The sequence below is a fragment of the Geotrypetes seraphini genome, chromosome 6, assembly GCF_902459505.1.
Source record: "Geotrypetes seraphini chromosome 6, aGeoSer1.1, whole genome shotgun sequence".
Classification (NCBI taxonomy): domain Eukaryota; kingdom Metazoa; phylum Chordata; class Amphibia; order Gymnophiona; family Dermophiidae; genus Geotrypetes; species Geotrypetes seraphini.
The window spans coordinates 231,308,958-231,453,136 of NC_047089.1; the positions used below are offsets into that span (position 1 = coordinate 231,308,958).

General features: G+C 45.6%; 1 protein-coding gene across 4 annotated transcripts; it reads right to left on the bottom strand.

The window, feature by feature from the left end:
- Positions 1-14,651: 14,651 nt before the first annotated feature.
- RCAN1 (regulator of calcineurin 1) lies at positions 14,652-118,243 on the bottom strand. Of its 4 annotated transcripts, XM_033947919.1 has the most exons (6): positions 117,895-118,198; positions 38,339-38,468; positions 37,250-37,356; positions 30,668-30,841; positions 20,300-20,459; positions 14,652-16,190 (listed from the first exon to the last, which is right to left on the bottom strand). In XM_033947919.1, the coding sequence occupies exons 3-6, from the start codon at positions 37,271-37,273 to the stop codon at positions 16,018-16,020; spliced, it is 531 nt and encodes a 176-aa protein (XP_033803810.1). In that variant the 5' UTR covers positions 37,274-37,356; positions 38,339-38,468; positions 117,895-118,198; the 3' UTR covers positions 14,652-16,017. The 4 variants fall into 4 exon arrangements, with proteins under 4 accessions (XP_033803810.1, XP_033803811.1, XP_033803809.1 ...); XM_033947920.1 differs by lacking the exons at positions 37,250-37,356; positions 38,339-38,468; positions 117,895-118,198 and adding an exon at positions 118,226-118,243; XM_033947918.1 differs by lacking the exons at positions 37,250-37,356; positions 38,339-38,468.
- Between the last annotated feature and the right edge of the window lie 25,936 nt (positions 118,244-144,179).

Here is a 144,179-nt window from a genome sequence, read left to right on the forward strand (position 1 = left end):
TGTTTTACGGCACAGAGAATGTTGATTGGCTGCTAGTCTTCTGATTCAAAGGAAAATAATAGGCATGTTCAAATGTTCAGACAGATGCGAATTATAGACCGGTGAGTCTCACCTCAATAGTGTGCAAACTCATGGAAACATTTCCCCAAAATGTCCAATTGCCGATAATAAAAATGGGTTTTGGACGTATTTCTAAACGAATTAGGCCTTCATAGTGCCGCTGAACGACCAAAGCTAAACGGGGCATTTCGGGAGGAGTGTCAAGGGTGGGAGTTGGGCGGGACGTGGGCCAGCTTAGACTTAGTCGTACAGCATATATAACCAAAAGTTATACAGCCCAGGATCGACGGAACTTGGACGTTGTGACTTAAACCATGTAAAACATGGTCTAAGTCACATAAATCCACCTAAAGTCACCAGATAAGCACAGCAAACACATAAAACAAACCCCCCACACACTACCCCAGTGATCACCAACCCCCCCCCCACCCCCATAAAAATATTAATCACACCTTTAAAATTCAGCCTCCAGACCATCATCACCTGGCCTAGGAAAGCCTAGTCGTCCAGCACAGAGGCAGCTTAAGCCGTCTTGGGGGTGGGGTAGGGACCCATGGAGAGAAGGACCCATGCCCATAAGCCCCTGTAATCACTGCATTGATACTTAAACATGTGCACTCCCCTATACACATCCAAAACCCTTTTGTACTGGCATATAAGTAGCTCCTGCAGCTATAAGGGCTATTGGGGTGGTAGATAAGTGGGTCTAGGAAATTCTGAAGGTGGTCTGGGGGGCTCACTATGACCTATAAAGGAGCTGTAGTGAGGAGAAGACATGACACCCTTTTTGTGAAGTACACAGCAGTGTCCTGTAAGGTACCCCACTATTTAGGTGTCATGTTTGGGTGTTCAGTCCATCACTTTGCAGACCCCTCCCACGTCCAACAGGGCTTGTTCTAGGCATTTTTGAATTGGACGAAAAGTTGGACGGAAATGTGGTATAAAGATGGACGATTTAGCGGCTTGGACAATCAGATTGGCAGAACATATAATTAGACGATTTTTGAAGGAAAAAAAAAAATTGGGGACGTATTTTTTGAAAATGTGTTCTAGGCTGTTTTTTTACTTTGGACGATTTGTGACTTAGACGCAAATGGACTTAAACGTCCCTTTCAATTATGCCCCTCTGTGTGTTCATCCCAAGCTTCTTTGAACTCAGTCAACATTTTCCTCTCCACCACCTCTCTCGGGAGCGCATTCCAGGCATCCCCACCCTCTCCGTATCTTGTATCACCCTCTCCATTATCTTGTAGACAGATTTCTATGGTGCTTATCCGTTGCAAGCCTAAATCCTTCCTTCTTTTAGAAAGATTGGGAGATCCTGGGTTAAAGCAAGAATTTCTTATTTAGAGAGCTACACAGGAACGAAGCTGGCAGGAATTCTGCAGAATTCCCCCCAACCACCTCCTAGGGATTCCACAGCAATGGAGGCACCTCTTGAGGAGCTCCCATGAGTTACCTTGCTTGTCCAAGCAGCATCTCCTCCTTCTTGTCTTTCAGCCACACTTGCTTCTTCACAAAGCTGCATGGAGAATTTCCTGCATGCTGCTCGCAGCTGGCCAGGAAGACTTCGCTCTGAAGGAAGGCTTCCAGGTCAGCCACTTGCAGCATGTTGGAACCACTGCCCATGGCTTTAGGAAGAAGTGTGGCTAGAAAGCAGGAAGTGGCCTACTTGGATGACTCTACACTCCCACAGGAGGGGGGCATGAATTTGGGACACAGAAGGGAGCGAACATGTGCATCTTGGGACACGGAAAGGTGAGAGGGGGCATGAACTTGACACAAAGGAGGGACGGAGGGGGAAGGAAGGAGCACACTGGGACATGGGAGGGGCATGAACTTGGGACAAAGGCTGGAAGGAAAGAGGGAGAGGGAACAAACTTAGGACACAGAAGGAAGAGAGGAATGTGGCATGAACTTGGGACATAGGATGGAGGGAGGGAGGGAGGGAGAGAAAAATATGCCGATGTGGGGGAGGGAATAGAAAAGGAGAATTGGGTGTGAGCGAGGGAAAGAGATGGTGCACATGGGGAAAGGAAGAAAGAGAATTGCTGGGCACAGGGAGAGAATTATTGGACATAGTAGTGGGAGAGGAGTGAGGAAGCTGCATGGGGAAGAGAAAGATGAGGAGAAATATTGGATATGGTGGTAGAGAGGGGATGGGTGATAGGAGAAATGTTGGGCATGGGGCTGGTGGGCAGGGGCAAAATATGCTGTACATGGTCTGGGGAATGAGGGAAAAATGTTGGATATGACAGAAGGGGGTAGGAGAGATGCACCCTGGATCTCTCTCTTTTCCCCCAATCCCTTTGCAGCAAGGGAGGGAATGAAAGATATGGTGGACAGTGAGAAAGAGAGTGAGACATGTTGCACATGGGGGTGGAGGAGAGAGAAAGAAATGCTGTGCAGGAGTAGGGAGGGGAAAAAGAGGAGAATGATCCAGGATAGAAGGGAGGATACTATATAATGGGAGGCAGAGAGAAATGCTGGACCATGTTAGGAAGAACCAATGGACAGCAACCACTTGAAGAATTTGCAGAAGACAGGAAAGCAGAAAAAAGAGAAACTGGAACATGATAAGAACATAAGCAGTGCCTCCGCCGGGTCAGACCATAGGTCCATCCCACCCAGCAGTCCGCCCGCGGCGGCCCAAACAGGTCATGACCCGTCTGAATCACCAGAAGGGGCTCCCTTGCCACCTTGGTTTCTCATTGAAGTCCTGTCTTCCCATCGAAGTCCTAACCCTCCGGTCTTGCACATGCACGACCTGGTTAGCTTTCTATACTTGTGTTACATCCCAGCTCCTCCCTCAGTATCCCACGATCCCTTTATCCCTCCAATCCCTGTTTGAATCCCTGTACCATACTCTGCCTGATCACTGATCACTCCAAAGATTCAAAAAAAAAAAAAAAAAAAAAAAAAAAAAGGACTTTATTGTTAGCTTTGGGAAATGTATACAGATATATATTTGAATAGTGTTCAACAGAAAAGGAAATGCATTTCTGGTTTTATTTCTCCATTATTGAAGTACTTATTGACCCCTTGCTGTAGCTGGAGAGATCCCCAAGCACCGCTAGCTGAGGACCTCCTCCAAAGTTGGCCAAATCTCCCTTCTACAAGCGTAGAAGTCGCTGGCAGCATCCTTGAGCCACTGAGTTGTCAGCACCTGTGGCTTAGGGATGTTGCTGCTGCCTGCCAAGCTCGGTAAAAGGGATTTTTGGACATCTTCAAAGGAAGTTTTCAGCTGATATAGCTTGAGGGTCCTCATCAGCTGGACTATTTATATTTACATTAGAGACTGTGGCAGAGAACCATTTACAAAGAATGTATTCTTCCCAATTGATATTAATAAAGTCGACAAAGTTCCACATGTAAGACTCCTCAGGAAACTGCAAGGCCATGGAATAGAAGGTGATATATTAAGATGGATAGGCAAATGGCTGGAGAACAGAAGGCAGAGAGTGGGCATAAATGGGAAGTTCTCAGACTGGGAGAATGTGACTAGCGGTGTGCCCCAGGGCTCAGTACTTGGGCCCATCTTATTTAATATTTTCATCAACGACCTCGAGGATGGAACATCCAGTGAGATCATCAAGTTTGCAGATGACACAAAGCTATGCCGGGCCATCAAATTGCAGAAGGACAGTGAGGAACTCCAGAGTGACTTGAGCCGATTGGAGAATTGGGCAGATAAATGGCAGATGAAGTTTAATGTGGAAAAATGCAAAGTGATGCACTTAGGCAGAAAAAATAAGGAACACAAGTATAGTATGTCAGGTGCAACTCTGGGAAAAACCGAACAGGAAAAGGACCTGGGCGTATTAATCTATAGGACTCTGAAGCCATCGGCGCAATGTGCGGCAGCTGCGAAGAACGAGAATAAAATGCTAGGCATGATAAAGAAGGGAATCACGAGTAGATCAGAGAAAGTAATAATGCTGCTTTATAGGGCGATGGTCAGACCACACTTGGAATACTGCGTCCAACATTGGTCTCCATACCTAAAGAAGGATATAAAAATGCTCGAGAGGGTGCAGAGATGAGCAACAAAGCTAATAAAGGCCATGGAGAACTTGGAATACGAGGAACGACTTAAAAGACTGGGATTGTTCTCCTTTGAGAAGAGAAGACTGCGAGGGGATATGATCGAGACTTTCAAAATACTGAAAGGAATCGACAAAATATAGCAGGAAAAAACATTATTTATAATGTCCAATGTGACACGGACAAGAGGACATGGACTGAAGCTAAGGGGGGACAAGTTCAGAACAAATATTAGGAAGTTCTGCTTCACGCAACGAGTGGTGGACACTTGGAATGCTCTCTCAGAAGAGGTAATTGCGGAATCTACCATTCTAGGATTTAAGGATAAGTTAGATGTATAAGTTATGAGAGGCATAAAATGACATGGTTAAGGGTAATCTAGATCAGTGTTCTTCAACCTTTTTACACCCGTGGACCGGCAGAAAAAAAAGAATTATTTTGCGGACCGGCAAACTACTAGGACTAAAATTTAAAAACCCCGTTTCCACCCCATCTCCGCGAGTCGGTCCCCACAAATCATCTGATCCCATCCACACAAGCCTCAGTTATGATTTTATATTGAATGTATTTTATTAAAGTATAAAAAGAAACAATATTCTATACAATTGTCATTTTATAAATACAAATAATTCAGAGCAGGATCAACAAAACCCCTGTCTCCCCTCCCCTTCACATATATCCTCTCTACTATCAAGAAAACTGAACAAGCCAAATTATTACAGAATACTACACAGAAATATCATGCTAACAGAATACTGCAGTCACACATGACAGGAATAGTTTTAGGGGAGTACAACTAGGGCAACTGCCCCCTGGTCAGAGAGCGCCCTAAGCCAGCTGAAAGCTAAAGAAGCACTGCCTGGGCTTTGCAGTCCCCAGTTATGTCTAACACCAGCTCTAGCAGGATATATATTTCAAATCTGGTATATTCTAATCACAAAATAGAAATAGAATTATTTTTTTCTACCTTTTGTCGTCTCTGGTTTCTGCTTTCAATCTTCTTTTCACTCTCTTCCTTCCAGCGTCTGCCCTCTCTGTCTCTTCAATCCAGCATCTGCCCCCTCCATCCACTGTCTGTCCTCTCCCCCTTCCATATGGTATCTGTCTTCTTTCTATGCCCCTCTCCCCTTTCCATCCAGCTTGTGCCCCCCCTCTCTCCTTTTTACATGATTCATTCCAGCTTCACTGTTCTCTTCATTTTTATCTCTCCTACACCAGATCTATCATCGTTGTCCCTCTCTGCTTATTTTTTTGCTGACCCCTTCCTATCATCAATCTCTCTACTTTCTCATGCCTGTGTCTCCCCTTCCCCTCCTCTAATTTCTCTGCCAGCTGTTTCCTTCCTTTTTCCATTCTCCCTTCCCTCCTCCTCCTGTCCAGCAGTAATTCTCTTCCCTCCCCTCCCAGCAGCATCTCTCCTTCTCCCTCTCCAGTAGCAGCTGTCCCTTTTTTTCCTTGCCCAGCAGCTTCCCAGATTCCTTTCCCTCCTCCCCTCCCAGCAGCATCTCTCCTTCTCCCTCTCCAGTAGCAGCTGTCCCTTTTTTTCCTTGCCCAGCAGCTTCCCAGATTCCTTTCCTCCTCCCCTCCCAGAAGCATCTCTCCTTCTCCCTCTCCAGTAGCAGCTGTCCCTTTTTTTTCTTGCCCAGCAGCTTCCCAGATTCCTTTCCCTCCTCCCCTCCCAGAAGCATCTCTTCTTCTCCCTCTCCAGTAGCAGCTGTCCCTTTTTTCTCCTGCCCAGCAGCTTCCCAGACTCTGATAGTGGTTTTCTCCCCTCCCAGCAGCTCTTCTTACTTCCCAGCGCAGCGATTCACGAAGGCAGCCTCGGGTCCTTTGTTGGGTCGCGCCGCCTCTGAGGAAAGAGGAAGTTGCAACATCAGAGGCAGCCGCGACTCAGCAAAAGTCCCGAGGCTGCCTTCATTAATCGCTGCGCTGGGAAGTAAAGGAGAGCTGCAGAGAGGGGAGAAAGCCACTGTCGGAGGCTCCCCATGATCTCTCCGGCCCAGCGCAGACTTCAGATGTTGATTTTGCCGGCCTTGCGCGGACCAGCAGGAAGTTGAAGTAAGTTAATCTTGCCGGCCCTGTGCGGACCGGCAAAAATTTCCTGCGGACCGGCGGTTGAAGAACTGTGATCTAGATGCACTTCTCCTTATGAGAAGCTCAGAGTGATATGGGGACTAAAACTTTGCCAGGGTACACCTAGAGGGGCCTCCGTGTGTGCGGATCGCTGGACTTGATGGACCTAGGGTCTGTTCCGGGGATGGCACTTCTTATGTTCTGTTCTTTGCTTATTTATAAAAGGGTCTCTACCAGAGCCTTTAATTTAGTAGAATAATTAAATAACTACTTCTGAAGTTTATAGGGATGGGTGGGGACAGAAGAGGTTACTTGTGAGGATGGATTAGATTCCAGTGGGGATGGGTGAGGATTTCTGTCCCTGTGCAACTCTCTAATTTAGAGATCTATCATTTTACCCTTTGTATAATACTTTGAAGTTCTTCTTCACCCAGAGAGTGATAGAAAACTGGAACGCTCTTCCGGAGTCTGTTATAGGGGAAAACACCCTCCAGGGATTTAAGACAAAGTTGGACAAGTTCCTGTTAAACTGGAACATACGCAGGTGAGGCTGGACTCATTTAGAGCACTGGTCTTTGACTTGGGGGCTGCCACGTGAGCGGACTGCTGGGCACGATGGACCACTTGTCTGACCCAGCAGTAGCAATTCTTATGTTCGGTAAAAAAAGGTTCCAACATCCTGGAGAAACTCTTGAAAAGATACAACCCTGCAGATAGATGATTTCTCCACATGAACTAGAAAACATTGAGAAAAAGGCAACAAAAATGATGAAGGGGTTCAAACACCGCCTTATAAAGAAAGACTGAACTAGTTAGGCTCTTCAACTTGAAGGAAAATTAAAAGGGAATGCAACAGAAGTTTTTAAAATCATGAGTGGAGTAGAAAGGTTAAAATTAGGAACAGTTATTTAACTTTTCAAAACACTAAAAGAAGATATTCCATGAAAACTTAAACAGCCGACAGACAACAAAGCACAAAGTTTCCCCCCTCTTTTTTTTTCAGGCTGCAGTGCACCTAAGCTGTGTTTTTTTTAAAAATCTGTTTTCTGAGAATGGAGGCAACTAATCTAGCAAGGGTCAAGAGATGGTTTGGACAAATTCCTGGAGGAAAAGTTCATTAAAGCATAAGTCAGATTTGGGCCAGCCATTACTTATCCACATGGTGACCTAAGTGAGAGAAATTTACTTTTAAGAATCTGCTAGGTACTTATGACCCAGACCAGGACAGGATGCTGGACCTGATGGACCTTGGTCTTCTTACTCATTACACAAGGCAACAAAAATTTATTTTTCCAGAATCTGACAACACAGCACATTTTTCTAAATCAGTTTTTCACATTGATTTTAGATTGGTTATTAGTTTTTTTCAATCATGTAAACTTTTAAAGTTATGACTAATGTTAGTTTATAGCGTTTTAGAATACTGTATAGGGTTTTAAAAATTGCAGCATCAACTTGTTGCAGTATCTTTGGTTCAAGTCAAATAAACACACAGCATAGCATAATTATACTGGACTGTGTCACTTAACCAATATTTCTTCAAAAATGCTTAGAGTATGATTTCTTATTGCAAGTTGTGTCTGGATTGTCATGGCACAACATCCAGCAGTAGTCAGCCATCATACTCTCATTCCAGAAATCTTGCTAGCGACGCTCCATTAACTGAATGTCCTGGTGAAAATGTTTTTGCTTGTCACTCACCATTACCATGAATTTCCGGAAAAAAAGTCAAGATGTGAGTGCAAAAAGTGTATTTTTAATGACATGCGACAGCCAAGTTTCTGATATGAGTCAAGGAGATTCTGAACCCCTTTCTTGTTTGAAGATTTAGGTTCTCCAGAAAGTGGTATGCTCTGTTTCGAGAAAGTTTTCCAATAACCACTTGAATGCCCAAGCTTCAAGCTTAGCTACTGAGAGTGATTGCTTAAAATCTTCATCCTGTTTAACGGGCACTGGTCTTTGACCTAAGGGCTGCCGTGGGAGAGGACTGCTGGGCACGATGAACCAACAGCGGCAATTCTTATGATCTGTGAGCCTATAAATATCCCTTTCTCAGTTTTGCAGTGCCAATCCTATAAACGCATATTACATTACATTGGTGTCTTCTATCCCACCAATACCTTTCAGTTCTAGGTGGTTTACAACAAGAAATTAACCTGGGCATTCCCAGGGAGATTACAAGGTTGATAACTGGTTTGGTTAGATTGCCTAATTAACGTTTATAATTATATTGTCAAAATATTTTTATTGAGCTCAAGAAGAAACAAATGCAAGCAATAATCCAAAGAACAAGCTCACAGGTTTTCATAGAAATCAGAACAAACTCCAACCCGCCCCCCCCAGACACCCCCCCTTCCCCAGGTCCTCCTTTGGGCATGAACCACCGGTGAAATCAGGGACAACTCAGCTATAGAGAAAAAGGAAGAATAGAAACCAAAATATCAGCAGTTCAGTAGGCGGCTACGAGCCAGAGGGATCATGGTGTTCCAAAAGGGCTCCCATATGCGCTGAAAGGAGCGTCCACAGAGGGAAGAAAAATCCAGCACATCTCGGCGTTCCCACATCAGGAGCGTGACCATACGACACCACCAAAGGGAGTAATCAGGCGCTTCCACCTCCAGCCACTTGAGCAGAATGCATTTCAGAGCCACAAGAATAGTCCATCTGAGGAAAGCAGCAGTCCCACTTCTGCGGGGAAAATAGTGGAGAGACGCACCAAAGAGAAACAACGGAGAACGTTGTATAGTAACATGCCAGTCACTTCACAAACAAAAATATATCTTCCCAAAATGACCTAACAGTAGGACAGGTCCAAAACATGTCCCAAACCCGCCTCAAAAGCCTGACATCTAAAACAGGCAGCTGACGCTCGAAAACCAGAGAGATAAATGTTTATAATTATATATAATGAGCCTCATTATAGAAATGTGATGTGCTAGTGAAAAACTAAACACAGATTTGAAATCAGAATGAAAAATATTATAAAACCCGCCCAACATTAACTCTGAAAATGATGTGTTGACCTGAGTTATTTTTCCATATTATTGTGTGCTCCACTCTTGATCTGAAAAACGTGGAATGGATCACAAGTTGATTTCCTTGATCACCAAATACAGAGGGCAAATGAGTTAATTTTTACAGTTTTTTCTAAATAACATTTAATGTTCATTGGATCATTAAAGAGGACAGGGTGTTCAAGATAAAAAAAATCTTTTCATAAAACAAAAGGAGAAATCACATGCACATTCACTTTAAGATTAAAGTCTTTGTTCTAACAGGAGATTTTAACGGATTTCCTTAAGAGGCTGCAAACAGAGTAGATGGGTAATGACACTGACTTTTCTAAATATTCACTAATATTAGTTTTTGAGATGAGGTCATCCTCAAGTGCTACTTTGATAAGCAGCCAGAAAAGAGAAATGGACTCACTTGACACAAGAAAACTTGCTCTACCGGGTGGAATGGAACTGTCCCATTTTTTATGCTGGAGCTTTCTGGCTGCCAGATGAGAATGTTAAGAGCTTATGAGCAAGCTCTTGATGGAAGAATTCTATTATGTTGAGGCACTCAAGTATTTATGCACAGACATCGCCTGATAGCAGACAATTAAGCTCAAGCCAGCTTCATTGAGCTGTAAGGTCAATGTATTGTTAATATAGCACCAGATTGGGTCAACCATTGCTACAAGTCATCAACTGGTAATGATTTTCTCAAGGGCTAGCTATCAAAGTATAGTACAGACAGCTGTGACATCTGTACTAAACTGCAGTAAACAGCACTGTGCAATACTTATTGCAGCGTTACTTAAAGGAAGGTATCAGATAAAGATTGCATCTTTACTATACACCCTTTATTAAAGAGAAAGCTGTTCCCACATATGGGTGACATCATCGATGGAGCACGGATGCGGACGCCTCACAAGCAGACTTGCTTGAAGAAACTCAAAGTTTCGAGTTGCCCGTACCGCGCATGCGCGAATGCCTTCCCGCCCAGCACAGGGCGCGTCTCCTCAGTTCAGATAGCTAGCAGAGAAGCCAACCAGGGGAGGTGGGTGAGTTGTGAGAATAGCTGTGCTTTATCCCAGGACAAGCAGGCAGCCTATTCTCACATATGGGTGACCTCCAAGCTAACCAGAATGGGATGGTGGGAGTGTTGGCAATTTAGGAGAATAAATTTTGTAATACTGTTTGGCCAAACTGTCCATCCCGTCTGGAGAAAGTATTCAGCCAATAGTGAGAAGTGAAGGTATGAACCGAGGACCAAGTAGCAGCCTTACAAATTTCCTCAATAGGAGTAGATCTGAGGAAAGCAATTGAAGCTGCCATTGTTCTAACTTTATGGGCTGTAACTCTACTGTGTAGGGGTAATCCAGCCTGGGCATAGCAGAATGAGATTCAAGCCGCCATCCTGTAGGAGATGGTACGCTTAGAAATAGGATGTCCCAACTTATTTGGATCAGAGACAAAAAGTTGAGGAGCAGTTCTGTGTGGTTTGGTGCGTTCCAAGTAGAAGGCCAAAGCACGTTTACAGTCCAGAGTATGAAGAGCAACTTCTCCAGGATGAGAATGAGGCTTTGGAAAAAACACTGGAAGAACAATGGATTGGTAGAGATGAAATTCCGAGACCACTTTAGGTAGGAATTTAGGATGAGTACGAAGAACCACCTTGTCATGATGGAACACTGTGAATGGTGGATCAGCAACTAAAGCTTGCAGCTCACTGACTCGTCGAGCAGAAGTGAGGGCTATGAGAAACACCACTTTCCAAGTGAGATACTTCAGATGAGCCTTATCCAATGGTTCAAAAGGAGGCTTCATCAGTTGAGCAAGAACAACATTGAGGTTCCAAACCACAGGAGGCGGTTTGAGAGGAGGTTTGACATTGAAAAGTCCTTTCATGAATCTGGAAACCACCGGGTGAGCAGAGAGGGGTTTTCCTTCAATAGGCTGATGGAAAGCCGCAATTGCACTGAGATAGACTCGGATAGATGTAGAGTTTAGACCAGAATTGGATAAGTGCAAAAGGTAGTCCAAAACAGAAGATAAGGAGGAATGCTGAGGCTCCTTATGATGAGAAAAACACCACATAGAAAATCTAGTCCATTTTTGGTGATAGCATTGTCTAGTGGTAGGCTTCTTAGAAGCTTCTAAAACATCTCTTACAGATGGAGAAAACTGAAGAGGGGTTATGTTGAGAGGTACCAAGCTGTCAGGTGTAGAGACTGCAGATTGGGATGAAGCAGAGATCCTTGACTCTGTGTAAGCAGAGAAGGAAAAACTGATAGAAGGTAGGCTCCCTGCTGCTGAGTTGAAGTAGAAGGGAGTACCAAGGTTGTCTTGGCCACCGAGGAGCAATTAGAATCATGGTGGCATGATCGTTTTTCAACTTGACCAGTCTTGAGAATGAGAGGGAATGGAGGAAATGCATAGAGGAAGAGATTCGTCCATTCCAGAAGAAAAGCATCTGCCTCGAGGCAATGAGGAGAGTATATCCTGGAGCAGAACTGAGGCAGTTTGTAGTTGTGGGGAGCTGCAAAGAGGTCTATCTGAGGCGTTCCCCACTGTGGAAAAATGTGATGAAGAGGCGAGGAATGGAGTGTCCATTCGTGAGGTTGCAATAGACGACTCAAGTTGTCCGTCAAGCAATTCTTCGCCCCTTGAATGTAGACAGCTTTGAGGAAGGTGTTGTGGCAGATTGTCCAGTCCCAAACCTTGAGAGCTTCTTGACAAAGAAAGGCAGACCCCGTCCTTCCCTGTTTGTTGACATAATACATAGCGACTTGGTTGTCTGTCCGAATGAGGACTACTTGGTCGTAAAGCAGATGTTGAAAAGCGTTGAGGATTGCTCTGAGTTCCAACAGATTGATATGACACTGACGATCCGTACTGGTCCAGAGGCCTAGAGTACGGAGACCATCGAGATGAGTGCCCCAAGCGTAGGTTGAAGAGTCTGTCGTGAGGACCTTCTGATGGGGGGGCGTTTGAAAAAGCAAGTCTCTGGAAAGATTAGAAGAGAGCATCCACCAACGGAGAGACTGCTTCAATGAAGGAGTGAAAGAGGGTCGCGAAAGAGGGTCGCAAACTTGTGTCCATTGAGATGCTAGGGTCCACTGAGGAATTCTGAGGTGAAGTCTGGCAAAAGGAGTCACGTGTACTGTGGAGGCCATGTGACCCAGAAGTACCATCATGTGTCTTGCTGAGATGGAAGAGCGGGAAGACACTGTATGACAGAGTTGAATAAGAGCTTCCAGTCGTTGTTGTGGAAGGAATGCTCTGAGGTGGACAGTGTCCAGAACAGCTGCAATGAATTGCAGATTCTGTGAGGGCTGAAGTTGAGATTTGGGAAAGTTGATTTCGAATCCCAAACTTTGTAGGAACCAGGTAGTCCATTGGGTCGCTACAATAACCCCTTGAGATGTGGAATCTTTGATGAGCCAGTCATCGAGGTAGGGAAATACCTGAAGACCATGATTCCTTACAGCTGCTGCTACCACTACCAGGCACTTTGTGAACACTCTGGGAGACAAGGCCAGGCCTTGTATTGATAATGCAGATTCCCCACCCGAAATCTGAGATATTGACGGGAGGCAGGATGAAAGGGGATATGAGATCCAGAGAGCATAACCAGTCGTTCTGCTCGAGAAGGGGATAAAGGGATGCCAGGGACAACATTCAAAACTTTTCTTTGACTAGAAATTTGTTGAGAGCCCTGAGATACAGAATGGGTCGCAGATCGTCCGTCTTCTTCGGAACAAGGAAGTAACGGGAGTAAAACCCCCTGTTCTGCTATTCCAAGGGAACTGGTTCGATGGCATGGAGACGAAGCAGAGCTTGAGCTTCCTGAAGAAGAAGGACGGTCTGGGATGGATTGGAAGGATACTCTCTTGGAGGAAGCTCCGGTGGAACCTGAGTGAAATGAAGAGTATCCTTCCCTGATGTTGGTAAGTACTCAGAGGTCGGATGTAATTGTCGTCCATCGATGGTAAAAAAGATGGAGACGACCTCCTATAGGGGGAAAAGAAGAGAGTCAGAACAGTGGAGGTTATGCTCTGTTTTAAACAGTCAAAAAGGCTGAGTAGCCTTAGGTGCAGCAGAAGGTTGAGGTTTTTGTTGCTTCTGAGGCTGCTATTTCTTAAGAGGAGGGTGATTATAAGGAGCCGTCCTCAGAGCAAAACGCCACTGACAGATAAGAGCAGGGCGTGCAGGTTTGGCAGGAGCTGGCTTTGGCTTAGGTCTGACAATAGAAGCAAAGGACTTTTCATGGTCAGACAATTTCTTGGAGACTGCCTCGATGGATTCATCAAAGAGGTCAATGCCTTCACAAGGAATATTAGCCAAGCGGTCTTGAAGATTAGGGTCCATGTTAATGGTACGAAGCCAGGCAAGGCAACGCATAGCTACAGAGCAAGCAGCTGCTCAGGCAGACAACTCAAAGGCATCATAAGATGACTGGAGGAGATGCAATCGGAGTTGAGATAAAGAAGCAAGGACTTCTTGAAATTCAAAGTGCTTTTGAGTATCCAAATAAGTCAAGAACTTTGGTAAGAGAGAAATGAGGAATTCAAAATAAGTAATAAACTGAAAATTATAATTGAGGACTTTAGAAGACATCATGGCATTTTCGGCCCAAGGCACTTGAGGCAGCGATGGTGTGGGTCCGTAAGAGAAATCACACGCTGGCACTTGCTACACTTCTTGAAGCCCATGACAGGCCGGGACATAGAAGTAAAAATAGCCGCCGCAAGATCGAAGCCCTCGGGCTGCGACTGAGCGGCCTGTCCCCGGAAACGGATGGAAGAGAAAAAAAACTAAAAAAAACCAAAACAAAAAACTAAAAATGAAAGAAATAAAATAAGAACAGCGATTCGTGAGGAAAAAAAATACAAACCGCGGTTCAGAGAAGGCACAAAGTAACGAAGTTAAACGCAGAGAGTCAAAGACGGACTTCTCAGCTCCGTGGAAAACTGAGAACTGAGGAGACGCACCCTGTGCTGGGCGGGAAGGCACTCGCGCATGCGCGGTGCGGGCGACTCAAAACTTCGAGTTTCTTCAAGCAAGTCTGCTTGTGAGGCGTCCGCATCCGGGCTCCGTCGATAACGTCACCCATATGTGAGAATAGGCTGCCTGCTTGTCCTGGGATAACATTTATTGTGGTAAGAGCTAGTTAACAATAGTTAATCCTATTATACTAGAATACAGTATACCTGTCTTCAATTCACAACCGTTCTCCATGAGATTCTTTTGCACTATCAGTAGTCTTCTGTAAATTTAGGCAGGCGGCTTTAGTTGAACTCTTGAGACTGGTCATCTAAACAACTTGAAATGCTGCCATTCACTGGCACTCAGTAAGGTCCGTGCCATTCTACTACAATAAGGGGACACTGTCTTTAATGAGCAGTTTTAAAATGCTTTGAGTTTACTTCATATGCTTACCTTTCAAAATTATGTTTTCATTACAGAATCACATTTTTCCAACTTGTTAAACAATCTACTACAAAGTAGTTTTATTATTTGGAAATACAGATACATCTCATATACATAAAGGCTAATTCAAAATTGGTTTTCTAGTCTGAACACAGATTCACAAGCTGTTTGTCATTGGCTGTTTTGTAAACATAATACAAAGAGTTACCACAGACTCACCAAAGCCAATTCCCAAGCTCTCTCGAGGCGTACACAAATGGGATCCTGTCATTTTTCAGCACTACTATCACACCTTCGTATGGAGATTACACAGACAAAAATAAAACAGGCTGAGTGGTCACAGTGCACATATGAATATTAGAGAAAAAAAAAAAATACACGTTGAGATACTGTAATGACCCCCATCAGAAACCAATGGGAAAAGGCACTGCTTTATACCCATTTCACATTTTCTTGGTCAAGATGCTTTTGTATAATAGCATTTGTGTTGAGAACAGATTATTCCACAACCAACATGTCCATTTGTGTACATATGCAGGCTTTATCTGACAAGGTTATCTAGATTGTTTCCCAATAATATCTGCTGAAAACAACCTCTTTGTTAGGCGGCAATGTGTGTGTGTGCAACAAATACAAAAGGCTGCTCCAGGAAGAGGATTTGGCTGTGAACGAGGGAACCCGCTTCTGGTCAAACTTTTTAAGTGATCAAAACGGGTGGTGTCAGTTCCTTTACAGAGTCTAAAACAAATAAAATCATTTTACTTAAGGTGGCACTCAGGACATGGAATGCATGTGTTCTAAAAGCTACCATGTGCAAGGAGTTCAGTATCAGAGAGGTCAAGGAATAATAAATACATTGGAGGGAATTTAAATAATATATATAATTAAAATTAATCTAATTCTCGACACCTCCCCCCGCCACATGCACAAAATCATCTGAAAGGTAAGGAATAATATCTGCACAGTTCCATTTTTTGTTCTCTGTCTCTACAGCTATTTGTCACACAGTGTGTCTAACCTTCAAGTAGATGTCTACATACAGAACCTTATAAGTATATATAAATACAATATATAGAAAGATTTTCCCTCTCCTTTAAGCAACAACCAGCCTACGGAACATGGAAAAGAAATTAAACAAACAGGATATGCCTCTGAGAATTTGACATTTCCCAGCATCCTTTGCCCAAGTATCCCCTCTCACTGGCTGATCGAAGTCCAGGTCATCTCAGGCACCATACAGTTAATGGACAAGCAGTGTATAAAACACAGGCAAACTTCCTGTGCATTTTTCCCTTTTATAATTTTATAAATAACACTGGAAATTCTGCCGCTACCACTGCTGCCACCTAAGCCATGAATCGTACTGATTCTCTGAGTAATACATCGCTGCTCAGAGCAGCTGCCTGCCAGGTCTGCTTCAGCTTGAGTGAAGAGATGTGTATTCTGGTCTCCGTGTTTGGATAATTTTTGGCTTGGGTCTCTGCATTCCTTCCTGCTCCTCTTCCAATTCCCCTTCAGGGTCATTATCACATACGTGGACCACCACGCTAGGAGTAGTGTCAGTGGCTGCATGCAGTTCATATTTTTCTCCTTTAGATTTAAGAGAGAGAAACTTATTACAGGAAGGTAGGAGGAACTAGGGTTAAAAAGATTAGATTCATACCTTGCTAATATGTTATCCAGTAAATAAGGTGTGTCCATGCTGAAAGCTAGGGTAATCTTCCCATGATTGTGAGTCGTGCAGAAGGAATCCACTCCAGCTTTTCAATTCCTCCTCCTTCACCAAAGGACTCTGCTGCCCCCTTCAGTTTGTACCAAAGCAGGTGACAGCCCTATATAGACTTAAACTAGCCACCAAAGTAATAAGTTTGAATAGAAAGCTCTAAAGAAACTACACACAAGTTCCTCAGTTTGCCACACAGTTTTAGCGTATGGTAGCTGTCCTCATAGGAACCAATTAGTGTGTAATTTTTTCTTTTGTTTTCTTTTATATATTATTCAATAAATTATAAAGTGCTTATGCTCAATTTTTTATATAGTATAATTGCGATAGTAGCGAAAGTAGCAATTACTTAGCTTTTTTTTATAAAAGAAACTGGGTCTGGCTCAATCCCCACCGACGCGTTTCATTATTTCATCAGGGTCGGGGAAGGAGAACGCAGAGCAGTTCAATGTCTTAGCAAAATGCTAAATCCATGATTAATGAGCCGGCTAATGCTCCGTGACTAAAACTCTCATCAGAATGCCAGGGAAAAAAAGACGTGGACTGATATCTCACTCCACTCAGAATAGAGCATGGAGCGGATACAGTCTAACTGTAGCTCCCACAGGGAGTCAGTAATGAGCTCTAGCAGGGATGATGGCTTAAACAACTGATGTACCATAGAGACATCCCCCTGGTCGAGGGCCACCACTGTATCAAGCATACTCACTTCTGTCTTTGACTCTGTGTCTCCCAGCATGGAATGCTTACTCAGCGATTGCAGAGGCATACAGAGAGACCCCTTCAGCCTCTCAGTATCTTTTGGAAAGGTCCACCAGATCCCAGCCAGCCTCTGAAACTAAGACAGGCATGCTCTGGAAGCCTAATCCCCCTTGCACGCCCTTGGATCGCTGCCAGACCTCTCCAGTGGATCTTGGCCATCCAAATAAGTGTTCCACATCAGATTAACAAATTCAAATTCTGGTTTTGTATTAGGCAGTGCAGAGTTCCCTTTAGGTTACGCCATCTTGCATCTCTTGGGCTCCGCAGTTTCCATGCTCCTATGCTTAGGTAAGCCGCTATTCTAGGGTTCTGGAAGTGATTTTCTCCCGCAGACAGGCCCTCCAATGTCTCCTCAGTTCTAGAGACCTAAGGGGATGCTAAGCCTGAAGCTCCTGCCCCCCCTTCACATGCAGCATGGCATGCAGCATGGCGCAAGGGCGCTCTTCCAGCGTACATCCAGTGCAAATTTGGCATGAATTAGGGATAAAAGAGCCTGAGGACTCCATCTCTGCAAGTTCTGAGACAAAACGAGCAGTTTTGAAGGTTCTGGAGAACTTTGAAAGAAAAATAATCTAGAAATCCAAGCTGGCCGCAAAGGCAGCGTTCTGGCACCAAAAAGGCTTAATTAAAACAAACAAACAAAAATCAGAAAGAGGGATTTTAGAGGTTGGGAACCCTAAAGGAAGGGGCAGAAACATTTAAAACCATCTTTTTCAGACCCCCTCCTCAATTTTTCTCTCAGGCTGTAACAGCCTTATCACTGTGACCTGTGCTGTAGCCTGCTTCAGCTCTAAAAGTAGCTGGATCTGGGAGAAGAAATCACTGCCTCAATGGAATTGTTCCTGCAATGCTGAAATCTTCAGGTTTAGCAGTTGGACCAATGTCTGACTGAACCTCAAACTCCCACAGACATGAAAAAGGGGGGAGGGGGAGAAACACAGCTGGCACCTTAAAGAGTCCCAGTGAGCCTGCACTCAAGCCCCTGCACACCAACAATCAATCAAAGCTTCTAGGGGTTTTGGACCCTGAGCTCTACAAAAGTCTCTGCAGGCTGGCCCACAGGTATCACAGAGGGCTTGGACAGTCAGCTGCAGCAGACCTCCAGTCTGCTTCTCCAAGCATGCAGAGCTCCCCCCCTCCTCGAACTGGAGAGCTCTAAGCACTGAAAACCAAACACCGCTAAAAACACACACACACAAAAAAGAAATATGCAGAGCAGATCAGAAAGACTCCTTCCAGTTTGCACGCATAAGGAAAAACTGAAAGGGGCAGCAGAGTCCTTATGTAGAGGAGTACGAATTGAAAATCTGGAGTGGATTCCTTCTGCACAGCTCGTGAGCCTGGGGAAATTACCCTAGTGTTCAGCATGACATACCTATTGCATTGGAAAATATTTTATACAATTACAAAATATCAGCTCGATTAAAAAAACATTTAAAAAGACGGCAGAAGCCCCAACAGCAGTGACAGGAGGCAGTTTCTCCTGTCACTACTGTCAGGTCTTTAGCGATCCGTGCAGTTGGCTGGATGGGGGGGGGGGTGGGGTGCCAACAATCGTCTCCATTGCATGCAGGCCTTTAGTGAATTCGTCGGCCTGCATGCAAACGGACACAGATCGGAGGTTAGTGAATCTAGCCCTAAGAACATAAATACTATAGTGTACAGTATTTTTATGATTTCTAAAATAAAATAATTTAACATTTGATATCAAAGGATACAGATTTTCTTATGTGGCAAGAGCTGCCCAAGCCAGGAGAAAATAGTTTTTGGTTTTGAGAGATAAAGTTTTGGCAAAGGGGAGAACTTTTTAACTGAGATTTCCATGTAAACGCCCGATTTCTTTGAATGGTAACCAATATATTTTCCTGAAACCTATTCAGTTAGAAAATTTACTTTCCCCTTAGAAATGGTAACGAGTTTAAATACAGGTTAATTGTTTACCCACTATATAGTATGTTTTTTTCATAAACTAACCCCCCCTCCCTACTAAGCTATGATAGAGGTTTCTACCATGGCCTGGAGAACTAAATGCTCTGACGCTGCTCCAACAGAATTCCTATGAACATTGGAGCAGCATCGGGGCATTTAGCATCCCGGGCCGCGGCAGGAAATTTTACTGAGGGCCTAAATTCCTAATTGCATTTCTTTGTATATCTCTCTTTTCCCAAAAAGTGGGCTACAGTATCATATTATATTTTAGTGAACATATGAGACATGATTTTTTTATGTGATATATTTAATAGGAGACTCCCCCTGTTTTATTTTTAGGAACATAAATAATATTTCAAAAAAATTCTAACAGAAACAATAAAATGAATAAATAAATTATATAGCTTAAGCATTTTCTTTCTAAATTTCTTCATGTTTTCCAATTTTAGTATATAACAGAGGTTCCCAGCTATGGCCCACAGACCCGTATCCCCTAATCTACTTGGTGCTCTTCAAGACAAACTGCTTCCATTCCATCACTCCCCCCCATCCTACCCTGCCATGGTCCTTCAACTTGCCTTTACCTCTAGCAGTCAGTTGAGAGGGGGGAAGGATGGAGCAATTGTGAATTGCTGCCACAACTGCTATAGTTAAAGGCAAATTGAAGGACTGCAGGGGGATCTAAAAAAGATGACTTTCAGGATCATAGGGGATAGATAGAAAAAAAGAGGAGATGCTGGACTATGGGAGCAAGACAGGATATGCAGGATGGAGGAAAGAGAGTGGAAAAGAATCTGAAAGAAGCTGTATCATTAGTGGGGGAAACGCAAGACTGTTACCAGGGTCACCAAATGATTGCACCAGAGATCCTCAGCAACATGGGACTGCAGGAAAAGGATTATATGCCCTCTGTGGGGGGAGGGTGCCCCTCCTCTGCTCAGTTAAATCTTCTGCTCTTTCACTGATCTGAAAGGTCCAATGTAGTCCTTGGTTTAAAAGGTTTGAAGACCTCTGGTTTAGATCCTGACATTTTATGGTAAAATATTACTTCAGTTTCTAGCTTTTATATAGGTAAACCTATCCTGAAAATTTAGTTGCTCTAGGTTGAATGGTTTGAGAAAGAGTGTATGCAGACAAAACATACATATAAGCAACATTATTATTTTGGGGGGGAAGGAAGACCTAGAAATGCTCAATGTTGAGTATGACTTCTAAATTCACTTTAAAAGTCTGAAGGCTCATTCAGAATGGCTCTATGTGCAATAATTATTAGAATACTGCTTACCTGGTCCCATCTTAGAGATGGCATACAGAAGATCATAGTTGATTACTGGCGTAGCATCTTCTACTTGTTTCCATCCCACAGGAGGAGAGGCTGGTGGAGAAATCAAAAACTGTTTTTCTGGTTTAGGTGGCTCAAGATGTGGGCTACCTATGTGCAAAGTCTAAGAAGAAAGGAGACTGAGTTAAAAACTTAATCAGAAATTCTTAGTCTTTTAATACTTTTGTAAAATAATTGTTTTAAGAATGTTTCCAAGTGTGAATGGGCAGCAGCTTGAAGTTAAGCCTTAAGTTTCATACTTGTACAAATTCAGCCCCTGTGCTGCTCTGTGTCCTTATAATAAGCAGCAATGCTGAACCATCTTACTTCCTACTCTAGTTAAGCCTCAAAGGGCTGGAATAGCCAGATGGATAAGTGGTAATGTTGCATGCTGCCATAAGGGTTTTGGATCACAACCCAAAATTAGGGTCTCTGTAGATCAGATTAGTCAGGAGTGTAGATGCTGCAGAGGCAGCATTCATAGCCCTGGGAGGAGGGGGAAGCATTACTGTATTCATTAATGCCTGATAGCTGGATTTAGAGCTTATGATTAAGGCTTCTGAAAGGAGATGATCCATGAGAACCACTGCTGCAAATACATGACTAGGACAATGGGACGCTTAAAATCTCAGGTGGTTGCAAATGAAGGTTCATAGTACCAGAATTTCAACACTGGCTCCAAGGAGCTAGGAGGAACTACTAGATCAAAAACAAAAAACATACACCCAAACTCAATGGGCAGCCTTTGATCTAGCCACAGGTATACAGTACAGCCACTGTGATATTACGAGAGTGATTATTAACACAGCACTTGGATGAAATGGACAGAGTTTGAGAAGGGGCAAACGAGAAATACAACCGGTTGTGGCACTAGCATGCCTTATCAAGGGAAAGAATACAAGTGTTATCATGTTGCTGCAGACTCCAGCCACTGGAGCAAAGGGGTTCCACATTTTTGACACACTTTTGTATTATAAAAGTTTAAGTTATTTTTCTAATGATAACAATAAATAAAAACCAAATAACAAGGTGCTGTGATCTTCTTCCAAGAATTGTGTTGCCCTATTAGGTATATTAATGTCCAGCATATAAAATTATGTTCTATAGAAGGTGTGTAGCAACCCACTGTTGAAAGATGGTCCCCTTCTGACCACCTATTAAATACCTTCTATTCCAAATTGAATTCTTCAGACCCTCAGAGATGTCACCAGTGGTTCAACAATTTTCATAACCGCTGGCTTTACACATCAAATCGTCACTGGGTCGCTCTTAAATATTTGTTTTTATGTTTAAAGGTTTTTAAGGCTTCTAAAGTTTTTACCAAATAACCATCAGATATACATTTCTATTGCATTCCTATTTGCATGCTTAATACTTAGCTTAGGTGGTGAGAGTAAGGGACAAGTGCGCCGACATGTTTCACCCTTAAGGGGTTTCCTCAGGGCTACAATCCCTTTATGCTAATTTCCACGACACGCGACCACCTAAAATGCTGTTATCAAGATGCTCACCACCTAAGCTAAGTATTAAGCATGCAAATAGGAATGCAATAGAAATGTATATCTGATGGTTATTTGGTAAAAACTTTAGAAGCCTTAAAAACCTTTAAACATAAAACCAAATATTTAAGAGCGACCCGGTGATGATTTGATGTGTAAAGCTAGCGGTTATGAAAATTGTTGAACCACGGGTGACATATCTGAGAGTCTGAAGAATTCAATTTGGAGTAGAAGGTATTTAGTGGGTGGTCAGAAGGGGACCATCTTTCAACAGTGGCCCTATTAGGTATAGGCATAAATCCAGGCTTGGCCACAATCCTACTGTAAAGTTTTGAAAAATATTTTGACCCCGTTGTTCTTATGAAATCTGAAAAGTTTTGGAATAGTACTAAACTATGTGCATGCTCTCTAATACAATAAGGGCTCTGTTCCACAATAAAACACAGTTGTTTACCTGTAACAGGTGTTATCCAGGGACAGCAGGCAGATATTCTCACATGTCGGTGATGTCATCCATGGAGCCCGGATGCGGACAGCCTCGCAAGCAGACTTGTTTGTAATACTTTAAGAAAGTTTGTGACTGCCACACTGCGTGTGCGTGCCTTCCCGCCCGAGATAGGGTGTGCGCCTCTTCAGCATCTCCTCAGTTCAGATAGCTAGCTAAGAAGCCAAGCAGAGGAGGTGGGTGGGTTGTGAGAATAGCTGCCTGCTGTCCCTGGATAACACCTGTTAGGGTAAGTAACTGTGCTTTATCCCAGGACAACCAGGCAGCATATTCTCACATGTGGGTGACCTCCAAGCTAACCAGAATGGGATGGTGGAAGTGTTGCCAATTTAGGAGAATAAATTTTGTAAAACTGCCTGGCCGAAATGGCCATCCCGTCTGGAAAAAGAATCCAGACAATAATGAGAGGTGAATGTATGAACCGAGGACTAAGAGGCAGCTTTGCAGATTCCTTCAATAGGAGTGGATCTAAGGCAGGGGTGCCCAATAGGTCGATCGCAATCGACTGGTAGCTCGCCAAGGCAAAGTGAGTCGATCATCCAGGACTCACTTTGCCTTGACGATCTATCGGGACTATCAATCTTCCTCTCCCCAACGTCAATTCTGCCGTCGGAGAGGAAGTTCGGGCCAGCCAATCGCTGCCTGGCTGGGCGGAACTTCCTCTCCAACGGCAGAATTGATGTCAGGGAGAGAAAGATTGATCGGCCCAAAGCAGAGAGAGCATGGGGCGGCGGCTTTGGGGCCTGTTATCCATTGGTGGCATTTGGGTCCTGTTCCCCGATGGCAGTGGCAGTGGCTTGGGGAAGGGCAGGGAGAAAGAAAGAAAGGGGGCAGGCAGGGAAACAGAAGGAAAGAAGAGAAACAGAAAAAAAGAAGGGGGCATGAAGAGAGAAAGAAAGAAAGGTCAGGGAGAGAGGAAGAAAAAGTTGGGGGAGGGAATGAGGTGTGGAGGAGAGGAAGCATACAGGCTGAAAGAAAGATTGGATGCACAGTCAGAAGAAGAAAGTGCAACCAGAGACTCATGAAATCACCAGACAAGGTAGGAAAAATGATTTTATTTTAAATTTAGTGATCGAAATGTGTCTGAATTTATATCTGCTGTCTATATTTTACAATATGGTCCTCTTTTACTAAACTGCAATAGTGGTTTTTAGCGCAGGGAGCCTATGAGCGTTGAGAGCAGCGCTGGGCATTCAGCGCAGCTCCCTGAGCTAAAAACTGCTATCATGGTTTAGTAAAAAGGGAGGGGGGTATTTGTCTATTTTTGTATGGTTGTTACTGAGGTGACAGTACATAGAGTCATCTGCTTTGACCGCTTTGAAAAAATCCCGGAATAGGAATGATAATTAACAATTTTATGCGTACAGTGTGCGTTGTGTTTTTTTAAAATTTTATTGTTGGTAGATCATTTTGACTTGGTCATTTTAAAAGTAGCTCGCGAGTCAAAAAAGTGTGGGCACCCCTGATCTAAGGAAATCTACTGATGCCGCCATGGCTCTAACTTTGTGGGCTGTGACTTGACCTGAGCATAGCAGAAAGAGATGCAAGCAGCCATCCAGTTGGAGATGGTTCTCTTGGAAACTGGATGTCCCAACTTGTTTGGATCGAAGGAGACAAAAAGTTGAGGAGCAGATCTGTGTGGCTGAGTCCTTTGGAAGTAGAAAGCAAAGCACACTTACAGTCCCAAGTATGAAGAGCTGTTTCTCCAGGATAAGAATGAGGCTTTGGAAAAAAAACTGGAAGTACAATGGATTGATTGAGATGAAATTCTGAAACTACTTTAGGTAAGAATTTAGGATGAGCACGGAGAACCACTTTGTCATGATGGAATACTGTGAAAGGTGGGTCTGCTTGAAGCTCACTGACTCTACGAGCAGACGTGAGAGCAATGAGAAAAACCATTTTCCAAGTGAGATATTTCAGATGAGTCTAAGCCATTGGTTCAAAGGGAGGTTTCATCAATTGAGCAAGAACAACATTGAGATCCCAAACCACTGGAGGCGGTTTGAGAGGTGATTTGACATTGAAAAAGTCCTTTCATAACTCTGGAAACCACAGGATGAGCAGGAAGGGGTTTCCCTTCATAGGCTGATGGAAAGCAGCAATTGCACCAAGATGGACTTGAATAGATGTTGATTTGAGACCTGTTTGAGATAAGTGCAATAGGTAATGCAAAACTGAAGACAAGAAGGTAGATTGAGGCTCCTTGTGATGAATGGTGCACCAAGCAGAAAACCTAGTCCATTTCTGGTTGAAACATTGCTTAGTAGCAGGCTTCCTAGAAGCCTCTAAATGTCCTTTACAGATTGAGAAAACTGTAGAGTGGCAGTTAGGTTGAGAGGAACCAAGCTGCCAGGTGTAGAGACTGCAGGTTGGAATGATGTGAAGACTCTTGACTTTGTGTAAGCAGAGAGGGAAAAACTGGTAGAAGTAGTAGCTCTCTGCTGCTGAGTTGAAGCAGAAGGGAGAACCACGGTTGTCTGAGCCACTAAGAAGTTACACTCACAAGGATTTGAGATCCTTTTATAGAGTGTGTTGGTGTTTCTCGAGGCATTCTCAAGGACTCGACTCCTTGTACTATTAGCGTGTGTTGGTTTTTCTCAAGACACTCGCAAGGACTTGACTTCTTGGAAAGAATGTGGTGATGTTTCTCGAGGCACTCTCAAGGACTTGACTCCTTGTATTACTGCCGAATGCTCAGGCTGGCCTGCAGGAAGCAGGGTCGAGGCAGCTGTGAATTTGGCAAGCATATTACCAAGCTCCTGATGCAAAATAAGTTCCAACATACTCTGCAAAGCCGGCACCGAGACCACTGAAGCTGGTAAAATTGGTATGGCTATAGACTCCGAGGAAGATGACTTCAAGGGAGAGTCTTGCCTCGATTTCGAGACACATGTCCTGGAGATCTCCCATACCCACCGAACCCACTGGTTCTAGAGGTGGCATATCTGTAAAGGTTGGCTGAGCTATCATAGCTGATGGAGACACCAAGGATAACAGTGTCCCAGTGGAAGAATTAGCTGAGCTCCCCAAAGACAAAGATTTCCCGATCAAGGGAGATTTGATTGAGGTCGAGGTTAAAGATTTTGACCCCGAAGAAAAATGAGCTGGATTCAAGGTTTCTGGACTCGATGACATTGGAAGCACAGCGGGTGCCTGACTCCAAGCGAGGTCAGGCTACACTTTGTAATCCTGAGACCGGCCGGAAGTGGAATGAAACACGGGTGTGGCAAAATCGAAGCCTGCAGGCTGAAGCCGCACATAGGCCCCACTGAAGTAAAGAAAGAAACTAAATATATATTTTTTAAAGAAACGCGCAAATAAAACACAGTGACCCTGCAAAGAAAAATACACGAGCCGTGGTGAGAGAAGGCACTAAGAGAGTAGAACTAAGTCTAGCGCAGAGTGTCGAAACGAGTGGCTTTTCGGCTCTGCAGAAAACTGAGAACTGAGGAGATGCTGAGGAGGCGTGTGCCCTACCTCGGGCGGGAAGGCACTCACAAAGTTTCTTAAAGTTTTACAAGCAAGTCTGCTTGCGAAGCTGTCCATATTCGGGCTCCGTGGATGACATCATCCACATGTGAGAATATGCTGTCTGCTTGTCCTGGGATAATTTATAGACTGACTCGTAATTCCTTATACACCCACAAGATCACGCCGATCAAACACCCAACATCTTTTGTCGATTCCCTCACTGCACCACATAAATTATGACACGACTCGCTCATCTATATTTTCAGTAAATGCTCCTCAACTTTGGAACTCTATGTCAATCCATATAAGAAAATAATCTTCACTAGAACGATTTAATTCAAAGTTAAAGATTTTCCTATTTAAAGATGCCTTTGATTTATAACTCTTTACATTCAGATCTTCTCAGACGGGACCCCTTACTATTGTACTAACCATATATGTCTTTCTATCCTATTCACTGATGCATGTTCCCGCCCCTATCCTATTATATATTAATGTACGCCTGCCTTTGTCATTTAATATGTAAAACATCAATTTTATATCTATGTACCCTGCTTAAAATTTTTGATAAGCAGATTAACAAATCTTAAATAAACTTGGTCATTCACAGAGCCCAGAATGGAAAGTGCAAAAGTGTACTGTCACTTCTTAGAAGTCTTGAGACCGCCCATACAATGCATGCAAGAGTGCCTCCTGCCCAACACTGGCTCACAGGACCATCAGTTCAGTAAACAAGCTAAGAAGCCAACTAGGAGAGGCGGGAGGGTTGTGAGAATATCTGCCTACTGTCCCAGGATAACACCTGTTACAGGTAACTGTGCTTTATCCCAGGACAAGCAGGCAGCATATTTTTACATATGGGACTACCTAGCTGATATGAAAAGGATGGAGTGAAGTTGGATCTAAGTAGAAAATAAATTTTGCAGAACTGTCTAGCTGAACAGACTCTCCTGTCTGGAATGAGTCTCCAGACAGTAATGGGATGTGAAAATGTGAATAGAGGACCAGGTTGCTGCTTTACAAATGTCCTTAATGGAAGTGGAGATAAGCTTTTGAAGTTGCCATTGCTCTTACTTTATGTGCTGTGATACGACCTTCCATAGCAAAATGAGATGCAATCTGCTAACCATGTAGAGATAGTTCTCTTAGTAATAGGAGTTCCTAGTCTGTTGGGACTGAAAGAGAGGAAGAGCTGGGTAGTAGTTCTGTGAGGCCTTTTCGATCCAGATAGTAAGCCGCCGACAGGTGGCAGCACAACCCTGGCACGGCTCCCAAAGGGGGAGACCCTAAACTCCTTGGCTTCACAATAATAAGCCAACACGTGCTCAGACAAATGCAACAGGTTTAATTCACCCAAAACAAGGAAAAAAACCACAAAAACTATCTCACTGGCTTTTCTTCTTCCAACAAATAGTTCATGGAAACCAGTTGAAGTCCAGTGAATAAACTTAAGTTTAGTCCCAGGTAAGTAACTATAAGTTCCAGGTAACTTTCTGGCAGCTTCACACAGCTTCAAACCAGAAAACAGAAAATAAAGCAAACACTTCCTGGAGCCCTGGGCTTTTAGTGCCCAGTCCAATGTGTAGAGTACCACTTCATCAGGATGGGAATGTGGCCTTGAGAAGAATACAGGTAATACTATAGACCGGTTGAGATGAAAATCCAAGATACTTTAGGTAGAAATTTTGGATGAGTATGAAGAACAACTCTTATCATAATAAAAAGTTGTGTAAGGTGGAGCAGATACTAGTGCTTGCAGTTCACGAACTCGGCACGCAGAAGTGATACAAATTAAGACGACTACTTTTCAAGTGAGGTATTTAAGTAGTGTAGTCGCAGGAGGCTCAAATGGAGGTTTCATCAAAATGGTTTGAATAACATTTAGGTCCCAAGCAACTGTAGGAGGCTTGACTGGAGGCTTCGAATTTATGAGCCTTTTCATGAACCTAGAAACCAACAGGTTTGTAGCCAGAGGTTTGTTGTTCAAAAGTACATGAAAAAGCATTAAGATGGACATGCACTGAAGTGGTTTTTAGACCAGTGTCGGACAGATGGAGAAGGTAATCCAGCACTTATGACAAAGGACATGTGTCTGGAGATAATTCCTGCAGGCGACACCAGAGGGTAAATCGTGTCCACTTGAACTGGTAGCATCATTGTGTGGAGGTTTTCCTGGTGGTGTCTATAATGGCTGACACTAGAGCAGAGAGATGGAAGCCAGGAACCAGGCTGTGAGAAACAGACTGTAGACTGGGATGAAGAAGGGATCCTTCATTCTGAGTCAAGACAGTTGGAAAGATTTGTAGCGGAACTGGTTCCTTGACATTGAGTTCGGCCACCATGGACTTATGAGAATCATGGTGGTTGGTTCCTGTTGCTGCTTGAACAGTTTTTCCTATCAGAGGGTTTGGAGGGAATGCATATAGAAACTTGTCTTTCCAGTCCAGAAGAAATGCATCCGATTACAGTCTGAGTACAGACAGGAGCAGAAGTGTGGAAGTTTGTGATTGTTGGGAGATGCAAACAGATCTATTTCTAGAGTTCCCCAATTCAAGAAGATTTGATGCAACATAGTCTGAGTGATGCAATATAGTCTGAGGTTGAAGGAATCCAATTAATTTGTCTGCTAGAGCATTCTATTTTCATGCTAGGTAAACTTCTTTTAGGAAAATGATGCATGGGATCGCCAAAACCAGATCTGTATCGCCTCCTGGCAGAAAGGACAAGAGACGTTACTTATTTATGTAGTACATGGCTACTTAATTGTCCATTCTGATCAAAATTACTTGGTTCAGGAGGCAATCTTGAAAGGTGTGAAGGGCACTGCGGATGGCTTGGAGCTCCAAGAGATTAATATGAAGGGATCTTTCTTGAGGACTCCAGGAATCCTGAGTGTGAAGGCTGTCCAGGTAAGCTCATCATGCATACATGGATGCATCTGTTGTTAATATCTTCTGATGTGGAGGAATGTGGAATAGGAGATGTCTGGAAAGATTGGTGGTTTGTAACCACTATTGGAGAGAGCAACAGAGTGGGGAGGTGACCTGGAGACATTGAGAGAGCAGGTCTGTGGTCTGCGATCACAGAGGCTAGCATCCATTAAGTAGCCCTGATATGTAGTTGTGCAAATGGGGTTACATGAACTGTTGATGCGATGTGACCTAACAGTCACCTTAACTGTTGAGCTGTGATGGTTTGGAGAGTAGAGACATGTTTTAAAAAGGTGATAACTTTGCCTGCAGAATTTTATCTCAAATTTTTTTGGGGTGGGGGATGACTTGTGCTTCCACTCCATTGACTCCATTTTGGACTCAGGATCTCTGTAATAGATCAAAGGATGAAAACAATTCACTTGGTCTTCACAGAGCATCTCTAAGTTCTTCTGACAGCACTGGAGCCTCGTGGCCTTCTGACGTGGCATCAACATTTTTGGAACCCATCTTGGACATGCCCATCTTTTAATGAATTATTTTCCAAATTGCATCTGCTGAGAAGCCCATTTCTTCAGCTATTCGGGAAACCTTAATTTGTCTGTCTGACAAAATTAAATTCTCAAATTTCTTGCACATTTCTGTGGAAGTTGCTTCCACAGGACGGCCAGTGTGAGGGTCATCTTCAATGGACTCTCTACCCCACTTAAACTGCTTGCTCCAATTTTACTTTGTAGACTGATGGGGCAGATTCACCATAAACTGCAGTCATGCATTCATGGATCTCCTTTGGCTTTTCCCCTTCTATTGTGAGAAATTTTATAACTGAACGGTGCTCCAAATCTAGCAATTTCTTACTTGCTTTGCATGAGGGCTCTCCTGACATCTTGTCTCTTGGAATGTTAGACTTGCACCGAGCCGCAATTGTGCATGAGTAACCCTGAGACATGTCACGCTATGTACAGACTTGTTTCAACATACTTGCTACTTTCTTTCATGCTCGAGTATATAAAATATTGAATGCCCCTCGTAACTCTAATCTGTGCCTGGGTGGGGGGAGGGAACGGAATTTGAAAACCAAATCTTCCAAAATCTTCAAGCACCAATACAACACTCACTTCTCATCATACATAACACTAAGAAATCTGTTGTGGTCTCCCTTTTTAAATAACTTTTCTTTGTCCATGAAAAGTATACCCATACAGTAAGGCATGCAATTGAGATATATAAAAAACATAGAAGTATGTTGTATAGGACAAACTAACCTGGTTTTTATGCTATGTATATTTATTTTGTGATTACAAGGACAATTTAGTACTACTCGGTGATTGGTGGGTGGGATTTGGGGGGGGGAGTTAATTTTTGTTCTAGCAGTTTCCCCTTGAACTTCTGAACTTTCAGCTCAAATAAAACCAGGCTCTACTGGGCTGCAGCATCAAAATTATCATCAAAATTGGCAGATGTTTTAAAATCACCTTTCTAACTTGCCAAGCCACTGAAACACTTCATCAGCTAAGGGTCTCAAACTGCAAATTCTTCTGAAGCCCAATTCATATAGAATACTAATTGTCACTGTTGAGCAATAACCGAGTCTCTCCCTATTTTCTTCATCTCCCCCCTTCCAGGACTTGTTAACGCTGGCTCAGTGGCATCGCAGTTCCAGATGAACTGAGAAGCAGCAGCTCAGCCATTAAACCTGAGCCTTCCACAGAACACCACAGAAGCACTTGTAACTGAGTTGGGCCTTAGATGATTCAGATCTAATGTACTTGTTGCTACTTGGAACCCGGAAGTGTTCTGCAGCAGAGCTCAGTATTTGCAAAGTACTAAAAAGATGTGGGGAAGTCTGCATCTCTAGCATCATATACATTCAACACTCACAGTATGGACTACTACAGAATCAAAGGGACCCACTTATGCTTACCTGTGCAAAATAAAGCTTCATTTCCTTCCCAAGAAACTGGCTTTTATGCAGCTGGATTCTGGCTTCTGCTGCTGATAAGGGGTTACTGAAGTTTATTCGTATTCGCTTGAAGCTTTTAAAATACTGAAAAGTCACATCTTGGTCATATCTTCTAAAAAGTGCTTCAAATTTGGCCTGAAAATCAAAAGAATAATTTTACATTCCCATTAACAAAGCTGTAAACACTTAGGGTTCCCTTTACTAAGGTGCGTTAGGGCATTGAGCTGGCGTTAAGTTCTAGCCGCATAGCACGGGGTTAGCGCGCTTATCTGCTGCATGCGTTAAAAACGCTAATGCACCTTAGTAAAAGGAGCCCTTAAAATTTTTTGGTTATAGCTGCTGTCTTGTCCTCCGCTTAAACCCACCTTAAACTTAGTTTGTATATTATTTCATTTAGTAATCACAATCCCACAGAACATCCATCTCTTGGCATCCTGTCAGACAAGCGGCAACACCTACTTTCATTTTTAGGTATGCTTTAAATCATCATCATTATTATAGCAGCATTCTTGGAGGTTTAATAAATCAAGGTACCATGGTTTGATTTTGCATGCCAAAAAATAGCGCACACACACTCAGCCACCTTCATAAACGGAACAAAATAGAGAGGTCACCAAGTTTAGTGCTTTATTATTATTATTTAATAAAAATAACCTATTGCTTTGAGAATACCATCATTTTTTGCACAATGGATTAATCAGCAGGAAAAAATAATCTAGAGCAGGGGTAGGGAACTCCAGTCCTCAAGAGCCGTATTCCAGTCAGGTTTTCAGGATTTCACCAATGAATATGCATGAGATCCTGAAAACCTAACTGGAATATGGCTCTCGAGGACCGGAATTTCCTAACCCTGATCTAGAGGTATATTTTTATGGTAAACATTCAGAGAGAAGAGCCAGGCAGCGTAAACTAGCTGTAGTTAATTCAAAACAATAGGTCTGGACAGATATACAAAGTTGGGGCAGTCTCCATCAAGGGCTATACACTTAGTCCAGCAATTTTCCACTTTTTTTTTCCATATTTTTCCGACAGAACAAAAAAAGTGGAATAATTGCTGAGCTAAGTATATATAGCCCTCGAAGGAGACTGTCTCAACTTTGTTGGTTGGGCTGAGAACTTTTCAGTGACCCCTTGTACAAACTCAAAAGAAAGACCAGTGAGCAAATTTTATATAGTTCATTTAACTGTATAAGCATGATTTTGGAAATAGGGGGACACAATGCTCAGTAGTTGTCATGACTATCAATATCACAACTGAACATACCACCACCTAAAGAGGAGGCTGCACTACCAGCAGTCCAGTGGTATGGCTGTGAAACATAATTTATCCCTGCTCTCTCTCCCTCCCTCCCAATGCTTCAGACCTGACACAGTCCCAAAGCACCCTCTGCTCCCTTATACTTCAGCAAAGCCTCAATACACAGCCCCAAGCCCCTCTCCCATCAACAACCTAACAACCTTATGAAAGCCCTGACACCCCTGTTAACACAGGCCCAGGTATAACCAGTCCACCCTTTTCCCTAAACCCAGTCCCTCCAGCCAACCCTCCCCCAACCCCCTCCTACCCATGGGAAGCCAAAATCAAAAATAGTGCCAATGGAGAGGTGTCACTGGTTTGGAGGGGATCAAGTCCTTGTTGTGGGGTGGGCAGGAATGGGTAATGCTGCTGTGGTTTCTTGTCATGTTTAATGCTTGGGTGCTCTGTGCATGTTAATTTTACTTTACATGTGTAGTAACTGCAAAACCTACTACACTTTAGTAAAAGGGCCCATAAATCTTCTGTCTATTGTTAGTCTATAGCAGTGGTCTCAAATTTGTGACCAGGGGCCACATGTGGCCTGCCAGGTACTATTTTGAGGCCCTCGGTATGTTTATCATAATCACAAAAGTAAAATAAAACAGTTTCTTGATCATACGTCTCTTTAGTTATAAATGACAATATTATTATTAAGACTTAGCCAAAAGGAAAGATTTATAAACTATAAAGAGTTTTACCTCATGCAAAAGTGTCATTTCTTTAATAAGACATTAACTATTTTTTCTGCGGCCCTCCAAGAACCTACAAATCCAAAGTGTGGCCCTGCAAAGGGCTTGAGTTTTGCTTGGGGAAGGGTAGGAGGGGACCAGGACCTACTGTGACATTAGTCTGCTACAATATCAGCTCAAGTATACAAAAAATCCATAAATTCCAGTCAGAGGAAAAAATAAAAACTTTGATGAAATAGTGCTGTGTTCTCAACTTCTCAGCCAGCATTACACCACTGCAGTATTACAGCATGATTTCAGTAGCTCATTCTTCCAATATGTAGTCAGATACCAGAAATCAGAACAAGCTAGACATTCATACAAGTCTTACATACCACTAAAAAAAGCAATTCACTATTTCAATTCACATTTATTTTGTTTCTCACAGTCTGAAACAAATATCATAATGCATAAACTACTGTAGCCTGTATAAGAATAAGCTTTAGTAACTGAATTTTTACAAAAAACAAAACCCAACCACCTAAATTTAACTCTGTTGCACTTCCTCAAAACTCCCTTTCAGGCCATTATTTCCTACTGACTCTTGCCTCAGCAATTACAGATTAGTTTATGGGACAATCATAACACACTCACTCAGAATGAGGGCTGATAACTGAAGATTTCATCTAAAATAAAATGTAGGCAAACAATTCTTACCGTGGCTTCGCTCTGACCAAAGAGCTCACTCTCTGCAACACAGGCTATCAGGGAGCCAAAACTGTAATTATAATTTCTAAAATGCATTTTTGTTCTGTGTGTGCCTCCGCCTGAGGCAGATTCAATCAGGAGTATAGTAGGAAGTTTTAAAGTCCCAGCTAAAATCTAACAAGTCGTGATTTCTGCAAGTGGCGTTTATAAAGGCACAGCTCCAGTCCCTCCCACAGGCTAATGCCACCCCTTTTTTAGATCATATGGAGAGGTAGCAAATTCCTCCAGAGTCCTGTATGTACTGGGGCAATCAGGGACAGAGGCTGGGTCCAGCCTAGAAAAACATGACGTCAGCATTTAATCAGTTTTTCTATGCTAATTAACTCTGACTTTTTTTTTTCTTCTTGTTGTTCTGGAGGATGGAAAAACCAGCTGAGCTTTGCATAACAGCTGCTTTATCAACTCCTCTTATAGCATAGTTTCCACTGCTGGTAATTCCAGCTGGCTCCAGGGCAGAATGTGCACTCCTCGCTTAAGCCGGACAGCCCCTCTTTAAGATGGAAAATGTTACTGTATCAAGGACCAAGTGTCAACAGTCACTGGCTAGCAAAGACAAAACACTGGCAAAACCTTGTTCAGGGCTGGGCAAATAAACTACTGGAACACAATTTCTGAATAAATTTATCATTGGCTTATGAATAAACCCTGTAGTTTCTTTAGTAGTTAATTCAGAAATATATTTTAAGATTTTCATATACCTTCAATCTTAAGAGTTCCACGCAATTTCCAGTAAAACAATTTAAATTTAAAACATCCCCATTTACCGAAGTATAGAACTTGTTAAATACAATGCTTCTTCCTCACGATGTTATAAATTTGCTAATTGTAGATTTGGTGACCTGATTTACTTATTAGGATTATTTTTAACTATATTTATGATAACTATTTATCCAAGGTGGTGTATAAATATAGCTTGAATATATTTAACAGCGTTAAGAATAGTAAAATAACTAACTCCTATTTCCCTTTTTTATCTAGGTATTCCACATTCGCTTACACCCTTATGCTGCCTACTAAGATATTTTATTGTGAATTGTGTTGACATAGTAAGTAGCATACTGTGCCGTACTATGTATAAATATAAAAAAATGGAATTTTTGGGCCAAAAAACTGGCACAAAAATGGGGGTCCCAGTTTATATTCAGGCCAGCGCCCAGCTGCCCCCCACCAGACTTATTGTAGGCCTCCACCGGGCTGTGTTTATATTATCATTATATAATTTATATTCCGCATATCCTACAATTTGATGTGGATTACAAATTATTCAGGTACTCAAGCATTTTTCCCCCAACTGTCCTGGCGGGCTCCCACTAATATACCTGGGGCAATGGAGATTAAGTGACTTGCCCAGGGTTACAAGGAGCAGTGCGGGATTCAAACCCACAATCTCAGGATGCTAAGGCTGTAGCTCTAACCACTCTGCACCTTGTCCCCCCTCCCTGACCATCGTACTTCCTCTGCCGCTGGAATCCCTGGTGGTCCAGAGGTATAGCGGGCAGGAGCGAGCTTTCCGCGTTCCTGCCCCGCTGCTAAACTGGTCGGTCGCTGCCGCGAGTTCTGGCTTCAGCCGCTGAGCGGTACTGAGCAGGAGCACGCTTTGGTGTTGTTGCTTGGCGCTAAGTGGCTTCCTGAATGGTTCCCACGAATTCGTATGTTTTTGGAAAAGGACATAGAAGTGTGATGATGGTCCCCTTAAAATCTCTGTAGCGGCTTGTATGCAGGAGGTTTGGACTCTGAACATTTCACATATATACACATTTCATTGTTTGACTTCTGTGATGTTTTACTGTAATTAATAGATGTTTTTGGACTATATCCTATATATTTTTTTATATTTTGAGTGGGAAACCCTATATATAGTTTTTTGAGAGGTTAGCCAAGATTAGTGATAATGATGAAGGAATTCTAGTAGAAGACCTTCAGCCAGGGCAATATATTGCTTGTATTTATGACAGAGTGGTGAACTGGAAACATGTGTGAAACCTCCACTGAACAGAGAGATGCCTTAATAAGCTTTATGCATCTGCATGTCCAGCAAGTTCCTTTTATTGGCCTTCAAGAAGTGATACTTGCTGGGCTCCAGAGCAGCATATCATTGCAGTTACTCCAGCTCTATCAGTGACTTCTGGTTGGCAGTATAGTTTTCCTGAAATTAATCAGATGCAGATTAATGAAGCTTCACGAAAACTCAAATAGTCCAAATAATGCAGGCTTGAGATCCTAAAAGAGACCCACAATCAGGTTTGGGATCCTGTGGAAATGAAACCCACATATAAGCTTGGAAACCTGCGGAAAAGAAACCCACCCGTGGCTTTTATGTGGCACTATGGCTACAGGGATACTGGTTTGCTCATTTAGAAACCAGTAGTGGCAAAGCCACCATGGACCAACCTGAACACTTATTTCATATATATTTTCTAGCTTTGTGATATGTGTATATCATGGGCCGTGCACACAAAATAACCTACACTTTTAAGCAAAATTATATTTTAATAAGAGTTGCATTGCAAAATAAATATACATTTTTGTAAGAGTAATATTTCGCTTGGACCAGTAAAATGAATGAATGGTAGAAGAAGATTAATAAACCATAAACCAGCTAGAAAAAGATTTAGGCAGACTCTTATTTTTTATAATTGATCCTGAATTTGACAAATTCCAGCCCTTATGTCAATGGTGCAAAATTTGAAGGAATGTTCTGATGCAGCTATCTATACTGAATTGCAGCAAATTTGATAGTGTGATGTCCAGTGCAAAGATAATCTAGGATAAAAATCTGAAGTCTGTATTTACTTTTGCTAATGGAGTTATAGCAGCTGATAAACTGGTCAAAATCTGTCACAACAAACTGTGACAAGTTTTAAGAAACACTTTGAACAAATATTTTAAAGAGGGCTTTTATATCCATGATGTTCATACAAGTATCACTGAAACTAGCATAAAAAGTTATGTTGGACTGCCAAAAATTAGTATTTTTCATCAATTACTGTCAGCTTTATGAGCAGCTAAAAATGACATTTTATTCACTGTTGTACACAATACTATCAGCACCCAGTAAAAGAAGGGGGTCTATTTCAGTGACAATGTGCAACTAAGGATCTGATATTTTGGGAAACCTTTTTTATTTTTTTTGTAAATTTATTTTATTGAAAATTTTTTCATAACCAAACAAACATAACAAGCACTGCAACATAGCTTCAGACAGTACAAGCAATCCCTCCCCCTCCCCTCCACACACATACAAAAGTCCTGTGCAGGCTAATGGTCGCACCAATCAATATAGGGCTTCCAATTTTGCAACATCCGCAACAGTCTGTGATGTTTCATAGCTGTGAGCTTGGACATACTGAAGACACATGCCATTTTTTGGAACACCTGAGCCTGGGATGGTGTTGAGACCATATGTGCAGCAGTCACAATTGTCGCTATCAGTTTAGCAAACTTAAGAGGCACTCCCACCAGTTTCATATTCAACAGGGCACAACCCATATGTTTTACCAGTATCACACCACAGATATCGGACATCAGAGCAAACATCATATCCCAATAATCGCTTGATTTGCCACCAGATATGCTCAAAGGAGTCCTGGGCACCACACAAGTGCCAACACCTATCTTATATCTCTCAGCAACTTCAGGTTTTGCAACAGGAATTCTCTGAGACTGGTAATAGGGCAAGCCGGTTATTGGCCCACAGGTTTAAGAGTAAGCGAAAACAAAATCATATTACGCGTATACAGGGATCCCATGGTGTAGATTATAGGACTTCTGGCCAGACTGGGGAGATTCTCACGCAATATTATACTAAACTTTAAACTGAGGAGATGGTGGCATCAGATGCGGATATTGATGGGTATCTTGATTGAGTGGATTTCCCTGGTCTCTCTAGTGTTGAGGGTGAGATGTTGTCTAGGCCTATAGAAGAGGAGGAAACGTTACAAGTTATTAAACCCTTCCCTTGGGAAAGGCACCGGGGTTGGATGGATTTACAAATAGATTTTACAAAAGCTTTAGTACTCTATTGGCTCGACCCCTCACTGATTTGTTTAATAGTATTAAGGTGGGAGCTATGTTGCCCTGGTCTTGGTGTTTGGCAGGAGTCACCTTGATTTTGAAGTCCAATAAAAATCCTGCGCAATGCTCCTCCTATTGACCCATCTCCCTGCTAGGGACGTATTATAAAATCTTCATGGGAGTGCTGGCCCGACGGGGCATATATATTAACACACATATAAAGCTCCTGTGCTATGGAAACTTTAAGAAGCAAAAATCTGCCATGCTTATCTTTGACTACTTCATGAATTTCAGGCTCTAAGTGATGTGCTATAAAGATGCCCACCCCATTTTTTTTGCCCAGAGAAATATCAGATGCCAAGAAAACATAGGGGTACTTTTTATGACGGACCAGATGGTCATATTTACGTTTCAAATGGGTCTCCTGAATAAACAATATTTATACTCTAAACATTCCCATATATATACGAAAAGGTGTAAACCACCGGTATTTAAATTCTACTTAGGGGGAGACCTCAGTAACGGAGCCCACGCACAGTCATTTTTCACAGACCGAAAATTCAACGTGGCTATATGCTCCTTTGCTCCAATCATCGGTCTCCTTCCCACCTATGTGCTATCCTGTATTCTAAATATCTTATAATATTATTTAAAAAGTATAACTATTTCTTTTTTTAATTTTTAGTATTTATTATTTTCTATTTCTAATTAATGCACATCTTAATACTTTTTTTTGTTTTAAAATTCTAATTCCTCTGATATAATAAGTCAGGTGTCTACACTCTTTCCTTAAAGATCAAGCTGACGTCACTCATACTCTTCTAATTTAAACTGGTTGTTAAACATTTAGTACTTATCAATCATATATTTTAAAAGTACTTAGCTTTAGCTTTCATTTTTTAGCTTTCATTTTTAGACAGCACTCGTATATCATGCGATACCAACGTGGCCAGCGTTTCGTAGACTTGAATGTTTGTCTACTGCTTCAGGGCTATTTTCCACGTATAACAAGCTGCTGTAAAAAACCAAAGAAATTTTTATATAAGAATTACTCTTTAAGATCTAAGTCAGTCCTTACAAACTTTCAAGGCTACCAGTTCTTACTTACTTGTTCAACACACACTATCAGTCATCTCAATCATATCCAAAATGGCCACAGCCTCTATTTAACACGGTAACGTAATGACGTCAGACCAAAAGGTCACAGACGTCACGATGTACCCGATGTACCCGATAACCCTGAATAAACCCCATCCTACCCTTAACCGCTCTTCTTCTTTAAATAATAATAATAATAACTTTATTTTATATACCGCAGTACCACAAACAGTTCAGAGCGGTTTACAGTGTAAGAGACTGTACATTTACAGCGAAGATACAATGAGGACTGTACATATTCAGTAAAGGTGTTTTTACAGTCCTAAGTCCTACAGTTCCTTTCATTACAATCAAGAACAAAGCAGTGTACAAAACCAATGCAGGGTGGTGAATGTCATGAAAAGCAAACAGAAGTTGGCGCTTCCTAGGTACATTCAGACCCCTGACATTAAGGATCATCCAACAAATCGGTTCAGAACCCATAACAGCCTACACTGAACAAACGCCCTGAAGAATCCCCCCCCCCACATCCACACTCCGTACACATTCACTCACTTCACATGGCCAACCACATCCCCAAGAGAAAGACCCTTGCACTGCACAGAACTTCCCCCTCCCCAACCCACATCCCAGAACTCCTCAACTCAGCCCTCCGCCCTCTCCGGGCCATTAAAGGCAGGATCGGGCAAATACTTCTACAAACCCCCTATAGCCCTCCAAATACGGATGAGGCCCACTAGTCTCAGCAAATGTACACATTCCCCACTCCCATCCATCAAGTTAGAAATAAAATAACTTCAACATAGTAAACATACAACTGTAATCATTGTACTATCAGTGTTATGCTGTGCCACTGGCCACTATCTAATCAAAGGTGCCTTCAAAACACAGGACTCTAGGCCCAATAAATGTTGTAGGCTCTTCATGGGGGCAGAGTGGCTGCTGTTGTATCCGAATGGCAGTGCTGACGTTGGTCCGCTTTCTCCCCTCGTCGCCAACATGGACGGGCCTGAGAGCCAGGCTGCCCAGGTGGCGACAGCCGCGCCAAATCCTCCGGAACAGTCCATAACTGAGCCTCCTATAGCAAATGCTGAGCCTTGCCTGGCGTAGTGACTTTATGTGCTTGATTAAGTAGAGTAAGGGATAGTGCCATTTATAGCACACATTATGAGCAGACAAACATTTGGTGACCTCCCGGAACTCTCAGTGCTTGCGAAGTATGATTGCACACGTCTGTGTACAGTTCAACCTTGGCACCTTCCCACTCAATGTGGCCCAGTTTGCGCACAGTCGCCAGCACCCTTTTCTTTACGGGGAAGCGATGGAAACAAGCAACTATATCACGGGGGTGGTTCGTAGCCGCGGCCCCCACCGCTCACTGCACCCGCTCAAACTTAATACTAGGTAGCTCCCTTTACGGATCAGCCGCTCAAAGGAGTTGCTCACAAATAGTTGCTCATGAATCAGCTCCTCCATTGCCAACGTCTGCTGCTCAGGCATTCTGCAAGCAACTTGAAGGTTCATATGCATAACCCTAGCATTTAGTACTACTAGACACATTGCACTAGAAGAGAAAAATTTGTGCCCACTTTGATCTCAGGCCTACCATAGATTGGTTGTCATGCTCGCCACTGAGTAAAAGATGAAAGTGACACGATTATGATCACAAGGAGAATAAGTCATGCAATGAGATTTGAAGCCTGGTTTCCTTGTTCTTAATCCCCCACTCTAACCAGTAGATTATAATTTGTTTGTGAACCTGCAAACCTGAGTAAGTTCCTCATGGTAGGCTCCTCTGAAAATTAAAGAATCATGGAATAGGGAGGCAATGTTCAGTTGTGGATTAGAAATTGGTTATTGGATGACCACAGAGGGGTTGGGTTAAATGGCCATTAGCCTCTCCCCTTCCAAGTCAGCATCTGCTCCCTTTTTCTCCCCTCCCTAATAGCTTGATATCTCTTTATTCCTTTCACTCCCCCTAACATCTTTCTGTCCCTTTTCTCTTCCCTCCTGCCCCCTTCCCCCATGGTCCAGGATTTTTTCATCTCTCCCATTGTCCAGCATCTCTCTTTCAATCTCTTCTGCCACTGGATTTCCAACATTTTCTTCTTTTTCCTCTCTCCTTCCTGTGCATCTCCCCCATTGATCACAATTTCTCTCTGTCCCCTCCACTGTCATATCCAACACCTCTCCCTCTCTCTTCCCCTTCTCCCTTGCACCCTAAGTCCAATATCTCTCCTTCTTTTCCCTCCACTGCCATGGCCAACATTTCTCCCTCTTTTGCCCCTCTCGTGCAGCATGTCTCCCTCTCTCGTCTCTACCTATGTTCAACAATTCCTTCCTCCCTCCCATTGCCCAGTTTTAACTTAACACCCCTGGTCAAGATCTCCCCAACCTACCCCATTTAACAAGCTTTTCTAAAGGCTCCCAGCAACGGTGCCCACCTGACAACTGGCACGGGGGAGGGTGGAGATGGTCCATGGGCTTGTATCTCCTTCCCTCCATAGTGAAATTTTTTTCTTGAACAGAGCAGCGACAGCAATTTCTATTCACTGCCCAGAGCTGACCCCGAAGCCTTCTGTCTGTTACATGCTACTCAGACAGAAATAGGGAAAAGTGGGCCATTCATGGTAGGCCCTCAATAACCTGTGCTGCAGGGTTCTAGGCCACCTGCAATATCCTCAAGTGTCTTTTGAGGAAGCCCACAAAACAAAGCATTGCAATAGTCCAAATGTGGCAACATAAAGCATTATCATCTGTTGAAAATTCGACTCAGACAGCAAACCACACAGCCTCACCACCTGCCATCTTAAAAACCAACCTGACATTAAATAAGGATAAGAATATCTAGCTAGAATATACAAGAGAATAAAGCAAACTGATTGCCACAAATAGAAGGAAAATTATCAAAGCTTGTAACAGTCTACAAGAAAACAAGTGCCACAGAAAGAGCAAGGTTCAATATAAAAGAAAGGACCAATTTTGTGTTGTCCTTGCCAAGAATTTTCTATGACTTCCAGCTCCACTTCCAAGTGCTTATAGTCTGAAGCATTCTAAGCATGTTAAAAAGCTTAACTCTGAGTGTCTCTACAACCCATCCTGAGTTATTTTTAACCTCGGGAGCCTGAATTTTCCACATCATTTCCAGTCGTGCAATGAGACCAAAGCTTACACTTCTCCTGATCACTTTCTTTGATGCTTCTTTACCCCATTGGTAGCACAACCCTGACTTGCAATCAATCTCAGTGGCCCTGTAGCTGCACTACCACAACTTGAGATGCATATAAAAACAAAATACTAAGTGACATAGGAGTTAAAAAAAAAAAAAAAAATTGACTTAAAAAGGTAAACATGTCTGCCCCCAGGTACAGGGGTACTGGGTTTCCCTCTCTGGGTTGTTGTCCTGGGTCCTGAGTAGGGATGTGCGGATCTCCTGGGAAGAGGCCTTACTGGTATGATCCTACTATGGAGGAGGGGGAATCGAGCTTTTGTAAGTTATTTTATACAGCTGCTCAACTGATTTTGGCTGCTAGTTGGAAGTGGCCAGACAAACCTGATTGGCATTTGGTTATAGATAAACTGCAGCATTGGTATCATATGTACATACCTTCGGCTTCTAAATGGGGCATAATGTCCAAGCTTGACCGCGTCTGGCAGAGATTTGCACATTGGCTGCTTTCATGAACCCCATATTGGCTGTGCTTACTTGGGATCAGACTTTTCCTTGAGATTTGTTTATCTTTTGCATATGTGTATTGCAGTCTCTCTCAAACTTTCTCAAGGCCAGGGCACACTAAAGGTAGTGGCCACGGCTTGAGGTACCCAGACGTGCGCAGACGTCACCATGATGATATCACGCATATGTGTGACATCATCACGTCAATGTCCGCGCATGTGCAGAGGACCTCCAGATGGGCTCCGAGATGCCAGTAGGGGGTGCCAGCAGGGAAGAAGGCCAGAGAGAAGGAGAGGTACTGATGCCAGCTGATTGCCTACAGCAGTGTTTCTCAACTATTTCAAGCTAAGTATCCCCTAAGCCTAACAAATATCAACTGAGTACCTCAACCACAGACTTCCCTAGGCCCACCCAAGCTCTGCCCCAGGTCACATCCCCTTTACTAATTGTAATGCAATTTTTTTCCATTCATTTTTCATATACACACAATATACACAGCAGATATAAATTCTCAAAACTGACACATTTCAATCACTATACTGACAATAAAATTATTTTACCTACTGGCAATCCTCTAGAGGCTGCTGTAATTAGCTTTAAAGGTGAGACCGGGAGGCCAGGGAGGAAACTAGAGGACACTAGAGAGAAGGGGGAAACATTCAGGCCTTTGGCAAATTGGGCAGCGCTGGTGCTGTACCGCGTAGGGAAGTCAGCTGGCAGGCGCCTCTCTTCTTCCTCAGTGTGCCGCGGCACATTAGGAATCTCAGGAGGCACACTAGTATGCCCCGGCACACAGTTTGAAATACACTGGTGTATTGGGTGGAGGTGGGAGGGAAGAGCTGGGGGGGTAGGTGAGAGATAAGGAAGCTTGGTTTATTATGTATTTAGGCTATTATTAGTAATGTTGGTTAGTTGTGACTTGATATATTGCTGATACAACAAAAGCTATTTTTCAAGTTAAAAAAAAAGTTAAATAGGTAAATAAAAAAAGTTCTATTTCCATTTCTAGCCTCCCTGTAGAAATATAAAATGCTCTTCTAATTTGGGATACACTGGCTGTGCCACCTGAAACTTTGTATAGAGAACTTTCTTGCTAGGGTTAGCTGAATGGCTCAACCCACTGCAATTCTCTGGCACTGGGGATGTTACAGAAAGAACTTTTCAGCCTCTAGGGGATGAAAGGGAAATAGTCATCATTGTTTGAGGGCAACACTCAGGCCCAGATTCTCAAAACTTTAACGTTGTCACTAAACTGTTTTCCGACGGTTTAGCCTGCACACATTTTAGCGGCGGATTATCAAAAAATGGATTATACTGGTCAACAAGCATTTTGCTACTGGAATTCTGTTACCTGTACCTTAACAAGGGCCACATGCTGACTCTAAATCTGAAAACAGTTTCCCTAAATCGCATCCTGTTTTTAAGTTATGCGTCAGTTTGTGTTTATATCATTTTCGTCAATAACGCTACCTTGAAGTGTCTATAGTTTACAGTTTCTGTAACATAATATTGCATTTTAGGACAGCTCATTGATCACATACACAAGTAATCTGAAAGTTTATACTAAAAAATAACTGTGCTGCTTTTTCTACCTGTGAATTTTTATATTTTGTTTTTGTCTAAGATATTGTAATTATTATGAACAGACGAAGTTGTGTTAACCATTCTGATCATTTCTGTTATGTCTGCGGACAATTTATTGAACAAGATCAGCAAAAGAATCTGACCATCAGACTTCAAAATGCATACAAGCATTATTTTGGCTGTAACGCTGGTGACCAAGATAAATGTGGGCACCTCATGTGTGCTGCACTGTGTGCTGAAAAATTCTGTCAAGGCGATAGACAGAAATGGAGATGTGTTTCAGCACTAAGAAATACGTTTGGTTTTGAAAAAAAGTGAAGCCTGGATCTAAAATAAGTGAACTGATCCTTGATGATGTTCAAACAGAAGCTGAACACAGCTGAATTCCAGTATTTTAGCGGGAAGCATTCGTGCTGGTTGTTCAGAATTTTCTTGGTAATTACAGATCAGTGAATTATGCTGAGCTTGTGGAGAACATGCTAATGGGTGCCAGAATGTCCCTTAAAATACACTTCTTACATTCTCACCTCGACTTCTTCCCACCCAATCTTGGTGATTTAAGCGATGAGCATGGGGAAAAATTTCATCAAAATATCAAGGTAATGAAAAGCAGATATCAGGGAAAGTTCAATCCCAATATGATGGGAGACTATTATTGGTTCTTGCAAAGAGAGACAAATGTACAGTACAAGCGTAAAAGCAAGTGTCTCAAACATCTCTGAATATGCTAACATCACTTTACTGTGAGTTAAGAGAGGCGTAAAAATATGCTATAACATGTTTCCTTATTGTCTTCATGTTTGTTTTCAGAGTAAACTCCTTAACACAAGTTTGGTGGGACACAGTTCATACTCACAATACTGTGCCGATATGGCAAACTGTCTAAAAAATCTGTATCGTGTATCTCAGAAACCTGACGTGCTAGCTGAATTTCAATTACAGATCTGAAATCAGTGCCATTAAATTAACTAAGAGCACTTCTTAAGTTCTCAGTAGCAAAGAAAACATTTTTTGTTGTTGACCAGTGTTCTGTCTTTAGCAAGGTTTCTAGCAGTCTCCGATAATGACATGCAAATGGGGTCAACATTGAAATGAGCCCTCCGGTGGATTCTTATAAATTGCTGAGCCGTTTTCTAAAAGCAGCATCGGCTTTTAGCTATAAAAATAAGGAACTGGTCTAGGGGTGCTGGTACAGTGACTACACTATTTTAAACCCTGGCATGACAGTGGGAGGGGCTTATACAACCTGGGCTAATCAGAGCCTCGGTACGCACCAGGGAGGGGAAGGCCCATTTTAGAAGATGCGGGCCAGCTGGGTGGAGGGAATCTGCATCCCTTAGATCACAGATCTACATGGAGGTAAGGAGGGGAGTGTCAGAGACGGGGGAGTTGTATGGCAACTGAGGAGAATGGGCATCTCTCCTGCTGCGGGGGGGGGGTGTCACTTGGCAGCAGGGGAGAGTGGATCTCTCTCCTGCTGCAGGGGGGGGTGGTTGTGGCAGGAGAGAATAGACATCTCTACTACTGCAAAGCGGGGGTTGGTACCATTGCAGGGGGGATGTTTGTGGTGGGAGAGATTGGGCATCTCTCCCGCTGCAGTGGAGAGTTGTTGGTCAGCAGCGGGAGAAATTGAACATCTCTTCCGCTGTTGTTGCGTTTTGGGTTTTTTTATTCTTTTTTGTGTTTTTTCAGTGCATGTGCCCATCGCTATCATCAGTGATGGGCACATGCAAATTTAGCGAATCTTCGCCGCTGTCTGCTGACCTCATTTGCATGCATGATTTTCTGAGAATGTCTCGCTTTTTTAAATTTGCTATCAAAACAGTTACATTAGCAGACTGTCACTTTTTAAATCGTTTTTTTTAGAATCCTGGCCTCTGTTTCAGGGCCCAGAACTGCATAGCTTTTGATCCAGGGCCATCACGGTAATGGCCAGTTAGTTACACTGGGTAGTAATGAGGACATACATAGTGAAAATTATCTCCCGGTGATTGTAAATGAACACTCATGGCACCAGGATTTCAGCACTAGCTCCAGCTGAGTTGAAAAAATAATGGCAAGGAAGAACTACCAGGCCACAAAATAAAAATTCCTGACTATATTGGAAGAATGTTAAACTTGGCACCATCAAGTACTTTATTCTGAATTTATGCCATTCATCTCCTCACTCACTAGCTTGAGCTCTCTTAAATTTAATAAAGATATAGTTATGAAACAACTTTGACACAATATTTTAATGTGATAGAATTAAATGGTTTTATTCCTACTAGTGATTTGCTCAAGTTACAGGTTTTCTGGTCATATGATGGGATATCTGCCAATTATTACATCATAAAGTCACAATATGTGCTTGAAATGAAACTTCATTGTGACTAAGCAAAAATGAAAAGTGTTGGGTTTAATTTGTATTGGTCAGGTGATAAGTTGAAGCTTTTCCTTTTTTTCTTCTTCTTCAGAAAAACAGTTATCCATAGAGGACGCCTGTTTGTTTTATGGCTCCCTGCCCTCTGTTTCTCAGCTTCTGGTGTAGTTTTTATATATATACTAGTATTTTAGCCCGTTACATTAACGGCTGCTAGAATATATGTCTGTCTGTCTTTATTTCCGTGTCTCTCTCTCGGTCCTGCTGTCTTTCTTTCTGTCTGTCTCTGTCCCTGGCCCCCTTTGTCTGTCTGTCTTTCTGTGTCTCTCGCTGTCCCTGTGTCTTTCTTCTTTTATTTCTGTCTCCCTTCCTCCCGCTGGCGGTAGAATATATGTCTGTGTTTCTTTCTGTTTCTCTCCATACTCTCATTCATCTTGTCATCTCCCTTTTGACCTCATACAAATGGCTCACCACTTTCAGAATACCCCTCCCTCTCTCCACTGGTCAGTCTATATGTAATGTAATGTAATGTAATGTAATTTATTTCTTATATACCGCTACATCCGTTAGGTTCTAAGCGGTTTGAAGAAAATATACATTAAGATTATAAATGAGAAGTAAGAAGGTACTTAAAAATTCCCTTACTGTCCCGAAGGCTCACAATCTAACTAAAGTACCTGGAAATTAATAAAGAAGAGAAAATAAAGATGGTTGAAAAAAGAAAAATTCTATGTGAACTTATAGGATGGAAATTAAACTGACAGTGAAGAACTGTATGAAAAATACATATGGAATGCAGTTAGAGAGGGTAGGTTACAATCTATTGATGGTATTTGTTTAATTGGAAGGTGTTAAGGTGGGTAATTTGGGGGAAGGTTATCTGAAGGTAGGTGAATCTTCTGGAGGTAAAAGAGGAGGGGTTAAGATATTTGGATGAATTTTTTGAAAAGCAGGGTTTTGATTTCTTTTCTGAATGTTTTGAGGTTGTCTGATATTGTCATAAGATTGGAGATGGAATGGTTGATTTTTGCTGCTTGTGTTGCCAGAAGGTTGTCAAACATTTTCTTGCGATGTGTGCCTTTGAGTGGAGGGAAGGCGAAAGGGTTCGAGGTTCTTCTGTGTCTTGAGGTGGAGATTTGGTTTAAGCGGTTGTTTAGATAGGAGGGGGAAGAGCCGTGTAATGCTTTGAATATCAGGCAGTAGAATTTGAATTGGATTCGTGCTTGTATGGGTAGCTAGTGAGAGTCTAAGAAGGCAGTTGTTATGTGATCATATTTTTTGAGTGAGTAGATCAATCTGAGGGCGGTGTTTTGTATGGTCTGGAGTTGTTTTATCATAGTGGCTGGACAAGGAAGATATAGAATATATCTCCCTGTCCCTTTCTCTTCATCCCCTAGCATCTTCTTATCCCAGCTCTCTGCCCTCCCATGGATTCTTTTTTCCTCCATTTTCTGTTGTTCTTCTTCCTTCCCCCCTTGATGCTGAACAATAAGATGGAGGGAAAAAAAAGAGATGTTGCATCTCTCTTCCCTTTCCACCCCCAGACCTAACATTTCTCCCTCCCTTCCATCCCTAGGTCCAACTTCCCTCCCCCAGATCCACCATCTCTCCCCAATAGTCCTCCCTTCAAGTATCTCTTTCCCCAGATCCAGCTTCTCTCCCTTCAGACCATTACCTACCATCTCTCTCTCTCCTCTGTTCCTGGCCCCATAAGCTGTCCCCCATGCCCAGTCTGGCACTTCTTTTAATACTCTCCCCCTTTGCACTTTATAAAAATTAAAAAAAAGTTAATCCAGGGAATTTCCTAGGCCCAACATGTTCTCCCTCTTCTCTCCATTCCATTCCGATATTGCCTTCACCTTCTGTGTCGCTGAAAAATCCGCTGGCCTCAGCTGTGATTCAGGAACGTTGTCCGTGGCTCCCTTTCCTGCTTTCAATCTGCCGCGGTTCTCCCCCCCTCCCCCCCCGGCGGAATGTTTCTGAATCGCAGCCGAGGGTGGTGGATTTTTCAGCAAAACAGAAGGCGAGGGCGACATCAGACCGGTCCCTTTCTCCCTATCTCCTTCCCTACTTCCCTGTGCAGCAGCCGCAGCATTCCCTCTCCCTCCATTAACCGCGAGAAGAGCCTGCACACGGACCTAACAGGCCGAGCCTCCAGCAGTCTAACTTCCCGGCGGCTCCTCCGACGATCGCCGCCTTCTCCGACGCAGGAGCGGCTCGTGAGAGGAGCCGCTGCAGCGTCTGTGAAGTTTAAAAAAAACTTCGGCCCATTTCCGTGCTCGGCCGCGGCGGGCTACAGGTGCCGCGGTCTGCAGCCGCCGACATCTGTTTTGACTTTTTTTTTTTTTAGTTGAAAGACGCGGCGGTGGCTCCTCTCATGATCCCCACCTGCGTTGGAAGTCCGACGCAGGCGGGGATCGTGAAAGTAGCCACCGCCGCGTCTTTCAAAAAACCGTAAGCCGCGCATGCGCACTTCCTATGTGTCGCTACAGCTCACAGAAAAGCGGCGCACACTTAGGAACTGCGCGTGCGCGGCTTACCATTTTATTATATTAGATATATACTAGTCTTATAGCCCGTTACATTAACGGGTGCAAGAATATATGTGTGTGTCTGTCTTTATTTCTTTTTCTCTCTGTATTTCTGTCTTTTTTAGCCCGTTACATTAACGGGTGCTAGAATGTATGTGTGTGTCTTTCTTTATTTTTTTCTCTCTTAGTCGCTTTCTGTATTTCTGTCTTTCTTTGTTTTGGCTGTCCATCACCACCCCTTGCGTGCTCCCCCTGTCCATTCTCCCTTTTACCTCCCCTTATCCAGCAGCAGCCCTTCTCACTTGTTTACCTCCCCCCTGTCCATCATCACCTCTTCCTGCTCCCCCTGTCCAGCAGTACGCCTCCCTTCCTTCCCCCCCATCCATCAGCACCTCTTCCTGCTCCCCCTGTCTAGCAGTAGGCCTCCTTTTCCCCCCCCCCTATCCATCAGCACCTCTTCCTGCTCCTCCTACTCCCCCTGTCCAGCAGTAGGCCTCCCTTCCTTTTCCCCCCTGTCCATCAGCACCTCTTCCTGATCCCCCTGTCCAGCAGTAGGCCTCCCTTCCTTCCTTTCCCCCCCACTCCTGTCCCATCAGCACCTCTTCCTGCTCCCCCTGTCCAGCAGTAGGCCTTCTTTTTTTCCCCCCTATCCATCAGCACCTCTTCCTGCTCCTCCTACTCCCCCTGTCCAGCAGGCCTCCCTTCCTTTTTTTTTTCCACTCTGTCCATCAGCACCTCTTCCTGATCCCCCTGTCCAGCAGTAGGCCTCCCTTCCTTCCTTTCCCCCCCCACCCCTGTCCATCAGCACCTCTTCCTGATCCCCCTGTGCAGCAGTAGGCTTTCCTTCCTTTTCCCCCCTGTTCATTAGCACCTCTTCCTGCTCCCCTTGTGCAGCAGTAGGCCTCCCTTCCTTTCCCCAACCCCCACCAAAGCAGAATCTCCCCTCTGTCTATCATCCCCAACTGTCCAGCATGTCCCATCAATTCATCCTCACCTCTGTCTGCCGTTCGCCATGTGGTCGATCCGCTGACGACAGGCGGGGTCCAGCTCCGTTAGCAGAAGTCCCTGGTCGGTCCTCCCCCACCCCTCCCGTACACGCCAACCAAACTGCCCGGTCAAACCGCGGAGTGTCGCTCCCTTTGCCACCCATTGACTAAAGTGCTTCCCTTCCCATCCGACCGTACCATTCGCTCCCCCCACCCTCCTTCCACACGGTCGCACTGCGGCCCTCTCGGAGTCAACGGAAGAGAGGTGAGCGGAGAGCAAATAAGAGGCGCTGGAGACAAACCTTGAAGATGGGGGTCATAGGCTTTTTCGTCCCTCCACTGCGGCGGGAGCCTGAGCCGGCATAGGCGGTTGAGGGGGGAAGGTTGTGGTCGGAGTTGCTAGACTGCAGCGGATGTGTGAGTTGAGAGTGTGGGGCCTGCAGCGGTGCGAGGTGGAGAGCAGGCTGTGGTGACTTAGTAGGCGCGCATGCGCACTCGTGTTTCCGCGACGGGATCAGGGAACACGATTTTTGAGTGCGCATGCGCGGCCTATCATTTTATTATATTAGATTTTTTTTTTAACCAAAAAATTTTTTTCTGTCTGTAGGTTTTTCTATCATCTGGATTATCGCTGCTTCTACGCTGAAGCACAGCCTTGACTGTATACATCAAAATGTGATAAAATGACACAAAAATGTTGCTTAAAATAATACAAATTTGTGTAATTTAAGATTCTACTCTTTTCTATTAAAATTATTAATTTTTAAAAACACATGAAACATAGAAACATAGAAAAAAGCGGCAGAAAAGGGCTATAGCCCACCAAGTCTGCCCATTCCAAGTATCCCTCCCCCCCTGAGTTTACTCCCTTAACGATCCCACCTGAGTATCCCATTTTCTCTTAAAATCCGTCATGCTGCTGGCCTCTATCACCTGGAGTGGGAGTCTGTTCCAATGATCCACCACTCTTTCGGTGAAGAAGTACTTCCTGGAGTCGCCATGAAACTTCCCTCCCCTGACTTTCAGTGGATGCCCTCTGGTGGTCGAGGGTCCCATGAGCCAGAAGATATCCTCTTCTGTCTCGATGCGTCCCGTGATGTACTTATACGTTTCAATCATATCTCCCCGTTCTCTTCTTTCCTCAAGTGAGTACAGCCGCAATTTCTTTAGTCTTTCTTCATACGTGAGATCCCTGAGCCCCAAGACCATCCTGGTGACTGTTCGCTGCACTGACTCGATCCTCAGCACGTCCTTTCGGTAGTGTGGTCTCCAAAACTGAACACAGTACTCCAAGTGAGGCCTCATCATGGCTCTGTACAACGGCATCATAACTTCAGGTCTCCTGCTGACAAAACCTCTGCGGATACATCCCATCATTTGTCTTGCCCTGGAGGTAGCCTTCTCCACTTGATTGGCAACCTTCATGTCCTCACTAATGATCACTCCTAGATCGCGTTCCGCCGTGGTCCTAACCAAGGTCTCACCATTTAGTACATAAGTTCTGCGCGGGTTTCTCCTACCCAGGTGCATTATCTTGCATTTTTTAGCATTGAAGCCTAGCTGCCAAGTAGTCGACCATTGTTCCAGAAGCAGTAGGTCGTGTGTCATATCATCAGGTAACAAGCTTCTGCCTACTATGTTGCAAAGTTTGGCATCGTCGGCGAACAGTGATACCCTTCCTCTAAGTCCCTGCGTCATATCTCTTATGAATAAGTTGAATAGAATCGGGCCCAGGACCGAGCCCTGCGGCACTCCACTGATCACTTCTGATGCTTCGGATGGGGTACCGTTCACCACCACCTTCTGAAGTCTACTGCTCAGCCAATCCCCAACCCATGTAGTTAGAGTGTCTCCTAATCCTATCGATTTCAGCTTATTCAGTAATCTTCGATGAGGGACGCTATCAAATGCTTTACTGAAGTCCAAAAATACCACGTCCAGTGACTCTCCGGCGTCCAGTTGTCTAGTAACCCAGTCAAAAAAGCTAATCAGATTAGATTGGCAAGATCTTCCCTGGGTGAACCCGTGTTGGTGTGGATCACGCAGTTTTTTTTGGATTGTGTCAATATTCTGTTTGATCAGTGTTTCCATGAGTTTACACACTATAGACGTGAGACTCACTGGTCTGTAGTTTGCTGTCTCTGTCCTGCAGCCCTTCTTGTGGAGTGGGATTACATTAGCGGTTTTCCAGTCCAAGGGGACTCTTCCTGTGCTTAGGGAAAGATTGAAAAGAACAGATAATGGTTCAGCCAGGACTTCCCTTAACTCCCTGAGCATTCTGGGATGTAGGTTATCCGGTCCCATGATGCTCTGAGAAGGCATGGCGTCAATCTGCAATGCTCTGGGCCTCCTTTGTCCTCTTTATCTCCCATCAGCGACTATGGAGAAAAAATTTGATACTGCCTCTCTTCGAAAGATATGGAACAGTCAGTAACATGATTACAGCAACCAAATTAGTTAAAGATAAGGCAAAGGCATGCTAGGGTGACTAAGATGGCAGACAAACACAGCCCAGCATCCCCGAATTCTGGGCCAATGTTGACCACAGAGCTCACTGCATTATTTATTTATTTATATTTACTTATTTATATTCTGCATACAATTTTTATGCGGATTACAAATTATTCAGATACTCAAACATTTTCCCTATCTGTCCCGGCAGGCTCACACTATTTAATGTACCTGGGGCACCAGGAGCAGTGCAGATTTGAACTCACAACCCCAGGTAGTCGGGATGGATACTAGTCTTTTGGGCTGGGGTGCCCATTGTCTTCACCTCAATATACAAGGCACATGGTATCAGGAAGAGGCAAGGTGGTTGATCAACTGCCTGGAGCTGTGGGCGGCACGCTTTACTTTGTTCCTTTTGAGTACTGCTTGAGGGAAAACAGGTTTAAGCGCTCTTGTACAACGTGTTAGCGGTGGCCTATGTCAACTGACAGGGCTGCACTTACAGCAATCCTCTGGAAGAAGGAGCAGCATCTTCTCCTACTCTCGGCAGCTCACATTGCAGGAGAGGACAACCTTCACGAAGATTTTCTTAGCAAGACAACCCTGGACCTGGAAGAGTGGAAGTTGTCTCCATTTGCTTTCTAGCTGGTATCGCAGCAGTGGGGCAGCCCGCTCATGGAATGGTGTTGCAATACCTAAGTTCCTCAGATCTTTAGCAATAGTAGAGAGTTAGAGTCTGAAAGAATCGATGCACTTCTCTAGGAGTGGCCAGGGAAGGATCTTCTGTATGTATTTCCTCCTTGGCCTCCGATAGGCAGAATATTTCACAGATCAGCTGTCATCAAGAGCGTGTAATCCTCATTACTCTGGATTGGCCTTGCAAGTCTTGGTATGTGGACCTGGTGCACCTCCTGATCAACGATCCTCTTTGCTTTGCACCGAGCCCGGACCTGCTCTGTCAGGGACCGGTTCACATAGAGGGTCTTATGGCATGGCTCTTGAGCTGACATGGTTGAAGCGCAAAGGCTACACTGATTTGGTCATTGCTACACTGCTTCAAGCACGAAACTGTTCTACATCCACAGCATATTCAAAAAGGTACGTGGGGGAGGTGGATGGGAGATTTAAAAAATTATCAGAGTCAGCTGGGACAGAAGGGATCCCTCCTGTCCCAGCCTACCACTGGAGCACCAGGTCATACGGCAGGCTCGGCTGAAATAGGTCTCCAAAGGATACACCTGTCTGGATCTCTGATTTCACAAAAAAGACCACGACTAGAGTGAAAAACCGCAAAACTATTGCAAAATTAAAAAAAAATTAAACCAAGCAATCAGAAAACACCTTTCATGCTCACTTTTGGGAAGAGAAACAGAAAGGGGCAGCAGACTCCTGGGAGAAAGAGGAGGTTTCAAAAACTGTGCTTGATATCTTTCTGCAGTATGCTCGCAAGAATGGACAGAGCACCCTAAGGTTCAGCATACTATTCCTATTGCAATGGAAATCAAATTATAAGTTACGATTATGAGCTCACTCAGTTTCCCTTTATCTAATATAACATTCAATGTGACCTATATGCAATCATAGTGGAAATTAGGAAGGGTTAAAAACTTTACATCACTGTACATGGTATACAGAAGATTCTAAAATCACGCTAAAAATAATTTTTGAGTCACGAATACTGTATCAATGAAAAGAGGAGGTTCTAAGTAAGAAAAAAACAGGCAATGTTTAAGATCAGTCACAAGGACAGTAAAACAACAATAAAGCATTACTATTACTCTCTGCTGGTTTGACTGTGTCAATATTTGTTTTGAGCTTTACCTGAAAGGATATATCAGTAGGCCATACACGCCTATCTCATTATGTACGTCTGCATTTCTTTCTAGTTATGTATAATTTCCATTACAATTACCATTTACTTTTTTTGTTTTAGCTCAGTATGGTTTAGGCAACACCTTAGAAAGTTCTGAAACAAAAGAGCAGTAACTTTATCCAAAGGTAGCAACTCTTAGAATGTTCACCAATCCTAGCAATATGTTTGAGATGGAATGAAAAGTCAACAGCAAGTTTACACTTAAGCAAAATAATGGCTTGTTTTAAACCAAGAATCAGATGTTAACTATATGAGAGGAAAAAGAGTCTCAAACCTGCTCAGAGACTGATAGAAATCAAAAGATTTAAGTCTGAGACTTATCAGATCCAGGTTGCAGTTTCTAAATTCATGAGAAGTTTTTTCAGTGTCTGTGATTGAAATCTGAAACTGATATGTCTCAGACTTAAATCTTTCGATTTCTATCAGTCTCTGAGCAGAGGTTTCTGAGACCCTTTTTCCTCTCATATAGTTGACATCTGTTTCTTGGTTTAAAACAAGCCATTATTTTGCCTAAATGTTCACCAATCCACTTGCCACAGTAAATATATTTACCATTCCTGTAAAAGTTACATGAAACATAACATATCATCCCTCCCTATTTCATTTTCACTTTTTCTAGAAATCAAAATCAAAGATATTCTATCATTAAGGAAAGTAGTAAATTTTTGTTTTATAGTCATATATAACAAGGGGGCAATTTTTCCTATGTGTACAGCTTGTTTTACATCTAATCTAATCTAATCCTTAGGTTTGTATACCGCATCATCTCCACGTTCGTAGAGCTCGATGCGGTTTACAGTAGGAGAAATAGGAAGGAACTACAACAGAGGGTTCAGGTGTTATCCAGGGAGGGCAGGCAGATATTCTCACTTGAGGGTGACATCATCCACAGAGCCTGGTATGGACAGTGCTAAAAGTGTACCGTCACTTTAAACCTTTTATGAAGCTTCGAGACTGCCCGCACCGCACACACATGCCTTCCCACCCAACGTCGGCTCATGGTTTCTCAGTTTCGTAAGCAAGCTATAAAGCCAACCAGGGGAGGTGGGAGGGATGTGAGAATATCTGCTTGCTGTCCCCAGATAACAACCGTTATGGTAAGTAACTGTACTTTATCCTTGGACAAGCAGACAGTTTATTTTCACATGTGGGACTCCCTAGCTTACTAAACGGGATGAAGGGAGAATTGGCCTTTAGGAAGAAAATAAATTCTGTGAAACTGCTTGGCTGAAATGACTATCTCCTCTGGAATAGGATTCTAGACAGTAGTGAGATGTAAATGTGTGAATTGAAGACCAAGTAGCTGCTTTGCAAATATCTTCAATGGGAGTGGAACACAAAAACGTCACTGATACTGCCATAGCTCAGACCCTGTGTGCTGTAACATGCCCCTCGAGCTGCAGCCCAGCCTGAGCACAGCAAAAAAAAATGCAGGCTGCTAACCATGTAGAAATAGTTTGTTTGGTTAAAGGAAGACCCAACCTGTTAGGCTCGTTCAAAAGAAATAAACAGTTGGGGGCGAAGACCTATGTGGCTTAGTTCTCTGTAGTAGTAAACCAAGGCACGCTTACAGTCCAATGTGTGAAGAGCTGTTTCTCCAGGATGAGAATGAGGCTTTGGAAAGAAAATACGTAGTACAATGGATTAAGGTGAAAGTCCGTGACTACTTTCGGAAGGAATTTAGGATGAGTTCTGAGAACCACCTTGTCGTGATGATGAAATACTGTAAAAGGTGGATCGCAAACCAGCGCTTGAAGTTCACTCACTCGACAAGCAGAAGTGACAGATCAAGATGATCACTTTCCACATGAGAAACTTAAGCTGAGGTTGCCTTAGATTCAAATGGAGGTTTCATCAGGCTGCTGAGGACTACATTGAGATCCCAGATAACCATAGGCGGCTGTAGTGGTGGTTTTGAGCTCAAGAGTCCTTTCATAAACTGGGAAACAAATGGGTGAGTGGCTAAAGGTTTATTATTGAAAGGAGCATAATATGCACTAATAGCACTGAGGTGAACTCCGACCAAAGTGGTTTTAAATCCAGAGTTGGATAAGTGGAGAAGGTGGACCAACACCACAGGAATAGAATATGTGGAGGGATCCAGGTGATGGACATTATACCAGGAAACAAAGCGTGTCCACTTGAATCGATAGAATTGCTAAGTAGGTGGTTTTCTGGAAACAGTTATAATGGCCTGTACTGATGCAGAAAGAATGAAATCTGCTGAAGTCAGATTGAGAGGTACAAACTGTTACCATATTTTTCACTCCATAAGACGCAACTTTTCCCCCCCCCCAAAATTGGTGGAAATATGAATGTGTCTTATGGAGTGAATACCCAAACCACCCCCCCTGCCTCTCTAGCAGCAGAGCCTTGTCCCGCACCACTTCCTTTCTCGCGGGAAGTGGTGCAGGACCAAGCAGGAAGCCTTGTGCACCGCTTTGCCATTAGAGAAGGGAAAAGGAGGCAGCCACGTTAGCCGACCAGGCAGGCAGCTTTGCGCACAGCTAGAGAGGCAGCCACGTCTCTACATGAGCAGCAGCTTCCCTGCGGGCCAAGCAGCAGCCATCAGAACCGGAAGCCGCTGGCATGGCCCCAACGAGAGCGAGCGGCTATGGCAGGGCGGGTTCCGGCCTCCAGCTCTCCTCCTTCCCCCCATGGCAGCACTGGCAAGCACATCGGTGCCTCAACAGCCTCCACTACTGTTCCTCTGACTCCCTTCGCGTTTGCCTCAGGTGGGACATGTCTAACCAGGGCTCCAGGAGGAAAATAAGGTACAGGGAGAGTTTGGAGGGGGTACTGGAGCCCTGCCTGCCTACTTGCCTCGGGGGGGGGGAGGGTGAGGAGTACAGGAGGAAGGAAATGAAGCTTGACATGTGGAGGGAAAGAGACAGAACAAAGAAATGCTGAAGGAGGTGGGAGCATAGGGACAGGGACGTGGAATAATGCTGGAAAGGGGAGTAATAAAGATACAGAGATTGTGATACTTAATGGAAGGGGAAGAAATGGTATACATGGACAGTGAAGAAGAAAAATTGTGCATATTGGGGGACCCTGCCTGCCTGCCTCAGGGTGGGGAGCCCTGCCTGTCTCTAGGCCACTAAGCCTGCCTGCCTGTCACTAGGTCACTAGGCCGGCCTGCCCTGTGCCCTGTCTCTATCTACCACTAGACCACCAGAAGGGGGACAGGGTACAGAGCCTGATAGGGTGGGTGGACAGGGTGCAGAGCCTGGCAGGGAGAATTTGGTTCAGAATGGGTTTTTTTCTTCTTGTTTTCCTCCTCTAAATCTAGGGTGCGTCTTATGGTAAGGTGTATCTTATAGAGCAAAAAATATGGTAGGTACAGAGATTGCAGTTTGGGATATAGAAAAGAACCTTGACTCTGAGTAGAGATGAAAAGATTTGTAATGGAATTGGATCCTTGACACTCAGTTAAAGTAGAAGGGAGAACCAAGGTTGTCTGGGCCACCAAGGAGCTATGATGATCATGGTGGCTGATTCTTGTTTGAGTTTGATAGCATCTCCAAAATTAGAGGGATTGGCAGAAATGCATACAGGAACTTGTGTGACCAGTCCAGAAGAAACGGGAGAAAACTTTCTGGAGCAGAATTGAGGTCACTTGTAGTTGTGGGGAGACACAAACAGGTCTATGTGAGGAATCCCCCAAAGCAAGAAGATATGGCACAAAACTTTGGAGTTGTGAGCCCACTTGTGCAGTTGAAGAAATCTGCTGAGCTTGTCAGCCAGAGCATTCTGCTTCCCTTGCACATATATTGCCTTGAGAAATATATTCTGAGAAATTGCCCAGTTCCAAATGTGTAGGGCTTCTTGACAACGACAAAAAGAGACACCTTTCCCCATTGTTTGTTGATATAGTACATTGCCACTTGATTGTCTGTTTGAACAAGGACTCAGTTGGAAAGATGATCCTGAAATGTTTTCAGGGCATTACGAATTGCTCGCAGCACTAACAGGTTGATGTGGAATGTCCTCTCTCGAGCAGACCATAGGCACCAAGTCCAGAGACAGTCTAGGTGAGCCCCCATGCATATATGGATGGGTCCAGTGTTCCCGCTAAGCTGCGTTGGCCTGCGCTCGCGCACAAAATATTACATCGCAGCGCAAAGTTTCTCTTCACAGCGCACACACGCGTCGGTAAGGTAAGGGGACGCATTGGGGGGATTGCACTTCCCCACAATTGCCATGCTTCGGTTCCTCTTCTTCCTTCCTTCCTCCCCCCCCCCCCCCCCGCGGGACCCTGCGGCACCATCAACTCTTACTCCCTCTAATGTCGGCCCTGCAGCTCCAGACTTCCTCGCACCTTCTCCCCTCCCCCTTTGGATCGCTATTATTTTAAATGTTATAGCCGCGGAGCTGTATCCATCAGTGGAGATGTCTAACCTCGGCCTGCCCCGGAACTCTTACTGCAACAGTGACTTCCTGTTCCTGCCTAGACGGGCGTCTGCTGCAGTAAGAGTTCCGGGGCAGGCCGAGGTTAGACATCTCCACTGATGGATACAGCTCCGCGGCTATAACATTTAAAATAATAGCGATCCAAAGGGGGAGGGGAGAAGGTGCGAGGAAGTCTGGAGCTGCAGGGCCGACATTAGAGGGAGTAAGAGTTGATGGTGCCGCAGGGTCCCGCGGGGGGGGGGGGGAGGAAGGAAGGAAGAAGAGGAACCGAAGCATGGCAATTGTGGGGAAGTGCAGAGCTGCAGGGAAGAGTGTTGCGGTACCCAGCTGGAGGGAGAAGGAAGATGAGGGAGGGAATTAAAGGAGATGCCAGGGCTTGGAGCGTAGGAGGAAGGTATGCCAGTCTAAGGGAAAAGGAAGGGGGAGATGTGAGAGCATGGAGGGGGAGCGAAAGATGGAAGAAAAGGAAAGGAGAGAGATGCCAGAGAATCAGGGAAGGGGAGATACCAGACTATGAGGAGAGGTGTGGGAGAGGGAAGGCGAGGAGAGAGATGCCAGACCAATGGGGTGAAAGGAGAGATGGAAGGGGGAGGCATACAGTTTCTGGAAGGGGCATAGAAGGAGAGAAGATGCCATATAGGGGAAGAGAGACGGCAGACAGTGGATGGAAGGAAGAGAGTTACAAGAAGATGAGGAAAGGAGAAACCACAGAAGACAAAGGTAGAAAAAAATTTCTATTTATTTATTGCTTTAGGAGACATGTGTCACTGTTTCTGTGAAGCATTGTATGCAGAGTCCAGCTTCTTGCTGGTTCAATTTAACCTTTGTCTATGTATTTTTATTTTATCCCCCCTTTTACAAAACTGTGAAGCGTTTTTAGCACCAGCCTTGGTGGTAGCAGCTCTGATGCTCAGAATTTTATGAGCATCAGAGCTGTTACCTCCGTAGCTAAAATCCACACTACAGTTTTGTAAAAGAGGGAGGGGTTAGTTTGTGATTACATATTCCTTACTAGGCGAAGGTGTTTTCTGTGTTCTGTGTGTTCGAAAGACATGGTTTTCTGTTAGGATTGACGGTGTAGGATTGATCTGTGCTGGTCTGGCTTGTTTAGTTTTACAATGGGTGTATTGATGTACTGCTCACTGCAATATGTAAGATGCTGCCTTTTCCTAGGTACTCATGTGTGACGTGTGGTTTGTTACTAAAAATCATGTTTTTCTTACAGATGGGGGGGGGGGTGCCAAAAAATGATGGGCCCCGGATGTTACATATGCTAGGTACGCCACTGTATGTAAAGATACCAGAAAGCTGGCGTAGCAAAAACTTCTAAGTTTTGAGTATTTAACCCTCCCACAATCTCACGGGCACTCGTTTCAAGTTTATTGAGATTTTGATTTAAACGCAATATCAAATATTTTCAATGCGTATAACAAAAATAAATTTGGGGAAATAAATAAAACCATTTGAACCAGTGTTCCCGCTAAGCTGCGCTGGCGTGCGCTGGCGCACAAAATATTACATCGCAGCGCACACGTTTCTCGTCACAGCGCACGATCGGAAGAGGCGTACGGCAGATGGCAGGGCGGCGAGAGGAGAATCGGGCGAGTTGGCTCATAACTTGCTGGCGCCCGATATTTTTGGCTCACGGTGAAAAAAGTTTGCTCACAACACCCGCCCGCTTAGAGGGAACACTGGATGGGTCCATCGTGAGTACTCTCTGATGAGGAGGGATGTGAAAGAGCAAACCTCTGGAAAGATTCTCCGGTTTCAACCATCATTGGAGAGATTGACGAAGAGGTGAGGCGACTGATCCGGTGGGATAAGGGGTCCATGGCCTGAGACCACTGAGATGCTAGGTTCCATTGAGCTGATCTGAGATGAAGTCGAGCGAAGAGAGTTACATGCACTGTGGATGCCTTGTGACCCATGAGATACATTATGTGTCTTGCTGAGCTGTTTTGCAGAGTGGACACATGAGAGCATAGTTGAAGCAAGGTGTTTTGTTTCTGCTGGGGCAAGAAAGCTTGTAAAAGCTGTGTGTTGAGTACAATCCTATGAATTCCAATATTTGAGACGGTTGAAGATGAGACTTTGGAAAATTTGAATCCCAGAAGTTGGAGAAAAGTTATAGTTGTCTTTGTAGCTGACTGGACTGCTTGAGGCGAGGTAGCTTTTATCAACCAATCATCCAGACAAGGAAACATTTGAAATCCAGGGGTACATAGAGCTGCTGCTTCTACCACCACTAGGCATTTTGGGCCAGATTCTGTAATCGGCACCTACATTGGTGGTTGCCTAAAAAGCGGCTGCCAATTGTGCGTCAATCACACAACAGTGCTGGCTACAGAATCACGCCTAAATTTAGCCAAGATAGGCGGCAGAAATTTAGACCCGGAAAACCCTGGCCTACATTTCAGCTGCCTATCTATGCCTCCGTGGAATCCTAAAGTCAGGCCACAGCAGCCACTCTCTCCTGCCAGAAACCCCAACCCCGAACCCATGATCCGCCCCAACCACCAATATCCCCAAAACCACCCCCTCCGAACTCATGACCTAAATGCCAATATTCTTGACCCCCCCAACCCCCCTCCCATACCTTTGGCTCTAAGGCCGGCAGGAGGGATGCCTAAAACTTCCAGTTGGCAGGCCTTCCCCTTCCCGGTGCATCCTGGGATACACAGTGGAGGGGCCTAAAGCCCTGATTGGCCCAAGCACCTCTCATAGAAGGGGCCTTAAGCATCACCTGGGCCAACCGGAGTCTTAGGCCTCCTTCCCAGTACATTCTGGGATGCATGGGAGTGGCCTAAGACTCCCGGGTATTCTCTGCTAGCATGGGAACAGCACTAAGAAATTCAAGCCTGATAATTTCTTACCATTTGTAATTTTCGTCTCTTCTGCTAGTTTCTTTACTACTGCTTGCTCTCTTTGATGCTATGTGATTATTTATTAAACACTAGATGTTTATTGTGCTATTATACATCACCTTGATGTCCATGTGGTACAAAGGAAATTAATGAAATCTTGTATTAAGCATTAAAAATGAACTCATGTGCAGCTGCCGATAGAAAGGAACTCACTGTTATATTCTTATGTTTACTGATTGCGTGTTTGAGAATGTCAAGAGATAATATACCTCTTAAAAATTAGCGTTTTGCAATCCAGAAACCCTTTAGATTTTTAGGTGCTCCAAGCAATCCTGGCACTGCTATGACTTGGTGCTTAAAGGAACCTAAAGGAAAGACACAGAGTGGAAGAAAAGGCTGTACCTCCACTCCCTGAGAAAGTGTAAAAGATGAGATATTGAAACAGGATCGCATGAATGGCCACCCGGATGGTCTCGGGACTCAAGGATCTCCCATACGAAGAATGGCTTGACAAATTGCAGCTTTACTCGCTCGAGGAGCGCAGAGAGAGGGGGGACATGATCGAGACGTTCAAGTATCTTACGGGCCGCATCGAGGCGGAGGAAGATATCTTCTTTTTCAAGGGCCCCACGACAACAAGAGGGCATCCGTGGAAAATCAGGGGCGGGAATCTACGAGGTGACACCAGGAAATTCTTTTTCACTGAAAGGGTGGTTGATCGCTGGAATAGTCTTCCACTGCAGATCATTGAGGCCAGCAGCGTGCCTGATTTTAAGGCCAAATGGGATCGGCACATGGGATCTATTCACAGGGCAAAGGTAGGGGAGGGACATTAGGGTGGGCAGACTGGATGGGCCGTGGCCCTTATCTGCCGTCTATTTCTATGTTTCAATGCATCTCAATTTTTTCTTCTATGGGTTTTATTCCTTTACCTCTTTTTGAACCTTCATCTTTTTCCATGACAGATGGGATTGCATAGGTGAGCAGAAATGAAAGAACTAAATCATAGCAGGCTGCATTCCGTCCTCTAATCCTGTGAAGCTGTGTGCCAGCAGAGCTCTGGGAGTCTGAATCTTTCCAAACACGATGGTGGAAAGGACTGCAGGGAGCACATGTTCACACAGTGGCACAACTGCATAACACTTGAACTCAAACTTGCTCTAATCCCCAAGTTCCTGACACCTCTTGACAAACTCATTCAGGGAAAATCCAGAAAACAGAATGTTTCCAGTTCTCAGAATGAAGTGCCAAAACAAAGTCAATATGCCACAAAGACATATCACATGCTGTATAAAAACCTGCTGGTAACAGATCTACACAACAAGCTGTCTGGAAGAAAATTGTGTGCATGGTGGTGGGGGGAGGAGGGGCAATTAGGAGGAGACAAATACAGTGTTCAGTTAAAATATGAAGATATTGTATACATAATGAATGGGATTCCACTCCCCCCCCCAAAAAAAAAAAAAAAGCACAACTACCCTCACAGATAGCTTATCTTAGAAAACTGATAAAAAGGAACTTTTTGCTTGGCTGAGATAAAAAGGAGGCCGCAGTAAGGCACTTGGCTCCAGTAATTCTGCCAATTCAAATGCTGCACCAGTTATCAGGGTCATGGCAAAGTTGGAATAGCTCTGCCACCTGTTCAGAATAGTTCTGCCACTTTTCCTTAGACCTTTATTTTAAGGATAAACTGTGGTTTTTATAAAAAAAAAATCACTCATGAAGTTCACCTCAATACTGAAAAAGTCTCCAGGGTCTTTGGGGATCATCCTGGAGTCTCCCGACAGTTTCTCCAGATTTGCAGAGATACTGGGAAGAGTAACATTAACTGCCTGATATTATCCTTTCCATCCCTAAAAGGAGTAAAATGTAAAAGGATTCATTGTAGCTCATTTAACTATCAAACGACATAAAACATGGAACTCACTACACACGGAGATTTGCTTTTCCACCATGAACGCTCTATCACAAATACCTGAAAACATGATTTTCAAAAATCCTGGCTAGGAGCCTAGCTTGACCTAAATTATGAACTGTACACTTATGATCATGACATGAATACGCTGCCTACAAATTCACGGTACCAGAAGTAGAGATTGATATATCTGTGTCCCAGCGAGTTCTGCCCCTGTCTCATTAATGCAAGATCTGCCTTAACTGTACAGGCCTCGAACACTTAGGTATTAACACTTAGGTATTAACACTTAGGTATTAACACTTAGGGTATTAACGTAGAACAAAATCTTTTCCAGAGAAAGGAAAATGGTAAAACCAGAGGACATAATTTGAGGTTGAGGGGTGGTAGATTCAGGGGCAATGTTAGGAAATTCTACTTTACGGAGAGGGTGGTGGATGCCTGGAATGCGCTCCCGGGAGAGGTGGTGGAGAGTAAAACTGTGACTGAGTTCAAAGAAGCGTGGGATGAACACAGAAGATTTAGAATCAGAAAATAATATTAAAGATTGAACTAGGCCAGTTACTGGGCAGACTTGTACGGTCTGTGTCTGTGTATGGCCGTTTGGAGGAGGATGGGCAGGGGAGGGCTTCAATGGCTGGGAGGGTGTAGATGGGCTGGAGTAAGTCTTAACAGAGATTTCGGCAGTTGGAACCCAAGCACAGTACCGGGTAAAGCTTTGGATTCTCGCCCAGAAATAGCTAAGAAGAAAAAAAAAAACAAAAAAAAAATTTTTTAAATTGAATCAGGTTGGGCAGACTGGATGGACCATTCGGGTCTTTATCTGCCGTCATCTACTATGTTACTATGTTACTATGTTATTTGGTTGAACAAGAGTTATCGGTACAAAATGGAGATATTTGCTACTAGTAAGGTGCATTTTCAACACTATTTAGCTCTACAGCAGTGGTTCCCAACCCTGTCCTGGAGGACCACCAAGTCAATCGGGTTTTCAGGATAGCCCTAATGAATATGCATGAGAGAGATTTGCATATAATGGAAGTGACAGGCATGTAAATCTGCTCCATGCATATTCATTAGGGCTATCCTGAAAACCCGATTGGCTTGGTGGTCCTCCAGGACAGGGTTGGGAACCACTGCTCTAAAAGAATTGAAAAATATGCAAAAAAAATTTTTTTAATACCAAAGGAGGGAGAAAACCCCTATGTAGGAAAACCAAAGAACAATTAGAAGTGGGGGTGGACCAAGAACTTTCCTACAAATGAGTGTAGAATACGAAGCACTCGTTTATTAGCAAAGCACCGAGACAAAAAGACCCGACATGGAGCAATGTTTCAGTGGATAACTCCCTACTTCAGGGATCACCAATATTGTACCTCAGGGACAATTTGATTTTCTTGCCTCTCTTTAGTACACCATGGGTACTATTGGATGTAGATTCTGCTCTTTGACATAATACATCCGACAGAATATTGCCGACAGAGTACTGGTGATCCCTGAAGCAGGCGGTTAAACATGACCCCATGTTGGGTCTTTTTATCTGTCAGTGCTTTCCTAATAAGAGTGCTTTTATTCTACACTCAAATGCAGTAAAGTTCTTAGTCCACCCCTACTTCTGTGTTATCTTTGGAAATGAAAAATACAGATCGCAGGCAAAATGATTTTCACTGCTATCAACAACTAGCAAGTGTTACCACAGATAAAAGTAGCAAAGCAGAGCTACTGGTACACCAGAACAGCTGTCAAAATTATATATGGCTGGCCCTGCAGATGGGAACTGCTCTGTTGCTAGACTAATGCAGGTTATAACATAGAATCCACAGGCCTGGCATCCCCTTACATGGCCTTGGGAACACTCCTGCCTCACTCAAAAAAGTGCAGAAGGAAGCAAGGGAGGGAGAAGAATGAAAGTGGGGTGGGAGAAACAGGGCACTAAATAACAGAACAAACAACTGAGTGTTAATGTGTGTGTTTGGAGGGGGGGAATGGAAGACAGAGTGCTGCATTCTCCAGACAAGATATGCAGTCACTATGGTAAAGAAATACACTGAGTACCATATGTACTCGAATATAAGTTGATCTGAATATAAATCTAGACCCCCTGTTTCCCCCCAAAAAGGAGGAAAAATGGTTGACTCGAATATAAGTCGGAGGCTTAATATTCAAGTGCCCTGCCATGTCAGGCACTGCACCCAGCTCCCTCCCCTGTCAGGCTCTGCGCCCAGCACTCTTCCTTCCTTCCCCTGTCAGACTCTGCACCCTCCCTCCAAGGCTATGCCCTTTGTCCCCCCTCTCTGCCCTATCCTCATACCTCTGCCGATCCCTGGTGGAGGTGCAACAGGCAGGAGCAAGCTTTCTGAACTCCTGCCCCGCTGCTAACCGGCTGCCGCTAATCGAGTTTCTTCAGCCACTGAGTGGCACGAGTAGGAGTGCGATTTGGCGCTGCTGCTCGGCGCTGAGCAGCTTCCTTACTGGCTCTGCGAATTCCCTTTAGAATTCAGGGAAGCCAGTAAGGAAGCCACTCAGCGCCAAATCACACTCCTGCTCATGCTGCTCAGTGGCCGAAGAAACTCGATCTGCGGCAGCCAGTTAGCAGCAGGGCAGGAGTTCAGAAAGGTTGCTCCTGCCCACTGCACCTCCACCAGGGATCGGCAGAGGGCCCGATGCACCTCTACCTGGGATCGGCAGAAGTATGAGGATAGAGCAGGAAGGAGGGGGACAGAGTCTGGTGGCGGCCTGAAAAATTCTGAAAGGGGGCGCTGACTTGAATATAAACTGGGAAGCCCATTTTTGGGCCAAATTTTGGTCCAAAATCCCGATTCATATTCGAATATATGTGGTATATTTCATCTCTGCAAGTTAATTCATGAAGAATTTTTCAAACCATGCTCATAAGAGCACTAAAAGGGCAAGGGTAGTTCAGAAACAGGCTACCAATACAAAACCTGCAATGCAGATTCCACAAAAAAAAGTGCAAGACTTAAAACCATTCAGAACATACTGCTGGAAGAGAAAAAGGGATGGGGGACACAGAAACATCCACATATCTGACAGGCTTCAAGGAAATAGAGATGGTGAGATTTTCCATACATGTAAAGCAGTGGTCTCAAACTCGCGGCCCGCCAGGTACTATTTTGAGGCCCTTGGTATGTTTATCATAATCACAAAAGTAAAATAAAACAGTTTCTTGATCATTTGTCTCTTTAGCTATAAATGACAATATTATTATTAAGACTTGGCCAAAAGGAAAGATTTATAAACTATGAAGATTTTTACCTCATGCAAAATTGTCATTTCTTTAATAAGACATTAACTATTTTTTCTGCGGCCCTCCAATTACCTCCAAATCCAAAATGTGGCCCTGTAAAGTTTGAGTTTGAGACCATTGATGTAAAGCATTGATAAAGGCAGCAAAAAAAAAAATAAAAAATAGAATATGAAGAGAAACTTGACAAAGAGGCAAAAAAATCACAGAAACAATTTTTTCAGGTACATCAGAAGCAGAAAGCCTGTGAGGGAATTTGTGGGATCATTGGATATCAAGGAGCAAATGGGAAACTCAGGGAGGACAAGGCCATAACGGAGAGATTGAATTAATTCTTTGCTTCGGTCTTTACAGAAGATGTATCTGAACTGGAAACGGTTTTCAACCGTAACAATGTGGGGGAACTGAAAGAAATCCTGGCGAACCTGGAAGACATACTGAGCTAACTTGACAAGATAAAGAGTGATAAATCACCTGAACTGGATGGTATACATCCCAGAGTATTGAAAGAATTAAAAAATTAAATTGTTGATCTGCCGTTAGTGATATGTAGCCTATTGTTAAACTGTCCATAGCACCTAAAGATTAGAGAATGGCCAATATTACACAAATTTTGAAAGAGGTTCCAGAGGTGATCTGGGAAATTAGACTGGTAAGACTGAGCTCAGTGCTTAGCAAAATAGTGGAAACTATTATAAAAATAAAATGACAGAACATGTAGACAAACATGGTTTAATGGGACAGAATCAACATGGGTTCAGCCAAGAGTGCTCCTTGCCTCACCAATAGGCTTGATTTCTTTCAAGGTGTGAATAAACATGTGGATAAAGATTAGCCGGTTGATATAGTGTATCTAGATTTTCAGAAAGCTTTTGATAAAGTTCCTCATGAGATACTCCTAAAAATATTAAAGAGAATCATGGGATAGGAAGCAATGTTCTGTTGTGGATTAAGAGTTGGTTACTGCACAGAAAACAGAGTAGGGTTAAATGGCCATTTTTCTCAATAGAGGGTGGTGAATAGTGGAGTGCCACAGGGATTTCTACTGGGACTTTTTTCTTTCCTACTGGAGGTATATAAATTATTGAACGCCCCTCGTATTTGTCTAATTATGATGCTGGGAACCAGTGTCTTGAATTTGTCAGTACAGACTATGAATTAATTCTAGAACATTGATAGTTAAAAAATGAATTAAATCAGATTGGTTCAACTGTTCTTTACAGCACTAACCCCCCCCCCCCCTTTTTACAAAACCACGCTAGTGTTTTTAGCGCCAGCTGCGGCAGTAACAGCTCTGATGCTCATAGGAATTCTATCAGCTTCAGAGCAGTTACTGCCATGACCAGTGATAAAAAAAAACAAAACACTAGTGCGGGGGGATAAGTCTATATTGGTAGCTGTTAATCTCTCATTGAAATGGAGAAGAAAACAGAAAAATTGCAACTTTTTGGCTAAATAAGGAAGTGGTTACCTAGAAACCCCCAAGGGAATGCTGCTCATGACAGTACAATCCAAAGGGCACAAGCAATCAAAACTTCTATGTTTCTTAAAGTTTAATAGTAATAGTGAACTCAAAGACCCTTGGTAACTTAGGTTTCTTACTTGCTGGTATTGCTGTGATACCCTTCCTATCATTCTTAACAGAGTAGAACCATTTGGGTCCTCTTCACCAATTTTAGACACACTGATTTACTCCAGTATACAGTACTAGTCTTTAAGCCCGTTACATTAACGGGTGCTAGAATAGAGTGTCTGTCTGTCTGTGTTTCGTTATCTCTCTCTCCTTGGCTGTTGTCTGTGTCCTTCTGTCTCCCCCCCTCCCCGAGCAAAGCTGTCTGCCCCAGCACACACCTCCCACCCAAAGCAGCCCCCTTTCCCTCTCCCTATCTCTCCATGGCCCCTTCTGTCTCCCCCCAGCACACCCCTCCCCCAAAGCAGCCCCCTTTCCCTCTCCCTGTCTCTCCATGGCCCCTACTGTCTCCCCCTAGCATACCCTTCCCCCAAAGCAGCCCCCTTTCCTTCTCCCTGTCTCTCCATGGCCCCTTCTGTCTTCACCCCAGAGCAAAATGTCTGTCCCCAGCACACCTCCCCCCCAAAGCAGCCCCTTTTCCCTCTCCCTATCTCTCCATTACCCCTTCTGTCTCCCCCTAGCACACCCCTCCCCAAAGCAGCCCCTTTTCCTTCTCCCTGTCTCTCCATGGTCCCTTTCCCTCTCCCTCTGGCCTCCTGAATTAATCCCCCTGCTTACCTGGCCTGCTCCTCTTCAAAGCAGGCCACGAACGTGGTAGCCGGCCCCAGCGAACTTCGCAGGCCACTCCCCAACCAGGATGCACGCTCCCCCCGACGCGATCCCATGCGTCAGAGGGAACGTGCCACCGAGGCCAGAAAGTGGCCCGCGAGGCCCGCCAAAGCCGGCCACGATCGCAGGTTGCCCCGAAGAGGAGAATCAGCGGCAGTGGCAGCAACAGCAGCGGTGAGCGAGGGCGGGAGGTATGGTCCAGCTTGGTGAGGTGAGGGCGGGAGGTCTGCTGAGCTTCCTTCGGGTTGGTGAGGGCGGGAGGAGGGGAGTGGCCAGAGTGATCATTGGCCGGGTTCTAAAATGGAACACGGCCACGGATCACACACCACAGCCGCAGTAATCACACTTTTTTAAAAGCGCATGCGCCACTAACCTTTTATTATATAGGATGCCATGTTGGAAACTCTAGGAAACTACGGGTCAAAACAGTGAATACAAAAATGAGAAAAGTTGCACAGTGTTTGTTTTAACCATATCCTTTAACCCCTTTTATAGCATTTCAAAACAAAGAAACTGTGAAGGGAGAGGAGATCAGAGCATGCTGTAATCATGCAACCATGGAAAGAATGCATGGAAAGAATGATTCATAACATACACATCAGTACCATTACAGCTTTGTGTGAGATTAAACCTAAACAGGTTTGCAAAAAATATGAATGCTATTTCAAAGACTCCAAAAAAATCTGTATAAATTATTATAATGAATATGCAGAACAGCATGCATTTATTTGTAATGCTGACTGACTGACTGGCTTTGGCTCAGCCTATCATTGGTTCTCTTAGAGAAAGCTTCCACCCTGTTCTGTTCAGCTGTGGAATTTATTATGAAAGACAGACAAGAGAAGGTAAAAAAAAACAAGGAAGTCTCTTGTTTGGTGATGTCAACTGGAAAGTTTGAAAGGAATATATTTGTAAGAGCTGGGAGGGGAAAGCTCATTCAAATTTAATTCTAGTAAACGTTGACCTTGGAGAAGGAGGTGGAAGTATGATGGTGTTCAGATTTTCCAAGCCATAAAGTTTCAAGTTTCAAGTTTAATAAAATTTGATGGTTCGCCTATTAAATCTAAGCGAATTACATAATAAAAAGAATAATAGTATAAAACAGTAAAACAAGTTATTTTACATTAACAATTTTCAAAGGGCTATGACAGATTGACAATACAGACGAACTAAGAAACATTAGGGAAGGACATTAGGGAATAAAAGTTACAAATTGTTGTTTCCTCAAGGGAAGAAAGGGGTATGATATGGGTAGGACCAAACGATTAGGTTGGGGAAAATGTGTAAGGAAATATTAATTGTTTAGCTGTATGCGGAAAAGTTGTTCTAAAGGTTAAATGAAGATTTGAAGAGATATGTTTTTAGATTAGTTTTAAATAAGTTAAGATCTTTGATGTTTCTGATATATAGAGGAAGGTTATTCCAGATAAGAGGAGCCATAACTGAGAAGATGTCATGGCGTCTAGTTCCTATTATTTTCAATGAGGGGACCATTAATAGACCTTGAGTATTAGACCGAAGTGAACGTTTTGAAGTACAGTGGTGCCTCGCATAACGGACGCCTCGCACAGCGAACGCTGCGCACAACGAACTTCAGGTCTTGCTTCCCACAACGAACTTCGTTTCACACAACGAAGTCGCCCGAGCTGCATCCTTAACTGCCCTCTCTCGGCGCTACATATTTAAAACCCCCTTGCCGCCGCCACCGCATATTTTTAAACCTCCCCCCGCCGCCACCGCATATTTTTAAACCTCCCCCCGCCGCCACATATTTTTTTAAAAAAGCCACCACTGCTGCAACTTTCTCACCCGCTCACTCGAACTGGTGGTCTAGCAAATTTCCCAGCCAGAAGCGCAGACAGAGATCAAGAGCAAGCCTTCTGTGCTACTGCCTGGGCCTGCGCTGATCTCTGAATGGCTGCAGTCAGCTCTCGCGGGACTCACAAGAACTAACTGCAGCCAGCTCTCGCGGGACTCACAAGAACTAACTGCAGCCATTCGGAGATCGGCATGGGCCCACACAGGCGTGCAGAGGAATTGCTCCTGATCTCTGCGCTTCTGGCCTGTACGCCACTGGCTGGGAAAGATGGGAGGAATTAAAAAAGGTACTGGGGAGTATGTGGGGGGTGATTATAATACACAGCAAGGATCAACAAAACCCCTGTCTCCCCTCCCCTTCACATATATCCCCTCTATATCATGCTAACAGCTCTAACAAGATAAATTTATCTTTTTTTATGTCATCTTAGCATATTTTATGCTACAGAACGAATTATTTTTTTTAACATGTATTGTTATGGGAAAACGCGTTTCACATAACGAACTTTTCGCATAACAAACTTGCTCCTGGAACGAATTAAGTTCGTTGTGTGAGGCACCACTGTATGAGGAATTAGCAGCCGATCTATGAACTGTGGCTCATTAGTATCTAGTGTTTTAAATACCAGTAATGCTATTTTATATGTTGTACGTTGGTTGATGGGCAACCAATGAGATTCTATGAGATAGGGAGTTACGTGATCGTATTTTTTCTCATGGTGGATTATTTTGATGGCGATATTTTGAATTATTTGGAGTCGTCTTTGATCCTTCTGGGTGATGTTCATGAAAAGTGAGTTACAATAATCGAGTCTGGATATTATAAGGGAGTGTATTAAGATATTTAGGGATTTAGGTTCCAGATATTTCGACATTGAGCGGATTAAACGTAAACGGTAAAAACAACTTTTGACTGTATTGTTAATGTGCTCTTGATAAGAGAATTTGTCGTCGATTATTACTCCTAATATCTTGAGGGATGTGACATAAACTGACTATGCCCTGACACAGCATGCTTTTAGTTTGCGAAAAGCCAAGGCTTCCCTAGTTTAGCTCCAACTCCCACTGTTGAAACAGTGATGTGATTAAATCAAGAATGAAGAAAAATTTTTAAACATATATCCTACAGCAAACTGTTTTATGCCTAGTGCCCCAGGCATTTGATCATAACCATGTTATCTATATACATAGAAGGAATCGGAGTTGGAGTTAGAGGAGTCTGAATCAAAGGTTTGATGTACAGACTCCAAAGCTTTGCTTATGGCACATCTCCTTTGCATTTAGGTACCTGCACTTACACCAGCTCCAACTGTGGGCACCTGTTAGACACGCCAATACTAGGCTAAGATAGTATATATTCTATTATATAATGGAACCTGAGCGCCTAGCAAACAGGTTAGCAGCATTAGGACACACAGTTAATAAATAACCCTGTAGCTGGGCCCCTCCTTATGATGCAACTTACTGTCTTTGTGAAAAGAGGAAACTGCATCAAAAGGAGGGGCCCGGTAAGCACCACTGAGCAGGCCTGTGTAGGGATCGGCTTACTCTTCTACAAGGAACGTGCCAGCAGCAGGGAGGAAGATACGTTGGACCTGCGAGTAGGGATGGAGCTAGAGCTGTTGGACCTGAGGGGCAGGGGATGCAAGGCAAAGCAGAGAGATGTTGGGGCTGGAGGAAAAGACAAAGGAGGGGGACTGAGGCTGGACAGAAGGGCACGGGGGGGGGGGGGTGTTGGAATGAGATGCTTGACCCACTGAGATGGGGCTGGAACTGAAGGGAAGGGAGAGAGAGCTGCAGGACCCACAGGAAGAGGAGCTGGAGGGAAGAGGATGAGGTGCTGAACCTGTGAATGGGAGACTGCTGGAGGGAGAGTAGAGAGGTGCTGGACCTGTTAGGGTGTTTGAAGGGGAAATAAGGAAAAGAGATGCAACACTAAGGGGATTAAGGAATGAAATAATGAACACAGCCGAGGCAGGGAGAAACGTAAGAGAGAGGGAGAGACACAGGGAGGTATACAGAAAGAGAGGAAATAATAGGCATGGAGAAGATAACAGGGAAAGGGACACAAAGAGAGATGCTGCATGGGAATGGAACATAGACACAGAGGGGCAATACCAGACATGGGAGGGGGGTATATGGACACAGAGGGAAAGTGCTAGATGTGGGAGAGAATAGGAACTCAGAAGGGAGAAGAGTAATGCAGGACAGAATAGTGATGATAAATACAGGGAGATGGATATAGGGGAGATGCTGGAAAGGGAAGTAATAGGGGACACAGAAAAAGGAAAGATAGGTACACAAAGATGGGAATGGATGGTGAGCAAAGAGAAAGAAAGAATGTCAAATGAGCAGCAGACCTTGCTGAACGAGTTAAGAAAAGACATAGGAAAAAAGAAACCAGAGCCTGGGACCAACATGATTTGAAAAATATGACCACACAACAAAAAGGTAGAAAAAAATTTTACTTTCCATTTTATGATTAGAATATATGAGAATTGAAATATGTATCCTGCCAGTTCTGGTTTTCAATATGGATAGGGCCCAGGGCAGAAGTTTGGGAGGGGACCCCAAAGACCACTACCAGCCTGTGCCATCTTCTACTTCTACTAGCTTAGGGTTCTCTCTATCCAGGGGGTAGTTGCCCTAATTGCACTTCTTGGCCTAACATCATCCCTGGCATGTGTGATCTTTATATTTTGCACAATATGGGAGGAAATAGATCTTTCAATTTCTTTGGTGTTATACTACATGGAAGGTTTGGCTTCTTGGGATGTTGGTTTAATTTATGTTTATCATATTTGGTCAGCTATTATCTACTTGGCATTTGTGTTGTGTGTGTGTGTGACCAAGGTATTCTGTTAGTATGAAGTTTCTATGTAGCATTCGGTTTTCCGGATAGTGTAGGGAATATTTGAGAGGGGAGATAGTTTTTTTTTTTATACATTGTTCTGTATTTGTGATTTATAAAATGATAGTTGTACAGAATATTGTTTCTTTTTATACTTTAATAAAATGATTTAAATATAGAATCATTACTATAAGGTTTATCCGGATGGGATCAGACTGAGCTTGCGGGAACGTGGCAGGGATGGGGTCAAACTTTTTCCCCATGTCATTCTCTACTCTGCATTCTGTTTTTGCTGTGCTGTATCAGTATGCAAAAAATGAGATTTTCACCTACAAAACTGATCAGATCGGCATTGAGTCATAGGGCTGAATAAACTAACTTTATGTAAAGTATTAGCAAAACAGAAAACACTTACCATATATAACTCGAATATAAACCGGGATTTTTGGGCTCAAATATTGGCCCAAAAATGGGGGTCTTGGTTTATATTTGGGCCCGCGCCCCCCTCCCAGAATTATTGTAGGCCGCCGCCAGGCTCTGCACCCTGTCCCCCCTCCCTGTCCTCGTACCTCCTCTGCTGATTCCTGGTAGTCCAAAGGTGCAGCAGGCAAGAGCGAGCTTTCCGCGCTCCTGCCCCACTGCTAATCTGGTTGGTGGTAGCTGCTGCGAGATCGAGTTTCTTCAGCTGCTGAGCGGCACCGAGCAGGAGCGTGCTTTGGTGCTCCTGCTTGGCGTCGAGCAGCTTCTTGACTGGCTCCTGCGAATTCTCAAATTCTTAACTTCATCCTATGCCCTCTCATTCCAGAACTTCCTTTCAAATAAAAGAGACTAGACCAGGAGTGTCAAACTCAAATCACAAAAGAGGCCAAAACCAAGCAGGCTGCAGTGAGCGCCAAAATACAAAAGGAGGATTCCCCCTGCTCCAAGTCCAGATCGTGCCAAAATAGCAAGGCATGACGCCAATCAGCCGGTACCCTTCATCTCAGAATGCAAGAAATTTGACTAAAGACTCTGGTCCAAAAGCCCCACACTTTCCGACAGGACCACCACATATGTAAATAGGTACCCACCTCCCCACAACTCCGACAGCATAAACCCACCCCTCCCCCCTCATCTTGGCTAATAGTATAGGGGTATAAAAGCACCGGAGCATTACCTTAAATCCATTTTCTGCTATCAAAGCAGCAACGCCAGAAGAAGACACTTTCCCGCCACATCACCTCCCACAGCTCCCTGGGAATAGCAGACCCCCAACCACCCTCCCAAGCTTTCATACAAGGCAATACAGACGTACCCCCAGCATTGAGACATATAAATCGCCAACAGAGCCCCCTTTCTATGAACCAGACCCAATAAGAGCTCAAATGCCGTTTTACCCTCCAGCATCTTCCCCAAGAAGCCCAATGTTTGTACATAATGTATCACCTGTAAATAGGGAAAAGTATCTCTAGGCAGCAGGTGATAACAAGCCTGAAGCTCCCCAAAGGGTCAGACCCTCTTTGAGACCAAATCACAAGACTGTCCCTTACAGACCAATCCCTGACCCTCCCACCTCACGAACACCCCTGCCCCCCGACCCAGAGCAAACTCGGAGTTATAACGTAATGGAGTAAACCACGAATAACGTCTCCCCTGAAGCAATACCCGCCTCACTGCTCCCCATACCTTCAATGAGGTCTGAAAAGATGATAACCCCCCACCCCTCCCCACCGTTACCCATGGAAGATGCAATAACGGTACCCCACATTGCATTGAATTAAGAAAACTTAACAGCGGGGGTAACAACAACTCCTGATAGCGTTTGTAATACTTAACGGTAAATCCGTCCAACCCCGGAGACTTTCCCACATGCATGGTACGTAAAGCACCGGTAGCCTCCAAAACCGTGATCGGCCTATCCAAACGCTCTACATCACCCTCCACAATCTGGGGCATAGAAGCGGTGGCCAAATATTGCTCTCGAGCATGGGGCATACCCTCTGCCTCTGAGGTATAAAGCTGACCATAATACTCCACAAAGCGAGCCCGAATAGCATCCTCCTGGTGCATAAGCTCCCCCGAGGCAGTCCGAATAGCCAAGATATGTTTGCGTGTTTGACGCACTTTCAACCTATGGGTGACTAAGCGATTAGCTTTATTAGAAAACTCAAAATACTTGTTTTAGTAATTGAAGATGAAAGCGCAAACGCTCCAACTCAAAAGCATGCAGATCATTACGAGCCCGCTGTAACTGTCTCCCCACCTCCGCGTTGCAAGGTTGGTGTCTATGCATTCCCTCTAGTCTCCCTATCTGAGCCAGCAGGGCACTCACTTCTGCTCTCCGACGTTTCTTCCCTGTAGGGTTGCTTTTAACCCTTCCCATATAGATTCCAGCGAGGCTCCACACTCATATTAACATCTAAATAATCCTGAATCCAAGCCGCAATTTGGTCCGCCACATCAGGATCATCTAACAAGCCAATACTGCATACAAATCTCACCCCCAAGTCCTGCTAACTGCAACCAAACTGGAGCATGATCCGACCAAGTAGTCCATTCAATACCTGCCCGGCCCACCCTCTGAAGGAGGCCACTTTCTACAAAGATATAGTCATTCCTAGAATAGGAGGCATGGACCTTTGAGAAATACGTATAGTCTTGTTTCAGGGGATACAGCCAGCGCCACCCATCTTCCACATTCAGAACTTTAAGCGCATCCCTCAACAATTTCCGATCTCACCTGCCATAGCTCCCAGCCATGCCTGAATTATCAAGGTGCGGCATGACAGTAAGATTAAAGTCCCCACCAAGATTAAGGCTCCCCCCTTAAATTGCAAAATCCGGGGCACCAGGTCTTTAATAAAAAGCCCCTGACCCTCAATGGGGGCATATACATTGACCAAAGAGTACAGACAGCCCTCCAGCAAGGCCTCTACCATGATATAACGGCCCTGGGGGTCCCGTATCACCCTCTGAACCTCACACCGCTTGCTGATCAAAATCCCAACCCCTCCCTTCTTGGAGTGACCCACCCTAGAGGCCCAGAGCGCCGTGGGAAATCTAAGGTCATGAACCAACTTTTCACGGGACCACAGCAAGTGGGTTTCCTGAACGAAGCAGACCGCAGCCCGTAAACAAGCAAGCTCTCAAAAGAAAGCTTTCCATTTATGGGGAGAATTAAGCCCCCAGACATTATAGGAGATTAGCTTGAGACCTGCCATAGGGAAAGAAATATATGTGGTACTGCTGCCTGAGCAACAACAAAGTTCCCCCCCCCCGGATCTGTCATCCTCCCCAACCAACTACTCCCCTCCACCCCATCTTCCCCATAGTAGAATCATCTAGACCTCCCACCAACATACAAGGAAGTATACAGTCCCCAATGCCCTCTACAGAGCCTAAAAATAAAAGCAGAACATATCCCCAATAATAACAAGTCAGTCCAGAAACCAACCCCCCCAAACAACCCCCAAGCCCCACAGCAAAAGAACAGTGCAAAACAGATCAAAACATATTGCAAGCACATTCCCCCATCCAACACACCCGAACCACAGCCCATCCTCTCACACCAGGAAGCTCCCTCTAAACATGTCCCATAGCCCAAACAAGGATACCACAAGAATTAATAAACCAGCAGCACACCCCAACAGCTAGGTAACCCTCCACTCCCAACTCAAGGGTGTCCTGAGAAGGTAGATGCTGCTGCTAGAAGGGGGGGGGGCACCCTTCCTCAACCACCACGGCCTCCTCTAGTTCCTCGCTGCCATCTGGGAGGAGTCAGATTTTGGCGCATGTGTGATGTGCCCCCCAGCTCCAGACCCGAGGTCTCCGGCACCTCAATACCTACATTTTGTAGCAGGGCACGGGCCTCCCGCACTGAGGTGACTCTGGTTTGCATCCCATTAATGGTGATCACTACTCCAAAAGGATAAGTTCAACGGTAACACAAGTTACCCCGTTGAAGGGCCTTGGTGACCTTCCTAAAGGAGTGCCTCTTCTCCAAAGTACTGGCCGACAAGTCTTGGTAGAATTCCAGGCGGTGGTCCTCCCAGGTGTTCCCAAATCCCTGGCCCTCCGCTAGGCCCGCTCCTTGACCACAAAGCTCTGCAAGCAAAACACCATGTCCTTAGGTTGATCAGATAGCCGAGGTCCCACTGCCCAATACGCATGTTCGATTCCCGGGTCTAAGGAGTCATCCTGGAGCAGCCAGTGCAGCAAACAAAGCATAATATTCCGGACATCTTTATACTCAAGTACCTCTGGGAGGCCCTACATCCTCAAGTTATTTCTGCGGGTGCGGTTCTCCAGGTCCTCCACTTTATTCAATAGAAGTTGGTACTCTGCGTCAGTGTCCTCCAATTTCCGCTGCACTTTGGTCACACTTTTCTCACAGGTGTCCAAGCAAGTCTCCACGACATTGACTCTAGAGCCCACTTCAGTAAGGTCTGATCTGAGCTCCTGCAGTCTCCCGGACCTGCACTGCCACTGCCGCGATCTCCGATTTCATCTCCTGGATCCAGCGCTGCATATCGGCCTTAGTCAATGGCTCCAGATTCACCAGCTCGGCACCCGATGCAGCCGGAGAAGTCGGATCCACCACCACCAACAGCGCAGCTCGGCCTACGCCTTCCTCCATCACTGCTCCGCCAAGTGCACCCCTGCTAAGAGTCTGCTCCAAGGTGTGCTGCCCCACTTTCTCTTCGGGAAGGCGTTTACAGGTAGCCATACCCCGAGTACTGCGCCCCTGCACTGCTGGGACACGCCAGGAGATAACAGTAGCGCAATTTCACAACCAACAAGGGGATTTCACACAGAGCCCAAATGGAGCTCCCCAATCAAGCATCCATTCGCGCTGGTGATGTCACTTTCTTGCTGCAAGTGCTTTCTAGTAGCAAAATTGAAACAATCCAAAAGGTTGCTGGGTTAAAGTCCATTCAAAGCCTTAAAACATACACAACTAAATTTGAAAACTGTTCTGGCTTCTATTGTCAACCAGTGTAGTCTACAATAATACTGTGATACGTGATCTGATCTATTCAATCCGAAAATCAACATTACTGCAGTATTTTGAATAATCTACAGCTTTTTACATTTTTCTTAGAAATTGACATATAGAGAATATTGCAGTAATCCAATGTACTGAGAATGAGAGACTGTACCAGCAATCTGAATGAAAAAAAATATAAAAGTATAGTTTCATTGTTCTTAATTTCCATAAAAGGAAGTGAGATTTTTTAACCAGAGAAGTAATATGGCGCATCTACCTCCCGAAACTTGGTAACCTTGCAGCTCTGGAGCTGAATTGGTGGAGGGAAACATCTAATTTTTACTTAATGAAACATGATGAATGGTTAGAAGCAGAATCTGATAAGCAAGCCATTTATCCCAAAAGGAAACCAGATTATATGCCTGTTAAAACTGGTACAGCTGAAGGCAAACAAGCCATACAGCAAGCCTAAAATAAACATAATGAAAGGTGTGCCTTTCCACTGCTCTCTCATTTACCAAACACAAAAGTTCAGCAAGTTGACTGGAATATAAAGAAAAATGTATTTCCCAGATGAATAGTTACTAATCCTCAAATGCTGAAACCAAGGATGAGTTTAGTTTTGGGCATGTATGTAATTATTTTGCCTTACATTATTTTGGCTTCTGTAGACTTAACAGAACTTTACAGCAAATTGTTCATCCAAGTGTCATTGTTTTTTTCAGACAATACAGCATTTACAGTATATTATAGCTGCATTGTGTGAGCTCTGAAGTTTTGCACATGACATAGTTAAAATCAGCAGTATGTATTTGTTTTCACCATACTTTCTCCAGAGAACAAACAGGAGTACAGTGTACTACTGGGCTTAATTTATAATTTCTTTAGGAAAGCCTGTAATCTAATGTGGCTATATTTGGAGCTTTGAATTCCAAAGATTTCTTCTTACACTGCACCCAGGAGAAAATTCTTTGATAAATCATGACCAAGCCTTAATTCTATTCAACAAATCAGAAATCAAATATCTTTGAAAAAAAACAGTACCTGCTGTATGCTGTGTACATTATTTGGAAGTATGAACAGCAAGTATTAATGCTCATTCCTCGTCATCAGCAATAGATGAATCCAGAGATGAGTGGATTATGTCCACCTACCAGCAGGCGGAGATAGAGAGCACAGAGTTGAGCTCTGTCATATATACGATGGTATGCTCACTGGTACTTCACCATTCTCCATCTCCGCAGGCAGATGGATGGTCTCTATCCTGCTCCTGGTTAGAGAATTACAGTGTGACCCATTCCCGTGGTAAAACCGCAAGGATAGGAAACTTTTGTACTGTTTACCTGCTGCAGGCACACACCTTGAAGAGCAAGCCAATCTCTACACACGCCTGCTCAACGGTGCTGTCAGCCTTCCCTCTGCCAGGCCTCTCCTTATGAGGCAACTTCCTCTTTTCGCAGAGAGGAAGTTGCATCATAAGGAGGAGCCCGGCAAAGGGAAGACTGCAAGCACCATCGAGCAGGCATGTGTGCAGAGATTGGCTCGCTTTCCATGGTGTGTGCCAGCAGCAGGGAGGGAGGAAGGCAGGTAGGCTGGACCCGCGAGGGAGAGGGGGCCCGGACCCACGAGGGGGTGAGGGTGGGGATCTGGAACCATCAGCCCCGAGGATGAGAGGGAGGAAAGCAGCTGGGCATGAAGGGCACACAAGTTGGCTAGGGCTGAAGGTAAGGGAGATAGAGGAGTTTGACTTAGAGGTGTTTGACCTATGGAGGGGAAGGTTGGAATTGAAGGGAAGAGAGAGAGATACAGGACCTGCAGGAGGGGAAACTGGAGGGAAGGGGGAGAGGTGCTGCACCTGTGGAAAGGAAGCTGCTGGAGGGAAGGTAGAGATGTGCTGGATCTATTGGAGGAGTGGGGAAAGGGAAGAGAAGGGGAAAAGAGTTGCTATACTAAGCTGATGAAGGAACAGGTAATGAAATAATGAACACAGAAGAAGAGAGAGGGAGAGACACAGGGCAGTATCGGAAACAGAGGGGAAATAATGGGCATTGAGAGGCGAATAGGGACAGGGACAAAAATGGAGATGCTGAATGGGAATGGTACAGAGAGGGGCAATGCCAGATATGGGAGGGGGTATATGGACACAGAGGGAAAGTGCTAGATGCGGGAGAGAATAGGAACACAGAAGGGAGATGAGTAATGCAGGATGTAGAATAATGATGATAAATACAGGGAGATGGTCACAGGGGAGATGCTGGATGGGGAAATATAGGGGACACAGAAAAGGGAAAGATATATACACAAAGATGGAAGATGAATGTTGAGCACAAAGAAGAAGAAATGTCAAATGAGCAGGAGACTCTGGCAAGCGAGTTAAACGATGACAGAGGGAAATTGAGACCAGAGCCTAGGACCAACATGACTCGAAAAATAAAATGATCCAACAACAAAAAGGTAGAAAAAGCACAGTTACTTACCGTAACAGGTGTTATCCAGGGACAGCAGGCAGATATTCTCTACATGTGGGTGACGTCATCCATGGAGCCCCGACGCGGACAGCTTTTCAAGCAAACTTGATTGAAGATTTCAAGTTTGCTGGTGCTGCACCACGCATGTGTGTGCCTTCCCACTCCACTAGAGGGCGCATCCCCTCCTCGTGGTCTTCAGTTCAGATAGCTAGCATAGAAGCCAACCCCGGGGATGTGCGAGGGTTGTGAGAATATCTGCCTGCTGTCCCTGGATAACACCTGTTACGGTAAGTAATTGTGCTTTATCCCAGGACAAGCATGCAGCATATTCTCTACATGTGGGTGACCTCCAAGCTAACCACAAAAGGGACGGAGGGAAGTTGGCAATTCAGGAAAACAGATTACGCAAAACTGACTGGCCAAACCGGCCGTCGCTCCTGGACAAAGTATCCAGATAGTAGTGAGAGATGAAGGTATGAACCGAAGACCAAGTGGCAGCCTTGCAGATCTCCTCAATTGGCGTGGACCTGAGGAAAGCAACAGAAGCCGCCATCGCTCGGACTTTATGTCTCGTGACCTGACCATGCAGCGAGAGACCAGCCTGAGCGTAGCAGAAGGAAACACAAGCAGCCAACCAATTGGACAAGGTGCGCTTGGAAACAGGACGTCCCAACCTATTAGGATCAAAAGACAAGAACAACTGAGGAACCTTCCGATAAGGCTGGGTGCGTTGGAGATAGAACGCCAACGCCTTCTTACAGTCAAGAGTATGAAGTGCCACCTCCCCAGGATGAGAGTGGGGCTTCGGAAAAAACACCGGAAGAACGATAAGACTGATTAAGGTGAAAATCTGACACCACCTTAGGCAAGAACTTGGGATGAGTGCGCAGGACCACCTTGTCATGGTGAAAAATAGTAAAAGGTGGGTCCGCGACCAAAGCCTGCAGCTCACTGACCCTGCGAGCAGACGTGAAGGCAAGCAGGAAGATCACCTTCCAAGTAAGGAACTTCAGATGAGCTTTATCAATGGGCTCAAAAGGAGGTTTCATCAATTGAGCGAGGATCACACTGAGATCCCAAACCACAGGGGGAGGCTTGAGAGGAGGATGGACATTCAAGAGACCCCTCCATGAAACGAGAAACCAAGGGGTGGACAGACAGCGACTTTCCATCAAGCCGCCGATGGAAGGCGGCAATCGCACTAAGATGGACACGAACAGAATTGGTCTTGAGGCTAGACCGAGACAAATGAAGCAAATAATCCAAAACCGAAGACAAAGAAGCAGACAAAGGTCCCACCTGATTGGACGCACACCATGTGGCGAATCTAGTCCACTTCTGGGCATAACACTGTCTAGTAGAAGCCTTCCGGGAGGCTTCCAGAACATCCCGCACCGATCGGGACAACCCCAGGGAAGTCAAGTGGAAAGGAACCAAGCCGTCAGATGAAGAGACTGCAGATTGGGATTCAACAGCGAACCCCGACTCTGAGACAGCAGAGAAGGAAACACAGGCAGAAGCAGAGGATCCCTGACACTGAGTTGAAGAAGCAGGGAAAACCAGGGCTGCCAAGGCCACCGAGAGGCTATCAGAATCATGGTGGCGCGGGCAGACTTCAGATGGACAAGAATCCTCAGAATCAACGGGAAGGGAGGAAACGCATACAGGAACCTGCCCTTCCAATCCAAAAGGAATGCATCGGCCTCGAGAAGGTCTGGGGAGAACACCCTGGAGCAGAACAGAGGCAACTTGTGATTGAGGGGCGAGGCAAAGAGATCTACCTGCGGAGTCCCCCACCGTAGAAACACTTGGCGCAGAGTCTGGGAATGGAGCGACCATTCGTGCGGCTGCAGAAGGCGGCTTAACTTGTCTGCCAGACAGTTGTGCTCGCCCTGGATATACACCGCCCGAAGAAAGATGTTGTGGCGGAATGCCCAATTCCAAAGGCGAAGAGCTTCCTTGCAAAGAGACAGGGAATCTGTACCCTCCTGTTTGTTCACGTAATACATCGCCACCTGGTTGTCCGTGCGTACCAGGACCACCCGATCCTGAAGCAGATGTCGGAAGGCCACCAAGGCATTGTAAATGGCCCGAAGCTCCAACAAGTTGATGTGACAATGGTGGTCTGCACTCGACCAAAGGCCCTGCGTACGCAGCCCGTTGAGATGCGCCCCCCAAGCATACGTAGAGGAGTCCGTCGTGAGGACCTTGTGATGCGGAGGAGTGAGAAAGAGCAAACCTCTGGAAAGATTGGACGAGGAGGTCCACCAACGGAGCGAGCGTCTCAAGGAGGGAGTCACCACAATGCGATGAGAAACGGGATCCCGATCCTGCCGCCACTGAGAGGCCAGAGTCCACTGAGGGACCCTCAAATGCAGTCTCGCGAACGATGTGACATGCATGGTGGAGGCCATGTGTCCCAAGAGGACCATCATCTGCTTGGCCGAGACCGATGTCCGCTGGGACACCTGCCGGCTCAGCCGCACGAGCGCGGCCTGCCGAGGGGGAGGCAGGAACGACCGGAGGCGAACCGTGTCCAGCACTGCCCCGATAAACTGAAGGGACTGAGAGAGGCACAAGTGAGACTTGGGGAAGTTTACCTCGAACCCCAGACTCTGAAGGAACGTAATAGTCCGACGGGTCGCTGAGATAACCCCCTCCCTCGACGGGTATGGGAAGACCTGGAGTCCCCGCGACCACAGCCACCACTACGAGACACTTCGTGAAGACTCGTGGGGACGAAGCCAGCCCAAACGGGAGGACCCTGTATTGAAGATGCAGGTCCTCCACCTGAAAGCGCAGGAACCAGCGGCAGGTCGGATGAAATGGCACGTGTGAGTGTAGGCCTCCTTCAGATCGAGGGAACACATCCAGTCGCCCTCGTCCAGCAATGGATACAAAACAGGAAGCAAGAGCATCCGGAACTTTTCCCGAACCAGGAACTTGTTCAGCTTCCGGAGGTCCAGGATAGGACGGAGGTCCCCGGTCTTTTTGGGGACCAGGAAGTACCGGGAGTAAAAACCCCGCCCCCGCTGGGAGGGGGGAACCTCCTCCACAGCCCGAAGGCGAAGAAGAGCCCGAGCCTCCAGGAGGAGTAAGGGAAGCTGTGCTCGATTCGAAAGAGACCCGCCGGGAGGATTGTCCGGAGGCAACTCCCAGAAGTTCAGCGAATACCCCTCTCCGACAACGGAGAGGACCCACATGTCCGAAGTGATGTGGGTCCAGGCCAGATAGAACGCCTGTAGACGGCCCCCAATAGGAAGAGGAGCAATTTCCGAAGCAGAGGGGGCCCGCCCCCATCCGCTCAGCCAGTCAAAAAGACGGCGCAGGCTTAGACACAGTAGGGGTCTGAGGCTTGGGGGGAGCCTGTTGCTCCTCTGGCGTCGAGGAGGTGGACGAGAGAAGGCAGGTGTAGACTACTGCGGGTACCGCCGGGGCAGTAGCCGATACGCCTTCGAAGGAGTGGGCTTCGGCTTAGAGCGCACCAAGGACGCAAAGGACCGCTCGTGCTCAGAGAGGCGCTTAGTGGCCGCCTCAATCGAGTCGTCAAAGAGCTCGTTCCACACACAGGGGAGATTCACTAATCAATCCTGAAGGTTGGGGGTCCATATCAACAATGCGAAGCCACGCCAAATGGCGCATAGCGACCGCAAAGGCGGAGACCCGAGAGGAAAGCTCGAAGGCATCGTAAACGGCATGGAACAAATGCAGACGAAGCTAAAAAAGAGAGTCCACCAGCAGCCCAAACTCCGCACGGCGAGAGGCGGGCAAATCACCCTGAAAAGCAGGCAAAGACTTGACAAGGACTTTCAGATACTAGGTGAACGGGAAGGTATAGTTCAAGACCTTGTTGGCCATCATGGAATTTTGGTAGAAGAGTCTACCAAACTTATCCATGGTCCTCCCTTCCCGACCCGGCGGGACAGCCGCGGAGACCCTAGAGGGATGAGACTTCTTCAGAGAAGACTCGACCAGCAAAGACTGGTGCGAAAGCTGCGCCTTTTCAAACCCCGGGAATGGAACAGTCCGGTATCTAGATTCCATTTTGGACGGAATGGCGGGGACCGCATAAGGGGTCTCCAAATTCCGGAAGAAAGCCTGGCGCAGAACCAGATTCAAAGGGAGCCACAAAGACTCCCAAGGAGGACAAAGGAGGTCCATCTCCTCCAGGAACTCCTTTGTATACTTGGAGTCGGATTGGAGGTCAAGATTGAGCGCTCTCCCCATGTCCTGGACAAACCTTGTGAAGGAAGAAGGGCGACCCTCCGACCGGTCCTCAAGAGGGGTGGTCGAGCGAGACTGCAGCGCCGCCGAGAAGGAGGGCGAGGCCTCCCGAAAATAGTGAGGCGGCCTATCAGTGTCACCACAGCCGGAACCCCAGGATGCTCCACTACAGGAACGCGGTGGGGTCGAGGACCGCCTGTGCCTCGAGGACGCCCGAGGCAAGGACCCCGGGGATCAAGGCACCGAGGCCCGCCACCGAGGTGACATGCCTCAGAACACAGAGGGGGAGCTTCTCAATGCCCCGGCTCCCTGGGCCCAGACCGGGCCGGCGACTTAAACAATCGGAGGTTAGACAAGGACAACTCCGGGACCCGGAGAGCCTCAGTCCGGCGACCCGGAGACCGGCCCCGCCTTGGAGGGGGGGGGGGGTCCCAGGGCCGCTTTGTCAAGCGGCAAGACGGGGTCGTGGCACGCCCCGATCGGCGCTTCGACTTCGGGCGCCCCCGAAGGCGAGGAATGCCCAGAGGCGAGGAGTCGGAGGAAGAAAGATGCAGAGACCGACGCACCTTGCCCCGCGGGGCCTCGACAGGACGCTCAGGCTGGTCTACCGGCTGCATGGTTGAGGCCGGGGGTCAAACGGGCCAAAGCCGAGGAGAGCTCCGAGGATATCAAAGCCCGCAGCATGTCCTGGAACACAGGCACCAAGACCATCGAGGGTCTATCAGGTGCAGCAGTGCATTCCACCGAGGGCGACCTCGAGGATGAGTATTCCCTGGAGGCAGAAGCACGCTTGGAGGGCTTGGACAAGACCGGGGGTAGCGCACTCCCCCCATGGACGGCTGGAGACTCCGAGGCCGGCTTCCTCACCAGCGCTGACCCTGAAGAAGGAAGAGGGGACTTACCCGGAGCCGAGGTCTTCGAAGCCAGGGTCGAGTCCTTCGAGGTCGAGGTCTTAGCCGAGGTCTTCAAGGCCGGGGCCGACGTCGAGGACGAGACCAGAGCCACCGGCTCTCCAGCAAAAAGTTCAGCCATGTGGGCCCGACGCCTCCGCAGGGCACGATTCTGAAAAGTAGCACATCGGGGGCAAGCGTCGGTCGGATGATCAGCCCCCAGGCACAAGATACACCACCGAAGCGGGTCGGTGATTGACAACAGCCGACCGCACTGGGTGCACTTTTTAAACCCGGTAAGAGGCCGGGACATAGAGGGAAAAAAACAGCCGCAGCCGAGTCGAGGCCAGGCGGCCACGGCAAACCAGGAGCCCGCGGATGCCGAAGTCCAAAATCACGGAAGTCAAAACTTTTTTTTTTTTTAATATGAAAAAACCCGAAGGCAAAAGGCGCACAGCGACTCTGAGAAAAAAAAAAAGCCGCGGTGCTAGAAAGGCACTTTAACAAGGAGAGAAAAACGACAGGGCTTTCTGGCTCCGCGGAAAACTAAGAACTGAAGACCACGAGGAGGGGATGCGCCCTCTAGTGGAGTGGGAAGGCACACACATGCGTGGTGCAGCACCAGCAAACTTGAAATCTTCAATCAAGTTTGCTTGAAAAGCTGTCCGCGTCGGAGCTCCGTGGATGACATCACCCACATGTAGAGAATATGCTGCCTGCTTGTCCTGGGATAAATAATTTTATTTTCTATTTTTTGAATTGAATATATGAGAACTGAAATGATTATCCTGCTAGTGTTAGACATAGGTAGGGCCCAGGGCAAAAATTTGGGAAGGGACCCTAAAGACCAGCCTGTGCCATCTTCTGCTTCCAGCTGGCTTAGGGTTCTCTCTATCCAGGAAGCAGTTGCCTTACCTGCAGTCCTTGGCCTAACATCATCCCTGACGTGTGATCTTTATATCTTGCACAGTATAGAAAGAAATGGATAGCTCTCATTCCTACTGATATTAGGCTTTAAATATTTTGTTCTGGATCTACTGATAAATATAACTTTAAATCTAGGCCAAATATATATATAAACTAATACATACACTATAAGTTAGTACATTTTTATAGACTCCAACCAAAAGTGCTTCTGATTCCAGATGCCACAGCCTCTGCACATAGCAGAAATTTTACCATAACAAATCTACTGAATCAAGATAGAGCTAACACAGCATCTATAAATAAGGATATGGAAAACCTGGAAAATGTGCCAAAACTTCAAGTCATTTGTTTCCTTAGCTAGACAGAAAGTTCCAGGATATGGATGCAAGAAACATGACTCAGGCCAAATGCAATAAAATATTCCTCAAATCTGTTCATGTACACTACTCTTTTCCCTTTCACATGACTAATTCTAGTTTTAGAAAGCATTCAGGAAAAACCTACTTCATGGAGCAAAATTAAAAATAAAGCAATGTAAGAGGAAAATCTGATCCACCCTATTAAAGAGTCAATTTATATCTTTGATCTATAGAAACACTATTCACCAAGGCATGGTGGGCCTGGGACGACGGCAGGCAATAAAAAAAGGAGCAAGTGTCTCCCAGCTGTTGGAAAGTACAGTGGTACCTCGGAATCTGAACGCCCCAGAACTCGAACGCTTTGGAATCCGAACTTTTTTTTGAAGTAAGTTTTGCCCCAGAATCCGAACTCTGCTTTGGAATATTTGTTAATATTTTACCTTAAAATCCAGTGTATTTACTGTTAAAATTTGAGTTTGTGGGACCAGAAACGGATTAATCCAGTTTCTATTATTTTCAATGGGAAAAATTGTCTTGGAACTCGAACGCTTTGGAACTCAAACTTTTTTTTGTAGTAAGTTTTGCCCCAGAATCCGAACTCTGCTTTGGAATCAGAACACCCTGCACATTGTACATGTGTGTTTCTGCCCCAGAATCTGAATGCTGCTTTGGAATATTTGTTAATATTTTACCTTAAAATCCAGTGTATTTACTGTTAAAATTTGAGTTTGTGGGACCAGAAACGGATTAATCCAGTTTCTATTATTTTCAATGGGAAAAATTGTCTTGGAACTCGAACGCTTTGGAACTAAAACGGGGTTCTGGAACAGATTAAGTTCGGATTCCAAGGCATCACTGTATATTGTGAGCTATGCTGTAAATGCCAGTTTGTAGGAAACTCCACATGTGTATACAAACATGTTGACTTAGGAGGTATAGAGAGTGACTGACGCACTCCCTGCAGACATGGAAATATGATGTTATGTACTCAACAGATTAAGTCAACAGCATCCATTTTTGTTGTTGGTGGGGGATCCTCTAAAGTAGGGGTGTCCAACCTTTTGGCTTCCCTGGGCCGTATTGGCCAAAAAAAATGTTTCTGGGGCCGCACAAATGTGCAAACGCTGCAGCAAGACACAGGAGGGAGCCAGCAAGATGGTAAACGCCCAGGGACAGCAGAGGAAAACAACGCATTGTCCTTGACCGGCGCCGCACAAAATACTTCACGGGGCCGCTTGCGGCCCTTGGCCCGCAGGTTGGACACCCCTGCTCTAAAGCAAGTACCCCCTAAGCCTAACAAATACCAACCGAATACCACTGCCCAAGCTCCACCCCTGACCCCCACCCCCATAATAATAGTACTAATTGAAAAAGCAATTTCTTCCATCCATTTTTCATATACACACAATATAATACATAATGGTAACTACAAAATTAAAAGAAACACAAAGCACACTGTACGCAGAGAAAATGTTAATTATTTATATTCGGGGTTTTTTTTCAAAGAGGTCAAGATAGATGACTTTAAAATATGCAATCAGTAACAACTATAGAAAGACAGAAAAATATAGAGCAAAATATAGACAGCACATATAAATTCACCAAATTGACACATTTTGATCACTAAATTGAAAATAAAATCATTTTTCCTACCTTTCTTGTCTGGTGATTTCATGAGTCTCTGGTTGCATAATATTTATTTCTTTCTGCCTTCTGCACGCTTCCTCTCCTCCGGATCTCATTCCCTTCCCCAACCAACATCTCTCTCTCTCCCTCCACGAGTCCAACTTTTCTTCCTCTCTCCTACACCCCTATTAACAATATGTCTCCTTCTCTCTTACTGTCCATCTGTGTTGAGAGATCCAGGCATCTCTCCCACCCCCTCTACTGCCAAATCCAACATGTCTCCCCCTCTGTCATCTCCAGGATCATGTGCAGCATTTTTCACCACTGCCCACCAGCCCATGCACACTTCTCCTTCTCTCTCTCCACATCTCTCCCTCCACCACTATGTCCAACATTCCTCCCCTTCCATTCCCTTCAATCTGCCCTCTCCACCACAATGCAACATTTCTCCCTCTCATCCTTCTATTCTCCATGCATCTTTACCTCATTCTTCTCGCTCGATGCCCAATTTTACTTTCTTCCTTTCCCCATGTGCACCATCTCTTACTCACACACTCTTGCGCATCAATTCTCCCTTTCTATTCCTTCCCTTCTGTGTCTCATGTTCATGCCCCTTCTCTTCCTTCTGTGTTGAGTTTGTGCCTCCTCCCCCTCCCTGCCTTCCAGCTTTGTCCCAAAATTAAGTTGAAAGCTGGAGATCTTTGCCTGCCCTGCCTGCCCCCTGAAGACTACCCAACCAGAGAAGCCGCAGGCACCACCGGGGATCCCTGCATGCCCACCTGCTGTGAAGCCACTACCGGGGATCCTTCCCTGCCTGCCACACTCCCCACCCACACACAAAAGCTAACCCTGTTACTTTGTTGGAGCCGGACTCGCTCCATCCTCCCCCCAGCAGCAACTCCATGCAGGGATGGCGAATGCAGCTATTCACATGCTGCACGTGGCTGGGCCACAACAAGCCTTCCCTCTGATGTCAATTCTGACATCAGAGAGAAGGTTCTGCGTCAGCTAAGCAGCGTGCGAGTCGCAGGCAGGGAGGGCTGAAGAAAAGCCTAGGTTCAGGTGCAAATCCATGGGAGCAAAGCAAAATGGAAGTCTTCTTGGTGACTGACGATACCAAGGCATCCACCTTGGAGTACTTCCAATAGTTATCCACCTCCTCTGGATTCGCGGTGTCAGGTCAAAAACACGCCGGAACAAAGGCAGCCCAGACAATTGAGCGCAGCGCAGAGGCGCACGCCGCTCTAAATTACTGTTTTTAGGGCTCCGACGGGGGGGCGTGGGGGGGAACCCCCCCACTTTACTTAATAGACATCGCGCCGCATTGTGGGGGCGTTGTGGGGGGTTGTAACCCCCCACATTTTTACTGAAAACATTAACTTTTTCCCTGTTTTTAGGGAAAAAGTTCAGTTGACAGTAAAATGTGGAGGGTTACAACCCCCCAAACCCCCCATAATGCCGGCGCGATGTCTATTAAGTAAACTGGGGGGGTTCCCCAACAAAAACCCCCGTCGGAGCCCCTAAAAACTGTAATTTTGTGTGGCGCGTGCCGACAATTGAGCGCAGCGCGGAGGTGCGCGCCGCACAAAATTACAGTTTTTAGGGGCTCTGACGGGGGGTTTTGTTGGGGAACCCCCCAAGTTTACTTAATAGACATCGCGCCGGCGTTATGTGGGGTTTGGGGGGTTGTAACCCTCCACATTTTACTGTAAACTGAACTTTTTCCCTTAAAACAGGGAAAAAGTTAATGTTTTCAGTAAAAATGTGGGGGGTTACAACCCCCCACACCCTCCACAACGCGGCGCGATGTCTATTAAGTAAAGTGGGGGTTTTTCCCCCCACGCCCCTCCGTCGGAGCCCTAAAAACAGTAATTTAGAGCGGCGCTCCTCCACGCTGTGCTCAATTGTCTGGGCGCGCCTTTGTCCCGGCGCGCTTTTGACCTGACACCAAAATTTTCTCCAAGTTAAAGGTCCATGACTACATCCACGAAGTTGCTAGCACTCTAGTGCAACTGCAAAATCTGCAGTGTCAGTTTCTACGCCAACATATATATAGGCCATGGGTCTCAAAGTCCCTCCTTGAGGGCCGCAATCCAGTCGGGTTTTCAGGATTTCCCCAATGAATATGCATGAGATCTATGTGCATGCACTGCTTTCAATGCATATTCATTGGGCAAATCCTGAAAACCCGACTGGATTGCGGTCCTCAAGGAGGGACTTTGAAATCCCTGATATAGGCGGATAAGATCATCTCCCAAATCCATCAAGAATAGAGGCATTAGAGCAGGGGTAGGGAACTCCGGTCCTCGAGAGCCGTATTCCAGTCAGGTTTTCAGGATTTCCCTAATGAATATGCATTGAAAGCAGTGCATGCAAATAGATCTCATGCATATTCATTGAGGAAATCCTGAAAACCCGACTGGAATACGGCTCTCGAGGACCGGAGTTCCCTACCCCTGCATTAGAGGCTGCTCTGCCATGCAACTGTCCCCCGAACAGCACAAACAAGTGGTCTGACCTACGAAACTCATTTGTCACCTTCAGATATCAGTTCAGCACCCTGCACACATCCAAAAGACACAAATGTCCATAGTTCGCTGGGTAATCGTCTGGGCAAAATAACGAAAGAAATTGTGGCTGATTCAAATGAAAAGCCAACACCACTTTGGACGAGGCACCGTGCGAATAGTCACTCTCACCTCAGAGAAACGAAGAAAAGGGTTCCTATACGAGAGTCTACAGTTCCAAAATGCGCCTCACAGAGGAAACTGCCACTAGAAACACTGTCTTCAGTTTCAAATCCTTCACCATTGCCAGCCACAGAGGCTCAAATAGTGCCTTCTGAAGCATCGTTAAAGCCAGATTGAAGTCCCATTCAGGGCATAGATCCTCTAAGGTGGATGCAAGTACCCCACCCCCTTGAGGAACTACATTTGGATTCACCGCCAGTGAGCAATTTTGAAGCGACCCCTGAAAACAAACCAAGGCAGCCACCTGAACCTTAAGCAAACTAAACACTAAATTTCTTGTTGTCTCTATCCTGCATAAATGGCAAAACTGAGACAAAGAAGAGGACAACGGAGAAATCTCTCACTGGGTGCACCAAGCCTCAAAGGTTCTCCGAACCCTAGCATGCGCTGCTGAAGTTGACCATTTCCAAGCCTGCAATAGAGTGGATATAACCAAGTCCAAATAATCCTTCTTCAACTGTGCCCGCTCAATAGCCAGGCCGTAATACCAAAGCAGGAGGGATTTTTCATCAGAATCGGGTGCTAATGGAAGAGGTCTGGGGCTAGAGGGAGTCACAAAGGCCAGTCCACCTGAAGCCACACAAGATCCACATACCATGGCCTGCATGGCCAGTCTAGCGCAACCAACAGCACTCTCCCTGGATGATGAGCAATCCTGTGAAGAGCTCGACCAATCACACTGGCCAAGACGGAAGAATGTATAGCAGGCCGTCGGATGGCCATGGCTGAAGAAGGGCATCCAAGCCCTCTGATCCAGACTCCTGGATCCGACTGAAGAACTTCAGAACTTTTGCATTTTGCCGGGAGGCCATTAGGTCTAGAATTGGAAGGCCCCATTTCTGAACGATACACCAAAACATCTCTTCTGCCAGTTCCCACTCCACTGCGTCCAGAGACGTCCAGCTGAGAAAATCCGCCCATATGTTCTCCGAACTAGCAAAGTGAGTGGCCAAGAAAACATTAGATGTTTTTCCACCCACCGAAACAGGAGAGCTACCTCCACTATCTGGGCACTGTGGGTGCCCCCTTGCCTGTTGATATAGGCAAGGGGGCTGTATTATCGTCCACCTGGTACGCCGGATGCAGTCGGACACGACTTGGAAGCGGAACTGAAGCAGGAATGCAGTACTGGAATTGTAACAGTGATGGGGGACTTCAACTACCCGGGGATAGACTGGAGTACGGGTCACTCCAACTGCGCCAGGGAAACGGAATTCGTAGAAGCTGTGAGGGACTGCTTCATGGAACAACTAGGCAAGGAACCAACGCGAGGGGGAACTACTCTTGACCTCATCCTTAATGGATTAGGGGGGCCTGCAAGAGGGGTAGAAGTGGGAGGACCACTAGGCAACAGTGATCACAATGCAATCAGATTCACATTAGAAAGGGGGACACCCATAGTGAGGAGGACTGCAACGACTGCACTCAACTTCAGGAAAGGGAACTATGTTGCTATGAGGGAAATGGTGGGGAGGAAGCTCAAGAACAGCTTTAGGATGGACACTGTAGGAAGCGCCTATTCAGGGACACCCTGCAGGAAGCACAAAACTTGTACATCCCCAGTTTCAGGAAAGGCTGTAAGAACAAGCGGTCAAAAAGCCCGGTTTGGATGACAACTGAAGTAAAGAGGGCAATAAGTGACAAGAAAGTGTCCTTCCAGAGATGGAAAAAGGACCCAACGGAGGAAAATCACCAGGAGCACAGGAATTGCCAAAAGGAATGCCACCGAGAGGTTAGAAAAGCAAAAAGGGAATACGAGGAGGGGCTGGCCAGGGAGGCGAAAAACATCAAGGCATTCTTCAGTTACGTAAAGGGGAAGCAAACAGCGAGAGAGGTGGGGTCATTGGATGATGGGGATAGGAAAGGAGTGATTAAGGAGGACAAAGAGGTAGCTGAGAGGTTGAACATGTTCTTCTCGTCGGTCTTCACGTGCGAAGACACATCCAATATACCGGACTCAGAGGAGCTCATGAGTGGGGAACAGGCCGAAAAATTGGAGCATATAGAGGTAAGTCAGGAGGATGTCCTCAAACAGATAGACAGGCTAAAAAGCGGCAAATCGCTGGGACCGGACGGGATCCACCCAAGGGTTCTAAAGGAACTAAGACAGGAAATAGCGGGCACAATCCAGCATGTTTGCAACCTATCCCTGAGAACAGGAGAGGTGCCAGAGGACTGGAAACTGGCAAATGTCACACCTATCTTTAAGAAGGGATCGAGGGGTGACCCCGGGAACTACAGGCCGGTGAGCCTGACTTCAGTTATAGGGAAGATGGTGGAAGCGATGATCAAGGACAACATTTGCAAACACATCGAGAAAAATGACTTACTGCGAGCAAGCCAGCACGGATTCTGTAAGGGAAGGTCATGCCTTACAAACCTACTGTACTTCTTTGAAGGAATAAGCAGTCAGGTGGACAAAGGGGAACCCATAGACATCATTTACCTCGATTTTCAAAAGGCTTTTGACAAGGTGCCACATGAAAGGCTGCTTAAGAAGCTGTGGAACCACGGGGTGGGCGGGGATGTACACAGATGGATCAAGCACTGGCTGTCGGGTAGACTGCAGAGGGTCGGAGTGAAGGGCCAATATTCTGACTGGAGGGGAGTCACGAGCGGTGTGCCGCAGGGATCAGTGCTGGGGCCGCTGCTCTTCAACATATTTATCAACGACCTGGAAACGGAGGCAAAATGCGAGGTTATAAAATTTGCGGACGATACCAAACTCTGCGGCAGGGTTAGGACCAGGGAGGAATGTGAGGACCTGCAAAGGGACCTGGACAAGCTGGAAGACTGGGCAAACAAATGGCAAATGCGCTTTAACGTTGAGAAATGCAAGGTCATGCATATAGGAAATAAGAACCCGTTGTTCAACTACAAAATGGGGGGGGGCACTGCTGGGAGACAGCGGACTTGAGAGAGACTTGGGTCTCTAGTACTCTAGTGGATGCATCAATGAAGCCATCCGCACAGTGCGCAGCAGCGTCGAAAAAAGCCAACAGGATGCTGGGCATCATAAAGAAGGGTATCACAACCAGGACGCGGGAAGTCATCATGCCACTATATCGGGCGATGGTGCGCCCGCATCTGGAATACTGCGTTCAGTATTGGTCGCCGCACCTCAAGAAGGACATGGCGGTACTTGAGAGAGTCCAAAGGAGAGCAACGAAGCTGGTAAGAGGGCTGGAAAACTGCCCATACGCCGAGAGGCTGGATAAGCTGGGTCTCTTCTCTCTGGAAAAAAGGAGGCTCAGGGGAGATATGATAGAGACCTTCAAGATTCTGAGAGGCATAGAGAGGGTGGATAGGGACAGGTTCTTCAGACTGAGAGGGACAACAGGTACAAGGGGGCACTCGGAGAAACTGAAGGGGGATAGGTTCAAGACAAATGCAAGGAAGTTTTTCTTCACCCAAAGGGTCGTGGACACATGGAATGCGCTCCCGGAGGAAGTGATCAGGCAGAATACAGTACAGGGATTCAAACAGGGATTGGACGGATTCCTGAGGGACAAAGGGATCGTAGGGTACTGAAACCAAGGGGTGATACAGACAGGTCATGACCTGTTGGGCCGCCGCGGGAGCGGACTGCTGGGCGGGATGGACCTGTGGTCTGACCCAGCGGTGGCACTGCTTATGTTCTTATTGTCTGAAATAATCCATAAAGGTTGTCCCACTACGAGGGATTGAAAGGCCAGCAACGCTCTGCGCACCACTCTGAGCTCCAGGTGATTTATGGGCCACTAAGGCTCCCACAGGGTCCAAGTCCCCTGGGCATTGTAATGCAGGCAGTGAGCATCCCAGGCCAACAGACTGGAGTCCACAACCACCACTATCTATTGTGGGGAAAACAGAAGCATTCCCCAGCCCAGAATGCCCAGGGCAGGCTGATTCTGGCAGCAGGGGTCCAACTGAATCTCAGAGAATAATCCTGAGAGACCAGAAACTATCGACTGAGGACCAAGACTTGAAGTGGTCTCATGTGAGCCTGAGCCCAGGGTACCACTTCCAATGTCACCGCCAGTGAGCCCAGAACTTGCACATAATCCCAAGCCGTAGATCGGTAGCATGGAATGTTGATATTCCTTGGGTTTTGGCCAGGTACTAGGGACCTGGATTGGCCACCGTGAGAATGGCCTACTGGGCTTGATGGACCATTGGTCTGACCCAGTAAGGCTATTCTTATGTTCTTAAAGCAATGCAAATCTAAGAACATAGCTTGACTTTGAGCCTCTAGCAGAAACACTTTTCCCTGGGTTGTGTCGAAAAGAACTCCCAGATACTTCAGAATCTGTGAAGGCTCCAGATGGCTCTTGGCTAGGTTGACCACCCAGCCCAAGGACCAATGCACATTTCCATCCCAAAACTCTTTAACCCCTAGGAATCAATTGACATGCTTGAGATCCAATACTGGACAAAAGGTTCCGTCCTTCTTTGGCACCACAAAATAAATAAAATATCTTCCCATGCCCATCTCCTCCATTGGCACTGGAACCACCGCCACTATGGTGAATAACATGCACAGTGTTTGCAACAATGCTACCCGCCTGTGAAGGTTGCAAGGGAATCCCAAAAAGGATAGACCATAAGAAAGGCTAGTTCAAACTTGTATCCTTCTTGCATAATGTCAAGCACCCATTGGTCTGAGGTAACCTTGGTCTACTCCTTGACAAAGAGACTCAGCCACCCCCCTATTCACTATTTTGAGGGGTGAACCTGCAAACCATCATCTGGTGGAGTGAGAGACCTGGGCTCCGTGTGTGAGCTGAAAGGTTGAATACTTGGAAGGCTGAAAGGCTGCTGTTGTTTAAACCAGTCTCTTTGGAAGCCCTGGTCTATAATAGTTTGAGTCCCAAAAACAAGTCTGCAATGCCTGGGACTGCCTATTGGAGTTCTGCGGGTGATCTTCCAGCAGGCGCTGAGTCATGAACTCCTTCAGCTTTGCCAGATCTTCACCAAAGAGTAGCTTTCCCCTAAAAGGAAGCTTTATAAGGCGTCACTTGGAGTCTGAATCCGCAGCCCAATTCTGCAACCAAAGCAGTCAACAAGATGATATCATCAGCACCATCTGCTTCGCTGAAGCTCTCAGTAGATCATACAGGCATCTGCCAAGTATGCCAGATCAGACTTAATCTGTGGCAATTCACCGACCGGGAACACGGAACCCTCCACCACCAGGTCTGCTGTCTGTTGAACCCATGTAAGACTCATTCTGCTGCATAAGAACTGCAGATGGCTGCCTGCAAAGGCAAGGCTGCCACCTCAGAGATAGATTTCAACACAGCCTCCAACTTACGATTGTGTGTCTCTTTAAGAGCAATACCACCCTCCACCGACAGAATGGTCACCAGAGAATGGCCACCAGAGAATGCACCTTAGGCCACTTTAGCTTCTCAAGTTCTTGTCCCGAGAGGGGGTACACAGTGAAGAAATAGCCCACGCCACCTTTAGCTGGGCATCTGGAGAGGACTACTGGGCCGAAATCAGTTCCTGAATGGTCTCGTGACCAGAAAGGCCCTAGGCGGCTGTTTAGTACCTATCATCTTTGGGTTCAACAGTTGGAAGAAAAGCCTCTGGATCCGCAATGTTGAGTGTGCCAAGCGCCCAGAAGATAAAGGCTGGGAGTTCATCTCTATGAAAAATACAGATTGCCGAAGGATCATCAGGTTCTCCTGTCGGGAGCTCAACTTCCTCCAGGACATCAGCAAGCTGTTCCAAGGCGAAGCAGACTCCTCTGTGTTTGACTAAACTGGGGCCACGACTATCCCCAAATCCCCCTGAATGAGATCCTGGATCATTTCACTGCTTGCCCTGGGATTGGAAATATAGAATGTTGCTATTTGGGTTTCTGAAATGTACTTGTGACCTGGATTGGCCACTGTTGGAAACAGGATACTGGACTACACAGACCAATGGACTGACCCGCCGGTTATTTTTATGTTCTTATGATTCAGTTTGGGAAGCTGAGGGCACTTGGGGTATGGGATATGGGTGTGTGTCAGAGAGAGAAAGGCAGAGTGGATGAGGGCACGTTGAGGTGTGTGTGTGTGTGTGTCAGAGAGAGAAGGGTAGAGTGGCTGAGGGCACGTGGGGTATCTGTGTGTGTGTGTCTGAGACAAAAAAGGGTAGAGTGTCTGAGACAAAAAAGGGTAGAATGGCTGAGGGCACATGTGTGCATGTCAGAGAGAGAAAGGCAGAGGGCACATGGGGGGGGGGGGGGGTTGTCAGAGAAAAGGGCAGATAGCGTGTGTGTGTGGGGGTGTTTTCTTGCCCATAATGATCAATCATATTTCATTTCCCAGAGGAAAGATGAAACTGTATTAGTCACTAATGGCAACTTTTGTTGAGGTCTTCCTTTACTCTTGTTCTTATAAATAGATCCCTTCTAAGTGTCATTGTTCGTTTTCAATCAGTTTGTAAGACCACCACACCTCCTGTCAAGGGGCCAGATTATATGAGACTGAAATACAGTATGCCAAGTATGTCTTGGTCTATATGCCAGTTTCAGTTACCTGTATTAGTTATGTATATTGCGTAGTTAGTTACTACAGTATTTAACAATAAAATATCCATTTCAAAATCTCTGCTCGGAGCTTGGGGGTATTCGTTTGAAAATTTTTTGATCTAGGGGGTACTTGGCCTGAAGAAGTTGGGAAACACTGGTAGAGATCCTAGCGTCCTGCTATATTGGAATCCCACAGTGACCTCTAGTGGCTCTACAATATTAAAAGTTGACTTTATTTCCACCCATTTCCAAAAAGAAGTTTCTCCAAGTTTAGTATTTATCATCAGTGGAGGAGAATAATTTTGGAGGGAATTTGTCTCTCTTGTCTGCTCTCTTCTCCTCTATTGCCAGCTCCCGACTGTGTCCCTTCAGCTTTGCTGCGCTGCACACCTGAATAATCTTCCTGACTCGGTACGTCAGGCTTCTTCTCTGGCGGTATTCAAATCTAGGCTAAAAATCCACTTCTTTCTAGCTGCGTTTAAGTCCTAACCTTACCAAACCTCATCTTCACTACACAGAGCAGGCGCAAGTGCACTACATTAGAGATTGTTTCTGTGCTGGCAGGGGTTTAGCGTTGTGTGCTAAAGGTATTATATATTATACAGCTTTCTTAAACATGCAGCAGAGTTTTTGATTGATTGCTATGCCGATTAAATATTACAGTAGTTTGGTTTGTAGAACGAATCGTCTGAGTTTCTATTATTTTCTATGGGGCAATTTGCTTTGATATACGAGCGTTTTGGATTACAAGCATGCTTCTGGAACGAATTATGCTCGTAAACCAAGGTACTACTATACTTAACAACTTCACAGGTATTAATCTCACAAACTGAGAAGTATTTATAAGTCATAAGGGTAAGTCAAATGTAAATCAAGGGTAAGTCAAAAAGCACAGTTACTTACCGTAACAGGTGTTATCCAGGGACAGCAGGCATATATTCTCACATGTGGGTGACGTCGTCTACGGAGCCCCGATGCGGAAGCATTTTCAAGCAAACTTGATTGAAGATTTAAGTTTGCTCTGCTGCTCCACGCATGCGTGCCTTCCTGCTCCACTAGGGGGTGCATCCCCTCGTGGTCTCCAGTTCACTTAACTAGCCAAGAAGCCAACCTCGGGGAGGTGGGTGGGTTGTGAGAATATATGCCTGCTGTCCCTGGATAACACCTGTTACGGTAAGTAACTGTGCTTTATCCCAGGACAAGCAGGCATGATATTTTCACATGTGGGTGACCTCCAAGCTTACTGAAGAGGGATGGAGGGAAGTTGGCAATTTAAGCAAATAGATTTCGCAATACCGATTGGCCGAACCGGCCATCGCTTCTGGACAGGGAGTCCAGACAGTAGTGGGAGGTGAAGGTATGAACCGAAGACCACGTGGCAGCCTTGCAGATTTCCTCAATAGGTGTGGACCTGAGGAAGGCTACGGAGGCTGCCATCGCTCGGACTTTGTGTCCCATTACTCGACCATGCAGCGCGAGACCAGTCTGAGCGTAGCAAAAGGAGATGCAATCGGCCAACCAGTTGGACAAGGTGCGTTTGGAAACTGGGTGGCCTAACCGGTTTGGGTCGAAGGACAGAAACAGTTGTGGGACTTTCCGGTGTGGCTGAGTGCGTTGTAGGTAAAAGGCCAACGCTCTTTTGCAGTCAAGAGTGTGGAGCGCCACTTCTCCTGGGTGAGAGTGGGGCTTGGGAAAAAACACGGGTAAGACAATGGACTGATTTAGATGGAAATCAGACACTATTTTAGGTAGGAACTTTGGATGGGTGCGGAGTACCACCTTGTCGTGATGGAATACCGTGAAGGGTGGGTCCGCTACCAGCGCTTGCAGCTCACTAACCCGTCGTGCGGACGTGAGCGCGAGTAAGAAAATTACCTTCCAAGTGAGGAATTTTGGATGGCATTTGTCTAGTGGCTCAAATGGAGGTTTCATTAATTGAGCCAGAACCACGTTAAGGTCCCAAACCACCGGGGGAGGTTTGAAAGGGGGGTGGACGTTTAGCAGATCCTTCATGAAGCGAGTGACTAAGGGATGGAGCGAGAGGGCTTTCCCTTCCAGGGGCTGATGAAAGGCCGCAATGGCACTGAGGTGTACTCGAATGGAGTTGGTCTTTAGGCCGGAATGAGATAGTTGAAGTAGATAGTCAAGGACCAGGGGGACGGGGACCGACACCGGGTCCTGGCTGTGGGAGGAGCACCAGGTTGAGAATCTGGTCCACTTTTGTGAGTAGCAGGTTCTCGTCGAGGTTTTTCTGGAGGCCTCCAATATCTCCTTGACTGATTGAGACACGGGGAGAGCAGTCAGGGGGAGAGAAACCAAGCATTCAGATGAAGAGACTGAAGATTGGGATGTAACAGTGAACCCTGACCCTGTGACAGTAGAGAGGGAAACAGAGGCAGTGGATCTCTGACACTGAGTTGAAGTAGCAGGGAAAACCACGGCTGGCGTGGCCAGCGAGGGGCAATCAGGATCAGGGTGGCTTGTACTGTTTTCAGGTGGACTAGCGTCCACAGTATCAGAGGAAACGGCGGGAACGCGTACAAGAACCTTCCCTCCCAGTTGAGGAGGAAGGCGTCGGCCTCGAGTCGGTCCGGGGAGTATATCCGGGAGCAGAAGAGAGGCAGCTTGTGATTGTGAGGGGACGCGAACAGGTCTATTTGGGGCGTCCCCCACCGTTCGAACACGCCTCGTAGGGTCTGAGAGTGTAGTGACCACTCGTGTGGCCGGAGGAGGCGGCTGAGTCTGTCCGCCAGGCAGTTTTGTTCTCCTTGTATGTACACCACCCGAAGGAAGGTGTTGTTGGAGATTGCCCATTTCCAGAGGCGCAGGGCTTCCCGACAAAGGGGCCAAGACCCTGTGCCCCCTTGTTTGTTTACGTAGTACATCGCTACCTGGTTGTCGGTTCGGATGAGAACCACTCGGTCGCGGAGCAGATGTTGAAAGGCTACAGTTGCGAGGTAGATGGCCCGAAGTTCTAGCACGTTGATGTGGCAGCGACGGTCTTGTGCTGACCACATTCCTTGGGTGCGTAGGCCGTCTAGATGGGCTCCCCAAGCGTACTCCGACGAGTCCGTGGTGAGTACCTTGCTGTGGGGTGGGGTGAGGAAGAGCAAACCTTTGGAAAGATTTGAAGAGTCGGCCCACCAGCGGAGCGATCGTTGCAATGAAGGAGTCACTGTCACGGAGTGGTCGATCGGGTCCCGGTCTTGACGCCATTGAGACGCCAGGGTCCATTGAGGGATTCTCAGATGGAGGCGGGCGAAGGGTGTGACATGGACGGTGGAGGCCATGTGGCCCAGGAGGGTCATCATCTGTCGAGCTGATACTGAGGTCAGCCGAGAGATCCTTCGGCTCAGACTTACTAACGCCTCCAGGCGCGGAGGGGGGAGGAAGGAACGGAGGCGAACCGTGTCCAGCGTGGCCCCGATGAACTGTAGGGACTGCGAGGGGCGTAGTTGAGATTTTGGGACGTTTATTTCGAACCCCAGACTTTGTAGGTAGGTAATAGTCTGTTGGGTCGCTGAGATAACCCCTTCCTTGGACGGGGCTTTGATTAGCCAGTCGTCCAGGTAGGGGAATACCTGGAGGCCCTGGGAACGTAAGGTTGCTGCTACCACCACGAGGCACTTGGTGAAGACCCGAGGTGATGATGCTAGTCTGAAGGGGAGGACTCGGTATTGTAGGTGCCAGTCCCCTACCTGGAAACGCAAGAATTTGCGGTGAGCGGGGTGCACTGGGACATGTGTGTACGCCTCCTTGAGATCGAGGGAGCAGAGCCAGTCGCCCTCGTCGATCAGGGGGTACAGTGTCGGTAGTGAGAGCATCCGAAACTTTTCCCGTACCAGGAATTTGTTGAGGCGTCTCAAGTCTAGTATTGGGCGTAGGTCTCCCGTTTTTTTCGGTACCAGGAAGTAACGGGAGTAGAAGCCCTTCCCCCGTTGGTCGGTGAGGACCTTCTCCACTGCTCTCAGGCGAAGCAGGTCTCGAGCCTCGGAGAGGAGTAGAGGTAGCTGAGTCCGGTTGGGAGGGCAATTCCTTGGGGGATTGTACGGGGGAATGGCCCGAAAGTTGAGAGAGTACCCTGATGAGATCACGCCAAGGACCCATGCGTCCGACGTGAGTTGTTCCCAGCGAGGGTAAAAGGCTTTGAGTCGGCCTCCGATGGGAAGGCGGCCTGGGACTATGGCGGAGGGGGCCCGCCCCCTTCCGCGTGTCCCGTCAAAAGGACGGGGATGGTTTGGTGGTCGCGGGCGGTTGAGACTTGGGCATGGCCCTGTGGTGGGCTTGCGGACGTCTGGGTGGGGGCCGCGAGAAAGCAGGGGTGGACTTTTGTGGGTAGCGGCGCGGAGGGGCCCTGTATGGCCTGGACGCTGGCGGTTTGGGCTTTTGCCGGACAAGGGAGGCAAACGAGCGTTCATGTTCGGAGAGGCGTTTTGTTGCCGCCTCGATAGTGTCATCGAACAATTCCTTTCCCACGCAGGGGAGGTTAGCCAGCCGGTCCTGTAAGTTGGGGTCCATGTCGACCAGGCGCAGCCAAGCTAGTCGGCGCATGGCGATAGCGAAGGCTGCTTCTCTGGAGGAGAGTTCGAAGCCATCGTAGGCCGCGTGGAATAGATGAAGGCGCAGGTTGGAGAGGGACTCTAAAAGCAGGCCGAACGTTCCCTGCCGGGAGGCCGGTAAGTCAGTCTCAAAGGCTCTCAATAGTCCAATGAGGTGTTTGAGGTATGATGTGAAGGTGAAAGTGTAGCTTTGCACCCTAGAGGCCATCATTGCGTTTTGGTATAGTCTCCTGCCGAACTTGTCCAGGGTTCGGCCTTCTCGGCCTGGGGGGACCGCTGCTGAGACCCAGGACGGGTGAGCCTTTTTCAAGGAGGATTCCACTAGCAGCGATTGGTGGGAGAGCTGTGGTTGCTCGAATCCCGGGTAAGGTACTGTGCGGTACTTGGCCTCCATTTTGGAGGGTACGGCCGTGACCATGTAGGGGGTCTCCAGGTTCCTGAAGAAGGCCTGTTGGAGTACCGGGTTAGGTGGTAAGCGAAGGGACTCTCTGGGCAGTGATGGCATATCCAGCTCCGCCAGGTACTCCTTAGAGTATCTGGAGTCGGACTGGAGGTCTAAGTCCAATGCGTGGCCCATGTCTTGGACAAAGCGAGTGAAGGATGGGCGAGATGTCCCCGGGGCCCCGTGCGGGGTCGGGGAAAGAGACCTTCGTCGGGTGGAGAAGGATAAGGAGGCTTCCCTCGAGTATCGAGGTTCATGCTCTGATCCATGCTCCGAGACTGGGGAAGCACTGTGAGAGTGTTCCGGGGTTGTCGATCTTCGGCGTCTCGAGGAGCCCCTCGGAGACGATGCCGGGGTTAGGGGTACCGATCGATGTCGGATTGGTGACCTCGATCCGGACTCCCTCGGAGAATACGTCCGAGGGGGAGTTCGGAGGATGCGCGGGTTGGAGAGTGATAACTCAGCCACCCTTAGTGGTCCCGTACGAGGTGTGGGAGAACGGCCTCGTAGAGTTGGTGAACCTCGTGCCCTCTTGGAGGTACGGCGGTTCGAGGTTTCTGTCGTTCTAGCCCGACGTTTTGCCCCTCGGCGGTCTGTGGAGGGGGAACATCTCGGGCGTCTCGGCGAGGAGTCCGAGGAGGATGGGATGCGGCGAGGATTGCGCGCCTTTCCTCGAGGTTGTTCGGTGCGAGGCTCAGGCTGGTCTGGCACATTCGAGGTCGAGGCCGATTGAAACTGGGCCATTGCAGTGGACAGCTCCGACGTGATCATCGCTCGGAGTAGGTCCTGGAAGACGGGCACGGACAGCATCGAAGGCATGTCCACTGCCTCGGTGCGCTCCACCGGGGGCGACCTCGTATTAGAGTATTCCCGTGTGGTGGAGGCACGGCCCGAAGGCTTGGAGGGCTTAGGCGGGGCTGTAAGCATGGGGTTTCCGCCATGCGTCGCCGTTGTCCCCGAGGCTGGCTTCTTCGCTGTTACAGAACCTGAAGAGGGAAGAGGGGACTTACCCGGAGCCGAGGCTTTTTGTTGTCCCGAGGACTTCGGAGTCAAGTCTCGAGGCGATGCCGAGGTATCCGGGGCCGAGGTCAAGGCCGGGGCCGACCTCGAGGCCGAGGTGGAGGGTTGGTCCGGAGTGAAGAGATCCGCCATGCGGGCTTTTCTTCAGTGGAGGGCCCGGTTTTGGAAAATAGCGCACTGGGGGCAGGAGTCGGTTGGATGAGCCGCCCCCAGACAGAGGATGCACCGGCGATGCGGATCTGTGAGAGAAAGAAGCCGCTCGCACCGAGTGCACTTTTTAAAGCCGGTCAAGGGCCGGGACATTAAATCGAAAGTAGCCGCGGCTCGATTAGCCACGCGGCCCCGGAAGCCTCCGGGTCGTTGAAAACGAAGCAGGAATCAAGTAAAAAGGTAAGGAATTCGCGCACAGCGACTTAATCGTGAAAAAACAAGAAAAAATCGCCGTGCTAGAAGGCAGTTGGGGCAGAGCCTGAAAAACACGTCTTCTAGGCTCGCGGAAAATTTTGAACTGGAGACCACGAGGGGATGCACCCCCTAGTGGAGCAGGAAGGCACGCATGCGTGGAGCAGCAGAGCAAACTTAAATCTTCAATCAAGTTTGCTTGAAAATGCTTCCGCATCGGGGCTCCGTAGACGACGTCACCCACATGTGAGAATATCATGCCTGCTTGTCCTGGGATAAGAAAAGATGTGATAGTAGTAAAGATTGCAACATAAACAATATCAGCAACTCATTTAGAACATAAGAACATAAGCATTGCAACGGAAAGTGAAACAAAACAAAAATCTATACGAAAAAGGAGATTACTGCAGAAAAATAGCGAGAAAGCGATGACCACAAATGCTCGCAGACTAAGCAACAAAGTTCATGATCTGCAAGCCCTGATGTTAAGAGGCAGATCTAGATATTGTCGCTATCACAGAGACATAGCTCAGTGAATCACATGGATGGGATGCAAACATACTGGGATATAATCTTTTTAGGAAGGACAGAGATGGTCAAAAAGGTGGAGGAGTAGCTCTCTATGTAAAGATCAATATCCAAGCGACCGAAATGCAAGGGACCTGGGAAGAGGAAGAAGCGATATGGATCGCTCTGAAAAGAGAAGATGGAACTTCTATCTACATGGGTGTAGTCTACAGATCTCTGACTCAATCGCAGCAAATTGATAAGGATCTTATTGTGGATATCCAAAAGTTTGGAAGGAAAGAGGAGGTGCTGCTGTTGGGAGATTTCAACCTGCCGGATGCGGACTGGAATGTTCCGTCTGCAGAATCAGAAAGAAGTAGGGAGATTGTGGATGCCTTTCAAGAGGCTCTGCTCAGACAAATGGTGACGGAACCCACGAGGGAAAAAGCGATATTGGATCTGGTCCTCACAAATGGAGAGAGTGTCTCTAATGTTCGAGTGGGTGCTCACCTGGGAAGTAGCGATCATCAACGGTTTGGTTTGATATAACGGCTAAAGTGGAGGGCGGCCGCATGATACTTAAAGTCCTAGATTTCAAACGTATGGACTTTAATGCAATGGGAGAGTACCTGAAGAAAGAGCTGTTAGGATGGGAGGACATAAGAGAAGTGGAAAGACAGTGGTCTAAGCTGAAAGGAGCAATAAAAATGGCTACGGACCTTTATGTGAAGAAAATAAACAAAACCAAGAGAAAAAGGAAGCCGATATGGTTCTCCAAACTAGTGGCAGAGAAAATAAAGGCGAAAGAGTTGGCGTTCGTGAAATATAAAAAAAAAACAAGAAGAGGAGGCAGAAAGGACTACAGGGTGAAACTGAAAGAAGCCAAGAGAGAGATATGTCTGGCGAAAGCACAGGCGGAAGAACAAATGGCTAAAAATGTAAAAATGGCAAAAAATGTAAAAAAGGGAGACAAATATATCTGCCTCGATCAGATATATTAGTGAAAGGAGGAAGATGAAAAATGGAATTGCTAAACTAAAAGATGCTGGGAACTGATAGGAGGAGAGTGATGAGGAAAAAGCAAATGTGCTAAACAAATACTTTTGTTCTGTATTCACAGAAGAAAATCCTGGAGAAGGACTGAGATTGTCTGGCAAAGTTACACGAGAAAATAGAGTAGATTCTGCGCCGTTCACAGAGGAGAGTGTTTATGAGCAACTTGAAAAACTGAAGGTGGACAAAGTGATGGAACCAGATGGGATCCATCCCAGGATACTAAGGGAGCTCAGAGAGGTTCTGGCGAGTCCTATTAAAGACTTGTTCAACAAATCTCTGGAGACGGGAGTGATTCCTGGGGATTGGAGGAGAGCGGATGTGGTCCCTATTCACAAAAGTGGTCACAGGGATGAAGCAGGAAACTACAGGCCAGTGAGACTCACTTCGGTTGTTGGAAAAATAATGGAAGTGTTGCTGAAAGAAAGCATAGTGTACTTCCTTGAATCTAATGGGTTACATGATCCGAGGCAACATGACTTTACAAAAGGTAAATCGTGCCAAACGAATCTGATTGAATTTTTTGATTGGGTGACCAGAGAGCTGAATCAAGGACATATGCTAGATGTAATTTACTTAGATTTCATCAAAGCCTTTGATAAGGTTCCTCATAGCAGGCTGTTGAACAAACTTGAAGGGCTGAAGTTAGGACCCAAAGTGGTGAACTGGGTTAGAAACTGGCTGTCGGACAGACGCCAGACGGTGGTAGTTAATGGAAGTCGCTCGGAGGAAGTAGTGGAGTCCCTCAGGGTTCGGTGCTGGGGCTGATCCTGTTCAATATGTTTGTGAGTGACATTGCTGAAGCGTTAGAAGGAAAAGTGTGCCTTTTTGTAGATGATACCAAGATTTGTAACAGAGTAGACACCGAAGAGGGAGTAGAAAATATGAAAAAGGATCTGCAAAAGTTAGAGGAATGGTCTAATGCCTGGCAACTAAAATTCAATGCAAATAAATGCAGAGTAATGCATTTGGGGATTAATAATCGGAAGGAACCGTATATGCTGGGAAGTGAGAAGCTGATATGCACGGACGGGGAGAAGGACCTTGGGGTGATAGTGTCCGAAGATCTAAAGGCAAAAAAACAGTGTGACAAGGCAGTGGCTGCTGCCAGAAGGATGCTGGGCTGTATAAAGAGAGGCGTAGCCAGTAGAAGGAAGAAGGTGTTGATGCCTCTGTACAGGTCATTGGTAAGGCCTCACTTGGAGTATTGTGTTCAGTTTTGGAGATCATATCTGGTGAAGGACGTAAAAAGACTTGAAGCGGTCCAGAGTAGGGCGACGAAAATGATAGGAGGCTTGTGCCAGAAGATGTATGAGGAGAGACTGGAAGCCCTGAATATGTATACCCTAGAGGAAAGGAGGGACAGGGGAGATACGATTCAGACGTTCAAATATTTGAAGGGTATTAACGTAGAACAAAATCTTTTCCAGAGAAAGGAAAATTGTAAAACCAGAGGACATAATTTGAGGTTGAGGGGTGGTAGATTCAAGAGCAACGTTAGGAAATTCTACTTAACGGAGAGGGTGTTGGATGCCTGGAATGCACTCCCGAGAGAGGTGGTGGAGAGGAAAACGGTGACTGAGTTCAAAGAAGCATGGGATGAACAAAGAGGATCTAGAATCAGAAAATAATATTAAATATTGAACTAAGGCCAGTACTGGGCAGATTTGCACGGTCTGTGTCTGTATATGGCCGTTTGGGGGAGGATGGGCTGGAGAGGGCATCAATGGCTGGGAGGGTTTAGATGGGACGGAGTAGGTTTTAACGGAGATTTCGGCAGTTGGAGCCCAAGCACAGTACCGGGTAGAGCTTTGGATTCTTGCCTAGAAATAGCTAAGAAGAAAAAATGTAAATTGAATCAGGTTGGGCAGACTGGATGGACCATTCGGGTCTTTATCTGCCATCATCTACTATGTTACTATGCTATATTTTGTTTCTACATAAGTCTACTACATATCACAGTTTATGATTCTTTTATTGGAAAAGCACAGTTACTTACCGTAACAGGTGTTATCCAGGGACAGCAGGCAGATATTCCCACACATGGGTGACGTCAGCAACGGAGCCCCGCAGCGGACAGCCTCGAAAGCAAACTTGCTTGAAGATCTCGAACTTTCGAGTGCTGCATCGCGCATGTGCGCGTGCCTTCCCGCCCAAACTAGGGGGCGCATCTCCTGTGAGGATCCTCAGTTCAGATACCAAGCCAAGAAGCCAACCAGGGGAGGTGGGCGGGTTGTGGGAATATCTGCCTGCTGTCCCTGGATAACACCTGTTACGGTAAGTAACTGTGCTTTATCCCAGGACAAGCAGGCAGCATATTCCCACACATGGGTGACCTCCAAGCTAAGTAAAAAGGGAGGAGGGAAGTTGGCAATTTACGAAAAAAGATTTTGCAAAACAGATTGGCCAAAATGGCCATCCCTCCTGGATAAAGTATCCAGACAATAATGAGAGGTGAAAGTGTGAACCGAGGACCAAGTGGCAGCTTTGCAAATTTCCTCAATAGGAGTTGATCTGAGGAAAGCAACAGAAGCCGCCATAGCTCTAACTTTGTGGCCCGTCACTCGACCTTGTAGAGGAAGACCAGCCTGAGCATAGCAGAAAGAAATGCAAGCAGCCATCCAGTTGGAGATGGTACCCTTCGAGACAGGACGTCCCAACCTATTTGGATCAAAAGAAAGGAAAAGTTGAGGAGATGTCCTGTGAGGTTGAGTACGTTGAAGATAAAACGCCAACGCACGCTTACAATCTAAAGTATGTAGAGACGCCTCACCAGGGTGAGAATGCGGCTTAGGAAAAAATACTGGTAGCACAATAGATTGATTGATATGAAAATCAGACACTACTTTAGGTAAGAATTTTGGATGTGTACGTAGAACCACCTTATCATGGTGAAAAACCATGAAAGGCGGGTCCGAGACCAAAGCTTGCAACTCACTGACTCGACGAGCCGAAGTGAGGGCAATCAAGAAAACAACTTTCCAAGTAAGATATTTAAAATGAGCTGAATCAATAGGCTCAAACGGAGGTTTCATCAGTTGAGCCAGAACAACATTAAGATCCCAAACCACAGGAGGCGGTTTAACCGGTGGATGGAGATTAAAAAGTCCCTTCATAAAACGAGCAACCAGGGGATGTGCCGAGAGGGGTTTCCCGTCCAAAGGTTGATGAAAAGCAGCAATGGAACTAAGATGAACTCTAATAGAGGTGGATTGGAGACCAGACTGAGATAAATGAAGCAAATAATCCAGAACTGAAGTCAAAGGGGAAGATTTTGGTTGAAGACTATGATTGGAACACCAAGTCGAGAACCTGGTCCACTTTTGACCATAACATTGACGAGTGGACGGCTTTCTGGATGCCAGAAAGACATCCTGAACCGACTGAGAGAATTGAGAAGGATCAGTCAAGTGGAAAGGAACCAAGCCGTCAAGTGAAGAGACTGCAGGTTGGGATGAAGTAAAGACCCCTGACTCTGAGTGAGCAGAGAAGGAAAAACTGGTAGAAGAAGAGGTTCCCTGATGCTGAGTTGAAGAAGAAGAGAGAACCAAGGTTGACGGGGCCACCGGGGTGCTATAAGAATCATCGTGGCATGGTCCGACTTCAATTTGACCAGAGTTTTGAGAATTAGAGGGAATGGAGGGAATGCATAAAGAAACTGACCCCTCCAGTCCAGAAGGAAAGCATCCGCCTCCAGATGAAGGGGCGAGAAAATGCGGGAACAAAACAGAGGTAGTTTGAAGTTGTTGGGTGACGCAAAGAGATCCACCCGAGGAGTTCCCCATCGAGCAAATACTTGATGAAGTGTAGGGGAGTTGAGCGTCCATTCGTGAGGTAGAAGCAGACGACTCAATTTGTCTGCAAGGCAATTCTGTTGACCCTGAATGTAGACAGTCCGAAGAAGGATGTTGTGAGAAATCGCCCAATGCCACAACCTCAGAGCTTCCTGACAAAGGGAGTGGGAGCCCGTCCCGCCCTGTTTGTTGACATAATACATCGCTACTTGATTATCCATCCGAACAAGGACTACTTGGTCGTGAAGGAGGTGAAGAAAAGCTTTGAGAGCAAGAAATATCGCTCTGAGTTCCAACAGATTGATGTGACATTGATGATCTGTGGCGGTCCACAACCCTTGCGTACGGAGACCATCTATGTGGGCTCCCCATGCGTATTCGGACGAATCTGTTGTGAGTACTTTCTGATGAGGGAGATGTCGAAACTGCAAACCTCTGGAAAGATTGGAAGAGAGCATCCACCAGCGGAGAGACTGTTTTAATAAAGGCGTCAACGCAATACGACGAGAAGGCGGATCCAGGGCCTGTTGCCACTGAGACGCCAGGATCCACTGAGGAATGCGAAGGTGGAGTCTTGCAAAGGGAGTCACATGCACTGTTGATGCCATATGCCCGAGAAGGACCATCATTTGGCGAGCCGTGAGAGTCGACATTGAAACTACGCAATGACAAAGGCGTAGAAGAGTGTCTTGATGGTGGAGAGGAAGAAAAGCCCTCATGTGAACAGAGTCCAACACGGCGCCAATGAATTGGATCGATTGAGTGGGAACCAACTGCAATTTTGGAAAATTGATATGAAACCCCAGGCTCTGAAGGAAAGAAATAGTCTGAAGGGTCGCTTGAGTAACCCCTGGAAGAGAAGGAGCTTTGATAAGCCAATCGTCGAGGTAAGGAAAAACCTGAAGGCCTAGAGCACGGAGGGCTGCAGCTACCACAACTAGACACTTGGTAAAGACCCTGGGAGAGGTCGCCAAGCCAAACGGAAGAACCCTGTATTGAAGATGAAGGTTCCCCACCTTGAACCGGAGATACTTACGAAAATTCGGATGGACAGGAATGTGAGTATAAGCCTCTTTGAGGTCCAGTGAGCACATCCAATCTCCCTGATCCATGAGAGAATACAAAACTGGAAGAGAGAGCATGCGAAACTTCTCTTTGACTAGAAATTTGTTGAGAGCACGGAGATCCAGAATGGGTCGCAAATCCCCCGTCTTTTTGGGAACTGGGAAGTATCTGGAATAAAACCCCAGATTGTGTTCGGAAGGAGGAATCTCCTCCCGGCTTGAAGGCGAAGAAGTGCCTGAGCCTCCTGAAGAAGAAGGGGGAGTTGCGAGAGACTGGAAAGACACTCTCCTGGAGGATGATCTGGAGGGACCTGAAGCAGGCGTAGAGAGTATCCCTCGCGGATGACCTTGAGGACCCAGAGGTCCGATGTAATGGTTTCCCAGACAGATATAAAAAGGGAAATGCGGCCTCCGATGGGCAGGGAGGAGTTCGGATGCAAGGCGATTGGAATGCTCACCACTGGACCGTCAAAAAGACGGAGCAGGTTTGGTTGTAGCAGGCGTCTGGGACTTCTGAGGACGCTGTTGTTGAGGCCTTCTAGGTGGAGGCCTAGAGAAAGCTGGCGTGGACTTCATAGGGTATCTACGAGCCGGAGGCTTGTAAGCCCTAGATGTAGAAGGTTTTGGTTTAGGGCGAATAAGAGAGGCGAAGGAGCGTTCATGCTCCGAGAGCCGTTTAGTAGCCGCCTCAATCGAGTCATCAAAAAGCTCAGAGCCCTGGCACGGTAGGTTTGCTAACCGATCTTGTAAGTTGGGATCCATGTCCACTATTCTGAGCCAGGCCAGACGTCGCATGGCCACTGCGAACGCCGATACCCGAGAAGAAAGCTCAAATGCACCTGGAATGCGCTACCGGAGGAAGTGATCAGGCAGAGTACGGTACAGGGATTCAAACAGGGATTGGACGGATTCCTGAGGGATAAAGGGATCGTGGGATACTGAGAGAGGTGCTGGGATGTAACACAGGTATAGAAAGCTAACCAGGTAATAAGTATAGAAACCCAACCAGGTCGTGCATGTGCAAGACCGGAGGGTTAGGCCTTCGATGGGAAGATAGGACTCAATGGGAAACCAAGGTGGCAAGGTGATTCAGACAGGTCGTGACCTGTTTGGGCCGCCGCGGGAGCGGACTGCTGGGCAGGATGGACCTATGGTCTGACCCGGCGGAGGCACTGCTTATGTTCTTATGTTCTTATGCCTGCAACATGAAGAGACACAATTGTGAGAGAGATTGAATAATTTGTTTATACTCAGCAAGGCGTTCTCTGGGCCAGTCTGGGCAAAAAGATGACAACTGCTTTAAAAAATAATTAAAATATGAAGTGAAGACATAGTTATAATTTAGAATTCGGTTAGTCATCATCGAATTTTGATAAAGTCTTCGCCCAAATTTATCCATAGTGCGACCTTCACGCCCTGGTGGAACTGTAGCAGACACTTTAGAAGGATGAGCTTTCTTCAGGGATGATTCCACTACTAAAGATTGGTGAGAAAGTTGTGATTTCTCAAACCCCTTGCAAGGCACAGTACGATATCGAGACTCCAACTTAGATGGGATCGCTGTCACAGAGTAAGGAGTCTCCATATTCCGCAGGAAAGTCTGCTTCAGCACAGGTGTCATGGGCAGACGCAAAGTTTCCTTGGGAGGATGGGAAAGTTCCATATCCGCCAAATACTCAGGTGTGTACTTCGAATCTGAATGCAAGTCGATGTTAAGAGCCTGGCCCATGTCGAAGACAAACTTTGCAAAGGAAGAAGACTTTGACGTAGAGGCTTCCTGAGGAGAGGCAGAGCGAGAGCGAGGCACCACTGAAAAAGATGGGGAGGCCTCGCGTGAATACTGGGAAACTGGCTCCGAACCGAGATGTAAGGTAACAGAGAATGCTGCACTACCAGTTAGAGGCGGTGTGGTGGAATGTTTCCGCTTAAGACTCCGAGATGGAGAAGTGCGCGGAGTACGAGGTTTCGCTAAAGGAGACAGCTCCCGAGGCAAAAATCTCGAAGGTGGGGTCCTTGACCTAGAATGCCTCGATGAAACAGAGGAGGCAACAGTACTTTGAGAGCGAGGCACGTGCTTCGAAGAATCTGAAGGCCTCAAGCTCCTCGAAGAAAAGACCTTCGAAGACTTAGAGCAGTGCTTCGATCGAGGTAAAGACCGCTTAGAGGCTCGATCAGGCGAAGAGTCCGAGGAAGAGACTCGAGATCGAGACCTGCGGCGAGGTGACCGCCGACGAGGCAGAGACTGCTGCTCAGGCTGGACCTGTGAAGACAAGGTCGAGGTCGGGACCAATTGTGCCACGATTGAGGAAATTTGCGTGGTCAAAATTGATTTGAGTATGTCCTCAAACATAGGGACAGAGACCAAGGGACTCTGAGTCACGGGAGGTCTCGTGCGTTCCATTGAGGGCGACCTCGGAGGAGAGTATTCCCTCGATTTGGAAGCACGTTTGGAGGACGGTCTAGAAGACGGAGCCGAACCTGGAGCCCCAGGTTGCGAGGTACTAGACTCCGTTGGCTTCTTAGGAATGGTACCTGAAAAGGAAGCAGGAGACTTACCCCCCAGTCCAGGCTTCGAGGACACCGAGGAGGCCTTCGAGGCCGAGGACCCGGAGGTCTTCGAGGCCGAGGCCTGCAGAGTAGGCGAAGTCGAAGTCTTCGTACTCGAGGCTTGTCCCGAAGTGGAGGGTTTCACAGATGCCTCGGCCTCGGCCACCGCTTTTTCGGGCTCCATTCGAGGGAACAGCTCGAATAACCTGTTGCAGCGGTGCTTAAAGGCACGAGGTTGAAGAGTGAGGCAGCGAAGGCAGTCTTCGGGACGATGAGCCGTCCCCAAGCAGAGCATACACCGACTATGGGGGTCAGTTATGGAAATAGTCCTGCCACACTGATAACACCGTTTGAACCCGGTAACAGGCCGGGACATAGAAAGGACAAAGTCCGTGTCGAGAACGAGGGAGAGAGGCCTAGGCCTCAATCTCCCAACCCGACGCAAAAAAACAAAAACTAAAAGTTTTACTTTTTTTTTTTTTTTTTTTAACTTTTACAATTAGAAACAAAGCAAAAAACACAGCGACCGAACAGAAATAAAAACTACTCAGCCGCGGTGAAGAGAAGGCACAACGCTACGGGAACTAAGTCGACAAGTCTTCTCAGCTCCGCGGAAAACATTGAACTGAGGATCCTCACAGGAGATGCGCCCCCTAGTTTGGGCGGGAAGGCACGCGCGCATGCGCGATGCAGCACTCGAAAGTTCGAGATCTTCAAGCAAGTTTGCTTTCGAGACTGTCCGCTGCGGGGCTCCGTTGCTGACGTCACCCATGTGTGGGAATATGCTGCCTGCTTGTCCTGGGATAACTAAAGATATAAGAAACAATACAAATAATTAGGCAACCTATCCTCTGGCAACCTTTGAGTCTCCAAAATCCTTCACCAATTTTTCCAAATCCTCCCAAAACAGCAACCTGCCCCTAAAGGGAAGATGCACCAGGTGCAATTGGAGGCCGCTTAGAAACTACTGCCAGAGCCATCTGCTTAAGAACATAAGAAGTTGCCTCTGCCGGGTCAGACCAGGGGTCCATCGCGCCCAGCAGTCCGCTCCCGCAGTGGCCATCAGGTCCATGACCTGTAAGTGATCCTTTGTCTAAAACCCTTTAATCCCCATTTTTCTTCTATCTATACCCTTTCATGATCCTATCTACCTCCATCTATATCCCTCAATCCCCATATCCTTCAGGAACTTGTCCAATCCCTCTTTGAATCCTCTTAATGTACTCTTAAGCTCTAATCATATCATATAAGGCATCCGCCAGATATGCCTGCAAGGACTCCACATTCGGAAAATCTGGTGGCAGAGCCCCACTGGCCTCTTACCACCCCATCATTAAATAACTGGATCCACTGAAAACAGGCATGTGCTGAATAAGAACTGCAGATCGCCGCCTGTAGAGTCAGGACTGCCACATCAAATGAAGACCTTAAAGATGACTCTATCTTCCTATTCTGAGGGTCTTTCAAAGTAACACCTCCCTCAATTGGCAGAGTAATCTTCCTAGTAACTGCCACTACTAAGGCGTCTGCCTTAGGAAGCTTAAACTTATCCTGCTCCTCAAGTGTCACCGGATACAATGAACACATAGCCCGTGCCACCTTGAGGCCAGATTCAGGCGTAGTCCATTGCTCAGAAATCAACTCCTGCATGGCCTCATGCAAAGGAAAAGTCTTAGGCGGGCACCTAGTGCCCACCATAAGCGGATTGGATACTGCCCCCCCCCTCTGTATCCGGTGGGGAAATGTGCAGACATTCCATAGCTTTAGAAATGAAGGCCACCAGTTCCTCCCTATGGAACAGGTGTAGCACTGAGGGATCATCCCTATCAGCCTCTTCTACATCCATGTCATGCACCCCGGCCTCCTCCCCCGGAACCGAACATAGCTGGGCCAAATCCTCAGCCTCGGACACCCTATGCCTCTTGGCCCGACTCCATCCAAGATATACACCTGCAAATCGGTTCTCTATCTCCACCTGCTGGTAGATGTGTGCTATCCCACTAGTCTCTGGATTCATCTGTTGACGCCGCTAAGGAATTGTTGTTTTTATATTTTGGACTGTTCAGAAAGAAATGCATTTCTTTCTATTTCTCTTGATGTGTACTGTGTACAGAGTCTGGCATATTAGGGTTTCATTTGTGTACAATAGTACTTTTAGTTTGTGGGTTTGTATTTGTAAAAGGTTTTTTCTACTTTCTACATGTGTGACTGAGCACAGGTGTTCTGGTGGGGATAGAAGTCCAGAAACTTTGGTTGGTGTTGTAGCCCCAAGCAGGAAAATATTTGCTGGCTCTCCTTCAGCTTTTTTGGACTCAAAAACAGCCCCAACTGAAAAATTAGTGATTATTTATGGCATGATCCCCGACGACACTCACATAACGCAAATTTCTAACCGCAGTTTATATTTGAGTCAACCTTTTTTGGGGGGGAAGGTTACCTTGGTTTATATTCGGATCAGTTTATATTCGAGATATATAGTAAAGAGTCAATGCGTGCTTTTCCTTTATTGCAAATTCACCTCTTGAGTATAATGATAATATAAATTGAAATTTTTGTAATATCAGGGTAACAGTACAATAAATCATGCTGAAACACAAGTTATATGCTTCATATTGGGGGTTGCTATTTTATATGTAAGATCATTTGTTGCCCACACTCATTGCCTTCAGCTCTTGTAGCAAAATGTGGATACTGTGGACGGGTCAGATTCAGGGGGGGAGGGAGGCATGAACTGGACACATGAGGGCACTAACTTGGGACATAGGAGGGAAGGAATAGAAAGGGAGAATTGATGCGCAAGAGTGTGTGAGTAAGAGATGGTGCACATGGGGAAAGGAAGAAAGGAAAATTGGGCATAGAGGAGTGAGGTAGAGATGCATGGGGAATAGAAGGATGAGAGAGGAAAATGTTGGATGTTGTGAAGAGGACAGATTAGAGGGGATGCAAGGGGGAGAAATGTGGCACTGTGCTGGAGAGGGGTGATAGAAGGAGAAATGGGCACAGGGCTGGTGGGCAGCGGAAAAAAATGCTGCACATGATCCAGGGAATGAGAGAAGGAGAAATGTTGGATGTGGCAGTAGAGGGGGTGAGAGAGATGCCTGGATCTCTCAAGACAGATGGACAGTAAGAGAGAGGGAGACATATTGTTAATAGGGGTGGAGGAGAGAGGAAGAAAAGTTGGACTCGTGGAGGGACAGAGAGAGAAAGATGTTGGTTGGGAAAGGGAATGAGATCCGGAGGAGAGGAAGCGTGCAGGAGGCAGGAAGAAATAAATATTATGCAACCAGAGACTCATGAAATCACCAGACAACAAACATAGGAACAATAATTTTATTTTCAATTAGTGATCAAAATGTGTCAGTTTTGTTAATTATATCTGTCTATATTTTGCTCTATATTTTTCTATAGTTGTTACTGATTGCATATTTTAAAGTCATCTGCCTTGACCTCTTTGAAACCCCCTCAATATAAATGATAATTGACATTTTTTCTGGGTACAGTGTGCTTTTTGTTGTTTTTTTATTTTGTATTAATAAGATTATAGTGTGTGTATATGAAAAATGGATTGAAAAGATTGCATTACAATTACAGTTGTACTATTATTATGGGGGTGGAGTCAGAGGCGGAGCCTGGACGGGGATACTCGACTGATAATTGTTAGACTTGGGGGGGAGGGTACTTGGCTTAAAGATAGATAAATTATTGAGCACTCCTCTAATCCTGTGTGGAGCTTTTTATTTTAATCCAATTGCCTTGTCTGGTTCCTGCACTTAAACCGACTCGGGAGAAAAGAGGACAAAAAGACAGCGCTACAAAATGCTCTAGATTCACTCTTTCAGCAGATCGGAAGGATTAAGAGGCAAAAAACCTTATAATACCGGTATTCATTCAGAATTAAAACACCGTTTAACTGGCTGCTTTAAAGCTAGCAGTGAAGAGACACATTAACAGCTAAAAAAAACACTAATGCTTAAAGATTTCTCACATGTCAAAATATTATGACCACATTGGCTCACTGCATTAATCACGCCTCCTTACTTATTATGCACACAGTGTCTGAAATGCTTAAGCGGCTTTCCTATTTGAGGGGAAAAATTTTTATTGCACAAACGTCAGCAGAAGTAGCACGGGTCAATAAAGCTACCCCCCCCCCCCCCGAATTTCTGACAGCCAGAAACTAGCAGAAGCATTTGCACATTGCTAGAAAAGAATCTGCACAGCTGTGAAAACAAAACTTCTGGCCACAGTATTCCATGCAATGCACTAAACCAAGGTTCTGGGAGCACTTCCACCCCCCCTCCTCCATCTGTTGCTGTAGCCGAGTCCCCCCCCTACCCCCCCTACCCCGGCCTTACCCTGCACACGCCGCCCGCGAACAAGCTTTCCTCTAGGTTGCAGGCGATAATGGCGGTGGGCAGGTCCTCCATCCTGTAGGGAAGGGTTGGAGCGGGGGGGGGGGAGGTAACTCCTGGAAGTAGCGGCGCCGTGAGCAACCCTTTCCTACGCAGCTCCGGGTATCCCTCTCACAGACTTTTACCCGGCAACCAGTTAACTACCGACGGCGGAGCGACCGAAACGAACGTACGAACGTGCGAAGTGCCGTAGTTGCGTCACAGAGACGGCCGCGCGTCCTTGCGCGAGCGTGAATGGCCAGCGCGGCGCGCGCCCACCCGGTTCCCGCCTTACCTCTTTTGACTTCCTTCAGGTTGCCCTGGTAGAGACTCTTCTCCTCTCCACTACTAGCATCTGCTAATTGATAAATTAAACAATCATGAGCGTCCCACACAGAATAATACTAAAAGACACATAACTGGACGTCATACTTTTAAATACTCGAGTTTGTCTCAATATAGATAATCTCTGAAAAGACGTTTACTCTGAAAACTGGGTAAAAGTCAAGGCTCCTGAAGATCTCAAGGAGGCAGAAAAACAAAACAATGTGACAACTACAAGGCCAGGAGCTGCTGTACTTGACTCTGCTCAGAGAAGGGCATAATCAGGGGAGGGGGAAGAGCTGATAATCATAATGCCCCTGTACAAGTGGTGATTAAAACTGTAATCGGAGTAGATTGAGGCCAATGTCAGATTGCTAAGCAATGCTCCCTCTAAGCCTGGATTGGCCAGGTGCATGCAAATGTCCTATCATGTGAGTGACAAGTTATAAAAAAAAAATGTTTCATGTGAACAATAAATTCTAAAAAAACAACCATTTTCCAGATTTGCAAGTGAAGGAGTCGGACTGGTTTTCCTAAGTGTTGAACTAATTTTCTCTTTAATAAAATGCTGAATTATGTTTAGCTGCAGACCTAACTTATCTCATGTTCTAGCCTGCCTGCACTGGGGTGTTAGCTTGGGCATTCTAGCTTATTATGGCTATCTCAGCATAAACGACATGTAACAGAAAGACTGCATGGCTTAGATAGGTGACCTGCTAATGACCTGCTAGTGTGAGCTTAGACCAATGATTGTTAAGAAAAGTAACATGTGAAAACTTTTTTCTATAATTCAGTTGTATAGCCAGAAGAATGTATAAATATCTCTGTAACTTCCTGTTTTCGGGACTTCTGAAGCCAGCTTGGAGCTCAGAAGTCGCATATGTATGCTAATAAAACCTGTTTCTTTCTTCAAGTCTAAGTTTTGTGGCTGCCCAAAGTGACCTTTCACAAGTATTTTTGTGAGCGGCCATGTAAAATCTGTGCATGACACTCAGACTATATGAGCGTTGCTCATGTGCTTTGCTTACAGGGAACATTGATAACAAGTCACATTAATTCAATATCACAATCGATCCCTTCTCCAGCTCACACTCTTAAGTGGCCTAATCTTAGGCATTGACTTCTTCCCTGCTCCCCATCAATCTGGTTCTCCTCAGGTTCTTTCTCTAGTACTCCCTCACCTGGCATCTCTCACTTTCTGTACCCCCTGGCCCTATGGTCCTTCAACTTTATTTGTGTCAATTGTGCTACAGAGTCAAAGTTTCCAGCTGGCACTGGGCCTTTTATGTTATGTCACACCTTCTCTGATATTACTTCCAGTTTCTGGGGCAGGGCACAGCAGAAAGAAGATGCCAGGTCAGCCGAAAGCCGTGTCTCTTCAGCACTACCGGCCACAAATAAGGTTGGAAGAACATGGGGGCAGAGGGTAGTGAAGAAAGTGAAAGAAGCTGGGCTGTGGAGAAAAGGAAAGAGAGAGGGAAGGAGAAATGAAAGGATGCCAAGATGGTGGGGGAAGGAAGAGACACCAGGATTGAGGGGGGAAAGAAGAGATGTCAAGATGGTGGGAAAAGAGGAAAATATACTAGGATGGTGGCAGGAGGGGGCAAAGAGAGGAAGAGACCAGGACCTGCAGAGAAAGAAGGAAGAGGGAGAGAAGCTGGACCTGCAAAGGGGAAACAGACAAGAGTGATGGAAGAGAGAGGAACAGTTGTTGGACCCCTGTGGGGGGGGGGGGGGGCAGAGAAGGAGAGATGCTACTCCCAGAAAGCACTGGAGAACTTCAAGGCCCACAGGTTTAGGCCAGTCAACTGTAAAGGCCATCTTGTCCAGATCCATCTCAAGACCTTAGTCTGATGTGACATAGCCTAAGAAGTGAACTTTGTTCAAATGTGCATTTCTCAGGTTTAGCCAAAAATTGGTTTTGGAGAGGTTGAAAAAGGGAAGAGATTTTGGATTTAGGCCATTCCTTTTCAATAGTAGCTCAAGGCAAGTTTACATTCAAGTACAGTATGTATTTTCTGGTCCCCAGAGAGCTTACAGTCTGTTTATACTTAAGGCAATAGAAGGTTAAATGACTTGCTTCCCTGGTTCTCAGGCATCTGCTGAACCATTAGGCTACTCCTTCCCTCTTCTGAAAGGACTTTTTTACTAACCAGTTCTTTACTATTCCCAGGCAATAATTTAACTTCTTAGATTTAGAGGCCCTGTCACCATTCATAGGCAGCAACAATTGGATATCATTTGCATATGCATAAAAAGAGTGGCTACATGATCTCACAAGTTACGAACATAAGAATTACCATACTGGGACAGACCAAAGATCCATCAAACCCAGTATCCTGTTCCAACAGTGGCCAACCCAGGTCCCAAGTACCTAGCTAGATCGTAGTAAAACAATTATCCTTTGGGCACATAGAGATATTAAATAAAAGTGGCAATAGGGATGGACCCTCCAAAACTTCCCATCTCCAAGGATGACCAATTCATCATTCACCCTTATATCTCGTGTAGCATATAGCGAAAGATTAGAGAAACTGGGCCTCTTCTCCCTTGAGCAGAGGAGATTGAGAGGGGACATGATCGAAACATCCAAGGTATTGAAGGGAATAGACTTAGTAGATAAGGACAGGTTGTTCACCCTCTCCAAGATAGAGAGAACGAGAGGGCACTCTCTAAAGTTAAAAGGGGATAGATTCCGTACAAACATAAGGAAGTTCTTCTTCACCCAGAGAGTGGTAGAAAACTGGAACGCTCTTCCGGAGTCTGTCATAGGGGAAAACACCGTCCAGGGATTCAAGACAAAGTTAGACAAGTTCCTGCTGAACCAGAACATACGCAGGTAGGGCTAGTCTCAGTTAGGGCGATGGTCTTTGACCAGAGGGCCGCTGCGTGAGTGAACTGCTGGGCATGATGGACCACTGGTCTGACCCAGCAGCGGCAATTCTTATGTTCTCACCTTCTATTCTCCATAAAGGACTTGATCCTCCGCAGTATTAAGCTTCTAAAACCCAAATGTAAACATTAGATCTCAAGATATCTCAGATCCACCAAGTCATAGGCTGCTGTGAGATCCAATAATATAAAAAATATGGAAACTCCTCTGTCTAACCAAAATAAGCTTCATCCATTATCACCACAAACATGGTTTCAGTCTTATTACCTCTACTAAAACCTGCCTAACCTAGGTCTAAAAGAACATTTTCATCAAGAAAAGAGCTAGTCTACACAGCTACTTTCTTTTTTTCTATCAATTTAGACAAGAGAAATAAGATGGAGATGTCAATAATTTTTACATCCCAACCCATCCAAGACATCTATTTTTTTTAGAACAGCTTCCTTCAAACATGTAGATAACTCCCTATTCCAATGATGAATTAATCAAATCTGCCAACCACATTAACTCACTTTATAATAATCTCAATTTTTAAAACAACTCAGTAGGTGCAGGGTCCAATGAAGAATACATAGAGGGGCATTTTCGATAGGATGTCTGTCCAACTTTGGATGTTTCTGCAAGGACATCCAAAGGTCAGGTAGGGGAAATGACCATTTTCAAAATCAAAAAATTACTTGTCTAAATGTTCTGGCCCTTAGAACATCTATCATTTTTTGGGCCATTTTCAAAAATCAAAACATCCGAATGCAAAATGTCCAAAACAAGCCCAATTGGACGTAGAAGAGGCCAGCATTTTAATGGACTGGCTACACAGCCAACAGAGCAGTGGGACACCTTAGGGAGCCACAGGGCTCCTTTTACTAAGGTGCGCTAGTGTTTTTAGCGTGCGCTGCATTGCTGCGCATGCTAACCCCACACTATGCGCCAAGAACTAACACCAACTCAATGCTGGCATTAGCATCAAGCATGTGGGGCAATTCAGTACGCGTTAAGCGTGCGCTAAAACCGCTAGCACAGCTTAGTAAAAGAGGGGGATAGTCATAGTAATACTCAATAATAATCAGTTCCTTAGACTCTTTGGGCCACATCAGGATCAGGTTGCGAGCCAGAAGGAGACACTGGTCTTGGAGGGGAAGGAATGCTGCTCTTGGTGATATTCTCAAAAATAGGTGTCAGCATGCAGATAAATGGATGCCATAAAGCCCAGATTTGAAAGCAGCTTTCAAGACACCGAGTTCATCTTTGATCTGCTGCAAAAGCTGTTCTAGAAGGCATTAACAGAGCCTCATTTTTCCAATCTATATTGCAACTCTGTGAAATTCAGTGGCATATTGGATAACCATATGTGCTCCCTGTTTAATCCACAGGGAGAGTCTGATTCTGCATGACCTGGCTTGTCAAAGATATGCTTGATCTATCTCCATCCCTGTCCCAGTCCCATCCCTGCAAGCTCTGTCCTCATCTGCACAATCCTCAAACACTTAAAGCAGATGAGGACAGAGCTTGCAGGGATGGGGCAGGGACAAGAACAGTACTTGTGGGGATGGGATGGGAATGGAGATAGATCCTGCGGGGATGGGGACAAATGTGCCACTGTGTTATTCTCTAGTAAAAGGTAAAATCAAGGTTCATGGGTCCAGCTATCCCCTACAGGCTTGTTATTCCACAAATAATGCTGTGGACACAGAAATTGGTACAGACACTTCCTGGAGTTGCCCTTCTGTGGTGCCAGGTGCATAGGCAGAAGATTGTTCAACCTTCTGAATGAGCAGGTAAATGCACTGTCAGTAAAAGTTGCCTAGGAGTTACCAGTGGGCAGCCAGTCACTGCTGCTTGGGGTCCATGGCCAGTACTGCTGTCTCAGAATTCAGCCAGTAGAGAGTGAAAGCTATACCAAAAATGGGTTAAGGCAGGTCTTCTTCCTGTATAAATAATATTCCGTTCAGATTGGGTCTTCATATGTTGCTGATCATCAGTAAGACTTTATAGCAGAACTAACCTAGATAGGTAAGGATGAATTAAACTGAGCAGGAGATTTTCACAGACCCATCAGTGCAATAAACTGGAATCAGTTGAGATCAGGAAGCGAAAAGAGGCATGCATTGCTCAGGTTTTTCATCTTTTCCTGTTCACAATCTGGCATATCAAGGCTTTTTGATTTGATTTTTTTTTTTTTTTTTTGCACCTTAGTAGTTTGTATGTCTCTCTTAGACTTTGTGGCAATATGTATATCCCCTTGTGGGAAAATGTTTTGAGTTTAAATGAAGATACAATTTGAGAGCTCCTGCCAAAGGAATCAAGTTTTAATGAACCAGATGAGACAGATATGCGCTGACCAACTTGAAGAAATCAAGAAGATGAGTAAATGAAAAGTGAGAGGGATTGTTTTTATCAAAACATTCTTTTTAGACTGCACTGCTCATCCCCCCTCCCTCTTTTCTTGTTTACAGAACAGTGTGTCCTATTTTTTAATTTAATTTTTGCACCTCGAAAAGTAAACACATACTAAATCAATTTCTCTCTGAAACCACTGGGTGGCAACATAACATAAATCAAGCCTGAGCATGCAGACCAATACAGAACAGTAGTACTGTATAACAAAAAAATTGTTGTGACAACAGAACCCTGTCCAGCCATAATTGCAGTTCTACATCACTTCTCCTAATACAGTTTCCTGACTACTGCAAATATATCTGCTACTAAGGCATCTCTCTTTGGATGTAATTGAAGGCTACACAGTAAAAGGACAATTCTGTAACTATGCACATAAATGTTGCACTTAACATGTATGTATATTATGTACTATTCTGTAAAATACTGCCTAAGTGCATCAGTGTGTAACTGTAAGAGGACATACACATGTGTGGTATATAGTTAAACTCATGCATGTAAGATAAGATTTTAAAAAGCTGATCAGAAAAAGTATAAATATTTTTAAGGATTAAAAAACAAAACAAAACTGTATTCTCCTGTATCATCAGCTGTGATAGAACTCTGAACCAGCTGTGCCTTTTTTTAAATCCTGCACAGCTAAGAAGAAATATTCTGTTTGTTGAAATAAATGAATTTACATGTAGCAAACACTGATTTTAGAAGACAGATGTAATGTCTATTAATGTGTAAATCAGCCCCCCTTTTACAAAATCCTTGCATGGTTTTTAGCGCTGGCTGTGGCAGTAACAGTTCCGATGTTCATGGGAATTCTATGAACGTCGAAGCTTGATGCTAAAAACCGCTCTACGGTTTTGTAAAGGAGAATGTTCCTGCTCTGTTACTGTTTAAATGAGTATTGTAAGAATTTCTATTATTTATTCTTGATATTTTGGGGATGTTTGATGTTTATTCTGTTTTAACTGATTTTGTATGTTTCTTTGTAACTGGGAGGGCAGGCTAAATATCGTGTTAAATAAATAAATAAATAACTAACACTGGCTTTTACAAAACTGCAGTAGAGTTTTCTGTTTTGGGCCGGTGAGGTAAATACTCCAATGTTCAAAGAATTCCTATGAGAGTTGGAGCATGGCGCCAGCCCATGGTAGAAACCTCTACCATGGCTTTGTAAAAGTAGCCCTAAATAAATTGTAACCCTGATCTCATTCATACAATATTTGGGCACCAGCTAGCTCTTTGGGTCAGGCATCCACGACCAAGGCATACAAAAAAGAAAGTCTGAGTCTGAGTTGGGCATACATAGGCTGGGGCCAGATTTACTCTGGGGGCTCAATCACTTCACACAGTTTTTTACTTAACCAAACACAATCAAGCTGAGACTGATGAAAAATTGGTAACTTGAGCTTTACTTGAAATCTTGGTTGCAGTTCCAACTTTCAAACTATTTACAAAAGTCTCTCAGTTACTACTATTAACTATTTCTATAGTGCTACCAGATGCATGCAGCACTGTACAGAGTCACAAAGAGTAAGAAAACAGTCCCTGCTCAAAAGAGCTTACAATCTAAACAGGCAAGACAGACAAACAAAGATGTCATGGATACAGTGAAGGGGAATGGTTAATCAGCTGGCTGGGTTGGAGGGCAGAGGGGAGTACAGGACAATCAAGCCACTGTGACATCACTGATGAGGTTGGCTCTTATGGGTGGAAGAGCCATTATGACATCAGAAGCTCAGCTCTGCTTCCCAAAGACAAACAGGATGTCATGGATACAGTGAAGGGGAATGGTTAATCAGCTGGCTGGGTTGGAGGGCAGAGGAATATGGTTAAGGATTGGAAGCTATATCAAAAAGGTGGGTTTTCAGTCTGCTTGACGGACAAACTCGGGTAATTTATTCCAGGCATAGGGGGCAGCTAGATGAAAGGAATGAAGTCTGGATATGGCAGTGGAGAAGAGTAACGTTATGAGTGACTTATCTGAGGAACAGAGTTCTCTGGGAAATGTATAAGGAGAGGGAAGCGAGGAGAGATATTGAGGGGCAGCAGAATGAACACACTTGTAGGTCAGCAATAAGATCTTGAACTGTATGTGATGGCAGATAGGGAGCCAGTGAAGTGTCTTAAGGAGAAGGGTGACATGAGAGTAGCGAGGTTGGTAGAAGATGAGTTGCACAGCAGAGTTTTGCACAGATTGCAAGGGGAGAGGTGACACTGAGGGATACCAGTTAGGAGTAGATTGCAGTAATCTAAGCGTGAGGTTACGAGTGCTTGGACATGGGTCCGGGTAGTGTGCTCAGAGAGGAAGGGGCAAATTTTGGTGATATTGAAGAGATAGAAGCGACAGGTCTTAGCAGCTTGCTGGATATAGGTAGAAAATGAGAGGTCAGAATCGAAGGCGACTCCAAGGTTGCGAGCAGAGGAGACTGGAACAATGACAGTATTATTTACAGAGATGGAGAAAGGAGGAAGAGGCGCAGAGGGTTTAGGAGGAAAGAGGAGCAGCTCAGTCTTGGACATATTTAGTTTCAGATGATGGCAGGACATCCAGGCAGCAATGTCAGCCAAACAAGCAGAGACTTTTTCTTGAACTTTAGGTGAAAATTCAGGTGTAGAGAGGTAGATCTGGGAATCATCAGCATAAAGGTGATACTGGAAGCCATGGGAGGAGGTCAGGGCACCGAGGAAAGAGGTGTAGAGAGAGAAGAGAAGAGGTCCTAAGACAGAACCCTGGGGTACACCAACCGCTAACGGGGTAGCAGCAGAAGAGGACCCATCAATACTACTACTACTACTACTATTAATTATTTCTGTAGCGCTACCAGACGCATGCAGCACTGTACAGAGTCACAAAGAGTAAGAAAACAGTCCCTGCTCGAAAGAGCTTACAATCTAAACAGGCAAGACAGACAAACAATACATACACTAAAGGTGCATTGGGAAAGGTAGGAGGCACACCAGGAGAGGACAGAATCATGGAATCCAAACGAGGACAGCATATCAATGAGTAAGCCGTGGACAAAGGCAGCAGACAGGTCAAGAAGGATAAGGATAGAGTAAAGGCCCTTAGATTTGGCCATGAACAAGTCACTGCAGACCTTAGTGAGGGCAGTCTCTGTGGAATGTTGGGGGCGAAAACCAGATTGTAGAGGATTGAGTTCAGTTCTTTAATCACATTGAACAGTATACAGTCACTTTAATAATTCCCTCTCTTTGTTCCCAATCTAATCACACAAATCCTTCTGTACCTGCAGTGATCCACTATCTTCCCGCCAAGCTGAAACACTCCACAGGAGCTCTGCTCTGTACAGGGTCATCCAAGCTGTCATTTTTCTTTCTGAGATGGATATCCACACAATCCTGTAACTGTCCTCCCCTGGCAACAACCCTTAGGAGCAGCATCCCTTTTATGTTAATCTTGAGCCACTCTGGGTCCTATTCTTGCTCCTCAGCCTGGGACCAGGCTATCTTCCCGCCAAACTTAAACACTTCACTGTTTGCTCTGTTAGCAAACCCTCTCAGATTCTCACCTCTCAAGCTGTTAGCACTTCCAGTAGTCTTCTTTCTCAGTACTTGGGCTCTGGTGGGAGATCCCACCTCCCTTTTATTCACTACATCCCCCTTCCACTCAGGTCAGGTTCCTCCAACTCCTTCCACTCAAACTTTCTACCCATACACTACTACTACTATTAAACATTTCTATAGCATTGATAGGCATATGCAGTGCTGTACAACAATATATTTAAGAGATGGTCCCTGCTCAGTAGAGCTTACAATCTAAATTAACAGACAACAGGACAAGTAGGGGCTTAGGGAGTTTCTCAGGGTGCTTAGGGTGAGGGGTTATAAGTTAAATGCATTATGAAAGAGATGGGCTTTTACTCCGGCTCTGAATAGTTCTAGGGATGGAGCTTGACATACTGACTCAGGTAGTTTGTTCCAGGCATAAGGTACAGCAAGAGAGAAAGGGCACAGACTGGAGTTGGCAGTAGAAGAGAAGGGTACAGATAAGAGAGATTTGCCTGATGAATGGAGTTCCTGGGGAGGAGTGTAAGGAGAGACAAGAGAGGAGAGATATTGAGGAGCTAAAGCGTGAATCCACTTGTAGGTCAATAAGAGGAGTTTGAATTGTGTGTGGAAGTAGACGGGGAGCCAGTGAAGTGACTTAAGGAGAGGAGTGATGTGAACATAGTAACTCTGATGGACTATAAGTTATGCAGCAGCATTCTGAATGAATTGAAGGGGAAAGAGATGGTTAAGGGGAAGCCAGTGAGAAGCAGGTTGCAATAGTCTAGGTGAGAGATAATAAGGGAGTGGATAAGGGTTTTGGTAGTGTGTTCAGAGAGGAAAGGTCAGATTTTGGTGATATTATAGAGAAAGAAGTGATAGGTTTTGGCGGTCTGCTGGATTTGCACAGAGAAAGAGAGAGAAGAGTCAAAGATGACACTAAGGTTGCGAGCTGACGAGACAGGGAAGATGAGAGTGTTATCCACTGAAATAGAGAGGTGGGGGGGGGAGGAGATGTAGGTTTGGGCGGAAGGATAAGTAATTCAGTCTTGGCCATGTTTAGTTTTAGGTGATGGCAGGACATCCAGGCAGCAATGTCAGACAAGTAAACTGAGAATCAGACTTGGATTCCTGTAGAGATTTCAGGTGTAGAGAGATAGATCTGGGAGTCATCAGCATAGAGGTGATATTTAGAGAATGATACAGGGACTATATCCTGTGGTAACCCATAGCAAACCCGTAAGGACAGGAAAAAATATCAGCCGTGTGCCGTGGGTACGGGAACAAGGCTTTTCACTGCCCTGCGAGAGCGGTAAAGGACCTTGTCCCCACAGTACAGGATCTGCCGCGAGCCACCTTCCTCCCCACCTCCCCTTCTGTCCAGCAGCCTCCCTCGCAAATGTGGGTCCAGCAATCCCCCTTGCAATTGTGGGTCCAGCAGTCCCCCTCCCTCCCTATCGTGGGTCCAACAGCCCCCTCCCTCCCTTGCAATCACGGGTCAAACAACAAAATACCCTGTGACTCCCTCTACTGGGTCAGCCCCTTTGCACCTCTCACCCCAGGCCAACCAGCCTCTTAGAAGCTTCGTCAACGAAGAGGCAGTGTTGCAGGTCTGCTCCAGGACCTTCTTCTGGCCGAGTCCCTCCTTCCGATGTAACTTCTAGCGAAACCGGAAGTTACATTGGAAGGAGGGACTCAGCCAGAAGAAGGTCATGGAACAGGCTTTCGACATTGCCTCTTCGTCGATGAAGCTTCTAAGAGACTGGTAGGCCTGGGATGGGAGATGCAAAGGGGCTGACCCGGTAGGGGAGTCACAGGGTTTTTTGTTGTTTGAAAATGAGAGGTAAGGGAGTTGTATATTTTTTGTTATTGTTGTTTGGCCCACGATCGCGAGGGAGGGAGGGGGGCTGTTGGACTCACAAGATGGAGGGAGGGGAGCTACCAGACTTGTTCAGGAGGAGGTGGCTGCTTGACCAGTTGGAGCTTAAGGGAAGTAAGACAGGTGCTGTATCTAGTCTGGGGACTGGGGGGAAGGGAAAGAGGTGAGGGGACTAGAGCTGGAGGGAAGGGAGAGAGGTGCAGGACCTGCAGGGAGGAAGAGAGAGAAGGGAAGGGAAAGAGAAAAGCTGAACCAATGGGGATGAAGGAAGAGTGGAGTAGTAAGGGAGGCAGGGAGGCAGACCATCCTGGGTGCCATTATTTTGAGGGTACTGACATCTCTCTTCCTCTCTGCTCCCCTTCGTACCTCTTTAAATGTTCACCAACACAAGCAGCATCTTCCACCTGCTGTTTCCTTAGAACAGAAAAGTCTCTAGTGTGTTTAAACATGTTCTCCCCGTGAAGCTGACAAGACGCAGCAAGATCCAGAAACCTGCAAAAACACAATACCAGCTGTGGAAACCCTAAGAGAACAAATAACCCAGCTTCATGGGAAGAACATCTTTAAACTCCATTTTAAGGAAAAAAAGAGACCAACTGACTTTCCCACCAAAATTCAAATTGGTGCCCAACAAACTGCCCTATTCCCAATCAGGTCAGTAGACCCACTATTTACAAAGACAAACTGCAGACCTCACAGCCTACTCTGAAGAAAGCCACAGCATGATGGCTGAAATGTTGGTTTCTACCTGACAAGACATAGCGAGACCCAGAAACCTGCAACAAGCACGATGCCAGCTGTGGAAATCCTGAGAGAACATAGTTGTGTTCTCCTATGCCTGTGGAGCTAACAGGACTTGCCCATACCTAGCACTTTCAATAAAGTACTGTATTATTTTCTCTTCACCTGAACCCACTATGTGGCTCTGCTATATCTGGACTCTGGATCCACCCTTGTTCATGTTACCACAATACCTAAATCAACTAAATTCACACTCATGTACATTCACCCCTACTGTACTTTTTTTCACTTTCTGTTCTTTAAATACATAAATGAAGGAAAAATTATGTTCTTACCTGTTAAATTTCTTTCCTTTAGACGCAGCAGATGAATCCAGAGACCAATGGGATAGCACACATCTACCAGCAGGCGGAGATAGAGAAACTGATTAACAGGTGGTCCTATTGGCTGGTACTCCTCCTGTATCTTCAATATAGCTCCTTGCCCAAGCATCCGTAACCATCAATAGGCATAGCATGTAAAAAACGTATTTCCCATAACAAATCTCAAAAGGCAATACTACAGAATATAACCATCAATAACAACAAACTTCAAAAGTTGCAAAAGAAATAAACAACAGACAATATCCAGAAAGGGTGGGGCTCTGGATTCACCTGCTGCGTCTAAAGGAAAGAAAATTAACAGGTAACATAATTTTTCCTTTCTTAGCAACAGCAGCAGATGAATCCAGAGACCAATGGGATGTAGCAAAGCAATCCTCAATCTGAGTGGGAAGCAAACGCCGCCTCTGCAACAACCAAAGCACTAAACTCATCCACCACATGCACCCCCACATCCAACCGGTAATGCTGAGATAAAGCACTCTCGGAAGACCAAGTAGCCGCGAGACAAAACTCCTCCAAGGAAAAAACCTCTGGACCGAGTCCAAGAAGTAGCCATCGCTCTGGTGGAATGGTCATGAAGTTCTTTCGCCAACCACTTCCCTGCCATCAAGCAAGCGTAAAGAATGTCCTCCTGGACCCATCGAGCGTTGGAGGCTTTGGACGCCGCCATACGTTTGAGGTGTCCCTTGAAGAATACAAAAAGGTGATCTAAACAACTAAAAGTCATTAGAAACCTAGCTCACGGAGAACGTTACGCACTTTCAAAAAATGCATTGAATAAAAGCACGTCTCCCCATTTCTTCTCCCAGGAAGAAGGAAGGAAAAGTGAGAGTGTCATAAAAGAAAGGATGACACCGCCTTAGAAAGAAATTGGTGTACCGTCTGAACTGACACCCCAGATTTTGTAAATCAGAACTAGGAATCCCCGCCGAACAAGGCCTGCAACTCAGAAAACCGCCGAGCTGAAGCCATGGCCACAAGAAACCCCGTGTTCAATGGCACAGCCTTTTAGAGTCTCAAAAGACAAGGATGAAATGAAGCCTTCGGTAAACTGCGAAGAAGTACCTTAAGACTGTACTCCAGACAGGGCTTTCTATATACCGTACTCAGTTTAGGAACTGAACTACATGAAGCTGAGAAGTAAGCGAAGAGCAAGATACCTAGCCCTTGTAACAAGCTAAGAATGGCACTTGAAGCTGAAGGGAATTGAACGCTAAGCCCTTGGCAATACATTTGTGCCAAAAAAGAACTCTGAAAGGGTGCAAATGTTAAGAAATACCCAAGAAAGGAAAAACTTCCAAAAGGAAGCAGAAGCCACAGGTGAAGACGTCTGTATCGCTTGGATAAGAGAAGAAACAACCTGCTTCGCATAACGCTTACACGTCAGCCATGACTTTTCAAAAGCTAGGTCGTAATACCAAAATAGTACGAATATCCATGTTGATTGGACCCTAGGTGAGCAAATCCGGAGATACCAGGAAACTCAACAGTCCAGCTGTCGAAAGATTCATCAGATCCGCATAGCAAGGATGGTGCAGCCAATCCAGAGATTCTACAAATACTGTGCCTTGAAAGCGAGCTTGAGATGGCAAATCCAAGCCATCATCAGCCAGGGGAAAACACTGAAAAAAGAGAAACCAGAGGCAAGAAAGAAGCCACGCTGCTACCCCCTCTGACTCCCACTCCCTGTGCCTGTCGAAGAAGCTAGGAAGCTTAGAATTTCGAGACGAGGCTAGGAGATCTCACTTCCATACAAAGAGCTGGAACGCCTGAGCCAAAATTCTCAATATCCAGGTTGTAGAAGATTTCACTAGTACTAACAGTTATACTTTCTAGAGCGTACACAGCGCTGTACACTGTAACATACAATAAATGGGCCATGCTCAGATTTCGCAGAGAGAAAGTCTATCCAAACTCTTTTCCTGACCTGTAAAATGATCTGCCAACAGAAGAGGAAGATGAGGGTCCACCCTTTGAAGTAGAACCACAACTTTACCCACCAACTGAGTACATCACCTACTGCCCAGGCTGTAGAGAAATACCCCCATCATAATACTGACTGAAAAGACCTTCAGCGTCATTCCGGAAGAATGGTCTGACGCTCCAGAAATGGTAGCCTGACCATACTCCAGAGTAGAAGAATGAACAAGTACTGAATCGCCTCTTAAGACCAGACTCCTGGAGCTAAGGATGGAAGCCCCCCAACCCGACAGCCCGGGATATTTGGTGACCATGAGCTAGTCCAGCAAAGACCGAGGCATGCCTTTGAAAAGAGAAATCTCGCTGAGCCACCAAATCATACAGAGCGATGCTTGAGGAGCCTACCAAATAATTGGAGCCCTGAGATACCGGGAACCACCGGAACAAAAGCGACCGCTGTAGCGTTATAATGGGAAAGCAAGCCGAAGTTCCCAGTGGAGTCAGCAACATGGATCCTAAAACTTGTACAGAATACCATACTCTTGGTCATGGTGAACGAAGAAGAATGCAAACCTGAGACTGTGACCCATCGCTCTAGTCTCTGGGAAGAAACACATTTCTCTCCTATATGACTAAAAACATCTCCCCGATATATCTATAAATAGTACAGGAGAAAAGAGCGCTGTGCAAATTCGAAGATTCAAGTCCAAAGAACTGAGGAAAAGAAACCACCCTTTTCGTGTCAGTCAAATGGCCCGACTGGAAGACATCCGAATCAAGCAGTCAGTCAAGAAAAAAGTAAGTGAATCGCCTGGTAGTGCCAAAACGGTACCAATGCCCACATTTTCTAAAATGTTCATGAAGCCTTGGGTAGGTGAAATGGCATGTGCCAAAATCGAAAGCACTTCTCCAAGAGAGGCAAACAAACCCAGTGCTGATTCGGAGTCCATAGTGAAAATGTAAATATTCTCCCAGTTTTTTCTGCAGAAATGTGTAACCCTGAGAAACTAATTCAGCAGAATGGGATCCAGCCTGCCCAATGCCCCCGTCTTGGGCACCATGCAGTAAGTGGAACAACGTCCCTTAGTTCCTGAAGAACTACAAGAACTGCCCTGAGGACCAGTAACACTTAAAAGGGAAACACAAAACATAGAGACTCCAAGAACGAACCGGAAACCTGAGGAGGATGCAAAGTTGCAAGCATCCTGAAAAATGTTCACAGCCCCCTGACCTGACATTATAGCGTCTTCCCCCTCATGAGAAAGCCTGAAGAGTCATTAGAAGAAGTTAAGATCCCCTCAGAATGAAGTGCAGAAGGTCAGGGAACAGCAGGATGAGAACTGTAAAGAGGAGTATACTGGAACCATGAAAACAGTATTAACTCCATGCAACGTGAGCGAAATACGTATGTCCTTTAAAATGAATATGTACTAGACGCAATCAAGATGCTGCATCTACCTCCCAGTGGAAAACAACAGCATCCTAACAAGTATAAGACAAAACTCACTTCGCTAATGAGAGCTTCAGGGATGAGGCTAACAGCCACATAGTGCGTGCTCCTCCGCGGGTTTGATAGAATAGGCAATTGGCTCCTGGTTAGAAGGAGCTGTATAACCCTTCCTGTCTGGTCGGGGGGGTCCATCTAGCATGTGCCATGAGAAAATGGTGACAGGAGAAACCAGTGTGATAAGAATGGAAATCTGAAGTCCAGGCCCCCTCAGAAATAGAGAAAAAGAGTCCTGGCCGCAGGAAGATGTGAAGTGTCATTATGCCCATAGAGACAGCCTGAACTTGGAAACTGTTAGTACTACCTTTAGGCATATATATTCTATGCCACTACTAGACACATGCAGCGCAGCACAGAGGCCCAAATAAGAAGGACAGTTACCAACAAACAAAGGCTCAATCTGCAGAGACCCCAAGAGAGACAATGAGATACCTGTGTGAAATACAGGGCACTAACTTACTGCTGATCTTACTGTGCCGTATGTCGACCCAGTCCAGAGACAAACCGAGACTGGGTGACCTAGCACAGGTCAGAGTCTCTCTGGTAATCCCCTTGAGTGCTAACCCCAGAGTCTGATTAAACTAGCAGCTTCCTTCAAGTGAATACAGCAGGAACACAGACATAGACATATAAATCTGCCCAAGCTTGTCCCAAAGCTGGTGAAACATGTACAACTTGTCTGAACCAGAAAGGAGAGAAGCCGCAGCATAATCTGACCAAAGTCAGCTGGACATAAACTACCAGAACGCTGCAGCTCTCCCGCCATTGCCGGAGACCCAAGCGCGCGCCTGATTCTCGCCGACACGTGGCCGCTGCATCAATGCTCCTAGAAACATAGTCGGATTCAAGCCCCGCAAAATTTACCCTGCCGCAGCCTGCATAGAAAGAAAATCAGACTCGGGGAATAACTAGAAGAATGGTGCGGTGCTTCCCACAGCGCTGGAAAAAACATGCCCCGTCTCATGCGCGCTGTTATAAACCGGCACCTGCACAATCAGCTGCAACAAACACCGACGAAAGAGAGCCTCGGAATAAACAGGACAACTACTGCTTTACTGAAACTCAACGAGGAGAACAAGTGCGAGCATGAAATCGCACCGCTACTGCTGCGCTGTAACCAACAAGGAAACCAAGTGCGTGCATGCAAAGGGTGGGAAAGTCCCGGCTCCCTCAACAGATTTCTAGTCATAAAACTTAGCCTCAATAAAATATCCATTTCTTAAACGTATGTTGACCGAACCCACAGTACTAAGACTTTCAAACAGAACCTGAAGTTCAAACAACAGTAAAAAACACATACATACTCACAAGCTTGTTGTTAGGGCCGGTTGAAGTCAGTAAGTGCTGGTTGTGCAGCACTAACATGGCAGAATGTAGCAACTGTGGTCTCCCTGGTGTTTTTTTTTTTGTTTTGTTTTAAACAGAGAAGGGAAAGAAGAAAAAATGGAGACCCAGTCAGACCCTCTATCATTGGAGGGAGGGTGAGGCAGAGACCTGGGGGGGGCCAAGTGTAACCCCTAAAGCCGGCACCGTTCAGCCAAACACCCCTGTCTCACTGAAGAGAAACCTCAACAGGAGAAATAAAATTGCCATTTCACTAAAGAGAAACCTCAACAGGAGAAAATAATTTTCTAGTCACAGCCAGAATTCAGGAGCTAGTTGAATAGCGACCATCACCTGCTGGGAGATAGAGCATACTGAAGATACAGGAGGAGTGCCAGCCAATAGGACTACCTGTTAATCAGTTTCTCTATCTCCGCCTACTGGTAGATGTGTGCTATCCCATTGGTCTCTGGATTCATCTGCTGCTGTTGCTAAGGAAATATAGCTTGCTTCTTAATCTTTGTAAGAGAGGTTATTTTACAAACAACCCAGGTTAGTTGCACCAATCATCCTTGAGCTGGAAAGAAAATATCCTGCCTCAACAGTTCTGGAAGCCATCCTTGACCTTACATAGGTCCTTATTTGTTTATAGAGAAGAGAAAATTTCCTTCTCTGATTGCACTGTAGGTCAGCCCAACCTGGTGATGGTCCTTCTGTGATGAGACATTTTTGTGCCTGTATAATGATAGAAGCTGACTTTGGCCACATGCAGTATCGTCTTTGGATGGGAAGGAAGATATTACTCTACAGCTGCAGGGATAGATAATACCCTCACATCAACAAGGTAACAGGATTTTGCTTCTGTGACAAGGATTGGGAGGGATAACTATGTCAACAGATCAGAAAGACTGGGTGATGACTACCAGTTTAGCTTTTAAGTTGTCACCACACCCGCTTACTGGCATATTTTGCAGAAAAAAATAAAACCACTAGAATTACTACCACTTAGTAATTATTTCTAAGAAGGTGATCATTTTCAAAGAGCTGCTGTTTCAAATTTGGATTTTATACAGAGTAAGATACCCACAAATATTTTGTCTTCGAACCCCTCCCATTTGTCTGGAGCTAATGTACCAAAAAAAGCGCTAATTGCTATTCTTACATTTTTGCAAGCTCAACATCACTTTTTCATGCTGTGTGTCTAGGTGGGAATCAGGTTGGTATCATGGAGATGCACAGCAGTGCTTTGTTTTCCAGGTTGTTTCATATTCCTCTGCACAATGTAAGCCCCTTTTTGTTTTCTTCTTGTACATGCTGTCAAAAGATTAATCTTCATGTTCTTACACACAATACAAAGAGTAAGGCAGGGGTCTCCAACCTTTTTTACGAAAAGGGCTGCAAATGGTCACAAGAAAGCTCAGCGGTCCATGAAAAGATTTCAAGCTTACACATTTAATTTTTAAAATAAAATCATTATTCTTACCTTTGTTGTCTTTTTGTTCCTCCTTTGCTTCCTGCCTTATATCCATCTTTCATATTCAACTGTCTTCAATTTTCTTCCGCCTTCTCAAAACTATCTTGTTTCCACCTCTTCCCTTCCTTTCCCCTCCATCCATAGGCACAATAACTTCTCTTCTCTTCTCTTCCTTTCCCTTCCCTTCCATGGGCACTGGCTCCTGCTTTTTCTCTCCCTTCTCCTCCTTTGGATGGACACCATCTTCATTTGCACCATCTTCCTTTCTTTCTATCTTGCCCTTCATGGGCACCATCTCCCTTTTTTATTTTTCCATCCCCTATTTCCAACATCTGCTCTTCTGAAATCCAGGTATCCCTGCTTACCTTTTCCTGCCTGTCTTGGCTCTCCAAATTATTTATTTATTTAGATTTTTATCCCGTCCTCCCAGTAGCTCAGAATGGTCTACAAGCAAACATTCACAATGGAGCATATTTAGACAATATAGAGACTATACAGTAGTTTAATACATTTGGTCAATACAAGACTATACAGTAGTTTAGTGCAAGGATTATACAGTACTTTAGTGCAGGTTAAGAATGGACTGTACAGCAATTTAAGTAGAGGTTTCAAAGGGGGAGAAAGGTTCAAGGGGGGGTTAAGCGGGAGAGGCAAGGCAGGTTGAATTTTAGTTGAAGAGGAGGGTCTTTACCGCTATCCGGAAGGTCATCAATGAGTTCTGTAGTCTGATTTGAGGGGGGAGTTGGTTCCAGAGTTGGGGGATGAAGTGGCTGTATGAGCGTTTATGGGCAGTTTTAGACAGGAGGAATCTTCCTGGGGGGATGCATAGGCATTTCTCCATTTCTGAACGGAGGAGGCGGGTGGGGGTGTACAGGGCTAGCTTGGATTTTATGTAGGTAGGGGTGGTGGCGTAAATTATTTTATGTGCTATTACCAGGGCCTTGAATGCACAGCGTTGGTTAATTGGAAGCCAGTATTCAGCGCGGAGGACTGGGGAGATGGGATCGTGGTAGTTGAGGTTGTGTAGGAGGCGGATTGCTGCATTTTGTACTCTCTGGAGGCGCTTGAGATCTTTTTTGGCTACTCCATTGAATAGGGAGTTGCAGTAATCCATCCTGGAGAGGACACAGGCGTAGAGGAGTTGGGCTAGGTCAGGTGTGGAGATATAGGGTTTCATCCTTCTCAGTTGGCGGAGGTAGTAGAAGGAGGAGGAGACTACTTGAGATATGTGGGTGGACAGGGATAGGTGGCCGCCTAACATTACTCCTAGGCTGCGCACTTGGTCTGCTGCGGTTAGTAAGGTGGAGTCCCAAAATAGTGTTGGACGTGTGTATTTGGTACTTTTTTCCTAATCCATAAAAGTTCAGTCTTGGAGGCGTTTAGCTGTAGTTTGTTGTTTGTCATCCAGGTTTTCATGTCAGAGAGGCAGTGTTGGAGGTTGGCAATTTGGGATGGTCGGTTTTCGCCTAGTGGGAGGAGCAGCTGGATGTCATCGGCGTAGGAGTGGATTTTAACATTGTACTTCTGGGCTATATCAATGACAGGTCTGATGTAGAGGTTAAATAGGAGAGGGGATAGAAGGGCGCCTTGGGGAACGCCGTATTTGATAGGTTTGGGGTTAGATTTGTGCATCCCTAGTAGGACTGTCTGGGTTCTTTGGTGAAGGAAGGAGGTGAACCATTGGAGGGCAGAGTTCTTGATTCCCAGGTCATAGAGTCTAAATATGAGGAGGTGGTGGTCGACAGTGTCAAAGGCAGCGCTGAGGTCAAGTAGGACTAGTAGGGCATTGCTGCCTTTGTCGAGTATCGACCAGCTGTCATCGATAATATCCAGGAGTATTGATTCTGTGCTGTGGCCTGTTTGGAAGCCGGATTGAGCAGGGGACAGGGCAGCTTGTTCTTCGATGAAAGGGTGTAGTCGGCGGAGCACTATTCGTTCTAAGAGTTTGGAGACAAATGGGAGGTTGGAGACTGGGCAGTAGTTGCCAGGTTCGTTAGGGTCACGGGTGGGTTTTTTGAGAGTGGGTTTGATAATAGCCAACTTTTAGCTGAGAGGTACTGTCCCTGTGGAGAGGGAGGAGTTAATGATGGGGAGGATAGATTCTGCCATGGCGTCTTCTGTGGACAGTAGGAGGCTGGATGGGCAGGGGGTCAAGGCGATGCTGAAATTTGCCTTTAGCGCTGCCACTCTGAAAGCCTGCTACTTCTCTCACTGCCTAAAGCCTCTCTCTGTAGTGTCCCGCCTCCTCTGACCAAACTTCCTGTTTCCAGGTGGGACACTACAATGTCATGCCTCCTCTGACCATACTTCCTGTTTCCAGGTGGGACACTACAGAGAGACAATTGGATATTTTATGAGAGACATCATATGTATTGTGTTTGATTGGGCTGAATAGGAGGATTTCATCTACATAAGATAGTAAACATTCGTTGTTGAAATTAATGTGATCCAAGATAGTATAGTATTAGGGAGAGTGGCGATCCTTGAGGGACGCTGCAGAATGCTTTCCAGTTTCTGGAGAATGTTCCATCTTTCCAGATGACGAAACCTTTGAACCAGCATAGAACAGTGTCCTCAATGCCTATTTAATTTAGTTTGGTTAGAAGTAGATAGTGGTTGACTGAGTCAAAGGCAGCTGATATATCAAATTGGAGTAGAACTGCCTGGTGTCCCATGCTTAAGATTTGTTTGATTTGGGTGACTGAGGTTAACAGAAGCTCTATGCTATGTTGTTAGTGAAACCCGAACTGTGAGGGATGTAGACAGGAGAATTTTTCGATATAAGTTGAGAATTGTTAGCAGACATACATTTTTAGAAGTTTAGTAGGGCTGCCAGCAATGGGTCTGTAATTTTGAAGTATTTGAGTGAACTGTGTTTTGGGTCTTGAAATTAGGGGTGAAGGCATTTGAAGTGGTTGTTGGACATTCTGTAGTAGGTTATTTAGGAGTTTGGACAGCCAGGATATGATGTGACCTGGGGTGTCTGCTAATAAATGAGTAGGGCATTTGTCAAGGATGCTGCTGTGAGTGGATAGGTTTTTTGTTTGTTTTTTTTAGCTGGGAGGCTGTGCCAGATGTTAGAGGCTTGAAGGTATTCCAAATTCAGTCAGCCATGCAGGGGTCTGTTGTCGTTGGGTGTAGTGTGAATTCTGGTGTTATAGTGACAGTTGTTTTATCAACCTCAGTTTGTAAAGTTTTGATCATATTTAAGAAGAAGTAAGCTAATATTTGGGCATTTGCCTGTGAATTAATGTAGGATAGACCTAATTTTGGAGGTGTAGTCATGGAGCACTTTAGGCAAAATATTTTTTTTATATCAAAATTTTTGCTTTCTATTTCGCGAGCATAGTGGGGGGTTTTTGGCTTCAGCTATATTGAATTTGTATTTATTGATTGCCACCCTCTAGGTTGTTTTGTGTTCTGGTAGGTTGCTCTTTTGCCATTGCCTCTCAAGTCTTTGGCAAGATTGTTTTTAAGCTATTAGGTTTCGGTAAACCAAGGCGAGTTTTTGGTAGTTCTTGTGTTGTGGTGGCATAGCGGGGCTATTGTGTCCAGTATTTGTTCAATTGTGTCATTCCAATTAGTACAGGGTATAGGGTAAGATTGAAGGACAGTAGATGGTGATCTGACCAGGGAACTGCAGTCCATTCTGTATCCATGACAAGGTGGGGGGGGGGGATGTTATAATATCTAAGGTGTGTTCTTTTTCTTGTGTAGGATCTGATGGTTTTAGTTCTAGTTGACTATCGTGGAGGACTTTTCTGAAATTTGAGGTACTAGCATTGTCCTTGGACTCTGGTGGAATATTTATGTCACCTAAGACAATTACTTTTGTATATTTGCAGGAGAGGTTTGAGATAATTTCTTGCAGTTTTATGGTATTATGTGACTATGGTCCAGGGGGTGATATACCAGCAGTGTACCCACATTGCAGGGATATATATCAAATTTATCTTCTAATTTACATATTATATATTCTAGATCAGAGAGATTGAAGAGTCTGTTAATGTGTCTTCTCTATTTTCACCTGCACATAACTATGTGATGAAAAGCCATTTCCATCTTAGTCAATAGAAAACCATCTTTAGCTAGCATAAGTTGCATTCAATTTTGGTGTCCTTTATCTCAAGAAAGATATAGCGGCACTAGAAAAGGTTCAAAGAAGAGCTACCAAGATGATAAAGGGGATGGAACTCGTATGAGGAAAAACTAAAACGGTTAGGGCTCTTCAGCTTGGAAAAGAGATGGCTGAGTGGAAATATGATTGAAGTCTACAAAATCCTGAATGGAGTAGAATGGGTACAAGTGGATTGATTTTTCACTCCATCAAAAATTACTAGGGGACACTCGATGAAGTTACAGGGAATTACTTTTAAAACCAATAGGAGGAAATATTTTTTCACTCAGAGAATAGTTAAACTTTGGAATGCATTACCAGAGGTTGTGGTAAAACAGGATAGCGTAGCTAGTTTTAAGAAGGGTTTGGATAATTTCCTGAAGGAAAAGTCCATATTCTGTTATTGAGAAAGACATGGGGCAAGCCCCTGCTTGCCCTGGATCAGTAGCATGGATTGTTGCTACTCTTTGGGTTTTGGCCAGGTACTAGTGACCTGGATTGGCCACCGTGAGAATGGGCTACTGGGCTTGAGGGATCTTTGGTATGACCCAGTAAGGCTATTCTTTTGGGGAAATCAGCATTTAAAAAAAAAATGCTGTTATTGTTGAGTTAAATCTGGGGTTCAGCACTGCTAAGCAGGTAGCAAACATGATTAGGACAACAAAAAGTTGAAATCAAGCTCCTTCATTGTTCCAGAGAGGTGTAATTTTTGCTGGGTTTACACCCCTAATCATTTTGAAAAACTGGCACCTGTCACCCCATGATCCTTTCAGATTGTTGGTTACTGGTATTCCTGTAGCAGTTTTCTGATCAGCTTAATTTCAGTTCAGTCATATACCATAACCTCAGATATAAGCCTTGAAACAAGTTTTCACTGAAAGGAAATTAATAGCACTGTATTTTAAGGTTCTATACATTAACTAAGGCAAGAGAGATATTTCATCTTGTCTGGTTTCAGAGTCCACTGAGCTATAAAGCTAGCAGGGCTGGGATAGGTCTTGCTTAGCTAATATACAGAGTGGGGAAAATGTCTTGAGAAAGTGCTTGGATGGGTTATGGAGGGCTTTGATGGAAACTCTAGTAATTAGGAACAAGGATAGTGCTAGGCAGAATCAATCCTTTTAGCACCTCACTGCTGAAAGGAAATATAACAGAGGATGAATAAAGCCATTACACTACAAGAGTACCGTACACCCCTGCAAATAGGAGTGAAACCAATCAAGTCAGTAAAATCTCATGACCTATTAAAAGTTTGTTCTTAGCCCATTCTTGAACTGCTGTTAAACAAGTGTTCAATTTATTCAAAGTTTACAGCTGGTGGAATTCTGCGCACAATATTTCAAAATTCTGCAAATTTTATTTGTAATATTTTGCATAGAATTCACCTTTCCTAAAGCCTGAAATTCTTTCCTGGCTTTTCTTTTCTCAAGTTCCAGCCTCCTGAGTTCCCTCTCTCACTCCAACTGCAGTTTTGTCTCCCTCTAAATCCCACCCCTCTCACACTTTAACCCTGAATCCCCTCCTTGGACCCTATAGTCTGGCATCTCTCTCTCTCCCTCTTTCCACTAGCTAAGAATCTCTTCCTCCATTCCCACCCCCCTTTCTGGTCTTGGTCACTCTAATCCTCTCTCTAACATCTCCCCCCCACACTTTTGGGTCCAGCATCCATGTACCCTAACCCCACCCACCACCTCTCTCGCTTGCACCCTGAATCCCTTCCCTACTCCCCATGGTCTGGCATCTCTTTCCCTCTCTCTATAGTCAAGCATCACTTCTCACCCCCGTTTCTGGCCTGGGTTTCCTTCTCACCCCCTTTCCCCTCTACTTATGGGTTCAGCATCCATGCCCTCTCCTCTTCTCCTCCCCCTGCAGATCTAGCATCCATGTCCCCTCCTATCCCCCCCCCCCCCCCGATTTGCAATCTAGGATCCATGTACCCTACTCTCCCCCCACATATACACTTTCAGTCCAGGAACTATGTTTCCTCCTCTCTCCCTCTTATTTGCAATCCAGGATCCATGTCCTCTCCTCTCTTACTTACTTACAGTCCAGCATCTATCTCCCCTCCTCTCCCTCCATTACAGGCCTAGTATCCATGTTCCCTCCTTTCCCCCCCCCAAAAAAAAAAAAATTGTGGTCTAGATCTGTGTTCTTCAACCACCGGTCCATGGACCAGTGCTGGTCCACAGGGCCAGCACGTGCATCAGGCCCAAAACAGTCTTCTTCAACCGCCGGTCCACGGTGCGATCGATGCGGCGTTATCTTCGAGCCAGCTCCCTCTTCCTAACTGATTCAGTGCACAAAGCCACAGGCAGTGGCTCCTACGGGCATCCTGCGCCTGAACCGGAAGCCTTCTTTCTGAAGTTGCAACGTCAGAGGGAAGGCTTCCAGATGAGGCACGGGACGTGCAAGGTGCAATTAGTACTATTATGGGGGTGGGGTCTGGAGTGGAGATTGGGTAGAAATGGGCGGAGTCTGGCCCACGACTTAGCCCAGTGTTCTTCAACCGCCGGTCCACAGAATAATTCTTTTATTTCTGCCGGTCCAAAGATGTAAAATTGTTGAAAAACACTGGTCTAGATCAATGTCCCCGTCCCCTCCTCCTCCCCTGTGTGGGTATGGCCTTTCTCCCTCTGATCGACCAATCCCCCCTCCCATGAGATCAGACATACCTGCGGGGCCTCCCAGAGCAGCAGCAGTAGTAGCCAGCTGGCAGAGGCAGCACTGTGAACAGGTTGCTTGAGGCTGACCTTTCCAGGGCTTTCCCTCTGCCATACCATCTATCTACAGGAAGTAGTGTGACAGAGAGAAGGCCCTGGCAGGGCCAGCCACAAGCAGCCCATTCACAGTGCTACCTCTGCCGGCTGGCTACCGCCACTGCTGCTTCCTTGGGAGGCCTGCAGGCATGTCTGATTTCATGTGTGTGCGTGTGTGTGTGTGTGGGGGGGAGTCGGTTGGAGGGAGAAAGGCCAGACCCACATGAGGAAAAGGAGGGGATGGGGCAGAATTCTGCGTGGATGGGGAATTCAGCACAAATTCTGTGCTGCGCTGTTGCACAGAATTCCTCCAGGAGTAAGGGCTGATTTGAGTTGGAGCTAATTTACTGTTGCTTTTCTAATCTAATCTAATCTAATCTTAGTTCTGTATTTATAAACCACTTATTCCCACTAAAAAGAGGACATAATCCATTTATAAAAAGAACATGATCCAAGGAGGAAACCAAAAATATTTAACATAATTACTATTGCCTTTGGAAATAAAGTTTGTGAATTATGCCCAAAGTGCAGTGTTTGAAACAAATGTTATCCCTCATTCTATCATGGAAAATCTAACATTAAATGAGTATAATCTATCTGATAAATGCTACAGCACATGCTATTTCAAACAACGTGGCCAGGGCATAATGGCTGCTCTATTTGCTCTTGAGGGTATTTTTGCCACCTTGCTATGTTAAACTCTTGATATCATTCAGTGAATCAGTTGTGTCAACTAAAGCTCACTAACATTTGAAAGCAAACATCATAATCTTGGAATGCTTTAGAGGTTTTACCAAGGAATGACATTGAGGCTGACCTTGCTCTCATATTCTTACCATTCTCATACTTTAATATTAGGAGCTGACTACTTTCCCCTTATCATTCATCTCTGTTGTTAGTGTATATAATTTTAGGGTTTTTTTCTTAAAAGGGCTTAGAGTTGGGGGTAGGAGGGGAAACTATGTTGTGTTGCATTGGGTCAAGCACTGAAAATCTCCAAAACAGATCCCCCTTGGCATCCCTAGAAATCATAT

Excerpts from the sequence above, each read along its gene's own strand:
- RCAN1 (XM_033947917.1), bottom strand. The coding sequence starts at position 33,475 with ATGCATTTTAGAAATTATAATTACAGTTTTGGCTCCCTGATAGCCTGT. Across the intron at positions 30,842-33,388 it reads TTGGTCAGAGCGAAGCCACG|GCCAAATTTGAAGCACTTTT; the intron begins GTAAGAATTGTT and ends TTTGATTTTCAG. Across the intron at positions 20,460-30,667 it reads TGAAGCTTTATTTTGCACAG|ACTTTGCACATAGGTAGCCC; the intron begins GTAAGCATAAGT and ends CTTTCTTCTTAG.